General features: G+C 38.7%; 1 protein-coding gene and 2 long non-coding RNA genes across 4 annotated transcripts; 1 reads left to right on the forward strand and 2 right to left on the reverse strand.

Annotated features, from left to right (window-relative positions):
- Positions 1-3,433: 3,433 nt before the first annotated feature.
- On the reverse strand, positions 3,434-5,925 carry LOC102079347 (uncharacterized). The gene is made up of 3 exons (XR_269691.4): positions 5,342-5,925; positions 4,833-4,902; positions 3,434-4,736 (listed from the first exon to the last, which is right to left on the reverse strand). It is a non-coding gene; the product is annotated as an uncharacterized LOC102079347 (long non-coding RNA).
- A 171-nt stretch (positions 5,926-6,096) lies between these two features.
- Positions 6,097-97,122, reverse strand: LOC100710194 (uncharacterized). 2 transcript variants are annotated; one of them, XR_001223906.3, is made up of 7 exons: positions 97,050-97,122; positions 96,282-96,466; positions 90,316-90,545; positions 63,986-64,046; positions 61,384-61,459; positions 20,476-20,628; positions 6,097-8,827 (listed from the first exon to the last, which is right to left on the reverse strand). It is a non-coding gene; the product is annotated as an uncharacterized LOC100710194 (long non-coding RNA). The 2 variants fall into 2 exon arrangements; XR_002064332.2 differs by lacking the exon at positions 63,986-64,046.
- Positions 97,119-103,069, forward strand: LOC102079257 (ETAA1 activator of ATR kinase). The gene is made up of 6 exons (XM_005473651.3): positions 97,119-97,433; positions 98,219-98,347; positions 98,547-98,605; positions 99,020-99,129; positions 99,250-100,688; positions 101,896-103,069. Exons 1-6 carry the CDS (start codon positions 97,310-97,312, stop codon positions 102,006-102,008), a joined length of 1,974 nt encoding a protein of 657 aa, XP_005473708.1. The 5' UTR covers positions 97,119-97,309; the 3' UTR covers positions 102,009-103,069.
- Positions 103,070-126,033: the final 22,964 nt, after the last annotated feature.

Here is a 126,033-nt window from a genome sequence, read left to right on the forward strand (position 1 = left end):
GGTAGAGTGGTGATAAATCCCTATTTTATTGCTCGAGAATTCCTCTCTCCCTGCAGGGCTGACAGCTCCCCACGTTCTAAGACACTGCTAGGACCAAACCCAATCCTCCCTCCCTGCATCACTCCATCTCTGCCTCCATCTGGCCCTGATTACCGAAAGAGTGGAATGGTGGCGAGACGGTGTGGGGGAGAGACTGGAAGAAGGCATCACAACATTGCACCCTAGGATAAGGAAAGAAAGAGAGGAAGGAGGTATGTTGTGAGTGGATGATGCACAACACGTTGGTATGAAGGAGGAAAACGAGAACGACACGAGAGGTCTTTGTAGTGTGTAGATGAAGAGGAAAATGGAAAAGAGCAACAGAGAATTTCCGAAGGAATGATTACATTTTATTGTTGCTTTAAATTTAAAAAAAATATATATATATTTTTAAAATATATACTTTTTCAGGTTCAAGAAAAATCAAGTGTAAAAGATGAGATATTGTAGCATTGTTGCAAGCAGCTAAATTTAAAGAGGGAGGGGGAAAATACCCACTCTCCAAATAAGAAAATGTGACACTTTAGGGTAGGGAAGCTGTTAAGGGAGTAACAATGTATGCAAAATAACGTCATGCTCTTAGTGTTACTATAAAGCTAGAAAGAAATCAGCATAGTCAAAAGACACATTTAGATGAATGTGAGAGGAGATGCACAAAGTGCAAGTAATGGAAATAAAGATTAAGAGAAAACTGCAGAGAACAAAGAACAACAGGTAAGAGTCACAGTCAACAAGTGTCAGGAAAAATGGAGTTAAATGTCCATGCAGAACAAACACCCTAAGTGTTCATTGTGTTTATTGGAAATATTGAATACACAACATACAGCCCCGAGGAGATACAACAAAGAATATTATACTGTGTTGAAATTTGGTGCTTTACCTGCATGAATGCTTTAAACCTAAAGTTGTAAACTCTCACATCAAAGACTGTTAAAAACACACAAAGAGTGCTGTTATATAGTAAAATGCATTTAGATTGAACTTGTGATCCTTTGACTTTAAATACTGTGTTCACGGTGACAGGCTGAATATTTTCAAGTTTCCTAAAATAGCAGAGAACAACCACTGATAGAGCAATTGAGTCCTGCAAATGTAATTGAAAAGTGATAATGACCATCATTTGGTTGGAAAGAGGCTAAATGGAGAGGAGATTTTGGAAGACTGTGCGTGTGTGTGTGTGTGTGTGTGTGTGTGTGTGTGTCCTGGCAGGCTGACTCAATGCAGCAGGTGCCAGAGGAGTGTGTAATAAACACAACTGCTTTGGACAAGCTGGCCTCTCACATCAAATAATGTGTTTTGGCGATGTCCACCTCAGCTGTTCACACAATCAACACTCAGCAGGCTCTTAAGACAACACAAGTAATTAATATTACAGTTTTTCACCCAAGCATGAAGGACTAGTATTGGTTTAGTTATGGCTCATTTATGACTCTGGGGTTCTGGAAAGTAAAGCGCCTGCTAACTAGTGTGTGAATTCTGTAATTCAATATTGTTTAGACTTAAGAAAATGACACAAATACAGGATATATTGTATGTTTATACATTTTTATGAAGTATCCACTAATATCCACACGTCTGTAAAGACAGTAGGTTCCAGGTTGCGGGTACATGAAGTTTTCTCATTAATTATATTATGAATGTTTATACCAAACATCTTAATAATTTCTTTGTTTTAGGGTATTGTCAGTCTTTATTTACACTTAATTACACAATGTCAATATGACAGATATCATGCTTTTTAGCTTTTTTACACAGCACCTTGTTTTCCTCTACAAGTAACTCAGCAAACATTAAAGGAAATCCACTAGACACTCTTGACTAAGCTTTAAGCTTCATGTTAGATTATGACTCACCCCCCCACACACCCCCACCCCACTTGCTCTCAAACCACCTCCACCAAAATAATCAGGATAATTTCTATTCATTATTACACCTCCATTTATCTGCGAGACGAGACGTGGGGAGGACGGGGTATAACTCTGAGGAATAACAATACCATTAAAAAGCCTGTGCGGCAAATATCAATCATTGTTGCCGTTAATGTCCCTCCAGCCTATTCAGATGGCCTCTCTCTTTTCCTAATGTCCACCCATCTGTGTGTGTGTGTGTGCCTAAGTGTGTAAGTGAACAAGTGTGTGTGTGTTATATTCAAAGCCCTTTAATCAACAATCGCTGCATCTGGGCCAGATAATGAATGGCATTGTTTATAACCTCACTCCTGTATCTGGTGATAAATGCATACACGCCTAATGCTATCATTTGAATAAGAAATGAGATTGTGCTTTATTTCAATATCGAGAAGAGATTGCGTTAATATAAATTTCTTGGTAAAGTTGTGATGATGGTGTTGATCATGATGTTCCATTGTCAACCAGCCAAAGGATTAAGCTATGGCAATAAAACTGCAAAGATCCAAAATGAAGATATGAAGCCCATTGCTTTTGATTTATGGCCTGTGACAACAGGATAGATAAACAGGAAGGGTTAGAAGCAGAGAAAAAAAAATCCACTGAAGTGAAAAATAGCCAGACATTTACAAAAAAATAAACATGTAAAATGCTCTATGAGCATTACTCAAAGTGGAAAAACAGGATTCTGTAAATCCACTAAAAAAATCTTCCATCACATGGGCACTAATGTTTGTGCAAAAGTTTTTGTTGTGTTTATTTTTCCACTCTGACACGTAGCAAAATTTCTGCGTAACTTTGGATACACTGTGGATTTCACACTTGTAAAGTGGTCGAAGGAAAGCAAACCTACCTCAAACGTCGTCAAAATTACGTACGAGGTGTTATGACAATAACGGTTTGGATGAAATATCATATGTGCTGATGGGTAAATGGACGGCAAAAGTTCAGCATCACTCAATGCGAACTCATTTAAATCACCACAAAAGTCATATTGCAAAGAGTTTGACAAAATCATATAATATACCGTATCATTTATTAAAATTACATCCATGAATAGAGATTAAATTAGGTGCAGACAGTAGTTATATACTGTAACTGAATCAGAAACAGTACAATGTTCACACACACAAAAAAATAAATTTGACTCAAATTCACAAAATGTGTTCATTTTCATAAATGTTTGCATGATAAAATCAAAAATAAAAGAATACTGTATTACAGCAAAAGTACTGTGCAGACGTTTTTCTGGCACTATTTCCTCAGTGACATTATCCCACTGGAATAGCAGTGGCGTAGTGTTACAACCCCGCGTGTTGCCACAGTGGAATACAGATAGAGAACAGCTCAGCGTTTGCTACCGGGGGATTTTAGCTGTCCAAATCTTTGACAGTTTCTTAGCAGCTCTCGGCCCTAAACTGTGAAAGATTCCAAAGACAGATAGAACCCCCCCCCCCCCCCCCCACGCCCTCCACCAACCTCCACACCCCCACCATATCAGCCAGTATCATTGATAAAGACAGCCTTTCAGGGATGACACTGATAGCTGCTCCAAAACCATTCGAAAAGTGATTTGCCTGCCATTTTAGCTGCTGCTGCCCTCTTTATGATGCACACGTGTCCAGGAAGACAACGAGTCTGCTTTTACAGAAGGAATTAGGAAGGACCTTAAAAGGTTGCAAATAGGTAGTCACATTTTCAACAATTTCTATACATGACATATTGCATGCAATTAACCTTTATATTATTAAGCTTTGAATTTGTTGTAGTGGCTCAATTTAAAAGTAATTTCATTTTCAACAAAATACACTTATTACAGCGTCATGTTGATTTAAGATGCAAGTGAACATCTCAAGAATTACTGCAATCGCCTGCTCAGTCCTGGTTGCAGAAATTCTTCACAAAGCATTTAGATCATATGGCATAAAGGATCTGCTCTATGTTGTTAGGTGCAGTGTTGTGAGGACTTGCTATGTGCCTTTGCAAAAAAACTGAAACTGTTTTTTATACAAAGAAAATAAGACCTTATGTGAAATACAATTTAAAACACATTTAATACTTCGGTTTTTCACCAAAGCGAGGTTTAAACATTCAATCAGCTGTTAATTTGAAAAAGGCACTTTTAGGCGCAAAATTTAAAAGACATTTTTTTCAAAAACTATAAAAAATGTTTGATGATAACTTTAAATTACTGCATTTAAAGGCCAACTCCAGCAATCAAATATGTAGACGTTGTCCTTATTCCTCTGCTCTTGCATCCCTTCACCCCTCCTCAGGCCTTCATCCCCATCTTCAGTCCAAATGAATGACGCCAGCTGGGGTCGGCCGGCTGATGCTGGGCCCTGTTAGGTGGCACTGACAGCTGAATTATCCCACAGGCCACGGTAGCTGATTATCAGCGGAGAAGTCATCAGGGCATCCCAGCCTCGCCTCCAACCCCCAATCCCCCCACATCCTCTTCCCCACACCCCTGTCACCCCTTGTCAAGAGAGCAACGCTTTCTCCAAGCTCACTGTCCAGGTCCTCTTGACAGGTAATCTCAACAATAACAATTACCACCATTACTGGTGTCATAAACAAGTGGCCAACCCCAAGCCAGGCAATAACAAAGGCTTTATAATTCACCATGCAAGGCCTTATAAATACATGTCAACAGGTAAGAAGTGTGAAGTAAAGAAGGTGAGTACTGGTGCTCTCAGGCACTGAAGTAAAACTGTGTATTTGAGTATGTTGGTTGAGAGGAGCGTTGTTGGTAAAAGCTGAGGATACAGCAGGAAACTGAAATCAAAGCTGCAGACAGATGTAAATATAATCACATGAGGAAAAGGGATTTTAGATTTTGAATATATTTTATTAGGTGCAAGTCTGATTTATTTATTTACTTACATGTTTAAATGTAGCCAGAAGTGCAGTGAAGCAGTTTTGTCTGATTTTTCTATCGATGAAGCCATTTTATCTGAGAATAGCATTGACTTTATTATTGATTTAGCAATAGAGGCAATATTTCACTGTAAATCTTGGATTATCAGAGAAAAAATGAAGGAAATCTAATTCATCAAATAAAATATCTTCCCATCTTACATATTGACAACCAAGCAAACAAATCCCAAACAGAGGCATTATAATTTATTTTTAATGATCTCAATTTGATTTAAGAAATAAGTGATGTGAAATTAAGTGAAACATCACTGTGTTTCAATCATTTAAAATGTATACTTCTATCAATAAACTATATTTCCAGCTTTATTTAATACAGTTCCAAATTCTCTTTAAATGTTTTATTACTTTAATGTTTTTTTAAGATATCCTTTTTTCCCTCCGTGCATGCTCTCTTATTTTCCACATATATGTATATTTTGCATCAGAGTATTCCACCCAAGCGATTCGAGCCTTACCATTTGAAGTTTGGGCCAGCTTGCTTCCTTTCCTCAGCAAAGCAAACAAGGCGCTGTGGCCCGGAGCGCTAAAATAATTTGAGACTCCCTGATGAGGAGAGCTGAGCAGCAATTAACACGTGTCAAAGTCGACATCATCAGGTGCCACTCTCATTTTCTTCCCAAGACTCAATGGATTTTTCCCCCCCTTCTCATCCCGTTTCCTGTTGTTTATTCACCCCCGAAGGCGACGGTGGAAAAAGAGGTTTCCATTTCGGATGCGGCTGGACTCTGGCGCTTTTTACGATCACTAGTTAACGCCGCCGAGATCGTCGCGCTGATGTCTCGCTTCGTCCTTTATTCGTTTTTCTTTTCTTCCTTCCTTTTTTTTCAGCGGCAATCAGATCAGACAGGCCAGTAATTCCTGCAGGAGCGATACTCCGAGCAAAGAAACAGAGAAGAGGAGAGGAGAGCAGGGACTGCACCGTAACGTTAATGCTGATGTGAATTCTGCATAGTTTTTTTTTTCTTTTTTTTAAATCAACATTTAAATGTTCATTTAGTTTGGCAACAAGTAAATTAGATAATTTTATATAGCACTAAAAGACGCGTTAAACGGAGTAATTTTTTTAAATTTTCCCGTTAACATAATAATAATATTAATAAATTAATGCACAATTGTAAATAAAATATATGATGAAAAGGAAATAATTTTAATGAAAAGCCTCCCCAGAAAACAGATTTGCAAATTAGATAAACAGAAATAACAGAAATTATTTACTTGCATTCCAAAATATTAATTTATTTAATAAAGGCTTCTACAAAATACATGGCTTATTTATTAATTAAAGCATAATTTCAGGATAAATTAAAAGTTTGGCACTAAAATGTATAATAAAAACAACATTTATGTGAATCAGTAACTGAAACATACTTGATAACACTGAAATAAATAGAAATTGCATTTAGCAACATTATTTCCAGTAACAAGCATCTTTCCTTAATTAATAACAAATACACTTCATTCCTGAATGAAAACAGGTCATTTCATTTAAATACTGCCCAATTACATACACCATTATTAACTAGGGGTGTGGTGAGTTTAAATTTCCAAATGAAGTGTCAAAACAAATTAATATCCATTTTTCTATTATTAAAGACAACTTTGAGCACAATTAGAGGACACACATTGCATCTCTCTGGAGCACAATTTTATTTTTAACTGTCATTATTTATGACAGTTAAAATTCTGGAAAGTCTGGATGTAAAACACAGATGTGTTTAATCTCCAGCTAATTCAACCCACAATGTCAATGTGCTTGCAAAGATGAAGAAAAGGAAAAAATGAGAAATCCAGAAACTAAAAGACATCAACAGCAGCATCATGTGGCAACACAACCTAATTTCTAAGGGTTTAAGTTAACCAGTTTTTCTGTGCCCTTGTGGATGCAGATTGAAGAAAAGGAAAGAAGAAAAGGAGGAGGCGTTTTTGTTGCTATTCTTCTGACCTGAGCTGCTCATCTTCCTCAGAGCTCAGCGGGAGCTCGGCCAGCACTTGCCTTGCCTACCCAGGGTCCTTTTGGTGTGTGCATATCATTAGCATACATTTCTTCCTGGCTGACGAGGCCTCGCTCTCATTAAAGCTTCATCTCACAAATTCCCTCCCAGAATCCTGCTGGTCCTTGCCGCCATGAATCCGTACCTGTGGTGGTGGTGGCTGCTGATGATGGCATGCTGTTGTCCAAAATCAACCAGATGAGGGTGAGAAGATTGGGAGGGAAGGGAGGGGGGGCGGACAGAGGGAAAAAAGACGGGATGTATTGGGAGAAAGGGCAACAGTGTCTGTGGAGTGAAAACAAAAGAGAAAGCAAAGGAGAGGAAGAAAAAACTGAAGTCAAGTGAGAGAGAGGATAAATGAGTCCTCTGTGTGCACTAATGCTCTCTCACCCCCTCTCTCTCTCTCTCTCTCTCTGTTCCCCACTCTCTCTCTGTTTCTCTCTCTCTCTTTCTGACTCTTGAACCAGGCTCCATTTTGTGTTAAGCAGCTCCCTCTCTCATGACAGATCTCTGGTAGGGTCATGGGTCAAAGTTGAGGATAGGGTCAGTTGTAACACAGCTTGTAAGGGAACTCTGCAAACTCTTCATATCTCCCCCCTCACAAATATCTCTTCTATCACTCTGTCCCCCTCAGCCAAAAAGTGCTTTGCAAGCTCCAGTTTGATGAACTACTGCATCTTTAAAGTAAAAATGATAAGCATATGGTGAAGAAAGCCCATGAAAAGATGAGCATTTAGATTTTTTCCTTTTTTTTAAAGACTAAACAACAGGAAGGAGCTGGAGGAGTGGGGTATATCGCTGCAGGTAAGATCCAAGATGTCCAGTTCGACTAATAGAGAAGTTGCTTATTAGATGCCAAAACACTGCACTTTGGTTTATAACTCCACGAGGACAGATTTTACAACTGTAGGAAATTATAGCAGTGACAGTTTTTTAAATGAGCGTGAGGTAAGCAGAAATCCAGTGCACACATTAAATAGGAATCTTTGCAGGAATGTGTGCTACTCAAGATTAATTTCCTCACCAGACAACTGTATTCCCCCCCCCCCCCCCCGCAGGAAACCTGGGCTTTGACACCAAAATGCATCAATAGAGTGGTAACACAAGTTTAAACAATGTGTACTTCTGAGTATATCTACATATTGTATCAGTACTTTCTTCCTTTCCAATCCATGTAAGCTCCAACCACATTTATGAGGATGCAACTTCAGAATGTATACAGACTTTTAGCAAACTTTTTTCAAGTATTATATATGTTAAAAAATGGAAAGCATGGATTAATTTACCTTTGCTTTAAAATGGTTATTGGTAGCCATGCTCACGATCAAGTAATGAAGACATTGGACATCACTAGTGCAACAGTGTGGTTTCCTTTCCTTTCCTTTCCTCTTTTTTAAAAACTAAACATTCACACACGCCGTAAAATCTTGCATCCACTCATGAAACAGGCGAGTGGAGGGAAGATGTTATAAAGAGGAAAACATGGCACACCAAAGGAATTTATAGACAGTCTGCATGTATGCAGAGCCCATACATGCAAGGACTCGCACTCACACGCAAAATGAACCACACATATAACACAAATACACGGACAAACCGCATCAGTCAAACCTCCATACCGCTAAACACTAGTGGAGAGCGGAAAACAGAGAAAGAGCGCGAGAGAGGGAAAAAATGATGAAGTCGGACTTGAACATCAAACAATAAACAGTCCATTAAGTCTGTGGGTGAAAGGGTTGGGGGAGCAGGGGGTGGGAAGGCAGATATTGGGGAGGTGGGGGGAGAGGAATGATGGGAGTTTATTTAAAGCATGGTGACCCCATGGCCGAAGGCTGCCTCGGTGCAGGGATGAATAAAACTTTAATGGCTCATAAAACACAGCGACCCCTTCTCTGAGCCCAGCTTCACATCGTTTATTCCTCCTGGAACAACCAATGAGAATCTGTGAATCTCCAAACACAAAAAAAGGGCGAGAGAGGAAAACAAGAGTAGAGTTAAATAAATAGTTCTGAAACTTCAGTTTAAATTCTTAGAGCGAGAGTCATGACTAATTAAGACAAATCTCACTTGTCCTGTACATTTACCGAAGAGAACAAAACACATTTTGAGACTGCAAATCAGGATACAGGGTGGGTTGCCAAAAATAGTCAAAGAGTGGAATGTTAGACTTGGTGCTTGGACAGTAAATTAAAGACTGTGTTGTGGCTAAACAAATAAGGTACAAGGTTTAAATTAGTGAACTTCAGAGGTGTTGGACTGCCATGCTTTTGAACAACTAGAACAGAGCAAGTATAGTTGATTCAGTCTACTTTAAGGATTCATTACTTTGTGATCGTTACGTAGCTGGAGCTGCATAACTAAACCATATGCAGGAGATTGACAGCATTCTTCTAATATTACTCTGAGGGAGAATGCTAAAAGACAGAACTTTTCCAAAAAAACATGGACTCAGATGAGAGGCACAGGAAAGGTAGTTGAGAAAGAAGCAGAAAGAGCAAATTTATAGGTAAAAGAAAGATATTTATCAAGAGAATTTAAGATCTGACAATGCAGGTATGAAATGTAAAAAAGAAAGAAACTGAAGGCATTTACTTTGTCAAGTAGAGCTTGACAAAGACATGCAAATCACACAAACGCATGGCCACAACCTTTTTAGCACCACACTGCAAAGGTACAAACTATCAGCAGTGGTTTAATCCAACCCATGTGAACTTCACTTATTGCCAAGGACCATTTGCCTCTTTGGAAATGGGCCCGTGACAATCTGAAGCTGAAGTGTCAATCCACGCCACCAACACCCCTGGGCTTGGGTTCTGTAAACATGCAGCTGTCACCTTATTTAACGCTCTGCAATTTCTTACCCTCCACTTCACTCAATCTGCACTAGTCTAACTCCAGGAGTCATTCTGTTGATGTGTTGAAGTGCGGTAATTTGCATTTCTTAGTTGCCACTTTTCCCAGGATCACTCCTGCTAGTTACTTTAATTAGCAACAGCCATTTCACTGAATTTTTTGTCTAACTTGACCACTAAATACATTGACTTTACTTGCATGTCAAAGCATATAGAATTATTAACATTTAATTTTAGCCAGAATACAAAAAAAAGTTAAATACACTTTAAAATAAATAATCTGTGCTGCAGACAAGGGATCCAAAAAGGGCACGCATGCCCCTGTGTGACCATATTGGATGAAAACACAAAATGTGTGTCTGTATATATTTGTGTGCACTACGGTCCGTGACCCTCCAAAGCCCTTTCCTCCCCTACTTGTTCAGCCCAGCGGGTGTCATTTTCAGGTCATGAGACTGTAAATATACATAGTTAGACCCCACAGCCATAAATCAGAGTGAACAGCCTGAACTCCTACACGGACAGATAACATGAGCCAGACGTGATCTGCCTGCTTTAATAAATAATAATAGCACATATTCATATCTTACAGTAAGATAGGAGTAAAGAGTATATCAATTAAACTGACTACTATCACACCCATACACATCACATCACAGTGTAATATAATGTACAATACTACTATTTTAATTGCAACTATTCACCAGCTTTAACAACAAATATTACTACATATTACCATACAATAAATGCTACAAACTATACCATTTATATAGTGATTAAGCAAACTTTTAAATATTCAATTAACTACAATTTACTTGTTTTTATAAAAATATAATTTTTATAAATTAATTGGATACAAATAAACTGGATTTTAGAAACATTTAAGTCCACAAAACAGATAAAGACTGAAAATCCGGAACTGTTAATATCACTGTAATCCCAAGGACTGCATCAAGGACTGGTCACTATTTTCAACCAGATTTCAACACCAACAAGAATTTGGTGGAGTGATGATCTGGAATATTGTAAAGTGAGATGACAGATTTTTAAGGATACTTGCAGGTGAAAAAGTGACCTCTGAGTAGCCATTTTGTTCCTTGGTAAAGAAGTAAAGAAGTGTTTTTTTCTTTTGTCATGCAGGACAATACACCAACCCGTGGGACCATGGGCAGCACCACGGACTGCTTTGTAGACATGGGAACAAAACCATAAAATAAAAAATTCCTAAACTCAAAATAGGAAAATCTATGAAGGTGGAGGTTTTACTGGTGCCAATGCTTGTACATCACCTGTACAACCTGCACTATTGTGCTACAGAGTCTATTAATTAAAATGATATCGTGTCCTCTATTTATAACACTATTACTGGCGTTGTTGCTTGTGTTTTGAACTTGTCAAGGCTCCAACAATGAATTAAAATAATTTCCAGACTAAGCTGCTTGATCTACAGTGCATCACTATAGATCATGCAGCATAGTAGGTAGTCACACATGCCAAAACTCATTAGCACAGTGGAATGATGGAGGAAATAAGTTGAATCTTTTTATAAAGTTACTTTTCATGCAGAAAGACAGCTCTGTGACTGAACTTGCTCATCTTAATTACTGCTTTGTTTATAATTATCATTACCCATAGGCTAATGCATATTGACTTATGCTATGGCAATGTATGTTGAGAGTATTTTGAAGTTGTTCGAATAAAGTAAAACTGCCTTTACTGGTGCCAAGATAGACTGCCTGTATATTGGACCTGGAGTCTATATATTTTCTTGGTTATTAAAAGGGGTCAAATAAATTGAGAGGATATTCGCCCCAAAAGATACGAAACACACTCGGTGTCTACAGTGACGATAATACACACGGTAGCCACAGTAACTGAATACTGATGATCGTGTGTATGCAAAGTCGTAAAGCAAAAGTTACTTGCCAAAGCTTGTCATTAATGCCAGGTGTCAAGTGAGATAACTGTTAAGTTTTAAACAGAGCTTTAAAATTGCACTTCTTTCAGTCTACCAAATTTCAGAGAGGTTTTATGACCAAGACGGTATTCAAGCTTCGCTTCGAGGCAACTGGCCTCTTAAAACATACTTCTTGTAAAAAACTGAGCCAACACCTTTTCCTCTCTCAAAGGCTAGGAACATTAAGACGGTAGGCATTCTTTGTCATAATTATCGACAATAAAAGTTTACTGAATAGACTCTGAAACCTGTTTGGTGGTTTTCATTGTAATTAAGAGCAGAGCATTCATATTGTGCAAAACTGTAGCTACTGAAGTTCCTTCTCTGCACAGGAAGCATGAAAAAAAAGTGAATGCTTTATAAAAAAAGAAAAATACTTTAAAGATATATTTCCCCATAAATATTAGTATTGGTAATACTATTTGATATTTCACCATCTCTCAACCAGCACATCTAACATTGCCATAAGATAATGTGGTCACAATGCAACAAGTGCAGACTGAAAAACAGGGGACATTATCCGAAAAGGCTACATGAAATAAAGTAAGGTACACTCTTCACAGGGCCGTGAACATCAGTGATTAAATATTAGTAAAAATTCCAGTTTTAGTGTGAGTTTTTTAACCTTTCCAATGTGTCAGTTAACCAAAGAGCCCACCGTTGTTCACTATGATCAACTATTACTGACTAAATTTGGAAAAGACTTGGGTTTTGAATTCCTACTCAATCTGAAGGTACAAACTCGAATGTAGCTGGTTTTAACAGAGCAGAACTTCGCATCCCTCGATGAAACCAGCCAGCAGCCTAGTGAGATTATATGCAACTGCAGAAAAATAGCATGTGTTCTCCCACTTCTTTTTAAACCAATAAATAAAAGATCAGTAAATCTAAGGATCTAGCATAGCCGGTATTATCTGCTATTACAGTTAAATTAGTGTCAACTCCTGTCCAGAAAATCATCGACTCAGTCATCCAGACTTTAATGATAACGAGTGAGTTCTACTTGACCTCATCAGGATCAATCACTACATGGAGTTCCCATTACTATATTAAACAAAATAAAATCATTCATTATGAATCATCTATAATGGTGATGCTGTAGGTCAAAGGTGTAAAAGTAGAGTATGAAATGAATGCATTTTCTGTTCAACACCCTGGCAACAGTTAGGACAAAATATGTCAAAAATCTAAACTTTACATCATCGCATGATATCAGGGGGCAGTTAACTTGAACTGTGCTACATTTACATCATTCCGTCTGTGATCTCTGAGGCGGTAAATGTTTTTCCAGGCATTAACGCATCATCAAAGTGTCTGAAACCCTAGGGGGTTTGATCCTCCGGATCTCTGGAGGGTCCGTGGACACAAAGTCTACAATTATCTCTCTGTTATGTCAAGTATGCTTGAGCCAAAAATTGCTTGCCTTGGATTGTTCAGAGCTATCGGGTTCCCATGTGAAAACACAAGTACATGACATCACTGAGTCACTTAGCTAGCTATAGCTACCTCACACACACACAACTCACACGCACACACTAATCCCTAGTCTTAAGCATTTGACCTACAAAGACCATTTGGCTGACTGTTTCTCCACTGACTTCCATTATTGAACAAACCAAGGGAGGTATGGTAAAGGGAATACCCTTGTCACCATATTGGTGTTATGGCAATCTGAACATGTCTTTAAACTATTTTGGAAGTTTTTAGGAGGAAAAAGTTTGATATTCATTAAAGAAACCAGAGGTAAGCTTTTGTCTCTGAGCGAATTTCGTTTAAAAAATTAAAATAAAACACATGTTGCAATATAATACACAATATGCCAAACTCTATTAGATCAAAAAGACATTTCATGTATGGAAAGTCTGTATATACTCTATAAAATCTCCCTCGATTAACTTGTGGTAAGACAACTGCTGATTTTAGCTGGAATGTGACATTTGCATACTCATACTCAAAATTTAAAAAAAAAAACACTTGCCAGCTGAGACAAAGAGAAAGTGACGAGAAGAAAAAACAGTTTTAAGAAAAGATTCACGTAGGGCAAAATACTCACAGTAACAGCTTAGATTAAGAAAGTTAAAGTTTTATGCTTGTGTACGTAAATACATGTTTATTATGTTGAAAAGTTATTTTTGTATTGTCCCAACAAAGACAAACTTCATACAACTATAAAATTTTTGTTAGCATCACTAAAACTGGGCTCATTAAACCAGCTTCATTTTTGTCAACTATTAACTGATTTGAAGTAGAACGCATTCAGATACTCATATAATGCTCCATATAACAATTTCAAGCTTTATCCTGCCTTAATTATCCAAAATCTAAAAAGAATTTAAATCTCAAGCAAAACCAAAGCTACACAGAGCAGCTACACATTAAATACCAAAAAGCCACACAGCAAGTGAACTGAATGTAACAGCATATAACCCCCTCTGCCCCAGACAAAGGACATTATTGTTTCTAACATTTCTTTCACTCTGCCGACCCCACAAATAAATAAATACATAGAATTTAAAAGATATATAGATTATTTAATAAAATAACAACTGCTTTGTGATAATCACAAAGCAGGAGTTCAGTATTCTTTCACCTATTGGTTAAAAGTGCCAGCTACATTCATGAGTTTCCACAATACTGATGCAATTAGCAAAACTTCTTTTCATAAAACGAGGACAGGTGAGAACAGGAGAGGAGGAGAGAATGAGGCAGGAAGTTCAAGTTAAGTCATTCTATCAGGAACAAACCTGACAGTAAGTGTAAAAGATTAATGACTGCTGTCTTGATTGAAATGAGCGGACAATACTTAATTAAATGAATAATTAGTGTCCATTTGTTGAAACAGTTAAGTGCTGTTTTGCTCGTGTAATCTTTTTCTTTGCCACTGACTTGTACCATGGTAATAACTGAAAAAGTTCGATTGCTAATAATAATAAGTATAAAAATAATAAAATTTGATGCACAATGTGTGATGCAGCAGCAAGATAATATGGACCCTGGACACTTGTTAACATGATCGTAATAAATGCAGCATGTATATATATTTTTTTAATCTCCATCAGGACCACAGTGTTAAATTTCTAGGACTGCAATATATTTAAAATAATACTGACATGACCTTGTGTAAAAATAAAGAGGAAGCTAAACCAATGTTGTATCAAACCATAATTCAAATTTTTACAGAGGTCATTATTCATCCCCTCTCCATCTTAACACTGACACTTTCCCTACTCTTTAACTGCCACCATCAACCGCAGTGTAATAACATGCACATTCATAAAAAGCACACAGTGTAATAAATTACTAAGCACATGCAAATATCCCATCAAACTATGCAGCAGGGAACTTTACACCACTATCACTGAAAATGTGTCTTGTCACTGCTGGAGAAGCAGAGATACTACAGAGAATATACAAACCATCATTTGCTTCCTACTTTAAACTTGCTCTAAATCTCACGGTCTGCCCGGTGGATAGAAATCAGCACGAACTGCCTTAAAAAACAAAAACAAAATAATAGCCCAGAATTGTTTTGGGGGTTTTTTGACAACTTTAACTTTATGACAGACCTATATGACCTATATGACCTCACTTTTTACAACGTTATTTGAACTTATAAAGACTGAAAAGCTTTATAACTTCTGTTTATTTCAGTCATGATCTAAAGCTAAAAGAGCTAAAAGATTAAACTCAGAAATCAGTACTATCTTTACTAAAGATACTAAAAAGATTTCTCGACCCAATGCAACAGACTCAAATGGGCAAAAAGTAGATTTCTGAAATAAAATTCTTTTTGCCATACAAGTTCATTTCTATCATTTCTATGTTATTACTTTAAGAAGTGCATTGAGACAAACTTTAAACGATTAGGACTAATTGAATGTTGGCTGTTTTCCATCACAGTGCAGATTCTGCTGTAGGCTGAAAGTTAGCTCTTTCTCACTTTATGGTTCAGCAACTTGAAACTCTGAATGTGATCTTTGACAAACCCACTCTCTCTCTCTCTCTCTCTCTCTCACACACACACACACACACACACACACACACACTCCTTGTTTTTGTATTGGCTTTGATAAAAGGCCCGGGAGGTGGAGAAGGGAATAGCGGAGTGTGTCGGCTGCTGGTGTAGGCTTACTGTGCTAGGAGATGCACTGGGCCATTACACGTGACCCCTGACCCCAACAGGCACCTTGAGGTGAAATGACACGGGCCTGCTCTTACTCAGCTGGAACAAGAGAGAGGAGTAAGACACAGGGTGAAGATATATGCAAGGTTAGTGTGTATATATGCACATGTTACGGTGCATTCATACTGATGTGTGAGTACCATTCATGATCCCTCCCTTTACGAATGCAGGACACCACCAGCTCGTTCCCAGACGCACAGAGAGCGGCTGGCCTGTTATGGGGCTATGTGATGGGTTGGGGGTGGGGGGTTGTTAAATGTAGATTTTAATTACAAACACCTCTTTCCAGTTACCAGTCAGTGAACCTGAAGAGAATTTTCCTGAATTACAACACACACATATATGTATTTTTTCCAACAATGCAATAGAAACATAGTTTCTGTATTTGAGGACAGTGATTTGCAGTGAAGTGCAGATTTTTTGATGATATTCTCAGTCGTAGGAATTTTAATTCAGACAAAATTATAATATTTATTGAATTTTAGTGGAGGGTATTTTCTGTACCCCTTTGGATAGCTCACTAAAGTTACAAATTTAATATACTGTTGTTTTCTGAAGCTACAAAAGAGTAGATTTTCAGATGTTTCAAGCATTGACTTTTGCTGTTAGCCTCTTACGATTTACAAAAGTATTACACTTCCAGCATCAAAGATATAGCAGGATAAATGCATCCAGTCAAAAATAAATAAATAAATAAAGGAATAAAAACAGACTTCCACTGACACAAATTTTTTCATTGACTGAATAAAAAAGAAACTCTTTTGTTAATATTGTCAGGAACATAACCAGACTCTGATGTTCCTGCGTGTTGTCAGATATGCCTGATATTTTTATATTTTCATAATCTTGTGCCATTATTAAGAATTAAAAACAAAACAAAAACAAATAACAGATGATTCCAGAGTGCACCAATGACAGATATATTTCACAGACGCAGACATAAGTATAAACTCAGATATAGCACTTGATATTAGGGATTCTTAATTGGTAAGAAGTCCCTTCATCCTTTGCGTCCACATTGCAGTCACCCATAGTTGTGACAAGTCTGTCTGCATTAACATGGCCCTCCTCCTAACTGTCCACTCAACTGCTCAACAAACGATCGCTCAAGCATGGACATCTTACTAATGATGGATTAATGTGCATGTGTGTTTGTGTGTGCGTGCACGCCAATCAAGGTAAATGACCTAATAGCTAACACTAACAGTCTGCCAAGTACAGAAAAAAAATACGGCCATGTGCAAATATTCTCAGATATTCTCAGTTCATTATCCTTTTCTGAACAAAGAACAACAGGATCACAAAGACTCTACTGTCTATTATGTTATATATTCATTTAAGTGAATATGCTTTTTTGTTTTTTTACATTTTATCAAACAGTTGCCTCTATTTAGGTATGCATCCATTATTGCATGTACAACTCAATTATCATGTGGTGATTGAACTGAAATGTATTATACATGGAATTGTGTTTGGGCCTAATGTTTGTATTAGTTGATTCAATTACTTGTATATGTCAAACTTAAAAACATGCAGTCAGAGAAATTTTAGTGAATTTCTTTGAATCTCGGGGCTGCGCTCCAAATGAAGAATCAAAATGAAAACAATATTTGATTAGTAAATACTACTGATTGCTGCAATAACCTGGAGAAATCTATCAGATCTCTACACCAAAGATATCATAAACTTATCATCTTGATTACCTCAATAGCCACATCTATTCTCTTTTAAAGGCATCAGAGTGTCCAGATGACAGAAAGAAAACACAGTAAATGAGGAAAAATGAGCTACTTAATCACCAATAATTTGCATTTACTGAATCCAAAATTTTTACAATAACATATTAATCAGCGCTATTGGCTGAAAAAGAAAAAAATTAATAACTTCCCTGCATATTTATGATAACAGAAAGCTCACAAATGTTCATTATACACTTACGAGCATGCAACACACACACACACAACAACTGCACAGACATTTATAAATCTACACACTCATCATATCAGTGATGAAAGTTCCATATAGGAGACAAGTTACAAAATAGGTGCTGACATTTATATGTAAATACAAACCAGGGCAAGCCTGTGCCTGCAAGCACCCACATGATCCTTTGTTCATCTGCAGTCAGATACACCCTTTCAAAAACAAAGAGGCTGAGGGGAAAGAGAAAAGGGGGGCAATGCCAAAGTACCCTTTTGCCAAGAGAAGGTGGAGGGGGTCGCAGTAGGCGGTGGTCAGAAGACAGTAAAGAAGGTGAAAGGTCAGCAGCACAAGAGTGTGTTTGTGTGTATGCCATTCTAACTATTGTTCATTGTGTGTGTGTGTATATGTGTGTGCATTTTATTTCCTAGGGCTTACATACTTAGTAAGCGATCCCATTTGTGCTTAGTTAACCAATAAAATCACCAATAATCAAAAGCAAATTAAATAGTTATTCCCCAACTTAAAGTTATACTGAGGCACACACTTAAGGAAATCTGAGGGGAAATGGAAAGAGGATTGCAGATTTAAGACTAAATGCAGCATACAATAGCCTTTCTGTCTAAGTCAATCAATGTAAAGGTAGGTTTAAGTGAGTAGGAATTTTCTCACATGGTGTAAATGGCCACGTTACCACATGATTATGAAAGTCATTTGGAGCGGCTCTAAACAACTTGGAATAATTTAGAAAATACTCAAGGACACATGAGGTAATCATTGGAGGGTGCCAACTGGCTTCAACATGACAGTTGCGATTAAAAAGATTTCCACACAACACACTTATGCACTCAGAAAATATACACTTCCTGCACATGTACATATATGAATTCATGCAAATAAACACACATGTGCATATGACACATATGTATATACACACATCTTCGAACTTCTCACACATCACACATCTGATCTGGCTGCCCTGTGGCCGCACACGCACACACACACACACACACACACACACACACACACACACACACTGATTTCTATCACACACCAACAGAGCCATTATAACCAGCATAAACAAGAATGACAAGTTGAGATTAATGAAGGGCCTGGCAGTGACAGGCCAATTTAACTGTCAACCGTGATGGCTGTTGAACTTCACCAGTGTATTTATACAAGGGTACCTTAGTGCCTTAAAATGTTACTAATTGATCATGACCAATAAGTAATTAGAAAAGCTGATATTGTGTCCTTCCTCCACACGTGTCAAAGGCACACAGTGAGGAGGCGCGACTAAGAATAATGAATAGAAATGGATAGATTTTAAAATGAAGTGTAGAGGTAGCCATCTTATTCCTTTTAAAATTTAGCTTCTGTTCAGTGTTTTTTCTGTTTCAGTGGAAGTACACTGTCTTATAGCCTCTGGCAGTAGACTCATCTCTGTGCTTGTCCTGTTAGACCTCTGTGCGATTGAATTTTAACAGGACGTATCGTTATCAGTACCACTGACCACAATATTTACTACAGTAATTAGAATACCGTGTTGGTATTCAGGGAAATGTGCTGCAGTGGTCTGAATCACATCTATCTCATAGATTCCAATCTGTGCATGTAAATAGGGAGTCTTCCTCACACACTTATGTTAGTCATGGAGTTCCACAGGGTTCTGTGGTGGGACCAATAGTTTTTACATTATCTATACTTCCCTTGGGCAATACTATTTGAAAAACTGTATATATTTTCATTAGTATCCAAAAAACATCCAGCTGCATTTGTCCATTAAGCCAGATGATACAAATGATCTAGTTAAACTACAGGCATGTCTAAAGACCTAAAGGCCTGGATGACCTCGAACTTCCTATTTCTAAATTCAGACAAAAGGTTGTAATTGGTCCTAGAAATCTTACCAATATGGTGTCTTTAGATGGCAATACCTTGGATCCAGCAAACACAGCGAGGCATATTCGAGCCAATTATGACTGGTGCTGCAGAACCAACCGATATGTATGACTACACACAATATAATTAAAAAAAGACTGGTGCTGTGAATTGGTGCTACATGAATAAAATTGATTTGAACTGAATTAAAAGTGAGATGATATTACACACATTTCAACTTTTAGGCAAAGAGAGATAAATCTTTGTGTTTCCTAATTTGGAACAAAACTAAATGAAAAAGTTTTAATTATTATCTGTAAAATGTGCCTGTAAAATTTAGAAGGGATGAATGAGCCACTTCCAGTTTAAGTGTGTGTGTGTTTGTATATATATAAACACACACAAGGGCTTAGAATCATGGAAATAATGTTTTCATCAGCAACAGTGGTGGCCTTGTGGATGCAATATAATTTGAAATGCCGCAGGTTCTATATTCAGAAGTTGCCTAAACCCTGAGAGCCTAAAAATAAAGCATGAACCTTAAGGACACTGTCAAAAGAGGAAAAGCGCTGAGTTAAATGCTGATTGACTATTTCTTGCATATTACAGACTCCTAATAAAGTTAAAAAGTTAATTCTTAGGTAACAGTTTTTTACACAGGAAATAGAGTAGGTAATCTACAAACCAATGACCTTTTTTAACTACATATCAAAATATTAAAACATCTCTGATTTCATTTTATCTGCTTTTCTTGATATATTTAACTTCAGTTGAAAAAACCTCCCTCCCTTATCTATCATCTTACCTCTCACTTGTACTCTTTGCCAGCACTGGTCCAGTCCCAGCCCAGTTCCCTGCAGAATTTATTGGGTTATTCTAACCACTGAGAGAGCTGACAGTGGCCTTGGCTCCCTGGCTTGACTTCACATCCTCCATTGGCAGCCCAAGGCCTGGCTCACTGAAAAGGAATGTGTGAGAGAAATATAGTGTAAATATATGGGGTCTAACAGTGACACCACTCTCAGAGGAGACCCTGGTGTTATAAAGAGAATAAAAAGAATATATCTTGGCAGCTGGAGAGAAAGCTGATGATTTTAGACACCTGTTACATTTGTATGATGGATTTTACACATAATTTGTGCCAGATATAAATATTTGAAACAAATTCAGTCTACTCCTGCCATTCATTAACACATACTGTCAAGTCATATCAGGTCAAGACATCAATTGATCACACAATTTTACATGCAGTTAAATGTTAAATATGCTAGAAATGTGCACATATATGCATGATGTTTTTATAAAATAGTTTTTAAGACAGTCTCAGCATGCAAAAAAGAACACACATTTCCAAATTAGCAACTTTTTTCCAGGTTCCTACTTCAGTGCATTTCCAGAAATAACTGGAATATATAGCAAACAACAAGCTCTTCAGCCTGAATTATTATTTTTGCATGTTTTCTTTGAACACTTAATGATATTCAAGAAAACTGTTTACAGCTTAATCCGCTAAAAGTAATAAAAGAAACCCCGTATAAGTTTACACAAGTAAATACCACAAAGCATGGGTCTGTATTTCCATTGACATGACATTAGTATTAAAGTGTGAAAATGCTCAGTTGTGGAGTTTGCTGATATTTTTGACATGCACTAAATTGTAGGAGACACTGGTGAATGCCCAGCACTCAAGAGAGGCAAGGGAAGGAAAGGTGTAGGCATCTCTGTCGTAGACCAGCCCCCACAACCCAAGCAAGGATAAGTGGTAGAAAAAGTAAGAATGAGTGGATGTACAAGAAAATACAATCAAGCAAATGTAAATTAAAGGGAAAGAATAACAAATGACACATAAACATACTGTTTGCTTGATCTGAGAGAAATAAATCTTTGGTTCCTACTCAAGTTTTTTTGTTCTCTAGGCAGTACGGTGATATATTATTGACAAGAAAATACTTTAGATTTTTGGGCTAGATCTTAAATATATTAAGATCTGACCCATGAATGAAATGTGCTTGGGAAGTTTCCTTTTTTGGCCATTCTCTTGCATGTTTGTGGAGGCTGAAAAAACTCAGGAATTGTTTGATAAAAAAAAGACAAAGGATGTAAGATACTGATTCCCTAAAAAGGCACAAAGTAAAATACAAGCCTTTTGTAATCTGGAACAGTACAAGTTAACTTCTCTGCAAAACAGTTTAAAAAGTACAGTGATGATTTTTTGTTTATCTGTTAATAAATGCATTCAGACTTGTGCTAGGATATGTTCAAATGTCATCAGATGAATGGAAAGGAGTGCATGTCTAAAACAGGCAAGAGTGAAAAAACAAAAGTTTTCTACTACACTACACAAACACTCAAGTAGACCCCAAAAAACACACTGAAGTTGTGATGTCACCTCTGGATGCTATCAGAGCAGATTAATTAAAGTGTCAACAAATTTCTTTCTAAACAGCTGATACGCATCACCTAAATATATCACTCCGTAAAAAAGTCTTTGCCAATAGGTGCTGTCTCAGCTGGCATCTACAGCTATCCCAGCAGCAAATGCACAACACTTACTTTGGCATTCACTGCTAAAAATATGTGCCCGCCTATTTTCCCAAGTTGTCTTGGGGCCCGCTGTTAGTGTAAAGGCTAATGACATCTAGCAGGTTGGGTGTGTTTGCCTCTACATATCAGTGTGTGTGGAGGGGTAAAAGGTGTTCACCCTTTATTTGCTGAGTGGATATGAACCTCTGCAGACACCTAGGCTGAGAAGGGAGGGTGCGACCTCACCCCTGACATAGGAGTTGGCACCTGTCACACACTTTGACACTCACACATGCAGTACAAACACACAAAGACATGCATGTGTAAATGTACAAAGGCAACATTCAAAACACACACATAAACAGACACACGCGTAACACATCCTCTCAAAGACTGTCTGCCACCTCCAGCTCTCCTGTTGGCAGCAGGCTGGTGAGCACAGTGGGCACTGCCTGATAAGAGGATATAGACAGGCTATGTTTCACGGTAAGGTGTGTAACAACAGAGGAAATCAGGGAGCTGATTAAAGTCTCATAAGGTAAATAAAACATTAGGACATCCATTATGAGATACCACTGTAATTAGTGCATGTCTGTACAGGAATGCACAGTAAAAATAGCTGCAAAGGATTACTGTAAAGAGAAGTGCACAATGGAGGAAGGTCTGAGTTCAGTCACAGAGAGGGATCCAAAATAGCAAAAATGTGAAAAAAAAGGAAAATTAACTATCATCTGTCAAACCTCTGCAAGTTGCAGTCATCCAAAGTAAACACTGTGGAGAATCTAGAATTTTACAAATCATTCATCAAGATCACAGAAGTTAGTACGGGTCCAAGGTTTGCACAATTGAATTTGACTTTAGCGGTAAAAAGAGCAAATCTAGACAGCGAACACTTGCCCAGAATTACACATTTAATGATTTCTTGTGCTATGGACACATCTTAATGCATTTAATAATATGTTTCACAATTTTGCTTATTGCTGTTAGTGCTTCCTTTTCCTTTCAGTTGTATCATCAGTCTCATTTAGCTGAGGAAAAGTAAGACTGAGAAGTGAAAAGTGAAAAAGATAGATGAGCCAAAACCCAATTCAGTCTCTGTAGGTCTCTCTTGATGGTCCAAAATAAGCACTTGACCAAAGCTAACATCATAGACTAGGGCGATATTTATGGTGCAGATAAAATATTTATATAGTGACTCATAAAGTCTAGTTCTGGAAAACAGCTGCAGGGGTATTAGACACTGTAAAATTTTGGCAATTAAAATACTGCTGTTGCAGGATATGCTATTATAGATGGTATGCTGTAACTATATTTAAAAAAGGGCTTAATTCAACATCTAAACTATACTGTCTCAAAGTCTCTTAATGTTGCAGGTTATATTTTTGTACATTTGTACCTGCATATTTTTAGCATGAACAGTGTAAATAATAATTACCAACAATTTTTCCCAACACATCATTTGTGTTTGTTTAAGTCATTTTTATTTAAGTAAGTGATTTGATGTCACTTGAGCAGACAAGAGAGAATAAGCAATATTGTGCACTGGAGGCAGTGGGTAAAGCACATTACAAAGAGGATGTGAGGACACGTTACACCTAAGATTATTGGCATAATGTTGGGGGGAAATTAGCAAACAAATAAAAAAAAAAGTTTATTCACAGATGTAAATGCCAAACTCCCTAAAATCCTTTCTCAGCCTAGACTGAAACTAAAAGAGCATTAAAAAGCACAAAAAGACAAAAACAATGTGAGAACTAAGAAAGAAATCTTTTCTTCCCAGGTTCTCTAATACTAAACAGCATCCCTGCTTTAAAATGTGATCTTTAGTGAATAATGGATCGTGGTACTATCAAATACAGAGAGGTAGATCAACCTTGGTATCCCAGACTAAACATTGGCCTAGATGCAGGAGTCAGTTATGTCTATTCCGGTCTATTGTTTCATGATTTTGAATGAGCAGCTAATTAGAGATAAATAAAACATGGCAAGCTATCTGTGGCTGTAGAGCTCGTGTTTGGTGTCGAATGGTAGATCAAAGACACAGTAAGGTCCAGATTGAAGTAAATAATGGATTAAACTTTAAAAGCATTGCTTCTAGTGGTCATAGATATCCTGCTACATGTCTAGCCTTTGTTAATGCTTGTTAGCATGTCAAAGTTACATGTACCCTGTTCAGACTGTTTAAAAAAAAAGTTTGCTGACATTGACTTGATCATGATTATAGTAAGGCCCATTACTTCCAGTTAGGTGAAACTGAATGCAATGCAATTATGTGACACTTTGTTTGTGCACTACTCTCTGTGGTTTCAAAATCCAAAAACCAAAGTAAACAAAGATACAAAAAGAAATAACTTGATTATGGTGTGCAAAAAACTTGATGGCGTGATACCAGTGCCATATGACAACTCTGGGAGAGACTGATATGCCATGTGAGCCAGGCCTCATCGTCCAACAGCAATGACCTCAGTAATGCTATAATGGCTAAATGGAAGAAATCACTGCAGGCAGATTCTAACAGTAGGTGCCATTAACGTTTGGCCATGTAGCCTATTTAAAGTTAGACACTATAAAAGCTGGCATAGATAACATGAATATTGCCACTGTTATTAACATTATTTTAAATAGCTCAGGATAGGAAAAAAAAGATCATTTAGACTGGGTTAATACAGCAAATTGCTTTTGGATGGAAGCTTTAGATTTTGAAAAGATCTAAAATGTATTTACATTATTTATGCCATTTAAATTGGCGTGCATTGAGTGCCTGCATTAAAGTCTTCTTTAAAGGATGTCAGTGTATAATATCACCAGTTTTCTGTAGCACTGATTCATAGACAGGCCTCATTTTGCCCTCTACTTTCAGATGCAGCACAAAATGAGACAAAATACCACCAAGATCCAGAGGGGCGTTATGGAAATAGAGCAAGAATCAGGTCGTGTTTGATATTATGCACAATATGTACAGAGGGACGGTGACAAAAAAAGAGCATTAATGCAACCATTAAGACACTTTTCCCCAGTCTTATTCATTAAACATACAACGTTCGCACACTCTCAGTGCATCCTCCCCTTGAGATGAAATTCTAATGTGATATTAAGAGAACTGGGGCGATAGCAGCTTATTACCATGAAGCTGAAGGAGGCAGGCTGCCATGTCCTCTGTATGTAAACATGAACAGAGGAGAAAACATTAAGTTGGACTTTGTCACAGCAAGCGCTGAGAGTACAGCTCTCAGGAGTGCAGCAGTGTTTTGGATCAGTATTGACACAGCTTGCAAGTGTGTACAAACGGGGGTTGTAATTGCAGCTTTAGTCTTGAGTGAGGATCAACTCTCAAGAAGGCCTCATGCTACATTAAGCAGAGACAGTGAGGCAAGGGCATCCATCTGGTTAACATGTATAATGTCAGCTCCAGAAATAAAAACTGCACACAGACCATTTTTGTTTTTATACACCTGAAACTACTCATCTATCATTTAGTCTAGCAGGATAAAAGATTTTTCAAAAATTTCTCATTTAGGGCTAATTTAAAATTTTGCATCTAATTACGCATAAAAATTCACAAAGAAGTTTGCATAACTACCTTTACCTCAAAACATATCTACAAGTAACATGTCTATCACCTAGCCTGCGTCTCAACTCTTAAAAAAGTCGAATAGGATAAAAAGAAATACAGTTTTGCATTTAAGGGTCACACTTTCAATATATCCACTTTCTCAAGCTCTTATAGTGCAAGCACTTAATTCACCAAACATCTATTATCATCGTGATATTTATTGAAGCACAGCTAATCATTATCTTAATTTAAGCGATGGTCAAATGTTTAGAAGAACTGAGTGGTATTTTACTTAGTGAACAATTGCTCTGTCAGGTGTGGTGACACTACCGAACACCAGATGTATTTGTCAGTGTTAGAACGGTTTCGTCTGAGATGAAGAGAAAAAAGATTCGTTGAAATGGAAGAGAAACGCTTCTGTGATTTCATCTCTGTGCTGTCATATCATAGTGTTACACGGACTGTGGATGAAATAAATTCTAACCTCAACAAACTCTCTGGTTGCATAAAATGTTACCAACTAACTGGCCTTTTAACTCATTGGTTTCATTTTATAAACACTTTGTTCTGATGAACTTACTGCATCTGCAGATCATCGGTGTAAATCTAATAGACCTGAGAATATAAAGAATATGAAAAACAGCTCTAGAGGACAGAAAATATCAGTATCTGAGCCCAGCTAATTACTTTTTTCTGTCCCTGAAGAAGGACTCCATATGTGATTTTGTGTCATCCAAGCTGACGCTGCTCCTGACTTGTGATGGATGCTTTCCTGAAATCCAGACTTTCTCTTCCAACGACTGTGTCTGTGTCCTCCCCTCTTTCCTGTTTTACCAATCTCCTGTTGTGCTCCCTGGTAAAGACTGTAGTTTCAAAGCCATGAAGGCTTACAACGATATGTTTAACAGCAGTTAAACACGTCATATATATGGTTGATATTACATTATCAAACATTAAAGCCTGTGGTGTGCAGCACTAGTTTGTCTCAGCATTGTAGCCCAATCTCACCCTTCCACGCTTCGACAAAACACTGACCCAGATACAGAGATAAGAACCAGACATCACCTTCTCTCCTTGTCTTTCTGCCCACCATCTGCATTTTGAAGGGTTAAGGTAAGGACGTGGAATCAGTGGCCATCTCCAAGTGTGATAGTGACAGCCAAATGTCAGCCTGCTCTGCTGCAAACTCTTCTTCTACTTCTTAATTTATTACGTTTAGATTAAATCCACTGAAATTCAATATTTTAATTGAATGTTTAGAGCCTGGGTGTTCAGTGATAAATTTCCATTGGCGCCCTGTGCTTCACTCTCATGTTTCTCGCACTAATTACATTTGCATAAATGATGTTCGTCATTATTACCGCAGGTTGGTTAGGCACTAGAGGGGTGAAAAAAGGAGCTGTGCAGTGTGAAGGGGCAAGGACGCACTGAAAGGACACTGGCATCGATGACAGTTTTTTCTTGTGATGACCCACAAAAGTGCTGAGGATACAAGTCTCTTCTGTGCCATGAGAATTAGAGTGGTAGGTTTCCAAGAAGTGAGCGCTGGCATTATCAAGTGTCAGTCCTTGAACAACCAAACAATATGGTGAAACTGTGTTCCTCGGACAAAGCTGAGCCTGCTGAGGCAAACTGTCTCTCTGTGACCTATTGTTTAAGATCAATGAAAAATAAATTTATCTAAATTTGATGTCACGAAAATCTAATGTAAAGGCAGTTCAGTTTATTATGTGTTGACCTTTACTAGCTGTTCATTAATCATAGCAAAAGAGAGGGTGGCTTGAGAGACGCTACACACTGTTTCTCAAAGAGTTAACGCTGCAAAATCTGAAGCAGCATTAACCTGTACCTTTTTAACTCCGATATGAAAAGCTTGATTGCATGCCAAATTAGCAGGAAATACCACACATCTCTGCAACTCTACAAAGACTTTTAGACTCTTTTAGCTTATTAATTTAGTGTTACAGTCTGCAATTTTACTGTGTGTTTTAACCTCATCTATTAATCCTGCAGGAGGCAGTTCCAGTGGGGAATGAGTGTGGGGGGAATACACAGACAGACAAAGCTGCACTGTTGGAAAAAAGCTTGGCATCACTAAAGCATTGGAAAAGAGTGGCTCAGTATTGTTTGGCAAAGTCCAATACAGTACTAAAGTGAGAGTTGTGAACTTACATTCATCAAGTGGGGAGAAACATGCGTTACTTTACTCACGCTACATTTTTCAGTATTTAGTAATGCAACCAATTACTAAATTCAATCATTACATTGCAGTCACAATTATGTCTTTACATACGTTACATAGTTCCGTCAGTTATCTGCATGTGAAGAAACATAACGAGTAATGTGTAATACATTACTTTTCTTGAGTAATGATCCCAACACTGTATCTTATACACTCTTCTGGTAAATGAGTTTAGATTGAACCACTTGTGGGGGACCCCTACATGCATTTTAAGTACATGCGTATCTTAAAAAGATACGAACATCGCATAGAGAGCAGCAGGAAGTCGCTCAAGCCACAGTAAGCTATACTGATGCTAGGTTTCAGTGTCTGTGCTACTTAATGCCATCTAAGTCGGATTGCCCGGACAGAGAAAAAGTCTTGGTGAAACAGAGGAAAGGTTTTATCCCCATTTCCTTTTGTTCGTTTTGACAGCCGCCCTTCCAGTGAGACCATTTGTGATATTAAACAGTACTGTAGATAGATCAACTGTGGCCAAATACATCTCTCGGGTTTTGTGTGATTTACTGGATATGTGGGATCTTGAGGATGTAACGTTCACATGCTGTTCATATGTTCTAGACAGTTATGAGGGCTTTCACTTTTTCTTTCATCTTCTATTTGTCCAGTTTCCTCAGTTTTTTTAAAGACACTTGTTAGCCACATTGTTGGCTAACAGGGGAATCACTTTGCTTGGTGCAAAAACACTATTCTAAAAGTGTGTCATCTTTGGCACGCCACATTCATACATTCAACTAAAGAACGGATGGAAACAAATTATGTGTTTTTGCAACAGGCTGCTAGCAACAATACTTTGTTGCTAGCAGCCTGTCCATGGTAAATGGACTGGTTCTTTATATAGCGCATTTCTACTTTATGCTTTACACAACTTGCCTCATTCAGTCATTAACACAAGCACTTTTTTCTATGCTCTTCCTAAGTAAGTGCTTTCTATCAAACATTCACACACATTCATACTCCGATGGATCCATTGGAGAGCATCTTGGGGTTAATATCTTGCCCAAGGATATTTGGCATGCAGACGGATATCGAACCACCAACCTTCCGATTGGTAGGTGATCTACCACCTGCTCTATGCGTTCTAACAAATACATTTAAAATGTTTTCCTTGCTTGCTGTTATGTAATAACATGACGCTGGTCTATGGATTCATAGATCAGTGTTTAGTGGCTTAACCAAAAAAACAAATCAAAACATTCCTCTGAAAATGGTCATGGACTGGACTAATGATTGAAAAAGCAGCCAATGTTGAAAGAAAATCTTTGGAAGGCCTTTAGAAAGCCTGAAGAATTGTTGCTCACGGCCACTTTAAAAAGACAAGAAAGTCTTATTTGGGAAACAAAATAGAAAGAAATCAGGGGTTCACGCCTTTAACACAGTAGTGTATATCAACATCGGCAGACAGTTATAAGGATGATGTACCACAGCATCCACACATTATTACAAACTGGGCTTCTGTCAGATTTGCAACTCATGACAGAGGGTAAGACAGTCCCTGGTAACAGTAACAACACTTGTGGTAATGTGTACACAGTGCTTCAGAGCTCTTAAGTGGGTGTCAACCACTGATGCAGGCAGGGTGGGGAACGATATACTCCTGAGGAGAAAAGTGGGATGAGAAGAGATGAGCAGAGACAGGAATCAGGGCCTGCTCCCAGAAATTTGCAACAAGCAAGATGTGACTAGAAACATGAGATCATCTCTTGTGCAACGTTGGCAATTTCAATGCATTTTACAAGATTGACAATACAAGTTGTTTTTTTAGTTGTTATGTGGAAGTTTTGAACAATACAAAGTGACACAACAGTTTTGTAAGCTACAATCTGTATGAGATACAATTTTTCCAAAACACACTTTAAAAAGAAAAAAAAAGAATGTAAATAATGGACTAGAGGTCTGAGTTTTAAAAGGGGAGATTTTTCAGAATGACATCAGCAGAGACTGTTGTTTGTATAACGTCCACTGCCTCTTGATTAAAAGCCTGCTCATATTTTCACCCAGAGGATTTCTTAAGAGGAGTAGCTTGGCTTTAGCCTTGGCGACCAGCTCCTATTAAGAAGTGCCTTGTAAGAGGTTTTCTTCTCTTTGCTGCGGAAATAACTGCTGTAATGTCTCTCCTTCTTCACCACTTTGGAATGCCTCCCCCCAGCCCCTCTCAGTTTCTTTTTCTGTCTTCCTTTTTGCTCTCATGCTGAGAAAAGTAAGTGAGAGAAATGATTAAATCATATTTTGTGGAGGTGGGGTCTGGTCAAGACAGACGGGGTTCTTAAAACAACACAAGATACATTGTCAAAAAGCCATTTTGGTGCTTAGGTTACAGCCACTGACGGGCCGTTACACAGCACCCCGTGGTGTGGGGCTGGTGGTTAAAATATGAGTGAAGCTGAGAAGACCCTCTCATAGTGATTGAGGAGGATTCCCCACTGTTTGAGGCAAGCTGGAGGTTAGGGCCCAGAAAGATTCACTACCCAGTGCTCTGCTGGACAGGATAAACCTGTCACCTAGATTGCCCCATTAACACTGGCAGTGCTGCGTTATGCACCGGGATTAAACTCACCATCTTCCATTAAACAATGCTAATTTAACTCTTGACAGAACAAATGTGCGCACAAATTTAGGTCAGCTTTGTTTTAACTGACTTCAAACAGATTTCCAGATGGAGAACTTCACTTCCTTTTTTTAACAGAAGCAAGGTGCTTTTATCCACCAACAACAGCAGGGAAACCGATAGCATAATTTGTCCGCTTAGGGAAGCTCCTGTCGCAACTTTAACTTTTGTTGGAATTAAAGCCCATAGAGGTTGGGGGATCCCCAGGGGACCCTGGCGTTGTCTGAAAAGTTAGGAGTAGGGTTACTAGAAAACCCCATCCCTTGAGTCAAACCCCCACTGTGACTATTTTCCACCCCAGGGATGGTCCAATGTAGGCCCTACAGGTAAGGATTGAAGAGAGTGCTTCATGACAGAGAGACAGTAAGTGGTGCCATTATCAAAAGGGCAATCCAGCAGGGTATCAGGGGGTTAAGTGTCCTGGAGAAAGGTCCTATTATTCCACTTCTATCTAAACTGCCTTCCCAACGCTAAAGAGATCCTCAGCTCCTTTCTGTCTATATATAGATCATTACAATATACTGTCTCCAAATACCACTGTATACACCACACACAGCATCTACACTGCTTCTCCAAATCTCTAAAATGCTGCTTTGACATGACTCCATAATCTTAATGGATTGTTTTTTTTGCCTGGTTTTTGTTCTTTTTCATCACTGCCAACTTCAAAGCAGTGACTTGTGACAGACGGTTACATTGAGAGGCTGTCACTGGTAGACTTCAAAAGCTGCCATATAATGCCACATTGTCATAACTGCCTACCTGGGCCTCCTGTTATGATGTGAAGATGATATGCCCCCACTGACCTCAAAGTGCCCTATTAAAACAGGCATTCCTTTTGTGTTTTCCAGTCTTTTGATACAGATTGAGTTTTTTAATTAGCTGGAAATATCTGCAGTGTAGCACTTTAGCAATCGTTATATGTGTTTAAAGCCAGTAAAGAGTTTTTCCATCCTTTCTATCAGATTTATGTACATAAGTCAATTTAAATGTGTTAAAAATTTTGAATGCTACATATATCTTATACCGTGTGTGTGCAAGCGTATGGTTCTCCTTTCTTTATAATAAGACTTATTTTACACTGCCTGCCTATAATTGGATTTTGCAGGTCACTGAGATTCACCAGGAAGTCACTTAGACCGCGATGAAGATGCACATGTGGACTTTTCTCACAATTATTCCTTCCATATTTGTCATCATTTCTGCTTTTCCCTCACCCTCTTTCTCTCTGTCCTTCCGCCTCAACACAACTTTGCCCTGTCACGGCATATTAAAAGTGGTTTACATGTGCATGTCCAATGCGATGAATATGGATGTGACCTCTTTCTTTGGCGCCTGGCCGCCCGCCTGCCCTCTCACTGGCAGCCCCCCTAGGCACAAGACACCACTTCTCAATGAGCACAGCATGCACAGGAGACAGAGTTTTACCCCCTCTGAAAACACACATGCACACACAAACACACACCAAGGAATTACTCTCATAATCATAGGCACACATGCACAAATATATATACATACATGCATGCACACATGCACGCACACTCAACTCTCTCATGCTCTCGTTTCTTCTCTGCTGCTTCTCTTCACTGACCTTTCACAATGTGTTTTACATAAAAATAAAAGAAGAAGGGGGCGGTAAAGGCCTGAAGACTGAAGTGGAGAAGGATGCTGATTTCAATTCAGATGTGTGACACCTCTGATGAAACAATGGCCTTGTCTTTATATGTCTTTATATGTGAGAGTTCAGCACTTTTATGCATGTAGATAGGTGTATTTCTCCCTTTACCTTGAGCTGGCATCTGTGTATAACTTGCTCTCTTATAAATTAAATAAAAAGATGTGTTCGACAATAGTGTTGCAATTTTAAGATGAACTGTTTAAACACAAAGTGAAAATAAAGGCAAATGTACATTTTAGAAGATAAAACTTAGTGATAACATTACATTATGTATTGTGTACCATATAAAAGCTTATGCTAAACAGTATATTTTTAGTGACTGTTTAACATTTTCTATTCTTTACACTAGTTTACACCCACTTTATGATTTAAAGTATTATCGACATTAAGCTAACATACTTTTTTGCTTTTTTTTTTTTTTAACAACAAAGCAATTATCATAATTCTGCTTTTATGTTACTTTGCAACAGTTGAAAATAGAGATCTGTACACAGGTGATAACATTGGTGGTAACATTAAAAAGTTACCTCATTTGCCTACTAGAGAAAAGTCTTAGAAAAAGTCTTGAACAAGATTTATTTTTAATTTTTTTTGCTTTAATTATTAAATCTTTGATGGGGTCACTTTAACGTTGTTTAATGGTGTTCAGTTATCTTGTTAAGACTAATTAAGACTAATTAAACAATAGCGAAGTTGATGCTGGATTTGCCAATTAGCACAAAAGAGACAAGCTCAGGCTAATAGTCTCAAGCTCCTCTGTGGCACGTAAGATGGGATGCTGGCACACAGTGGCGTACCCTTTGTGTTGAAGGAAAAGGAGGGTTAAACAGCTGTGAGGTGATCAGAGACCAGAGACGATGGAGTGTTTATATTTATAGCAGTATGTATGTTAGTGTAGGCTTGCTTCTTTGTGGGCAAGAACTTATTCTCTTAATTCTTTAAGAGTTTACTTCACATGAAATGTATATGCCTCTGCAAAATCAAGCAAACTAGTTCTTCTTTTTGGCAAACAAAACAGGAAATTTGACTTTCCCAGTGTCTATGAAATTTGGAAGGGAACATTTCAGCAAATAAAAGAAAGATAAACATCTGATTCCAGGCTAGCTTTGTGCCAATCTGGCTTATTTACAGGTTTAATCTGTTACTCTAAACTTAAACATGCACTATTTTAAGGTGCCCACCTCAGACACATCATAAGTGTTCTCTTTAAGTCTTTTGACCCAATTCATTTCACATTTTAGTTATGGGTTTTAAACTGGTGATGTTAAAAAGAAACAAACCAACGGCATTCTAATAATTCACTAGTTAACAATTGCTTTCCAGTAGTACAGTCAAGTTTTGTCAATGGTACTTTCCCAGATGAATTATCCTTGTTTCTTAAACCCAAATTTCCCAAAAAGCTGAATGAGTAGGATGTGAAGGGGAGGGAAATTACACATCGTAGCTATTAATGTCCTTGAACTCTGGTCTTTCCCAAGCATGATTAACAATATGCCTTCTGTGTGGATTCGTGACACGGCAGGGACAGAGCGAGGACTTTCTGAGTGCTGTGGCACCACTAGACCAACACAGTGGCATTGGCAGGCGTCTGGGGTTGAGTCATGAGTCAAGCATGTCTTGCCAAACTATGAATGTGTGTATACATAAGAGAAGGGATGTGCTACTGTATGATTACTCATGTGATGGAAGTGTGTGGTAGGGGGTTATTTTGAGGCAGGATGTTGAAATAGACAAGGGCAAACGAGGCCTTCTTTACAATTTCTTTCTCTATCTAATATAAACACTCTCTATATGTATGAATAGAAATCTGCATTTTTACATATAGTATTTCGACTGATGGATGCATAGATAGGAGCACAGCCATCTCTGTCATCTATCATTTGTCAGATGGTTTTCCTCCCTGGCATGGTTTCTAAGTTATGAACAGAGTTCAAAACCCAAATTCCTTTGGCTAGGACTTGTTTTCCTTCCCATTGATCACCAAGCAGCTGCTGACTGATTCTCAGCATAGCCTACATAGCCACAATGTTTTCTTAGCATTTTAGACATGCAGACAGACAGGGTGAGAAAAGAGAGGAAGCGAGAAATGGGAAGAAGAATGCAAAATGGAAAAGAAACAGCGGAGAAATAGTGTGTAGGAGGAATATTATTTGTTTCTGTAGTTAGTTAAATTCAAAATTAAGCTAAATAGAGTTTTACGATTAGATACTTGATCCAAAGTTCACAACTTCAGAAATAGAATAGGAAATTATGGAAAGTGGCATCACACTCAGCACTCATTAGAATCTCTAAATGTAAATTTCCACATTACTCAGTGTTGAGATTTGATTGTGTCTCTCTTCGGCTCAGTGTTACATTCAGTTTGTTGCTAGTCCATGTTGTAAGCGTTCACATTCGGTCTCAGTACAAAACAGCCCATAGAAGCACAGTACTTAATAACAATACTCTTTAAGAACATGGAAGTCTTAGAACAAACTAAAAATTCTCTTGAAAACTGTTATTTTCAAACTCCAGTGAAGAACCGCTGACATTATGTCTCACTTACGTTTCACTTCCTGGTTAACTAGCTGGGAGCTTAATTTAAATAAATTTGTTGATAATGAGACTCCTAAAATCTTAAAATTAGTTTGGGGAGCACTGTTAGCTTCTGTGCAAATCAGCTGTCAGTGAGGACAGCGGTGGATAGGGATGAGAATCGAGAACTGGTCCTTGTAGAAAACATGGCACGGATAGGGACACAAAACGACAAGATAAATGGTAAAGTGGAAAACTGCATCCAGGACAGAAACAACTGCATTATGCTGCTAACACAACTTAGGTTCTTTGCAGGCATCTGCCAAGACAGCACACTAACACTAACACTAAGCTAGCCAAGAACCCAAAATGAAAGCTGAGTGAATGCTGACCCCAGTAGGCAGACCCTGAACTTCAACAGGTAACAAGCAAACGGGCAGTCAGGCTGCAGTCTCCATTTTTACGTGTTCACATTTCTAAAACAGAATCAGTGTGGCGACTTTAGAGGGATGTGTCCTCATTAGGGATTTGTGTTGTTTTTTTTTAGGGTTGTAGCCTCAGGTTTATATTGATAAATTGTGATTACGAGACAATGTGTTTAAGCTGTTTCACAGAGTAACATAAAATTAATGTAACGAGTAGTTACATTACTAGTAGTAATGTAAGTAAGTAGTTATTTAATTATTTCCCAGGAATAACTAAATAACATACTGCATTATTTTTAAGAAAAGTGGTTTGTGTGATCTGTGTAATAATGACCTTTTTGAGTAACAACTCCAACACTGATCACAACAAAGAGGGGAAATACCTCAACAAACATGCACAAACATTTGAACCACAGTATGCACTTAATTAGCATGAATGTCAATTCTTTATTGCTGCTTAGCAATGGTGGTCACTCTCAAAACGGAGCCAACGAGAACCCAATGACAATAGACAAGAAACTCGATAAGGAGTTGAATCAATAAATGATATCGATAATGGAATTGGAATTTCTAAATTCGTATCAATTCCCAACCCTAGTGATGGATAGTTTTTCTTTAGCAAGATGAAATAATATGAACTTAAAATCAATAACATGTAAGGTGTTGGTAGTTAAGATAAACTGTTCTTTAACAAGGGCAATATAGAAAGGTAATCTTTAGTTATGCATAACCACTAAAACCCCAAACAGAGGACCTAAATAAAGCATTAAATATCTGTACTGAAAGGGCTTACATGTATATTTGATGGACATTAAAATGAATTATATCTAAAATAATTTTAAAATTTCCTGGTTTTTTTTATCTATTCATCCCACATTCCCTCAGCACCAGAGCACCATCCTCCTTTCTTCATCCCTCCAACCCCTTTTTAATAAACGAGCACTGGTGGTAATTGCCCAGTCTGAGACGACGCCATTACTCATTCAGATGTCCAATAAGGCTGCAGAACCTGCAACATACACACATGCAGACACAAGCACAAACACACACAGGATGGAGGCTTGGGTTTAGTCTGTACATGCAGATCCATATCATTGATCTCTCTTCCCACCCTCTCCTCTCCTTCCCATGCTCAATTTTTCATATTCAGTGAGTGACTTGTAGATTTGTCTGCTCAATACAGATATGTCTCAATTAAGAAAAGGCCAGGGTATGTATTGACATACATATGTACTGGTCAAGTAGCCTTGAGGAAAGTAGTTCAAGTACTAAGTAGTTCAAGAATGAAGTTTTAATGCAGAAGGCAGATTTCTATATATGCTGAATTCCTTACACTCGAACACTTTGCAAGTTCATGTAATAGTCATACTAGAGAAAACTGTCTGTGTGCAATGAACTTGGAATGTTGTTGCTCTTGAAATGGTTGCTTCAAAGACGGGACCAGGTCTGCGACCACTTGCTGTGATTTGCCATCTTCAAAGCAACTTTGCTTTGCTGTGCAAATCTGTTATATCTAAACACAGTGATTTACGTTAACTACTTATATTCAGTCCCAACAGAAACTCATAGATTTAAAAGAGAAATTCAGAAATTCATCCACAAATAGTGACATAGTTGTTGCAGGATGGTGATTTAGAAAAGCAACCTCATCATAGGTGCTGAGCAACCTTGCTTTTATATAGTAATATAACCAGAATACAACCAGTTGGCAACCAGCTGAGTCAAATCACCTATTGCAAAAAGACACACTGCAGACTGACTCAGGCTGTCAACACATCACAATTAATCAGTCAGCATTAATAAATTAGATGACAATTGTTTTCAAACCTTCACCAATCTCTCTGAGAGTGACTGTTTGCAGACAGGTCGACTCACACCAAGATGACCTGCGTAATCGCCTTGCTATTAGTGGTTGACCAGATTTAAGGGTTTTACCGAATGCAAAAATCAAAACAAAAAAGAAAACTCAATGCAATCACTGGGAAGCCACCAATGTTTTTGATGGCTACCAAGGAACAAGGAGGGTGATAACCTATCTTTTACTCTAGTGTGACTAAGCCAATGAATTACAGTTGTGCTCCAACGCCAAATGACTTCTAATCAAAGTGACTGATGCATTGCTTTATCAGCATCAACAAATATGATAAAAACAAATGTGCTCAAAACTTATGGATCCAAGCTAATCTGAAGCTGAGGGTTTGTGGCTATAACCACACATAAAATTTTGATATTATTTCTACTTTACTTTCTATTTGCGCTTGAGAGAACAGTCTAAGATTGGCAATCTGACAAGCACCCAGTGGTAAAGAGTTCAAGGGTTAAGGCCACAACTTCCAGACAAAAATACACTAATGCCAAATCTGAAATTTGAGGGGGTTCACAACTAAAAGCTCACAGGTTCTAAGGAGCTGATGAGATGTGGTTTCTTGAGTCTAAAATCAAACTCCCTACAGGACCTGAGGGAAAATAAAGCAGCCTGGGAAAATAGAAAGTGGACTAGGGATTGTGTATTTAATGGAAGTATACACTTCCCAGTGAGAATGAATGCTGTTCTGTCTGTGTGTGTGTGTGAGAGAGAGAGAAAGAAAGAAAGCATATACAGATATGTTTTAAAGATTTTTTTGTCTTTGTTTCTAAATGCATTGCCATATTTGTTCTCTGTAACACAAGAATCATTTCCTTTATGTAGTTCAAACATTTGGTCAAAACATTGCAAATCCCTGCATCTTAAATGGCTGTGATTTTTTTGTGCCTTACTTAGAGACAGAAGTAAGTATTTGCTTAAAAGGAACAAAGACAAGAAATGCCGTCTCAAACCCTCAAGGAAAACATAAAGGAACCAACGGTTGAGTAAAATCTTGGAATGTGTCGTCTTTTATGAGGGGGAATGAAAGACTAAAAGCATGCATATACATATACTGGGCAATTGTACATCTCACTGCTGTACATCATAAATCTCCAAGACTGTAAAAGCAAAGGATGAAAGACTCAATTGGCTTATTTTGACTAATCTTCAGACTGAGTTTTTTTTTTTTTTGCCTGTGGAGAGACACTCCTGGGTGAAGCCGGGGAATTCACTGTCATTCCTGTGTTAATATTAATTGTCCATAAAAAAGTGTGCTAGTCTCAGGAGAATGGTGGTGTAGCTAAACACTTCATAGACACCAGTATGATATCACTGGTGAAGCAGTGTATGGAGTCTATGGTTATAGCTTTCACAGTAAAATATGTGTTATGTCTTTCACTTAGACTATGTAGGTTATGTGCATAACTTTTTAGTTCATTTATACTTACATGGATTGAATGGATTTTTGGCACAGATGCAGCTGTGCAAAATCAAACTTCATAATACTGTGCACTTCAACATTTTTCTGTTTTACTACTATGATTAAAGGCACTTCATGGAGCACTGTGAACGAGGACCATCAAGCCCCCTCAGTGATCAGTGGGCCATAATGCTTTAGATAAATACCTGACTGCAACCACTGAGAAACTAAGTGATTTTTAGTTCTCTATATTACATATTATGTTGCTCAAAAAGCATAGTGAATAGGTAAGAGTAACTGCAAATGGCATGTATTTACCAAGACGTTAATGAAACAGTGGAATAATGGTTTCACAGCAAAGCCCCACTGGTCAATTTACTCTCTTGGCTTTACCTAACTGGAACATCTGGGCAGATGAAGAGAATGTAAAATCATACAAAGACACCCATTTGAGATTACAATTTACCTTAAAGACATACAGCAAATGTATGGAAAATATCATTTTTAAAAACATTTTTAATTATCCTCTTACATCTTAAGAGTATCCAACATAGTTTTACTGTAAAAACCTACTTTTAACATACCTGAGTAAGAAACTGATCTCCCTTCCAGATGTCTAAACAACATTGAAGATAGACTGAAAGGTTTAAAGTAGAATTCTCAGGTTGTTACAAAAAAAAGAAACATCCAGAAAAAGAAATCCTTTAAAAAAAAAAAAAATCCCTAAATTTGGTTGGAAAGTGAAAACATTTTCCTCTTCAACAAACTCCTCAGGTAGACAGCAGATTCTTACGAACTGGATTAAAATCCATAAAATAAAAATCAAACACATTAAAATAAGAATTCCATGTGATGTGTAAAGAAACAACAAGTTTTTAGAAAATATTTCTCATCATTTCTGAAAATATAAACAATAAAATATAATGTTGATTTGTACCACTCTTCACACATTTTCATTTTACCCCGCTTATTTTTTCAAACCTTTCTTTCCAATGTACATCTTATTCTTTCTTTCACTCACTTTTACAGGCTTCAGGAATGCGGGGTCTCCTTAGTGATTTATAAACATACACATAATAAATAAATGGGCGGCTGTAGTTTAAGCAGTGATGAAGGATTCTCTCTCTGAGACACAGTGCTGGCCCGTATGTGATTTAAAGGGCTGACATTTATGGCTTGCAGGCCTATTATTCAGAGTGACTGTCTGTGTACAGACCAACGCTTTACAGCGGCCACGCAGCGGTGAACTCAAAACGAAGCTAGTATCTGACACAGGAAATACATCCAGTGAGAATACTTAGAGGAACATGTGATGTTAAGGTGGTGAATGGCAAGAATATCTGGTCAAAGCTTTACTTAATCTTATGAATATCTAATCTAAAGCCATTAGACATAGGTTAATCTATCAGATTTCACATCATTTTATGTTTTCGACTTGCTTGAATATTACCAAATATACCCAGCACGTCTGCCATAGAGAGAGATTAGAATAGTTGAGAATATGGAGAACTGTATAGCAGTACACATTCAACAGTTCAACACCAGATGGTTATTTAATCATGAACTGGAAGCCTTGTTGTGCCGCTTTGGAGTACTGTTTCACGATGTGCATCAGTTGTAAATGCTCTGTATTTGACGGGATTAAAATAGCCCAAATTATCCCTAGAGTTAACTGTGCTATTTTGTTTTCACATAACCCATAACCTGTCAGCCTGCCACCAACGTGCAGTGGATTGCAAATCGACGACTCAAAGGCCGATATCGCTATCTGTCCAGGATAATAGATGACAATAATGGAAAACTGTCCCTAAGCACTCGTTTGGAGTCTTCCTGCTCATTTACTGATACCCTTCATATTTAATTCCCCTCCTATAGCCAGGAAAACAGACACTTTAAGCCCATCTAGAGGGAGCGCATTTACAATAAAAGGCCAGCTGAATCCTCAGCTCACATTTCCTTCTAACTGTGGCAGGACATAAACCTTCAAGCCAGACCTCATTTTCTCGGCGCCATCTCCCGGACACTGCTAAAAAAAAAAAAAAGGAAAAAAAATCAATACAGCTGCACACAGTACTCTTAAGTTTAGAAGCCACTGTGAAAATGTCTTTGTCGAAAGAATATGGGAAATATTTTTCTTCTCCTGAGCTTGGTTTTTTGTGCCACTGTGATTTCCCTCTAATGGTTCCAATAGTAAGTGTAGCATGTGACTTGTTGCTAAATTAGCATCTTGCTGTGTGCCTTGCTAATCTAACACATGTCTATGACAAAAGCAGTATGTTGTTGTGCATTATGGTCACTGTAACTCGATTCCTCCAGCTAAGCAAGAAGAAATAATTCAATCCCGTTGCAAAGATAAAGATCCCTGGAGCAGGGTGGAGAGATCTGCTCTGCCTGTATCAAGTTATACTCTGGAGATTAGCACGTAGCATGTAGCATTTAGCTGGTAGCGACAGTGAATCCAGGCTTACTGTGATTCACGCAGTCAATAAAATGGGGAGGCTCATTGCATCACCTTCTTCACATACATTAAGCTATTACAGCATAACACAAGTGAAGACTGCCTTCCAGGCTGTAACAGCTAAGTGCAAGTGTGATGAAATCTGACAGATTTATATTATTTGAATATTTCAAAGAACAACAACAAAGAAGCCCCCCCCCCAAACATAAAAACAAAAAAACAATTGGCTACTAGAAAAAGTAGTAAAGCTGAAGGTCCCTAGCATCATTTATTTTTTAAATAACTACCAATAATTTTACATTTTGGGTAGCACTTTATAATAATGTAACTCTATTAGGCATCAGAAAGGTATTATTAAGGTATTAGCGAGTGCTTAATTAATCATTTAGATATCATTACCGCTCCTTGATATGTCATTTATATACACACAGATATATTTATCCATCCGTTACTTATCCATCCGTTATTTGTATTTATAAATGGCATACGAAGGAGGAATAATCCTATATTAATGATGAATTACTTATACATTGATAATTGTTAATAGTGTGACATTATTATAAAGTGCTGTCAAATTTTGCAACAGTCTATTACTAACTTTTAAATACCAGTTACATTATCATGAGCGGATAAATAAAAAATGCTTTTTAAGGAAAATTGCTTGAATCAACTTTTCTAGTGCTTTATCACATATGAATAATATAGTTTTGCAGCTACTGACATACATTTTGCAAATAACCTTGCACTCAATGTCTGGTATGTGTGTCTGTGTGCAAGTGAGAGACTGAGTATGTGTGTTTTTGTGTGTGTGCACATTTTCTCCCAACAGACTGCCTTCAATCTCTTGCACTCTCAGCATCTATTGCCTTCTGCTGTACATCACTCTGACAGGAGGGACTTGAGCAGAGGCTCCGGGTGGAAGAGGTCTTCTGGATTGCCTTATATGATGGACAGGAATAGTCTGGAATCCCCAAACGGAAGTAACCTCATGCTGACCTCATCTAGCCATGACTTCCTTGACCCCTCAACTTATAACCTGTGACCTTTGTTGACTGATTCCGCAATACATAAACAGAAGTGGGTCAAATATTCTTGCTGTATTTATCTTCAGGTTGGCCGGATCTAATTTTTCATGTTAAGCTGCTAAGTTGCCAACCTTAGGTATCACATACAACCAAATTACTTGATTCTACACTAGATGTTTTACTTTATACCAGATCTTCAGCCAACCAACTTCAGCCAACAGGAAATCTTTATTTTTATTTATTTACTTTTTAAAACTTTTTCTGAGAAGGCACCTTGCTTTAGGCAATAACTTTTGACATTTATCAAAATAAGTGTGAACTCTTTCATAAGCATATCTACAGAATAATGTGGCTTTGCTTTTGAGAAAATACAGGAAATCTCTTTGAGCCCATAAAGGGTTAAAAAGCAATATGTATGCTGCAAAACCAAAGCCACTTCTCCCCAGAGCTGTGCAACAGTGATATTCCTCTCCCCCAAAATAAACGACGATGCAGCCAGAAGTGCCACATAAATTAAAGTGGCAGGTTGATTGATGACTAAGAGAACAGCAGAAGAGGTTTTTGCATTACTTTTTTGCAGAACAAGGGGATATGCATATACACAAACATACATACATAACTTGCACATGTATATACATGGAGATGACACAAAAACAATTATTTATAAACACACACAAATACATGCAAAGACACCAATTGCCATGTGTAACCAGATAAATCCAAAACCCTTTGCAGCATCCTAAAATGTACCCCCGAGAGCTGCCGAGAAAGAAAATTACAATGCAATAGATGTGTTTGCATGCCAGCATACATGTCTGCGTGTGTATTGTACCCCATCCCCACATCCTCTAAATGAGCTCCATGCAATATTAAAGGATGCAAAATTAGTCTGTGAGTGTGAATGTGCTTGGAGCACCATTGCTGACTGACCTTCCAAGGGCACCATGGGAAATAAGTGGATGGGGCATGCAATTGAAACACATATCACTGGATATCCATCACTTGCTCCACAACATAGTTCTCATAGTAGACCGTAAGCCATCCACATGGTGCTGCCATACAACCAGAGGGGATGTTGGCTATATTGAATATGTTTAATGCCAATCATTTACATTCACCAATCTCATCAAACTTTGGGTTTGGGTTTGTATTTTACAATAAATGGTCATTCTTTCAGTGTGGTGAACTAATAATCTACACAGGGATTTGGAATTAGGCACTAATTAGCAATTCAATAAGCACTGATGACCACACTGTGACACACTTCTGAAGTATAACGTCAGCAAATATCTGCTGGGCATACACAAGCATCTTGAGTCAGCATTTGTTCTGATCAGCCATGCTTCCATAATTGTTTCCCTCTCTAAATTAGCAGCTACGGTAATACTTTCTTGTATAAAATTCCAGATATTCTTGGAATGGCAGTTATGAATTCCAAAGAAAATTCTCGCAGGATGAATGTGAAACAATACTGTAAGAGATATTCAAGTTCTTGAGGGTGAGTCCAGGTCAGCTCAGAAGTGTTTATCACCAAAATACAGTTTTGTTCATAAAACGGGACAGAACAGAAAAGAAAGCTGTTCATATAGTTTATATCATTTTTTTTTAGAGGACATTCCAGATAATTTAACATTTAAGGTGTGTGGTCTATCGTTTATTAATGTAACAACACAGAATTTGAAATTTGCAGTAAATATTTTCCTTTTAAGTCTCAAGGTATGTAAAGCTATTTATAGGGAATTATCTTCATGAGCTGTCTAATTTAAGTCAGGTATTGAGTCCTGTTTAACTGGAGCTTTTAGAGCTATTGAAGTGGTGAGGCTGGCTCACTGGCTGGATCTGTGTGAATATCATAGTTGAAGAATGCAGAGGGAATCAGCAGTGAAAGAGTAGGGAAGGAGCGGAGGGTAGATTTCTTTTAAAGCCCCATTCCCACAGATGAGCAGCATCAATCTTTACTTTGCCACTGAGATAAGGCCTGGCTGTTGCTATCAGCAGACTTTGGTATTGGAGGGGTTGATATAAAGCAAACACAAATTCAGTCACCTTCTTCAGCAGATAAATAACATCCACACCCCTAAAAGCCAGCTGGGGGAGTGTTCTGTTCGTTCAACCACAAAGCACCGGACTCTAACAGCTCCTGGAAACCCAACTGGCCCAGGTGGCCCAGCCACCAGGAGATCATCGAAAGGTTTAAGGTGGGCTCCAAGTATTGTGCAGGTGAGGTTGCTGGGTGCCTGTATGTTGTATTCACAGGAGTGTTTTAATTGCACTTTGACATCTCCCTCAACCAGGATTATTTTGCACTGCATTATTTTGCCCTTGATAAAATAGCTCCTGGAACCACTGAAGCACACAAACATCTCTACCACAAAAGGGTAGCAATTGATGGAAAAACATGCAGTGAATGTATGAAACAAGAAAAACACAGATGCTCATCCATGCGGATCATTCACACATACTCACCTACACAGGAACATTAGAGCAACAGTCAAATGAACATCAAACACAGGGGGAGGGAAGTGCTGTCATGTTTTTAGAACATTTGATCGTGTTTTAGTGCCATCTTCCCGCACCAGGTGTCTTTAGTCAGAAACATACAATGACTCACGTGCCACACATGATTTAAAATACCTGTGTGTGCATTCAGCAAATTAAAAAATAAAGAAAAGAAAAAAAAAAGGAAGAGCACGTTTGGTGTGTAGTGATGATGGAAAGGTGTTAGGTGTGGTGAGAGGGAGGGAACCAACACATGCAGCAAAATAGAAAATGTTTTGAATTATACATTCCTGCCACCCGTGATAAATTGAGAGAAGGTTTCATCATAAATCACAAGAATACTGTGCTGCCTATCAAGAGAATTGCTTGGTGGGCAGCAGCCTGAGATTTAGGAGTCTTGTTTCTCCCGTCTGCAGTCACACCTTTACCACCTACTCACATGTTATTTTCAACATATACTAGCCTGCAACTTAAACTCTTTATTCTTACCTTTGTTTTCCGTGGTGCTCTTTTCTAAACACAGCGGTTTACATAGATATTCATAAAAATATTATTTTAATAACTTGTCATCTCTGAAAAAAATTTGTGTACAGCCGATGTATCAGACAGAATGGTAGATGAATTTTAAACATGAGCATGGACCGTTTTTTATTTCTGTGTGAGTATGTGTGTGTCTGATTCACCAAATGCCAACTTAAACACTATTTCATGTTGTTATAACTGTCCACACAACAAGCTCTATATTAGCTCTAAGTTCGGTATAAATGTAATAATAGCATTTATATAAAACATTATTTTCTAAAGTCTAAGAAAACACATTTGTGCATACGCCACAGAATCGTGTTCAAATTCAAATACAGTCATATCTTTTTCACATCTGTGTTAAATACTTGTGTTTTTTCCCCATACTGGAGCAATTCTGGACAGTTTCTCATGTCTAGAACCTGTTTTGTAGACCAGACACACCTTTCCAAATAAAGCAAGTAAAGCTAACAGACAAGTGACCAAAAACATCAGGAGAGGAAGACTCCATCAGTCATGACAGCTAAACAAACAGCAGCAGGGTAAATTAACAGCACATGGCCAAAAACAGGGATTACTAATGTGATGTAATATGTGTGTGTTGCCCACATGTAAAAGCAGGTGAATACTGGGCTAAAATGAGCATTTCAGGCTGTATATGTCTCTCTGTGGGAAAGATTGGAATATAACATCAAAGGATAACACCTTGTGGATAAAGGTGTGGTGTTAAATATTTAAATAATTAACATCTTACGTAGTTTATTGCATATGTACATGTTGACCAGGTTTAACAAAATGTTTTGAGACAAAAAACGTTAACAATATAAATACAGAAATACAATGTTATGACCATTATGACCACACAAAACTTACATACTGAAGTTTTGTACACTGTTGAACTCTTCTGCAATTAATAAGCAACACAAAATATTTTGTGATCTGTGTCTCAACAGCCATTTAAAGTAAAACACAGTGACACACATTGTGCATGAGTCCTGTAGAGGTCTAGAATCTCTGGTTCCCAGAACTCAGTGGTCTACCCTCCACGTCTGTAGTCAATAAATAAATCACCAGTGAAGTCAGACTTCTGTATTTACACAGTGATTAAAACTCACGAGCCGGAGCGCATAAAACGAACCTAAACAAAACAAATGAGTATAAAGTCATCCCCACACACACCCACACACATATATGTTCTTATATGCTACACATGACAAACGCTGATATAATTTTAGAAAACACACATGCACAGGCATTTAGAGCAAGCTACAGAGTATAAACACTCACAGAAAGAAACTAATCAAATAGAACACTTTAAAAACTGCAAATTTCCTTTTTTGTCACATTTATAGTGAAGAAAACATCGGGTTTGTTACAACTTTAACATCTAATTATAAAATATCTGAGTTCTAAGATAAAACAGCTATTAGACTACAAGATTACAGATCACTGGTAAATATGAAATTACATAGAGTATAAACGTAAAGATAACCAAAGATAATTTCTTACAGTATCTTTGATACATCTAAGTTATATCCAATAAGTTATATCTTAGACTTGTACTGTATAAGCTAATTAGATCTATCAATAAAAACATAATGGGCTGGTAAAATGGTCCACAACTTTCAAGCAGAGTGAAGAGTGCCACCTGCTCAGACTAACCTGGTGACAAATTTTGGCTAGAAGATGGGAATATGGTATAGACACTCAAGTAAACATCCTATCTAGGTAAAGAACTGACTGCAAGACACGGTACACCTCCAAAACCATGCAAACCCACATCCCCTTGACCCAATCTCTGCTCAAAGCTTCTTCAAAGAGCCCCATCTCACTAACTATCAGACAGAAAATCAAATATTTTGTTTTGAGCTTCACTAATATCAGCGTTTTTACTCCACCCCTAATGGCATTTTTATTGATCGGCTTCTTAATGGCGGGCCCATATATTTGACGGCACTCATTTAAAGTAGAAGTGAGTAATAGCTGTCTGAGGGAAGGCCGTAAAGCTGTGTGAGAGCGTATGTGTGTGTGTGTGTGTGTGTGTCTGTGTTTTATCGTATTCTGTCATTGGGGTATGGAAGAAAGGGAAAAGAAGAAGGAGAAAGTGACGAAGGAGGAGAGGGAGGAGAAAGAGTTTTCAATTTACTGAGCACAAGAGAGCATGAGGAAAATGGAGAGGAAGTGCAACCAAGGTAGAGCAAGAAAAAGGAACAATTTAGAGAAGAGGGTGAAGGATAAGCAGTAAAAACTCATTTTCCATACCAAACAGAATTCATTCTAAAGCATTTCTGCAAACGCAACCCGTTTCACCTACACACACTCATACATCACCTCCCTGCTTTCGCAAACAAACCTCAAACCCCCTTTTCTCTCCCCTCCTTCATCTCTCGCTCTCTCTCCTCTCCATCCCTCTATCCCTCTCAGGTCATCAGCGAGCGAAGCCACAACAAAGGGGGGCCGTTGCCGCGGTGACCTTGGCTGTGACATCATGTGGCGGCAGAAAGAAATGAAGCCATTAGGCCGAGGCAGCACTTGCCCATAAATCAGACTGTTTCCAATAAGCTGCCTTAATGGTCATCCATCACCCCGCCAGCCAGCGCCCTCCACACCCAACAGCCTGGGGAACGGCCACAGGGACGTGGAGAGGAGGAGGGGTTTGAAATCTGGGAGAGTTGGAAGGAAAGAGTAAAAAGACGAGTAGAAGGGATGTGGGAAATACAGTAAGATGAAGAACCAAGAGGAGATAAGGGAGTACAGTTTGTGGGAGTATGTTTTGCTGCTCTCTTGTTCAGGTCACTGCAAAAGAAGAAAATTCTGATCTCAATCAGGCCTACCTGGTTAAGTAATCATTATAATTAAAAAAAAAACAATAAAAGGGGAACGATAAGGGGCTTAATAAAAGACTCATATCAGTCTAAATAAGGTCATGGCAATTTTAAAGGGGGACAGAACATGGAGGAAGAGGAAAGAAAATCAGTAGAGAGTGTTAAAAAATAAAATTATAGGTGAAGGGAAATAAGGAGGCGAGATAAGGAGCGGAGGGTGATTTGGCGAAGGGCTAAAAATGGGACAGATAGGGAGACAAACAACTCACATCAATTGAAGACAATAGGAAGAGAGGCTTAAAGAAAGGCAGCGGTGGAGAGTTCAGATTTAAAAAAAAAAAAAAAAAAACAGAACAAGGCTCGAGAGAACTGCCAAGACCAGGAAAAGACAAAGTAGATACTCAATGAGATGCAAGGGGAAAGAAAAAGATTAAATTTCATGAGAGAGCAAGAATCTGTAGATGAGGGCAGAAGTAAGAAACTGATAAAAAAGATTATCGATAGAAGAAATAAAAGAAAAAATAATAATTATAATATTTCACCGTTAGGCTAGCACATTAACTCTTGCTATTAACTCCTGATAACCACATTATCAGCTAATTGTGTTGTCAATAACAATAGATATTCTGTAGTTTCAACACCACCACCCGAGTGGGACTCTATTAACAAGATCTGCATAATCTGTGGGAGGTTGTGGTAAGTTGTGGTTAGGCAAAAACTGCTTTGGCAATGAACGCTGAACCTGGACGATCCACATGCTGTGGTATCTTATTACTGAAGTGCTGCATTATCCTTTCAGCATCACAGTGGCCTGAAATGTAGGATTTTTGCAGTGATCGATACAAAACTGTTCAATCAAGAAAATTCCTTTAATTCTCAGAATCACAGATCTTATTTGATCCAGAGGGGTCATTTGTTAGTAGTGTAATTAAATCAATCATACAATTATGTCATGCATATTGTGACCTACTCTTATGGCCTTTAGCTGCTTAATTGCAGTTTTCCAACCACTTTTCCTTTGCCTCAGTGCAAACGTGTCCACTACCTAAATGACCAGTAATATTCTTATCATTAATAAGCAATATTTAGACAATCTTTTTCCACTTTTCTTGTTGATGTGTTTCTGTCTAATTTGATTTAATTTTCTTTTATATAATCATTTCTTTCCTCCGGGTGCAGTCTAATTTAATTAAATTTATTTATTTCAACTCAGCTGACAGAATTTTATTAACTGCACGATTTGAAAAGTTAGAAAATATTAATTTGACAATTAGATGGAAAATTCTAGATCTTGGACAAACTCACATAGCAGAAGTATATCACATGAAAACATGCTTGTGCTGTGGAAACGTCAATGTGTGCCAAACCTCAAACCCCTGGTAGCTAACCATAGCTGCAGGAATTACTTCACACACTCCCAGGACTCATGTCATCAGGAACCTGGTGTAACTAGCCCATTTTTTACCCTATACCACACCAGCCTCTTGCTGAAAGGTTCAATCTAAGCTACGGTGCCTGGAGCCTGCAATTGTGGTACATCAACCTTACTTTCTCTCATTGGTCTGTTGTTTGGTTTTCCTTTCTTACTTTCTGTATCCTTACTCAACGTTTCATGATCTTGCCTTTTTTTCACCCCTAAATGTTCTCTTGTATTCTCTCTTCATATTTTATTTATTTCCCTTCTCTCTCCACTTTTTTCTTTTCACTCTCTGCTAGTGTATGTGTGTATGTGTTGACCATAGTGCCCATTTTGGCCAAAATCAACTCACTGAGAAGTCACTTTACAACCCGTGCTCTTACGAGCCCTGTAAATGTAAGCTGAAAAATGATGTGTGTGGCGCGACTCGCCTCTTAGGTTTCCCCAAGTACAGCGGCCAAATTGTTTTCGCTAGGCACTACGAGAAGCATTATCCATCATTTTGAATGAGCTCTGTAATTGGGATTATAAGAGCAAAAGTGCAAAAATTGACTTTGAGAGTGATAGCATTACAAGTGGGCCTTTCAGATGAAATCACAGGCCAAGTGTGTACAGTATACTAGTGTTTTGGCTCATGTTTGGTTAACCCTACTTAACTCTGGGTGAATGTATGCCCACTTTAAGCACTACTACTTTCTGCAGTTGTAGTGTCTAAAATATATTAATTAAAGCAATATTTTATAAATGTGCATTAATGACATGATGACAGAATGAAAGAAATCCTTTCACCTTTCACTTAGTGACACATCCACCTGCAATGATATCACGTTTTATAGAAAACATAAAGAGAATCTCACAAATCATGCAATCATAATTAAAGCACAACATTACAGAACTAAATACTCAATGTCCACCTGAACTTACTCGGGGTATCTGAATACGTGTTTCCATTCTCTGTGTATTTCTTTGTGTACATGTACGCTGCTTCAGTGTGCCTGATTTCGCCATAGACATGTATTTATTGTGAGTGCTATGTGGTAGAGTGTGTATACAGAGCAGGGAGGCAGATAAACACCAGCCCAGCAGGTGCTATTTTATTCATGGTGGGTAATCCCTGCTCTGCACCTCCTTAATCTGCTGCCTTAAAGTGTTTGCCCTCTGCAGTTCACAAATTCTCTGACTTTCACTTTATTGCTCAGGCTATGTACTTCAAGTCCAGTTTTGATTTCTACTCTGCAATGTAACAAATATCTGATGGCTTGTAGCTGAAATGTATTTCTGCTTGTAGGCAGAATGTCATGGAACAAAATCTTCATAACTGATGAAAGTCACTTCCTTCATATGAGACTTATATTAAAACACTCAGAATATGCCCATTGCTCTCATTTGGTCATTTTGTGGCGGTATATGCCATTGTTAACTGTATTGCATGTTTAAAATGATATATACATAGACTAATACACATTTTTTTTCTAAAGAACATGGAACTATACTGAATCAATTCAGAAAAGCCTTCAAAATAAGAGCACTTAGCACTTTTCTTAACAAAGTTCTTCAAGGGAGAAATAAAATAAAAAAAAAAAAATCACAGAAATAGTTTCATTAAAAATATGCATTATGGTCTAAATAATGAATCGAGATCTGCAGCCCTGCAAACCCAAACACAAGCATGGAAAGACCGGCTCTCCGAAAACGGCATGCGCCTGAACATCAAAAACACTGAATACCTTGAATGCGGCCCCCAGACCAACAGTACCATCACTATCGACGGCGAGCCACTGACTAAAGTTGCCCAATTCAAGTACCTCGGGTCCCTTGTCACCTCGGACTGCGAAACTCTACCAGACGCCAGACTCCGTGTCAACACAGCGTGGATGAAGTGGCATCAGGTGAGTGGAGTCTTATGTGACAAGAGAATGCCAATCTATCTTAAGGCGAAAGTCTATAAGTCGATTGTGCGCCCAGTGGCACTCTACGGGTCAGAGTGCTGGCCAGCGACGACCAAACATGAACAAGCTCTGCACACCATGGAGATGAAGATGCTGAGGTGGCCTCTGGGTCTCACACGACTTGACCGAGCGAGGAACGAAGATGTCAGGAAACAATGGGGAGTGACACCGATCGCAGACAAGATGCGAGAGGCGAGACTCCGATGGTACGGCCATGTTGTCCGTAGCGATAAAAATTCCATCGCAAAGACAGCCCAGCAATTAGATCTGGATGGAAACAGGCCACAAGGAAGACCAAAAAAACGCTGGATGGACCGAATCAAGGATGATATGAAGGCTGTGAATGTTACACCAGAAGACGCCCTTGATAGGAAGAAGTGGAGGAAGGCATGCAAGATAGCGGACCCTGTGTCGCGGGATATAAACCGCTAGGAAGAAGAATGAATCGAGATCTGCACTTTCATTGCAAATATCACCAAGCTACTATTTGAGATGAAGAACCTATTTTTAGAGGTTGATTTCTTGATCAGGTATTCTGATTAACTATTAAATTATATGATCCATCATTTTGAAAAACTAAAGCCTCAATTTGAAGATGTACATGATAAAAATTCATTAGATCTTCAAACTAGCTCATGAGACACTGATGCCAGTGAATGTCAGTTCCATAAAGCATGTTCTGTCCGGCATGCAACCAGAGCCTTGCAGAACTCGGAGTGAAACTCATCCAATCCTAGGACACAGCCATCAAAGACTGTATTGAGTAACCTTCATTCTGCTGATGAGCAAGTTGTCCTCCTGTTACCCATGCAAACTCCTGCAAACACAAACTGTTGCTTCAGCTACTACCAAAGCAGTTACTGGGACTGTTTCCAAAGTCTCAGAACTAAACCACATTAGACTTCTTCAGCTTCATGGCTCTTTTTACTTCTGGTGTCCACCATCTGGTTCAGGGGTTCCCAGATAGGCGCAATAAGCTTAGGCCTGGAGCTGTGTGCACTCGGTATTGGAACCATGGCCCAAGGTGTATCTGGCCTCAATTTACCCAAAATCTTTCAGAGTGGTGTTGAGTCCCCCATCTGATGTAGTCCTCAGATGGGGGACCTTCCAAACCTGTGGAAGGCTGGGAACTGAGGTATGGTAATAACAGAGGCTGTTCCCCTACCTAAAGACACAACCTTCTCCTCTCCTCCTCTATACACCTCCTCTTCCGGAATAGATCCACCCACAGGTTACACCCTCTGATGTGAACAACTTCAGCGTGGATTAAAGTCCAGCCCCTACACAGGAGATTTGTTTGAGACCCATCCTGTACATTGAGGGAAGCTTGCCTATACTTCCTTTAAATCTCTAAGATTTAAAGTAGGTATCCTCATAACTGAGGATTCATGTTCTCCTAGGGCCAGTTCAGGCAGCCTGGGACTGGACCGCCAAAGCCTCTGACACCTAATCCACAAAGCTCTGAATCTGCAGTTGATGGGTTGACCCATGTGGCTTGTTTGCTGCCCATGAAGTAGCGCCTGGCCACAGGCATTTTCCAGCAAGGCTCTCCTGCAAGCCTTGCTTCAGGGTGGGGCCCTGGGAGCAGTGTTCCAGGTGAGGCTGGTGGCTGTCTAGATGTTTTCTTCAGAGTGCTTTGAATTGCACTCACTCTGACCCCTTAAGCCAGTATTTTTTAGGACTCCACCAGGGGCTCATTACCCCAAATTACATAGCTCCTGGGATCACTCAGGAGCTATGTAAGCCATGTAACCCTCCACCATGATAATGTGCCAATTGACATCTTTGATCAAGTCAGTTTATAAAATGCTACTTGTCAGTCCACCAATTGATTATTTAACCAACCTTTTCACATAAAATGACTTGTGTGAAAATGTTAGCAAATGATTCACATTTCCTATTCTTACCTGCTTTTATACTGACACAAATACAAACATTTATATTACTTATGTTGCTTCCTCGGCGAGCACCTTCAAAAAAAAACAAGTAGTCTTGTCTTATTTGCCCCCACTCTCCCAAATATACTTTATACTACTTTCTAGGCACTTGTATTCAGTTATTATCACTAATTCACTCTTTGTTCCTCTCTTTCTCACACACACCCACATACACACACACACCCACACACACACAGGGGACCTCTGTGGCCTTTCTCAGCTGGTACCAAGCCCCATATGCTCTAACTCCTGTTGTTATTGTTGTTGTTCAGCTCCCTGGCTCATTTGACGTGTGGACCCATGACAGTGTCCAGGACCCCTTCCAAGTCTTGCCTGGTACCACTTTGTGTGTGTTTGTGCGTGTGAATGTCTAAGAGAGAGAGAGAGAGTAGTGAGTAGTATAGTGTGTGGCTGGTCTCATGCTGTCTATTTCAAGTTGTGTTCACTCTTGTGTCTACGTATTATCAAGATGTGTGTGGCTATGTGTATTTGAAAGCAAAGTACAGAATATGCCACATGGGGCAAGTATCAGTGGCCTAGTTAATTTTTTTTTCATATATGTGAAGGTTTGAGGTTTTGGCACACATTGACATTTCCACAGCACATTTAATCAAATATTTAAAACAATCCTTATTTTCAGGTCTGTTTTCAGGTTATATTCAGGTCTGATACTTCACATTTGACACTAATGAATTTCAATGATTGTGAACATGATACAATACACTTACTGGGGTGTTTTCCATGACCTTTTTTAGTTTTTGTATGTTTCCTTCATACATAGAGAGAGACATAAACAAACTGTAGAGTGTCAACACAATATGATCTTATAAATGACACTTTAGAGCAGAAAATATGTCATTTTCTTTACTTGATATATTATTATTTGTTATACTTGTTGTAATATCTATTGGCCTCTTGGCCAGGTATCCGTTTGTACATATACATATATATATATATTTTATTATCTACATCTCTATTTACATAAGGTAATATATTCATAAAAACACAAGGAGGTGGATCTGTACTTTGTGACGTGACTTTTAGTCATCTTAGCCATCTGTCCACTAAGATTGCTGCCCACATTGCTTTTCTACAGTCTGATGAGCTATAAGGACATTATCTCCACTTAGCTCTCGCCACTTGGCAACTGCAAGAACCATAACAACAAGTCCTTATGAAACCCACTTAAAGCCATAGCTTTTTTTCTGCCTTTGGAACATGAGGCAACATTCCTATGGGTTTCTAGACCTTACTTCTATTTTGGTTGTACCAAGACATCCTCCTCTAAAAGCCTTCGGTTTTCATTGCTGTAGAAATGTATTCAGGGAGACATTTATCAGTAAGCTGCCTGCCACTGGAGACTGCATTGGCGGCCATTTTACAGGCCTGGTCAGGGAACACAGGAAAGGGGAACTTCACTGCAAGAGAATGACATTTACATGTATATTTACATTTATTCACAGCTGTTGCAGAATGGAAGCAGCCCCAAGCGAGGGAGCGGGAAGACTAGAAAGGTCACAGCCTGGTGTATGCATTAAGCCTTTATTAGTTCTGCGCATTACCATCGCCTACAATTCAGAAATGTTTTATCTTTTAGTTTCAACAAATGTGTCGTTGGCTTTTATATTGGGCATCTTCTAATGTAATCTTTCACATAATTGAATTATATTTATTTGCGTATATTATAAAGATATTGCCGGTAGCAAAGACAAATAAGTTATTTGAGTGCAATTGCTTGGCGAGTCTCATTTTCTGAATTCTAAACTTAGTCATAGGCTGAAGAATTTGGTCATCTCCACAGTGTTTTTCAAAGCAAACAATAAAGTGGTGCTTTGCCACAATAAGAGGAAAAGAGACATAACCAGTTCTGAAATCTAACTGTCTGGACAACTAAACCAAAAGTATAATTTTTATGACCCAAGTAATTATTTCACTTAACTTTAATGTGTCATTTCATATAGGACATAAATAAAGAAATGATGGGATGAAGCAGCCTCAGATAGACAGAGATGCTGGTTTTATTTTGTGGGGTTTTTTTATCACTCTGAAGCTTCTGCTCTAAAGTGTCATTTCACTGAATTTTCTTAACATACAACAGTAACCAAAAAAAAAAGAAAAGAAAAAAGAAACAGATCACTAAGTAGAGTCAATGCAAAATGCCTGCTGTGTTTAAGTCTTAGATGTGATGCTCATTTCCCTCATTTAATGTGTTAGATTACATAATTACTTCTTTCCTACAAAGAACTGCAGCTGTGATAATTCCTTGTTAATTACATTAGCTAACACTTTTTTTTAATTTAAATAATTCTCTCAAATAACATCTTATCTCCAGAGATGCACATGGCAATGATTCAATTACACAGAAAGATGAAAAAAAAAAAAGGATTTAGTGTCTGCGAAAAACCTTTTATACCATCAACGGTCAATAAAAGGTATATTTATTTGATCTTATGCTGAACTTTTAATGTCAGTGTGCCTCCATTCTGCGTCTAACAATAGGCACTGTCAATACCTGAGCAGAAAACCTCCTGACAAAATGATAAATGACACCTTCCTACAGATTCATGCACATGAATACAATGCACAAACACACATCGTGTTTTTTTATCCACACATATGCATATGAAATACACCTCCAGGAGGTTCCCTTCAAAATTATCTTTGGCCAAGACGCTGGCCTTGGAAACCACATCCACCTTCCTATACCCCCCAACCTCTAAACTCCCCTTCATGTCCCTCTCAGGAGCCAAAATGGCGTCCATAAATCAAGGAGCTAGATGTAATCTGCAGTGTCCAGAATGCAAGAGGCGAGGCTGCAAAGCATAATGCGACTGGTTCTCCGCTGTCATTCAGATGCAGGCAGCAGCACAGCGAGCCTTGCCTGCACCTGATAAGGGTGTGCTCAGAGTGAGCTATAAATCACAGATCGTGCCAAGGGTTCCTCCACTGATTTCACAGAAGCAGAGACAGAATGTGTGAGAGGCAAAGAAAGGAGAAGAATCAAGTACAAAGAGTATGGAGAAGGTGATTCCAAATAATCTTTGGTGATAGATGGCCAAGGATGAAGATGAAAATATGAGGAAAAGTAGAGACGGAACACATTAGAAAACAAAATGAGAAGAGAATGCCAAGAATGAGAAACTGGGTGGAAGGTAGAGAATACAAGGAAGAGGAGGGAGAGAAGGAGGGAGGGAGTGAATGATAGATCTGCAATTTACTCCCTATCTCATCTGGCAAGAAGTTTCTCCACACAAAAGGCCTGACCTTCAGGAAATAAACACCTTGCTCTCCCAGAGAGCTCTGCTGATGTCTGTGCTGCATGTCAATTTCATCACTAGGTCTCAGGACAGCACTAAGATGAATACAATTTGGGGAAAACAAACTCTTCTATCTAAACTACTCTGTTAGAACTACAACTATTCCGATGCTTTAGTGAGTGTGTGTTAAACCCGTGGACTGTTTTGAAAAGGTCTAGTATAATATTTTCACCACCAAGTCCTCCAATTTAAATCCCACAACAATATTCTTGTTGACATGATTTACAAGCACCTTCTATTACAAACCACTACAAATCATTTTTAGAGGTGTAGGAGCACTTCTGACCTGAACTGATGAGAAGCAAATTGGAAACAAAAACGGTCTCCCAGTCAAAAATTCACTATATTCCTTTTATATCTTCTATAAAACATTTATCTACTCTTGTTTTTTAAATTTTTTTAATTCAGACCAGAAGTCAAAGAGAACATCCTGACAATGAACATGCACCAAAATTCCAAATGGTCTAGTTTAAAATTCACCTTTTAACGAACAATTTAAAAATCCACTTTCCCCACTTCAAATCCTGTAATGACGGCAGAGAAAAATCCTTCAGTGGAGTGTGATCTTTCCTCTTCCATCTCTAAAAGTGATTTAGGTCTTTGCGTCTCATCCTAGTCAGTCTACCCCATCGCTCCACCTCGAGTGGCAGCTCTCACTCACCCTAGCCGCTATTCAATCAACCCCTTATTCCTTATTCATATGCTAACCCCTATAGCAGAACCCCTTTGGCCAAGTGTACTGTGAGATAGATGTTAACATGTGTAATCCCCTATTAACGCACACAAGACAACGTATCCTCCGCGGACACCCTCTCTCCCCGTGGGATTTGCCCTGTGAGAGAGGAGGGGCTGATGGGTAATGGTTCAGAGAAGCTCCCCTCTGTTTCAAGGCATTCTCCCTCCTGCCTCCTTCCTCTACATCTATGGTGTATGAGCTGAGGTCACTGGGAGTAAGTGTGCTTGCTTGGACGATTTAACTGATACGGAAGAGCGTTGGCATTTATATGGCATTTATTCATATTGATCCAAGCCCTAAAGGAAGTGCGTTGATTTGTAGAAAATATAGTCAATTAAATGCTTCTAATTAAATTAAGCAGGTAATGTAAACATTACCTTAGTAGGACCCAAATGTGATTCCTATTTGGTAAACCTATATATGGAAAAGTCTGTGAAATGTCTTTATTACACATGAGTAAATGCTAGCATTGAAAAACCCTGCAGCACAATGTAGTTTTTATGGGACTGACAAGGTTGTTGATTTATAGCCCTGATCAAAATAACTGTATCATTTTGCCAGTTTATTAGATGTTGATTTAACAATAAAATAATTTCAAGACTGTTTTCTTTGAGCCACTGGTGTCACAAAATACACACAAGATTCAATTCTCAGGACTACGGTTGGTGTTCTGTTTGGGAGCTTTGCATTTTGTTTTAGGCCACAGACCAGTTTCTGCTTTATTGACTCTATTTGATTAGGTTATAGTGCCAAAACTGACTGGTTCAGAAGCAAAACAGGCAAAACTGACTGAAAGTCAGCAGCAGTAGGTCAAATTCAAATCTGAGCAAGTTAGTTTGAATGGTCATCAATACATGCAGAGCAGGAAAAGAGAAAGGTACAACAGTGAGTGTCTACAGCCACCTGTAACACACAGTGGGGGCTCTGTCACAGTTTGGTGCTGCATGTTAGCCAGCAGTGTTGGAGATCTTTTGAAATTTAACAGACTTATGAACACAGAAAAGGGCCATCATATTTTGATCCACCGTGCAATACCAGCTTGTTAGAATAGTACAAATTCTGTTTTTGACTTATACCCTGCATTTCTATTTATGCGTGCACATTTTGATAAATTGCTGCACCTATTTGCCATTTTCCTAGCAAAATATAAAGACATGAGATAGCTCAAGAATTTTGCACAGTACTGTAACTCAAAGAAGTCAAAGGTTTCTGTTTATAAGCATCTCAAGGGCAACACCCACCAGTAGTTTGTGACGTTTATAAAAAACACCCACTGTTAGAACTGTCAGGACCAAGATGAGGGTCACTGTTTCAAGATAACCCACTGTTATATTATTCAGCACCAGCCCTCTTGAAACAGCCCAATGTCCTACAAATTACAAACACATTTGACAATTACCCAACCTCACAATTTTCTCCTGAAAAATGAGTTACCATTCTGTCACAAACAGGCAGTTAACATTTGGGTTTCCATAAACTATCATTAAAACTCTCCCCAAACCTTAACAATGTGTTTCAGCATTATAACCATGCCTTAAAAATACGGATTTCCATTTATTAAAAATAATAATACTTTATTACTACCTGGATAAGAACATCCTATCTACACCTTGATCCTGACTGTTTCTTGTGTTTGTGCTGTGAGCATATATGTTTTCTGGGAAGCAGCAAAATAATACATATAAATATTTTATAATGACTATACTGTATTTGTGAAAAGTTATCAGAAGCCTAATAAATAAAAGTAAAAAAACAAATAGCAATGATTTTTACACATGAAAGACTACATGTCATCTACACTCAGGAAGAGTTAAGCATAAACAGCGGTGACATCATCTTTGTGGACTAAGTGGCTGTTTTAGGTTGGCCTGTATGTGCATGGGATGTGTACGCATGCCTCATTGAATTTCACATTATGTATTCTAATCTGTCCAGAGAATTACAAAGGAAACCTTAGACGGAAGACCTTGAAAAGTTTTGTGACTTTTTTGTGAGCTGGTTCTCTTGAAATGGTTTCAAAGTGCAGGCAGACACGTTTCTGAGAGAAGGTGCTGATAACTTTGCTGCTTGGTGGTTGTTGTTGGGGGTTTTTTTCTTTTCAGAGGAGCTGTATGGGCTAGCAATAAGATGCATTTCATATCTGAGAAAATTTCCTTAAAAATGTTGAGTGCTTTACATTTCTGGATGTAGATATGGGAGTAATTTCCACAATAACAGAAAGAAATGCTAGAAAGTGTTCAAAGCTCCAGAGGTTTTGTGGTGCAATGGACTCTAAACACTCCCAAATCCATTTCAAGTGACATCAACAAAAAAATCTAAGGGTGTTACTCCTTCAAGCTGCCAAATTTCTTTCCTCTTTCCCATTATCCCTCCCTTATTCTCTCTGGAAATGTGAAATTAGCTGAAACATGAGGACAATTACAAGAAGGCCTAGCATAAAGGCTGGGGGACTGGGAAAATAAACTGATCACAGACCCCTGAACAAATCTGGTTTACTTTACAAAGCCTCCTCTGAACTCCTGCCAACGTTTCCCCCGTCTAGAAATGTTCTCCCAGAGCAGCTTCGTGTTTACACCTTGAAAATCGCTGCATGATCAAGAGGGAAGAGACTCCGATGCATTCCCTTCCTTTGTTCTGACAGAGGACGCTTGGCTGCGAATTGTACCTCAAAAGTAACATTAGAAATATCTAATTGGCTAAAAATATGCAAGTAATTCTTTTGAAGTTTTTTTTACCCCGTTTTTTTTGCTTTTAGAGCTCTCGGCTATTAACATCAAATGTGTGGGAAAACACACCCAGTAAGCTATCGTCTTTGGTGTCTCTTACTTAAGAATAGATCATTTTTTTTCAGCACCAAAGATCACCGAGGCATTATATAGCTTTTCTCATTACTGCGTTTTCCAAACAGAGTGCAAGGGGCAGTAGTGCATGGCTGAATTATTCAGGGATAGTATTCAGGGATAATGGTTGTAGGCCTGATGTGTTATGCTGCACAGCTGTAAGGGGGTCCTGTGAGAGACATCAGAGGACTGTCGTTCATGTAAACTGAGTTTATAACTGTGACTGCTTTTTGTCAGTACAAAACTAAAGGACTTTATCGTCACTGAAAGAAAACAAACCAAATACTTTTAATTGCAGGATTAAGCTCTTTTGGGACACTTAGCATCTAGTGACTGATCTTTAATGAATATGACTTTAGTGGTGACTAATATAGTCCAAAGAAAACTGTTATTTCCGTGGGAACTCCCTGTTCTTCTACAGGCATACACAGAATGAATAAAGTGGGAACAACAGCAGCAACACATCAGTTCAGCGACTGATAAAGTTAGACACCAGAAAAGATGGATAAAAGTGAGTTTCAAAGTGGCTCGCAGGAGCTGTAAGCAACTTAAAGCAACTTAAATAATTATTACTCTATGAAATGCATAGTAGGGCATCAGCTGGCAAATGCAGCTGAGGTCTTCTTAACTTCTAAGAGTCTCTATTTACCCAAAAGCTGGAACTGGACTTCTTTATTCCCAACTGAACCAGGTTAAGTTTTTGAAATATATAAGAGGTTAAATGAATGTTCAAAAGGTAACACAGTTGCTGATACTTTTTCACAATTTGCTGAATCCTTAGACAGCAGGGTTAAATATTTATTGGCATGATTGCAAATGAAGCTTCAAGGTTCTCAAATGACATACATTTCCACACGTACACACAGAACTATTTAAATAGCCAAAGAGTCATAAAGTTTAGTGTGCGCATTTATACTCTCATGAGGACAAACCCAATACATTTCAAACACTTGCCTCTCTCTTTATCTTCAGGCCAAAGTGTAACTTTTCTACACAAGTTTTCTCATAACATAATAGTCATGCATGCTATTAATCACATAAATTCTCTTGGGAAAGTTAAAATCCAAAAACAAATACTTGCCCTGATGAATCTGCTTGCTAAGTGACAAAAATATCACCTGAAAACTAGTTTCTTGGCATATTTTATGACTACATATAATTAGTTTCTCTTGTTATTATCGTGTTGTTGTTTAAGCTAACCTTTGTTAGCTCTTTGTTATGACTAGGAGACAAAAGGTACTTTGAGGTAGGTTAGCTGGGGTGGCAGCATATGGCTTTGGTCATGGTACAAAACCTACAGTGTCTGCCATATGTGAGCGCATTTTGTATGCTCAGCCTATACAGCCTTAGAGCTTAATGGCTATAACAATTATACATACCTCCTCTGATCTTGTATCACAGAAGACTTGGTTTCACTCCAGCATGATTCAATCAGCTGCAACATGTCTGCCGTCTCTGAAAAGATAAATTATGCCATTACTGTTCTGAACTGCAGCACTGTGCTCTTGAAAAACTGTAGAGCTACACTGAGCTTTAAAGGAAATGTCACTAATTACCCCGCTTTTGTTTAGGATAATATTGTTAAGTCATTCATCATTGCAAGGCGTTCTGCTCCAGCTGAAGAATTATGAATAGGCATGTCTTTCGCCTCCTGGCAATATACTTTATATACATGATATTTTGGCTCCTGTCATATTCCTAACACTGAGGCTTTATTCAACAATCAGTAGTATAAAACACAACTATCCTGAAAAAAAAGAGCATATCAATATATCAGAAAATGTACTGTCGGCTGTTTAAACCTGCAGCCAACTATTTCAACCTACTTTCAGCATAACATTTTCTTGGCAGACCTAAGATAACTATTCTTTTAAAATGGAGTTGCAAAATATAAATTCCAGACAACATCTGACAACAAAGGAAAGTCAGTTTGACAGGGGAGACACGCTTAAATAATACATCAAGTACTTTTTTTTCGTATTGGTTTTTAAAATTGCTTTAAATTATTGCAGAACCTTGCAGCATTTACTCTTCCTGAAATCTCCACTGTTTCTCGGAGATTTTTCACACCCCTCTCATTTCATTTTGATGCTAGCGTGTGATGGTGGCACAGCAAGGCATCCCTCACATTTCCAATAAGGTTGGCACAATGTGGCTCTGGACTATTAATATCACACAATGCCACGACCACAGTGGTGGCATCTGCCGACTTAGGCCTCCCCCTTTCCTCTACCTCTCCCTCTCGTCTCATCCCCCACTCCTGTCCTTTCTTTTCCTCCCTCTCCATCTTGCTCAGATGGACTGTGCAGCCTCGTAGTATGACGCACAGCTTGGTGAAAAGCAGTTGAACCGTTGCCAGAAGCCCCATGCTGTTCTGGCTATTTCTATCTTTGAAAAGTAAATGAACTGAAATTGCAAAATATGTGCTAACTTCCTTCAAAGTCAGGGCAAATGAGAATCTTAAAACTCATCGGCATTTTTTTTTTGCACTTTTTAAAGACAAGACAGTATTTTTTTTCTCTCCAGTATCATTACTGTTCATCCTACACAGTTCTGTCTCAAGTAACTGCTTGAGCTCTAAAGCCATTTATGAAAGTAATGTTGGATTATATCAGCTTTGGAGAACTAAAATGGACATTACTTACGGGCAAATGTTTGAGATTATGACTATAATATGAACACAATGGCATTTACATCAAACAGGATTCCTCTACAAAGGCAATCATCACCAGTGTTTTATGTTTGAGGCAGCACTTCACACTAATCCTTTCTTAGGACTCAGTTGGCATTTATTATGAGAAACATTTTGGACAACTGTCCGCCCGCTCATGGCGCTGCGTTTCATTAGTTTCACTTGTGCTTTAATTGATCTTTATTTCCCTTGATTACGATCATAATTAAACACCAGAAAGCTGTTCAAGCTACCAGCCATCTGCCAGGTTGGATGATGGGCAGCATCAGTGTGGGTATATGGGTACAAGGCCACCATGGTGCCCCATCAAATGTGCTATAATAAGGTCAGCTGGATTTAGCTGCAGTGTCCTGCATTTTTCCAAATAATTTGTTAAAAACAACAAAAAAAAATTTTAGTTTTAGTTTTTTGCTTTGGAAAAGAAAAGAAGTGAGGAAGAAAGTAAAGTGGATAATTGTAAAGAGACTAAAATAGTAGATTTATTGAGTAAATGTGATCTGAATGTACTGTTGCTTATCAAACAAAGTGAATCTTTGAACACAGAATATAGTAAGTGGCTGCCGGGCTCTTTGGGACTTCATAATGATTAAAAAAGAGAGATGAAAAGTAAAAAGGTTCAAATTAAGTACGAATACTTTGTTATTGTACTTAAGTAGAATATTTATGCATCTGTCTTTTACTTGAGTATTTATTTTTCTGACAATTTTTCACTTTTAGTCCCTACATTTTACCTCAAATATCTCTACCTTTTGCTTTTTACATTTTCATAACAGGCTTGTTTAACGCAATTGAGGGAAATCATTTATTATTTTATATTTACTGTGTGTGCCTTGCCAATATCAATCCCTACTGAACCTAAATGGAGATGACGATAACATATAAAAGCCAACCCACTGGTGTATTCATCATTGGTGATGACTTCTGTAGTTAAAAAAGAGGCAAAACAATAAGGGAGCAAATTTGAGAAAACACACAAAATGTGTCTGCAAGATGAAGATACAGTTCTTAGTGAGAGAAAAGAAAGTTAAAGTGCACCAAGTTTATCCTCAGAGATGGAGAAAGAAGTAAGAAAGAGAGAACGGGACCCTTATTATTATATCATATTAATATAACATGAAGTCCAGTTAGCTTTGCACAAAAATGGTTAGTAGAAATGTCCTCCAAAGAGCTACTTTATTTTTATATGTTGAGGGCATTTCAGAGCTTGTACTTTTCACTTTGACTTTAGTGAAGTTGAAACACTAATGTTAACCAGTGTATTTTTTCACAAGTAACTGTAAGCAGCTTACTTCAGAAGCTGGATGTCGGAGCAGGGAGTGATGTCACCTCCAAGTTGAGCGCATTCCAGTGCTAAAGTCGGAAAAGCAAGAAAAACAGGATTTGTTTTGCTTCTTAGCAAGGTAGCGCTATTCATGTGTCACCAGCAATACAGCGCAATCCTTGCTTTCATATGCTTAAAAACAACACTGCTGCTTGTTCTCTGTGTATGGTTATTTAGACTGCACAAATACACAACAGTGGCTGCGCAGATTACAAGTGTTACAGTTTTGCTACTCTTTGCATGCACTGCCGCCATCTTGGATTGAAAAGTCAGGGTTTGTGGTGGTGCTCTAACTTTCTGACTTGGATGTCTGACCTGTAGGGGCTTTCCAGTTGAAAATTACTACTGATAACTTGGAAATTCTGAATTTAAAGGGAACACAACACTAGTTTTAACAATGGGGATCCACTGCCAAGGTATGGCTTCAATTTGGTGGACTCTATCTGAACATCAGCTAGCTGATAACTTTGTTTAATTTAACTGTAGTGGAGAGCAATACCGAAAGGATCTGATAAGAACTGGGGAGAAGATGAGGTAATGTCATGTGCCCTTACAGGATGCTGAACACCAGTTTCAACTTGTGCTTTCTACCATACAACTCATGAAAATGCAAGGCTGTGGATCAAAGACATCAATAGTCATCCAGTCAAAAGACCACATTCTCATGATGAAAACAGATGCTATTAAAAATGTCTACTTTACATTTTGATTTTCTTTGGATTATGTCCTTGCTTTAGATTTGTGTTCATTCCAATTTTTATCGTCGAGACTCTATGCAGCTCAAATCGAGTTATAAACTTAATCAATCCTTACTCTCCTGCATTGACTCCTTTATGATTAGCCGAGGTCACCATGTTTTATTGACCTGATAACCTAAGATTAAAATGGCAGAGTGTATTTGACTTGAAATGGAAGAAATGGGCAGGGCAGAAATATAGAGCTGCACAAATCAGACTCCTCTCAGTAGCTCTTACTAGTTAAACACATCATAAACGAGAGATGACGTGAACTAATTTCTTCTGGCGCGTTCTCTGATCCCTTCACTATTGTGAAAAGCAGTCCATAAAGAAAGCAATATATGAGAGGTGGTGTGTAAATCTGGGCTGAGGTGAAGAGGCAGACCCTGCATGAAGAGTGATGGATGAGGTGGGAATCCTGCCCTTTCTTTCTCTGTTACCCTCGATCTCTGAGGTCTATTCCATCTCTTTCCACTGGGATGAGGAGAGACATGTATGCATTCTTGACCTCTATAAGGAAACAAGGTGCTGTTGCCACAGCTGCATGCTGAGCAGGCCCTCGCCTTTCAGAAGCAGCCATTGCTCTGTAGCAGGTTTAGGGAGTTTGTGTCTTGGCCAACATATCCAATGAGGAACAGCTTCCTTTCATGGATTGTATACATGAAGAACTGAAGGACAGGGCATATTTCAGCACATGCAATACTCAAATTAGAAAATGAAAAGAAAAAAAGAGTTTGAAGTTCACTCAAAAAGGATGACATGATACAGACCAAAACACTTTCAGATTTTTAAATACTGAAACAGCCTTTTTTCAGTTACACAATCATAGTTAAGAAAATGTAAACAGAGAATTTTTTTAAACTAACTTGAAAGTCAAAACAATCTTGAAAAAAAGAAATCAAGTGTAGTGTGAAGTTTGCCTACATGCAACATCATCACATGTACCACTCTGTGGTAAGTTGTATAATGTTGTATGGTATTGTCACTGTTTTTAACTGAAAGGTTTCATTTAATATGGGTTAGCAGTCTAATTAAAGATGCAGTAAGTTAGAAAGAAAATGTAGGTACGGTGTTTCTGATATTAAGCTCATGTGTTTTAACAGTGACTCGCCAAAATGATTTAGACTTTTTGCAGACACCCCTGAACAGGTAAGATGAAATATTAATGCCCCTCATTAAGATAATTATGTCCGATTTAAACAAAACAGCAGTAAGTCTTAGGTTCCGAAGATCTTACAAGATATGAACTTAATGGAAAACCATTTCTTGACCTTATGCAACATTACCTGTGTAGGTAAAAATGTAAATTATTACAATTTTTGTCCAATTCTTCTTTTCTGCCTGTGAAATCAACCTGCCTTATAGTGCAACTGAGACACTGGTATAAACTTTATTATCCTTCACTGTTAATGTTGCAGTCCAACAACCTGTTTGAACGGGAATTATGTTGAAGAATTTCATGGGATCTATAAGCTGTTTAAGCAAATTACAGTAAGGTAAAATATTTAGATTTCACAGCCATGCTCTGTAAAGACAATGAACCCATCATCCACTGTTCTACTGAACTCTGCCACCACTGTGGCCCCCTCAGCATTAACACATATGGCTTTCCTTAGATCATTACTTCCATTAAGTCATTAAGCCTTGGCCTAAGCAAAGGCTGTTAGTTAGTCACATTAAAGAGTTAACACTTTCCGTCTCCACAACCTGATGGGCTGACATGTCTGCCGTCACAACTGACACATGGATCCTTCCCTATAATTAGGAAAATTGCTCTTAACAGGTCCGCTGTTTAGTAATGGTCTCATTTCTTCCATCTTCCAAACTGCAAGAAGATGTCCCCATTAACTCTTTGCACCAAGGCTAAACCCCTTCTGTGTCCACTCAACACTGTTTGATCCATCACCACCCACCCCTACACCCCCATCTCACACACACACACATACACTCTTCTTCTAATGGTTTTAATGAGCCAACTCATGGCCCTTTCCCCTTACAGATCTTTAACATATTTTTGGAGACCTTTGATCGAACAGCTATCATTTTAAACTTTTTGGGAGGGAGTTAATACTATATGTGAGGAGGGGAGAGGGCAATTTGGGAAGAATGAAGGATGGTGAGACGATTCGGCGGAGAATAACACGCCAAGCTTTCATCTCCCCCCCTTCCAACCAGTACCCAGCACTCCATCCCTTCATCTCACCCCTCCATCCCTTCGCTACCACCACACACCCCCACTTCTCTGACCAAATTAAATTGAAACCAGATGGAGTAGGGCCTGGACTGTGCGTTGTGTCAGATTGTCATGGAGCATTAACCATGATTTCACATTGAAATGGTCTGCAGGCCAGAAAGAAAGCAATGAGAGACGTAGAGAGAAAGATAGAGGGATAGAGGCAGAGAGGAAGGGCTTAAATGATACAGGGATAAGAGAAGAGCAAGACTGTCAGAGAGAAAGAGTGAAGGAAAGAGAGAAGACTGATGAATATGGTCCTGCTGCCAGCAGATCAATCCCACTGATCGCACAGCTGGCACAGGCTGATGATATGAACGCCATATGACATGGAGACAGGCCTGCATCAGGGAGGCCCAGGATGGTGTCATACCTTTACAGATAGGATTAAACATCCTACATAAATCTGAATCCAAATCCAATTATCTTGTGATTAAAATTTGCATATCACTCAGAAAGTTAAACTTCAATGGACTAAAGTTTTTCTTTACTTGCTTGCTTTGCCCTTAGGATGTCTAGTTTACCTGTAGCTGAATCGTGTATCTTTTTTGTTCTACTGATGCCTTGCTGTTGCTTAATCTAGAATGAGTCCAATAAATTCCCACTGAGAGAAGATTGATGTTGTTGCCAAAAAGCTAGCCACAGCACTGTCCCGGAAAAATACTAGGTACAAAATTGGACACCAAATATGTGGTCTCCAAAATATGATTTCAAAGATGCATATTCCAGATTCTGTTTGGAATAATTTCCTTGCTATAACTAAACTTCCATTACATAACATTCAGTTCTTTAACCTGCCAAAATGTTAAGTGGCTCTCAAAAGGCACCTAGGCAGAACTGGCTTTGTACCTGCACAAACACAGAAAAAGTGTAAGGTTTTCTGGTTTGTCAAACTAAGAAAACAGTGGTTAAAGACTGCAGTGTGACTAAAATTATTGCAAACATGTGCAGGGAATTTGATGCATTTAAAATGGTTGTCTCAAAGATCGGGATCAGGACTTCGACCACTCACAGTCAGCTGGCATCTTCAACGTAGCTGGTGCATCAGGATGGTGATAAAACTACAATAAGATGAAATCTCTCTGAATCACTTGGAGGCTGAAACTGGTCCAGCTGGCAACTGCATCAATCTCTTTATGATAGTATGGCGATTAACTGTGATATATTGGTGAAAATTGCAAATTTGTTACCAACAATAAATACAGAAATTCAATATAATATAACAGAATTTGGTTGAATTTAACAAAAATACACCAGTTGCCAACAAGATAAATCGAATCAAAGGGACTTGTTACAGGAAAGTTGCATTCATGAGACTGGACTGACTCAGATTGACTGAAACAGGTTGGCCGTCTGTCTGCCTTTATAAATTAGATGTCAAACTTTCACCAAACTGACTGAAAAAAACTGAGATCAGTCCAAGTTGGCCCTCAATTGTTTGGAGACAGGTTTGCAACTGAAAGTGGTCGCCCAGAGGTTCAGGGTGTTAGACGCTCATCACAATGCAATCACCGAGCAACCAGCACTTTTGCCTACTGACAAGGAGATCGCCATCCTATTTTTATTCTACTGTAACTGAGTCAATTAGGTAGCTGTTTTACACAGGGCATGCATATGCAACTATAAAAAGTAGAAAATGTATGCAGTCTCTAAAAGAACTGCACCCTAAGACCACACCTCCCTTAATGCAACTCAAGAAAGTCTTTCACCCTTTTTTAAAGGCTAAATGCCCACAACTTTTAAACCAGCATCTCTGGTTCGTGATTTGTCAAAGCTCCCCTCGACACAGGAACCATTATAAAACTAATTTAACAAATTCAGTAGTGCCTCTTTTGTATCTTTTAACAATGAAATCAGGACATATTCCTAATTTCCATAAACCTCCAATCTGCTCTCTTTCTTGAAACTCTTCCAACAACTACATGAAACTTCACTCTCATTTTCTTCTAACTTTGCCCAACTATTAGATGAGTGTAATACTCTTAACCATAGTGAAACATTCATCTTCCATTTGCCACAGAGGGATCAACGCTCCACTTAACCTCTCGAGGGATAGAATTACAAGTTTGACTTCAACCACTGATATCTTCTCATTGCAGGTGTCATTACCCCAGCTTATAATTGACAGAAGCATTAACATGTCATTAACACATAAGCTTAGACTTATATTTGAACCTTTTAATGAGGCTATCATTCAACATTAATAGATTAGTTATCATGGATAATGACTGAGGTGTCTTTGCCCGTCCCCACAGGTCGGTGTAAAAAAAACACCTCAGTGTAATGTTTTTGGTTTGGGGGTGGTTCGGTCCGTCAGGAAATGAGACGGGAGGTCGTTAAGGGCAAACGTACGAAGACAAGACTAGGTACTGTCATCCATACAGAGGTCTTTAGATGTGGGTAATAACGAATGAAGAAGACTGCACAGTAGGCTAAAGAAAGTTTAATAAAAAGAAAAAAAAAGTCAGTCAATAGTTTTGTCCAAGTGTACAAATAGCCCAGCCTCATACCTGCTATGATAAAATAGTTGCTAACATGATATTCAAATCAGTTGGCAGTTATTCTACTATGTCTTTAGCCCTTTGATTACCAAAGTGTGGCAATACTGAATTTAAGCTGAATTAGAGATAGATGCTTCTGCCCAAATCCTGGCCTTTAGCCTGGACACACTGTTCACCAAAATGGAAAATCATTTGCAATGTGAATACATATCCAGAGACAAGTTAATATATTAACTTTTTATCTAATAAATTGCAAATGAATAAAGAAGGGTGAAATGTTAAAGCGATATCACCTAGATGTTAATTCCAAACACGCCGTGGTTTAAAAATCACTCACTGATGTAGCCCTTGAATAAGCAATTGTATTTTATCAGAAGTTTCCAGGCCATTAGCTTATCTGCTCTCTAACCCTTAAACTACTACCCCCCATGTGGCACATACTAATCACACTTGCTAGAGCCATTCCTTGGTTACATCAGGCTTTGAATTAAAGACTACAATTAATCTCCTAGAATGCCTCCTGTCACCTCTGCCACAGCTGATGATTGATTAAAGCTGGCTCTGTTGTGGCAGTGCCTGAACCAGGCTAGAGTTTCACCAACAGGAGAAGCTGTGTGAATGGTGAGGTCCTTTCAATGCCGGACTCATGGCTTGTGAGCCTTTGAGGCCTCGCAATCCCCCTTCCCCTAAACTCCTCTGATGTGAAAACCAGGTAGCCCTTTACCCCTCCACAGCACTCTTCAGCCTCCTGTCTTTCCTCCTTCACTCCCTTTTCGCAGTCCTAACGGACTTGGTGATGGATAGTATTTTACTCCTCAGAAACACATTGTTTTCTTTAGCACAGCAGGGTATTCTATTTGCAAAGGTCTGGTTGGTGAAGTATTGTGGATATCTATCACTGCAGAGGTGCCTCTGGTAAGCATGTTGCTTCCTTTGAAAGGAGGAGTTGTGTGCAATGGATAGTTGAAGCTGTCAGATCCATATTCTGACACAAGGGTAAAAAAAAAACAAAAAAACAACCTATGACTAATGCTAGATGTCTATACTAAGGCCAATGTGGGTCAAACAGTAAAGTTTTTAGACTATGATTAAATTGACAAGATTTTTATCACACCAAGTTACCAATCACATGTGACAGCGGCTTGTAATGATGATTTTCTTATAAATACATTCACTTAAAGGCTGTGGGTTGAGAACCTGAGCACTTTATCAACGGTTCTCAGGCAGACCATGAGGCCAGAAACCACAAATATTAGCTTGCTTCAACTAACAGATGAACAAATGAACCAGACCATTGATAAAAAACAAAACCAACTAATTTCTCATAAGAGACACATTGAGCTACCCTGTCCAGCAGTGAATTTCACACGCTTGCCATTATTCTAAGATGCAGACAATCATTATCAGTTGATCAACATGGATTAACTTATAACCTCTTTCATTGGTCCAATGTCACTGTATCTCATGTAATGCAACTCCCCTTTGAGTTTCTCTCAAGTTACAATATCACAATTACCCAAATGGATGCTTCCAAAAGAGGGATTACCCACTCTAAATCTCCTTTTAGCACCTCATGTGTAAGTCAAAATGGCGGCATTTCGTAGATGGTGACAGATGACAACCTTGAACCCATAAGCGCACATCGGGGAGTCAAATCCAACAGTTTGAAAAGAGTCTGTCTCACAGTATTTCCACCACTCCTTTCACCTCAGGAGAGACTGAACACATATACAGAGGTCCTGAAATGTTTTACATGCTGTCCTCTGAGGGAAACTAGGGGGCATTTGTAACACAGGCATTTCACCAGAGCGATGATGTACACACCCTGGTCATGTTGAAATAGATTGGAGATGATGTGAAACACAAACAAGACGAGTGACTTGGAGACTGGAGGCCAGAAATGTATTTAATAAATAATTAAAGTAGTGTATATCACAGGTCTTTGCCTTTTATCATGTGTTAAAAAATGTTGTGGAATTCAAATATACCGTACACAGGTATTGCATATGTCAGAGTAATTTTGGCTTTATTGCTACCTAGTCACACACACACTCACAACACATACACACATGAATGGGAGGCTAGGGTTCCTGTGTTCCTAGCAGACGGGGGAGTTGAACTTGTGACCCCTCCCTTGGGCGTGAGGCCCGGGGGGTTGCAGTATCACAAAGCTGATCCACTCCAGCCTGCCTGGCTTGGCTCGAGCACCGCCTGCCCACCCACTCCCACAGCTGGCACATAACACACAGCACTCACTGTACAGCTCAGTGCCTCACAGCAGCACTACATGAGCTCATGCTATGATGCAGCGTTAAAGCACCGCTGTGAAAATCTCTGTCTGAAAATTTAATATGATCCACAAAATTAGAAAGTACATGAAAGATTTTTTTTAAAAGTATATTTTTGAACAGAACAGGATGAACGGCATGAGAGGATCTCACTGAAAATATTTGTTAATTTTCAGATTAAATAAAGTAAAACATAATATAGTAGTATACACAAAAACTCTGCAATGTATTTTTAGATAATATTGTAGAGAAAGTGCTTTCAACAACAGAGGTGTTTATCACAGCCAATTTGATTTATAGTTTTATATATTCGATCACAAAACGTAGAGAACAAAACTCAAAAATGAAATCAAGTGCATCACTTGCAAGCAGTATTGGTACAATAAATATAAGATAACTCTCTTTTTATTCATCTGCTATAGATGATTATTAATGTTGATGCTAGTAAGCTTAATTTTATTGCACATGTGGTTTTTTAATGCTAAATATGAACAACTTGTGTTTCAATACAGCTCTTAATGCAGAAGCTGCCATGGTTCACAGGCCTCAGTTGAGTTTCCAATCAGTAGTGTCATTCACATACATACATACATACAGCTTAACATTTGACTAAGAATATTGAATTTAGCATAATAAATACAAATCATCTACAGTTTAAATGAGCCCGGACTCAGAGGTTTACTTACATATGGAATATTGCCACATTGCACCATTTATTTATTTTTTACAAATTCAAAAGAGTTTACACAAAGCTCAATATTACAAAGTGAGATTGAAAATGTAATTTTCACATGTTTATTTATACTATCTTGGAAGTCTGATTTTGAATAATGACACAACATGAATTAGCTTTATTATTTGTCATCGCAAACTTCCAAGAGTTTTAATATTCATTATTGTGCAACTCAATCAACATATTTAATGCAGAAAGTTTAGGGCAAAACGACAAGAAAGATTCAAACTTATCAGTATTTCTGTCATTTTAATTTGATGGAAAAATGTAGCAGTACAAGTTATTTCTGTAATAAATTTGACGAGCTGAATTATATATATCATTAAAATATACATTATTAAAATTTATAAAAACTCTCCGATTCAAATACTTCAGACTGCAGACATGTTTTCTTATCCGAACCCTCAACTGTATAATAATTCCAACATTAATTAAAAAGATTATTGGTTGAACGGCAACACTGTTTTAATAATTAGGGCATTTCAGATTCATAATTATCATTTTATAATTAAACATTTCAAAAGTGGATATGCGATGTGGTTGTTCAACCTATTAACATAATTATTTTGTACAGAATATCTTGATTTCTATTTTAATCTCATAAATCAACTATTGAGAGATGTGTGTATCACATAACATTTAGCAGATACAGATAAATGCATCTTTTCTGCTGCACAGTAAGACAAAATGAAAAAGAAAATCAATAAGAATCAAAATCACAGTGAGCTAATAAAATGAGAATCTGCCAGATCAAATTCAGCACCTCCTAATATATTTCCATTTGAGTTATGACACGTAGAAACCAAATCATTAGAGGTAAAAAAGTAAAGTGTTGTTTTAATATTTTCCCCATCTTGATGTTTTGAGTTATTTTCCCCCCACTACTTATTAATGAGCCCCATGTCCTTTCTAAACACAGTGCAGCCAGTTTATGCTCACCAAGTTCACCAAGCTTCAAAATCCACACATTCTGGATAAAAACTGTGCACAACCACCACATTCAGAGGAGAAGAGAAAGAGAGGAGTTAGCACATGGTTATCAGGGTGTCAGCACCCCCTGCTGGTTTTGGCTGCATGACTGGGACTTCTGCCCTCTGGTCGACCCCCAGCCCATTCACCCAAATCTCTCAAGACCTGTTCTACCATATGATACAACATTGCAACTTAGAGTTTCCTGGGAAAATTAATTGTTGAAAACACTCAGTGTGGTCCAAAAAAAGCCTATTCTTTTTACTAGACTCCATTTATGTACAAACAGAATGGCAGAGTCATGTTTCTCTCTTAATTTCACCTTTTTGCCATTTTATTTTACATTTCCAGGGTCTCCTGTTCGATGACGAAATCTTATTTCTCAATAACAGGGCACAGTAGTTTACGAAATATTTATGCTTCTGTATATTTAACAAGTGTTTGTGTGTCTGCTTCCATAACAAAAGTGCTAATGCTGGACCTTGCAGTAGAAAACAAGTTAATGAGTTGGCTAAGGTCATGCTTAAGATAAGTTATGTATTAATGCAGCTTCAGATTAAATTAATAGAGGTGCCTATTGGTGTATTGGTGGACAGAATATAGTGAATGTAATCAAGAGTATAAAAATGAGCGGCAGTTGAGATATGGAGTTTTTATACACCATTATCAAACTAAAACTGTAACATCCTAGCTTTCATTTTAGAGTTTCTCATAAATGAGATATTAGTTTAGGAATGAATTTATGAAAAATATAATGCCTAGAGTAATGAATGAAACTGGAATACTAAACAACTGTTATTGTATTATTTCAGATCTATTTGTGACTCGGTTTTTAATTTGATGAAAATCAGCCACCCCGGGCTGGGTTTATATAAAAATATGTTAGGATTGATGTGCAGTATTAAGCCAATTATTGTTTTGCTCTGATATTTCAATAATGCATTTCAGACACAAATGCAAAACGAAAACTCCTTAAAAAAAGAAAAAGTCTATCAACCTTCCCCTAAGTGAACTATACACTAAAGTCTCCACTGAGACATCTGCTGACATTTGTCAAAAAAAAAAAAAAAAAACCATAAACATACTTTATGGCTTTTGAGAAATGTTGCATTTAGGATATAGTTATTTAGTGTCAGCAGTAACCACTTCAAACCATGTTTTCTGTTTCTTTTCCATTTTATTACTAAAGGTCAAAAACTCTGCTACTTTGTTTTAAATCACTCAAATTAGTCTTGCTTAAAATAAACTACATATAATTTTTTGAACAAACAATTATCATCTAAATTATTATGATTCTAAAACAAGAGTTTAACCCCGATTTGTACAGATGGTGGAGTGCAACAGGCACAATACTGAAAAACAAGCTTCACACACTTTAAATACAGATAATCATTTATCACAGTGAAAGCTTTTTACACCACGTTTTCAGTTACACTTGTTTACTAAACCTCTTCTCAGGAGTCCCACTGTATACACCGTAACACCGTGTTTGACATCTGACTGACTTATTTTTTGATCACATAGCGACTTAAAGTGTAGCATACATATACACCGCAGAGCCTTTTTGATTTAGAAGCAAGTTTGAGCCCTTTTTGTGCAGATGACAGACAAATATCTGAGCATATGTTCTATGTCTGTGATATTTTGTTTCCTGTCAATGAATTAAATCCTATATGTAATTATTCAATCCATCTAAATACCTTGATGGCCTTTTAAAACTTTACTTTCACAAGTTTATATTTTTAATCTGGATTATTTTGACTAGCCAGGGCAACAAGCTGACCTCACCATTTGGTAAAACTGCATCTATACTTAGACACAGGTAAATGTTACAGTTCAAAGTGATGTCAGTTTTCTTCTTTAATTTGCATATAAACTCCTAGTTCCTAACTGCCCCCTGACTTATCTTCCTCATTGGGAAGATTTACCAACCAAGGAATATCAAGGTCTCAAATCAAAGGGAAGGAATGTGAAAATAGAGACAGTAACAGCACATTACCATGACACCACCATCTCCCATGTGGGCGCACAGGAGAAGGGTGACACCACAGGGAGTTCTGGGTCTTGTCGTTAGCCAGCAACGGGCTGCTCTCTCTGGGTTATCAGCCTTCTCCCGTGACCCCTTGGGTGGAGCAGCAGGGCTGTTCTGTTGTTTCATTATCACAGAAGTTCACGTAGCATGGAGAGGCGCCATCATTATCCATCAGGCTTAATGAGACTATCTCACTGCCGTAAAGGTCAGGCAATTACTGCTGGTGCAGTTTTCAGCCTGGAGACGCGAAGAGGTTGGAGCGAGATGGAAGCAAAATAGATAGTACATGCAGACACACACACCCCCACACAAACAGCTCCCATAAAGGCTACATGTTCAGAATTTGTGCATTTCACTAAAACTTTGTATCTCCTAAGTTTATTAAAACAATTTCTTAAACCACATGGTAGACAGTTTTTTTAAAATTTGAATGGTAAATGGCCTGTATTTATATAGCGCTTTCTAGTCCCTAAGGACCCCAAAGCGCTTTACATATCCAGTCATTCACCCATTCACACACATTCACACACTGGTGATGGCAAGCTACGTTGTAGCCACAGCCACCCTGGGGCGCACTGACAACAAAAATAACAAAATAGAGCATAAAAATAACCTTAAACACAACAGTGCCCCGTATGCTAATAGATAAATGCATGTGAACATTAATATCCCTGTCTAAAATGAGTGCTGCAATCGCTTATCTTGCTGTTTTTTAAAGCATCGTTTTTTTCTTGTAGTTCACTTGCAGTGTATGAGCGAGAACAACTGTCTGGATCATGTGCAGTATATGACAAGCCTATAATTGGATCAGGCATTGGACCTTTAACCCGTGGCATATGACATTACCTAGAGGCAGAGTGTATGTCTCTTTCACAGTTCTAACCATCAGCAACCATGACTTCTATCAGCAATGATCTCAATATACACAAGACTCTTGGGGTCAGAAGGTAGAGTGGGTTGTCCACGAATCAATGATCGATGGTTCAATGCCTAGATGCTGAATGTCAAATTTCTCAGTAAGAGCCCCAAAATTGCCAGCATATATGATCAGTATGAAAATGGAAAAAAAAAATTGACGTACTATATGTAAAGAATATAAAATAAATAAAATAATATAAATCCAGTCAATGTAATCTAACTTAATCTACTTCTACCATCACAAGAGTAAAATCTTAACTCATGGTCCATTTACTAGTCTTTTTAGGAGCTTCTCATTGTTGCCTCATATGCACCATGCCTTTAGCTATTACTTTCACCATGACAAGACAGGTGGCTATCTAAAGAGACAGTACACTTTATTTCTTTCAACGGATGACTGCTGGTGTTTTATGGGAATAACTTCCTTTATATACAGTTAAATGTTTGATAAAGCAAGTAAATAAACTACTGTCCCGAAAATACAGAGTTATGATTCAAGAGATAATTTGTTTTGTCTGGTAAAATGCTTTGTTGTTTGAGCCACTCAAAAGTAAGACAAATAATCTGTTTGTGACATACTTGCTTTAGAGCAAATCACTTTCTCAGAGAGAAAATGTGCTTACATAACCTTGTCTCACAACTCATAGAGACATATTCTCATTGCTTAATTAGGAATGATGAATAATGATAACTTATCCAGTGCAATGACAACACTGAAATGTAGAAATTATTCTTCCCTATATTGCCTCTACTTCAACATACAATCATTTAATGCCGACCAATTTCTCCAGCTATGACAAGATACCTACAGAAAAATGTTTAAGAAAAATCGTACCCCTCCCTCCCGTCAGATCACTATCTTGCCTCCAGCGCCACAGGCAATCCTGGGACAGGTTTATGTTCCTCTCACAGAGTTTGAACCACTGGTTACAGTGTTTTAACGGCTGGATTAATGGGGTGGCAAGAGGGGCCATAAATTGATAATATAACCACTGAACATACTTGCCAGGACAATTAAGATAATACAACTGGAAATAGCGGCCCCATGAATTGCCATGGTAAAGAGCAATGGCTGCCTTACAATGATGCACGCCCTTGAGGCCTTTGGCTGGAAACTGTCATCGTTGTTCCTCCAGATATGAGCGGCAATAAACTCCTGACAATCACACGACAGTTTGAAAGTAAAAAAGGACATTTTGAAAATATGGAAGACTGTCTGGGCAAGTTATAGCACAAGCTTACCTTGTACAGACCTACTATATTGATGGAATATTTGTGACAAAGATTAGAACAGTTATCATGCATCAGTTTAAATACATATATAAAAGCCTTCAAACTTCCAATATTCAGTCTAGTAATTTTTCTTGTCAAAACACCATCTACAGGCATAACTACTGTGTTACAAGGGGGCATGACATTTGGAATAATATTACAGTAAGCAGAGTGTCCAAAGGTCAATGATCTTGGTCTGTCGTTAACGACTGTCATTTAGATGGACAGCTTATGTGCTGGAGGATCAGAACACAATTTGCTTAACGCCTAGCTCATCTCTGAGAATGGAAAAGGCAATAGGTTTCATCAGTCCTTATGAAACACTAATAATCTGAGAAGCCACCAACTGCCTTCCCTGAATCAAACAAGCTGAAAAGGAGGAGCCCTTTAGAAACTGTGCTTTCAGAGATTAAAATAAATCCAGTGTGTTATTCTAGGACTGCCAGTCAAGATCTGTAGAAGGTGGCCATGCTTGTTTGTCTGCCCCAAAACTGTGGATCACCATCACACTGCATAGCAAGCAAGTGAATAACAAACACAAAGGCATAATAAGAGAATGAAAAACGATGCAAAGAGGTTGTAATGAAGATGAAAGGACTTGTTCTGATGGCTAATGAAAATAAATGCCCATATATCTTTGACACAGTACTAATTACAAGCTGGATTTCCATTAATAGCTAATGAAATATTAAGTTCCATTAGCTAATAAAAGCAGGCTACAAAAACGAGTGCAGTCTCACTGAATGATTCAGAAATAGGTAAAGAGATACAGTATAAGGGAGAAAAATGATGAAAAGTCCTCTTCTTTATTACAGTTTAACATTTGTCAAGACTAAGAACGAATGGATGTAGTCCTTGGTTTTTATAAAAAGATAAATATGTTGAGGAATATAATTACATACTGCTGCCGCATTATACTTTCTTTTTAGTTCTTTACTTTAACAGCAGTTTATGTTTACAAGGAAAATTAAAAGAACCAACTATAATGTCATATCCTCTGTCCTCCATAGACAGTTCAAAACATGGGAACTTTGTACATTTTGGAAGAGATAAAATGTACAGAAAGGGTAATAAGTTCATGAGTGGGAGTTTAAAGAGAAGAAAGGGGAAAAGTAAAAAGAAAGAAATAAAATCCCACTGTCATTCACTTCGCATCTCCACAAAACCTTTCCATAGTATTGATACTATTTACTACGTCTATTCACTCATAAATTGTGGTGGTGTTCAGGAAGCAACATGTCCCATGAGTGGGATATTACAAGCAGATATCAGGACACTAAACATGTATTCATCAAGGTATATTGCCTTAAACATTTCCTTAGAATAAAACGGAAAATTGGAAGAGTAGATCAGTATTAAGTTGCTGTTCATAGATTCCTAAATTGGTTACCACAAAAGCCTCAGTGTTCAATGGAAGGATTTCAAACAGAGAAAATGGTACAATTTTCAACAGAACATCATGGTGTAAAAGATTCATTTTCAATGTTCGGATTTATTCCCATGGCTGGTTTCAAATGTGCCTGGGGAATCTTGCCAGTCAGCAGTTTCCACACACCATTATAAAGCTTCACGGTACCCTTCTGGAGAGATACCCAAGACGATGTGTGCAACTCAGTAATCAAACAAAACTTATCTGCATTTGGGAGTCAACTGTAACCCATCAGTCTCCTGTGGTGGAAGATTGCCTTTTGAATCTCTGAAGCTTATTGTGAGCAGTAACAATTCTTAGACTTTGGAATCACCCGCTGCATCAGATTCTTGATCTGCCACTTGCACTTTCTCCCTGTCACCTGCCAAATGGGCAGGAGCTGGATCTCCTCACATTTTGAGGCAGTGAGAGTCCTCACCACATCAACTTAAGACCCTTAAGAAGCCATGCCCCTTGTCGCCTCTGCAGTATTTTGGTTCTTGTATAGCCGGCTGCCTATAGAAGACGTGCACCTCTAGAAGACCCAAGTCTTTGCAGGATACGAGCTGTGGAACTTTTGTTGTTTTTCTCTCAGTCCTCACTGCATTTCCTCAGAATGGGTTTATGGCCAACATGGAACCAAACGTCATTACAAAGCACTTTTTTCTACCATCTCTCCAGAACACTTCCTCTTTCACCTGGTAGCTCCTGAACTTGACCGCAATCAAGTGGTCAGGTTTACATCAAGTTCACATAATGTGCCTTGCTTGTGTTATGTTAAGCTTGGCTAACACTGCTCAATGTGAAGGGTGAAGTGCGTTTTTCAACAAGTTCTGCTCCCCCACAAAAAAGTAATGTCTTTATCTGGGTATTCCATAGACCCTCAAGTTATCGCTTCATGCTCAACCTTCTTAATCAGTCAGCATGACCTCCAAATTAGCTTGATCCTGCATTAGCCGCTTGATTATCTTTGATGTTACCTGGAATACAGCTTCCGTTTCATCAATTTTTCCCTTCGCTTCATCCAGTCTATTGTTTCCTCTCTGAACTCCTGGATTTTGTGAGGAATACTTTTCAAGCTTACATCCTCACTATGTGAACATGGTCCCAGGGAGATGCATTGGTTACTATGTCTCTCTTCAGGCTCATTTTCTATTGTTTTTGTCCTATTTCTAGTAATAACTCCTTCCTATCCATTTTTAATAGAAATGGTACTTACAAAAGGAGCTGGTCACCAATATACTTTTAATGTGGAGTGAATAGATTGTCTTTTCTCTCTGCTGTATGATAGATTTTTTTTTTTAAACGATCAACAAAACTGAAAACATTACAAACTAACACAAACCCTGCCAGAGTTCTGAGATATAGACACGTCTGTACAATTTAAATCTATTTACTGTGAAATTCCGTCTTGAGGCTTATCCTTATTCACTGAGTTGGATTTAATAGGTGAAATGTAACAGAAACCATAGTATTTAGATATAAGCTTTTAACCCCACTGAAAAACCATTGCAACGTTTTCCATTTGCTGCTTAAACAATATCTGTATTAAGTCGGCTCATTTAACCACAGATAATACAGATACGTCCTCCCCTCCAAAGAATTTCTTCTTGGCTCTAAATACAAGAAATTCTGGGAGAATTAGGGTATTAATCATTAATGGTTGGTCAGTAATGATTCTGGTCCTTGGTGTTATTGGTAATTTATAATGAATGATCATAAAGCCCGGCCTTGCTCAAGTCCCTTAAGCTTGGAGGCCTCTGCAAATGAATACGGAAAAGACCTGTAGTCTTTGAGCATGGCAGGCCTGCCAAGCGCCCGATTGATTTTCTTATTTTCATGCTGGCAGCCTGGCTCTGAGGAATGAGTTTTAATTCTGGCAATGCATGATTAAGTCTGCTTGTGCTTAACACAGGCTTGTTCGAGTGGAAAAGTGGATGCGGTAGGGAAAGGAGGTAAGAGAGTTAAGTTTGTAATGGCAAGGAATGTGTGTAGATTTGCTTCTGTGAAGCTTTATGTTTGTGTGGGCTTTTAGGTGTGTGTGTGCATGTGTGTTACGGGAGCTGCGGTTGTTCAGAGGGTCTGAATGGCACCTGACAGGCTTTTGATTAACGAGGCCCTCTGCCCTTCAATTCCCCAGCCTGTCACTCAGAGAGGACGCATTAATCTTCATCGCCTGCTTGTCAGGTCAGGGCCAGTCCAAGACACCCACCAGTGTGTATGCATGTTTGTGCTTTTTAATGCATGTCTATGCGTATTTGGACATTGGTCACATGTGCGTAAATCTACGTATGTGTCCTTGCTGGTGTGTGACATCAGATACATGTCTGTGTTTGAGTGCATGTGACATTGCCTGGGTGGAAGAGGTGAAGCATTAGGGGATGCTGTTTGAATTGGGGGTTGTGCTGAGTAACATCAACCTAAACAAAAGTACAAAGACAAGATCACAAGGGCATAGTGGAGACAGTAAAATACAGAAAAATGCTCATAATTAATATTTGGCCCTTGAACAGTACGCATTTGCATAATTTATTAAGATTCAAAGGAGCATGTGCAGTCTGTCACACCCACATCATTCCCTTGTGTGAGAGGTGAGAATGCAGGATGAAGTGAGGGTGTGTGTAGGTTGCTCATCACTATTATTAGTGTGTGTTTGTGTAAGTGTGTGTGAGGAGACAGATGGAGAGTAACACTGCCCCTCCCACCAGCCACCACTCACTGGCAGTAGTGGCAGCCCTACCAACATCATGCCCCCGAACCCTCGCAATGATGTGCTTGTCCAATCAGACAAGCCCAGCTGCATGAGTACTAGCCAATCCAAAATAATAAAAAAAAAACACAGCAGTTCAATTAGAGCATAATAAAAGGACATTCATCATTCAATTAGGCATCTGTCACCAAGACACAAAGGGGGTAAAAACTTGGGAGATGCAGAAAGAGGAAAAGGGTGAAACAGAAACGAGAAGGAAAAAAAGAACAAAATCAAAAGGAAGTAGAGAAAAAAAGTTGCAGACAATAACTGAACAGACCTCCAGAAAAAAGGGATGGAAAAGAACAACAGTCAAGACTGACTTAGAGGAGGCAAGCTGGATAATATGCAGAGACGCAGATGGCAAAAAACATGGCATTAGAGAGGAAGTGAAAAATGTAAAATGGTGGAGAAAGAAAACAAGGCGGGGATGCACAACATTCATAAACTTAATTACAGTGGGAATTCAGTGGCATTTATATGACTAACAACCAGCTCTGACATCAGGGCATCAAAGAAAAATTGGGACAATTTCTCAACTGTTGTATGAAGGCTTGATCATTCTCAGTGGCACTAAAGTATGAAACTACAGGCATTCATGCTACTCCAATAGCAGATTACACTAAATTGTAGTATATGACAGTGATGCCCATCACAATCTACAGCTATTACACACTGCAGAAATTACACACAGCTCAAATTCACTTGGTTACCTAATCAATAACAGGCGTGACCACTTGTATAAAAGCATAAGTTTTAGCAGTTTGCTGGTCTGGAGCATTACGTTGTGTGTTAACAAAATGCCACAATCTTCCCAGTAGTGGACATCTCCCAGCAACTTCACCCCAAGGACCAAACCATGCAATGATCAGGAATAACTGCCAAAAACTGCAGAGATAGCTCTCAGACTCCGTACGCCTCAGTTAGCAGGGTTTTTTTTACTTTGAAGTAGATTTGCAAAGTTGATCTGGATAAACCACAAAACTTCTGGAAACATGGAGATATTTGGCCATAACAGCACAGACACCTCATACCAAGCACGATGGTGGCGCAACAATGATTTGGGCTTGTTTTTCTTCCACGGGTCCTGGACAACTTGCAGTCACTGAGTATACAAATATTCAACGGGCAAATGTGACGATGTTCATCCAACAGCTAAAGTGTGGCTGAAATTGGGTCATGCCAGACATCAATGGTCGCAAGCACACCAGCAACTAAGCAACAAAATATAAACCATAAACCTCAGAGGACTGAAGTAATGTCAGAAACTGACAGTCATACATGTAATCCAGTTAATCTGCTAAAAGTGGTTATAAAAACTATTGAATCACAGGGTGTAGTTAGGTTTTCACAGTCCTGTGAAACGCAACTTAAACTTTAAAAGACAGCCACTTTCTCATCTGCACTGGTAATTTTCAGAGGCCATTAACTGATGTACTTGTTACCATTTACTGCGACTGTTTATTGTACGCTATTACTAAAATCTGGGCGAATAAGTAAATGGCAACAGCATGAAGCAGTTTATAGTACTGCAAAATGTATAAGATGGCACATGAGTGCAGACCATTTATCATTTGTGGGGGATCTTTTACATTATCTTTGGCTTTAAAATATCTTCACTGAAATTAAGAGAAACCAAAAAAAGTGAAAGAAGAATTGACAAGACTGTTACGTGTTTAACAGAAAGCATTGCTTCGAATGAGTGCTGACATAGAAAAAAATATACGTTTTTATCTCAGTTCACAATTTTTACTTGTTTGTGGCGTGCATCTTTACAAATGAAAATATCTACATCTACGGAAACATGTTGGGACAGATTAAGCCTTTGTGCCACACAGTTGTTATTACCTATGATATCCAAAATGTGGTTCGAACTGTTTGTCGGATTATACTTAAATGAGACACCAAAACCTTTAGCTCTGTTTAGTAGAAAGGCCTAGTTGTAAAGCAAGTCAGCTGATGTGCTTCCACATCAAACTCCTATTAGGCTGCCAATATTGGCTGTACCTAGTAATTAAAACTGTGTCAAAATGAATGCAGTAATAAATAATTCAGATTAAACTATTAAACATAGTACCAATCATATCAGCCTAATTCATATTCCTAGCAGGACATTTTGTGGCATTGTTTGATCGCTGCTGTATGAGCTGCATTGGACAATGCACCTAAAACAAGTGAATGATGATCATATGCAACACAAGCCCATATTTAGGCATCAGACTGTATGATAACAAAGCATTTTATTTGCACGTATGTACTCACTGGTAAGTGAGTGAGCCACACATCAAATTTAGGTTAAGATTTTTATACAAAAACCTTGAATAACATTTAATCACATCAAACACCCTCATCACACTGTCTTTCTTGTCTTCCATATTTATCTCTGCCTGTCTCACGCCAGCTGTCTCCAAACCCCTGTGGTCCTCCCTCCCTCGCCCCCTTCCTCTCATTCCTCCTCCCCTCCATCTCTCTCACCCCAGTCCCCAACCAAGCAGGAAAATGATCCCTAGTAAATAATATATCAAGATAAATGATAATTGCGCCGATTTTTTTTTGTGTGTGTTCCGCGTCACTTAATGAGCGCCATAAATTAGCAATGAATTCGGCTGACAGCGTTTGTCAGAACACGGTCGATGTAAATGTCCCATGGCATCCCGATGGTTAAAATTTAGCATCTTCTGCATCTCTCTGTTTCTTCAGCTTTGAAACACATCCTCTAATTCAGATTAGAAAACAAACGGGACTTCTCAAACTGTGAAGTAAAAATGAAACCATTCCACTTTACTGGGTCCACTGAAGATACAGGCAAGAGTCGATAAGGTCAAAAAAGACACCTCAAGTTGCATGATAGCAGTTTGAACGTGAATTATAAAAAAATACTTATAAAGACGTATTTCATTGCAGCCCCTTGATGTTTGTAGCAGTTTCCTTTAATCACAAAACTGCTTCAAGAAAGACGTATTTATGATTTAGTCCCACACTTTATTTATTTGATAAAAGACCAGAAATATGCTATAATATTTTATAATGGTATGCTGTTTAAGTGTGTGGACACCATGTACAGTTATTGTCGATGCGGGTGAGCACACGCACTTATGCCTCATCTCTCCGTCCCTGTCAGACATCAAACGGGGGCCTTGGCCACAGATCGCATACGCAGGGATCCCTAGAGACAACCTGATTGAAACCTGGCAACAGGACCAAACAGCTGCTTCAAACAAAAGACATCTGCATATTTCAGATTTGTTTTTCATAAATTAACACTGCAACCTGCCAAAAAGCTGGGTGAGGGAGTCTATCGACTTGTGTATAATTAGATAAAGTTTACAAGCTTTGAAAGTTGTAAATTAGCATGAGGTAAAGGGGTGCTCGCTTGGGAAGGGTGGGGGGAATGCAGCTTACAGGCATGTTTCTGCCTTCTTTTGTAATGACAGGGAGATTGGGGGATGGGATGGTCTGATGTCTGTTGAAACCACAAGAGTAGCTCATGTCTATTCTTCTCTTTGGAGAGGTATAAGGTGTAGTTTTAGCATGTCAGTGGCATCCAAACAGTATGATGCTGCTTGCTACAGCCAGTCAAAAACTGTTCTTTTTTGTGGCTCTGGCTGTGGCCTCGTGACATTAAATGTGTATTTGTGTGGATGTGCATGTGAGCATTTCTGTTAAGCTCTGATAAGGCCCTGTGCGGTGCCTTTATGGGGTCAGACAGTGAGCTGTTACACTTGTAAAAACCCCTTCAATTATTCATTGAAGTCAAGTCTCCCCTTTATCTCCCGCTTGTCTCCTGGTATGCTTGGGGACAGCAGGGAGAGAGTAAGAGTGAGGGCAAAATAGAGGAATGGAGAGGAGGGTGGGTGGAAGGAAAGGAGGGAGGGAAGGAGGGATGGATGAGAAGGCATGGATGTCTCCTCAAAAGCATTGCTACCTAATTACTATCTCATTTAGATCAGCAACCACAGTTATAAATAACCCAACAGCTGGCGCGATGGAAACAGACAACACCAAACACGGAAACGCAGCACAATATCACAGTCAGCTGAAATAAGCGCCGGAATGATAATGATGTCTGTGGTGCACAGAAAAAGTCTGATGTGTCTCAACATGGGTGTGCTGTTTACAATCTCCAACCCTCAAATGGGCCTGGGGTAGGAGTGAGGTTAAGTTATAAGTATAGATGTTAGAGAGACGCTAGAGCTTCAGTCCAAAACTGTGTTTGAAAAACATTTGCTGCTGAACATCACATCTTGCATGTGAAAGTATAGCAGCCTTCCAGTGATGCAAATGAAAAAAAGATAACCAAGAAAAGTTGTTGAGGTAATGCAACAGAATTTCAGATCAAATTAAAAGTCATTCTTTTAAACTAGGAACCATCTAATTATAAAACATGTCCCGACCCACAAGACTTTTTTTTATTTGGTCACATTGTGAAGTATCTGCCTCCCAAAATTCCACTTCCACCTCAATGAAACAGCGGTGTCAGTGGGTATAAACTGTTCAAAGGAACAGACATAATTCATGTAGGTGAACTAAACCTTCTTTAAACTCCCAAGCTGCTATTTAGTTGATTAAACAATTTATCTTCCAATTCTAGTGTCATTACATTTGACAGCTCATTTGCCCCAAACATTTTGTTATAAGGCAAAATTTTCTATTTAGAATTTGTAACTAAACATAAGTTCTAAATTGAAACGTGTGTTGAAAGTAAATAAACCTATCCTCCCAGCTAATCTTGGTTGCTCATATTATTGCCCGTGTCTGTAAATCTCCTCAATACAATCCTTTTGTTCTGGTCAAGGACTTTTTTTTTCTCCACGTTGTTAATGTCCTCAGGACAAAGAGGACAGGAATCAGTGCAATAATGCCCAGACGAATTTCAAATATTCAAATATTCTTTGCACCCCCTACGGCTTAAGGAACATTTTTTAAACATTTCCATGTTTGTGTCAAAGCTCTCACAAATACAGGGCTGCTTCTTCTGTTAAGTGATTATACAGACAACTTGGGAGTGATATAATTACCTCAAACATGGCAACCCTAGTGGTGGAGCTTGTGGAGGTGATAATATATGGTAATTACCAGTTTCTAGGGCTGAACAATCTGGAAAGAATGTATTTAAGATAAAAGCAGGAAAACAACCCCGGCAGCGGTTTTACATGTACAGCATGGTGTTTGCACTGTAAAGGAAGACAATGGCTGTAAACATTTAAGAAATGGTAATGAGATAAATGCAGTATCCCTTCCGGAGAACACATGTATTTTTGTTCACAGACTTTGAGTGTAACAGCTCTCACAAGGACCGGATTCAACAATTGAAAGATGAAAATCATTGTCCCCAGAAAGTATATAAAATGACTGTCTAGGCAGTGCTAATTACATTTTAATTGCAATTACAAATGTAATTGCTATTTTATTGTTTAATCTGTTAATATTTGTGAATTTCAGTCCAAAAACACCATAAAGTGCCTGCAACATTGATAAAAATCTCACCAAGAAACCCTTAAAGAGCTATAAAGTAATCATTTAATTTCTCTGACTATTTCCGTAGGAATGCGCTGCTCTCTTTCTTTCTCCCAATTAAACCCCAAATTTTCATTAGTGCTTTGTGGTGACAATAAAATCTTTGTCCTACCACACATGCCCTCACCGGAGAAACAAATCTCTGACTGATCTCTCCGTGTGCATCAAGGGAACATCGTTTTTCAAAAGCTATTCATTCAGCCTGAGCTCTTTTGACGACAAGCCTGTGATACAGCAGATCTGCTTTGGTCGTTGTCTCTTGACGGACATTTTGGCAGCAGATGACGGCTACTCGGTTCGAGACGAGTAGACCAAAAGACTGTAGCTCTGTGTCAGCAAACAATGGGCAGGTTTCTGTTTCAGCAAAGTGAAAGAACAGAGTGAGAAAGGTGATCTTCATGTCCCAGAACACATTTACAGAAATGAAAAATGTGATAGGCAAATCTAGTTTTCCAATCTTATATTGAAGATATTTAATATTGTAACTTATGCATCATCTGTTGGTTCACTTGGATGGCCGCCTACACAGAACCTCATTCAGAGGAAAGAGGAGCAGGTGGGTGAGATCAAGATATCAATTTACCACATTTATCTTTATGTTGCTCATTTTTCAGGTTCACTGACATTTGGGTTTTTAAAAGCCTCTTGTGTCTGTTAACTTTGCCTCGTAAGCATCGTCTGCTAAAGCTCTACTAGTGTAACTAATTCCCAACATCTCTAAACCCAGGGTGATGGAAGGACCCGGGGAATAGGAGATGCTAAGAGTGGGCGGCCCCTCCTGTTGTAAGAAACTCCGGTGAGGGGTGTTCGCCATATGCTCACAGGGTTCCAAGGGAAAAAGGCTCGGAGGATAAAAGTGAACGCAGCGGCAACGGGCCCTCCATCAGTGTGTTCAAAGCCTCCATATGAAAATGACTGTGTACTGTGTACATCTTCTGCTGAGGCCAAATTTAGATCAAAGGCAACCCCAAGCAGGAGGGGAACGCAGGGAGGGGGGCGGGGTTGGTTTGGGGCAGACTGGGAGTTGTGCATGAAATGGAAGTTTGTGCAATGTGATGAGCAAATCTGTGAGTGCATGGGAATGTTAATAATAATAAGTGGAGAAATTTGTCAATTTATTTTTCCTTTTACACTCCGGATATCAATACCAAATTGGAGCTGTTAACTTGTGATGTGACTTCCAGCTGGGTGAAATTAAGTTGTGTCTTTTTCAGGTCACCAAACTGGCAGTTTTTGCCGTGCAGACTCTGGAAAGGATTGAATTTAGAAAACTGCACAGCAGATGCAAATTAGCTTTTGATGTTTGAGTTATAGTATATTTGTTTCCTAAATTTTTCCCCTGTGCTAACAGCACCGAGGATTTTTACATTTCTGTGTAAGTTGATGTAGCAAAAACAGCATTATTTCCCTTTTCTTAAAAAAAGCAATAATAAAAGTTTGAGTATTGTTTCTGTTATCTGTATGTGCAGTCATATAAATAATTTGCAATCAAATTCATAGATTTTGAGCTCACAGATTCTAAATTCCTGTGCAACACTTAAAAAAACATCACAACAATAGTTGCCTTTAAGGCGATACACAGTGTTTTCAAATGAAAAGTTTAGATTTAGAGTATTATTTCAGCTTACATACATAGAGATTCACGTGTTTTAAATACTTTCTGCAAACATCTATAGTTTTAATGGAATCTCAGTCATTAATTTGTGCATTTTGGGACCATTTTATTGTGTATATTAATAAATATTTAGTGCTATAATGACTGTTTATGGTACCAAGATAATGAGAAAATGAACAACTGACTAAAATAATTACAGTGCCCATTTTCATGGGACTTATTAACACATATAGAATCTACTGCAACACCATGGCTGATGCAAATGTTTTAAAATAGTTCTGGGACCTTTATAGAGTTCTATAAGTCAAACTGTGCTATTAAATATTAAACTGAATATCTTTAATTTTGGGTATGAAGATAAGAATTACAGTTTCAAATGACAATGACCACTAGTGATTTCAAAATACCACAAATTTTGTAGTAACAATAGCAAATGGTTACAAATGGTCTCTATTCGGTGTAATATTAGTTACAATTAATTAGCTTAAGCATTTATGTAACTTGCACACAATTTAGCCCGTGAAACACTGAACATTTTCAAAGGTTTGAGCATTTCTGTTGATGTTGGCATGTTTTTTGTTTTTTTTACTCCAGAATGAGTGATCAGTTTGGAAATCATCCAGACTTCATATGAAGTTCTCAAGTGTTTCTAGAGACAAAGTATGTGCACTATGCTGTAAACAACTACCACAACTCTATAATGGATGAAGTTCTCACTTCCCACAAATTCCTAGATGATAAGGCTTTGTCTATCTCATGGCATTTTCTAACTATCTCATTAACAGCTATCTTATCCGGAGCAGCAACCGCCACCGTTTGCAATGGGAAGCATTGCAGGAGCAACCTCAAGCACAAGAATTTTGGTTACTCATGAATGAAGATTGAGATATCTGCAGCTATAATTGTGACTGGTCAAAACTGGATTACATATAATTGTTAACTGTAATTTTGACTTGTCAAAACGTCCTAAAACAATAATAAAAGTCAAAATGAAAAATGACTTTGTAATGTTAATTCTGGAGCATCAAACTTAACTCATACATTTTGCCGTAGTGTACAGAAGAATAGTTGATGTAAATGCTTTGTAGCCAAAGCCTTACAACTAGTATTAACTAGTAACTAGTATTAACCAACTTAATTTTATGCTTAAGAGAACTGGCTTTGTGCTGAATAAAACTGCAGCATCATTCAGTAATAAAAACACAGCCTAAATCTATTAAAATATTATTGATTTTGCAACTCACAAGCTCCTGATGCTACTATGCTCAAATGCTAACACTGTATATAAGGATGATTTGGCTCAGCATCTTTGTTACATCTCCTCACCTCCTTTCCTTAATCTTATGCTGCCTCCTCCAGCTCCTCTTCACTCCGCCCTATTCTCCTCCTCGTTTCCTGCCTCTCCAGAGAGGAGGTCACATGCTGCAGACCTGCTCCGTGCCATCTGGCTGACTTCCTGTCATCCTTACCCCAGGAGAGAGTGGCTCTGCAGGGTACAAGCATAGAGAACCACCCCTTCCCTCCTCCCCCTCATCCTCCTCCAGGCCCACACACACCTGAGCAGAAAGGGTGAGAAAAAAAAAAACAACACACACACACACACACACAGGGAGAAAAACAGAGGGAGAAGAAAAGAGAGCAGACAAGACAAAGAACAAGGCAAAAAAAAAATATCAGAAGATATAGCAGGAGAAACAGAAAATTCAAAAAACTATGCAGGCTGCATGGTCAGAAAAATTCTGTGCAGCTCTGGAGAAAAGTGACTAATCAAGTAGCATTTCAAAGCCATGTGGTTTAATGTCTGATGCCATAATAATGACAAATTAAGTTTTACCAGTGGGGCAGCTTTTCTGCTGTTATATATGTTTGAAAATCAAAATGAAGAGAAAAGAGCAGTCTCCCACTTTTCCTTTAATCAGTGACGATTGTTCAAGATTTAACCCTGAAATTTCAGAAACATCATTAGGGATGTGGTTGAATTTCCATCACAGCAGTTCATGAAAGCATAGCCCACTTTGTTTCCCACCTTCCTCTCACACATCTCCATCTCACACAAGGCATTATATTAGAATTGGTTAAAAAGCACATACATATCAGATCAATCTTAATGTCCTACCCGTGGTCTTGCATATTCATATAAATATAATATGACTGCCGCTCACATTTGAATTTATTGGTTTTCCTCCTCCACAAATTAGGGGGGCTCCAATTGATGAATATTTTAGCACATGTGCACTCTGCGGGACATTTATCATCGCCTTTGCTATTATAAACAGAATAAATGAGCAGTCAAAGTAGGCTACAGTGTGCTGTACGCAGACACACCGCCCCTCTGTGCTCTCTTGCTTTAGCCTTCCTCCACAACTGCTGCTCTGTCTTAATGGCTCCTGCTTTGATGTTGCCTTGATATGTTACATGACCCAGCACATATGGATAAGTTTACCGCAATGCAATATATTTCCTATAAATGGTGAATACAGAGATCAGGATAGAAAGGTCTTGCACCTAAACTGTAACACCTAGAGCAAAGCTGCAGTCAAGAGAACCTTAGCTGAATCTATGTTAAGTGAAGCCCTAAGGGGGTCGAGACAGAGGTTAATTGGATATACTAAAATTATGTTATTTCATTACAGACATTAAGTTTTGGAGGTTAGCCTAATAAAAAGGAAGAAAAAAATAATAAATTTTAAAATAAATGTATTGCTGAGATAATCCCTGCCTTCTCCATGCCACTCTAAAGATTGCCTGTCAATCAGATAGTTGGGTGATACTGTTGATGTCTTTGTCATTGGACTGACTGTTGAAATGTTTTTCAAAGAGCAAGCCATCCTGAAGATCTCGCTTTATAGTTTTAGCAATAGGCCATTTTTTTAAAAAACCTTGTTGCTTTTCCTGCTCCTGACAGGAACTGGAAGCCTGCTAAGTAAATGTTTAACTTATTCAGAGTCCTGAAATAATACCAGTCACTGAAATAAACAGAGCAAGAAAGCCAAATCAAAATGCAACCATGCCTGCCTCGCTTTGATGATCATTTCGACTCTTCCTCCTCTTCATCTCAACAATCTACTGCTGGAGTAGAGTGCAGTTGGATGCCCTTTAGCACTTCCTTTTCGCCTCATGTGACCAAAAGGGCTGCTGGGATTCTTTCAGATAGAAGCCAAGCCACCTTAGGCTGCATCTAACCATTGCTGAAGCCCACTGATCTGACGCTGCAGAACCAGGCATTGTTTCAAATGCTTTCATTCACAGTCCCTGCCATTGGCAGACACTGTGAAATGGGTGAAATCCCAGCTTGGCGAAGCTGGCACAGAAAGCCAGCATCCTGGATCCCTTCCACTTCAGAGAGCCCTGCCACATGTTAACTGTCATCCATGAGGCACTGCTAGCCCACGGGGGGGTCTGGCAGAAAAGTTGGGGGGTGTGGGTGGATGAAGGGGGTGGCACAAACATTGGGATATACCCTTCACATACAAACACAGAAGACACAATGGACTCCTTGGAGATGCAGAACTAGAGGCCATAAGAGGTGATTATTATTTATGCAGACACTTTTCTGAGTTGAGCTTTTTATTCTCCTTCGTGTCTCGCTCAACTGGCAGCTGCCCAGTGTGAACCATCCCTGGGATCCACAGCAATGATGATCACCCCCTCCCCAAACACACACACACACACACACACACACACACACACACACACACACACAAGCCCTTCCTTGTCCTCATTGCTGTCTACGCCTGGTAGATCCCCTGGCATGTTTGCTCCTCCTTCATAAACACTAGCAGCTGCTTGGGCAATTAGCCATTAGCTCTTTACTTTTTACTATAATACCCAGTGCTCAGAAATCTCAACAATTAGCTCCTTAATTGCTTCTAAACAACCCAGGCGTAACCAATAAATAGAAGGCGGTAGGTAGTTAGCTGAGGAGACAGACTTCTGGGAAAGAATGAGACAAGGCTTATAGAATCCACGCTAAAATGTTCTTCCTCTCGTCTCCTTTAGCAGGCTTTGGCAATTATTTTTTTCTTGCTGTTACACGGCTTGAAAAAGCTTGCAGGGGGAGGAGAGATGACAGAATGGGTAAAGAACACAAGGCAAGCTGATGCCTCATATTCAAATTCAAGCTGACACGTCCATGCCCTTTATTCCCCAGTCTAACTATCACTTCTGAGAAATGCTAGTATTCAGTGTGACAGAGGGTGTTACAGTGACTTTTAGATGGGCAGGAGACGGCGCCCCCCGGGTGTGGATTTTCGTGGCAGCGTGATATGACACAGCTCGCTTCACAGAGCAATGGGGATACCCCCAAGATTAGCTGAATGCATTAAAGAGAGGCATGAAACGTAGCTAACTGTTGATTAAATCACTGTTACATCCATACTGGCGGTTCCAGTTAACCTCTTTAACATTGACAGCAGCTACGCCACTAACATGACAATGGCCTACAGGCAGAAATGTGCTGTTTGCTGTGTGCAGTGTGCGGCATCGCAACAGACAATTTTTTTCTTTTTAGATAAGGGTGCTCAAACGGATTAGGTAACAGACGAAAATGTTATTTCAGACATTCATTGAGGAAATGCAAATATTATTTACATTCTGCTCTCTAGAATTGAGAAAGTGCTATTTTTCACAATTTACACAACAGAAATTTATAATCAAAGGTTTTCTCAAATTTCTTTTAGGTGTTTTTTGACCAAACACACACACACACACACACACACACACACACAAAATGAGACTTGTTACACAGCTTTAACAGTATGTAAAATTTTAAATACAGCTGCATTGAAGAAATCCACTTGCAATCCATGTTTTGCCTGCCTGTGCAGCATACTGTAGGCTTTGCCTTTTTAATAATGAGTAAACAACCATTTTTAGTTTACAAAGCTGACCAATCTGGGCCACAAGAATGTTTTAAACTTTCACATTTATTGACAACAAACACTTGACACTTTAAAATTGCTAAATGGAAATGAGCGTGCCCCAAAGATGACATATGCTGCAGCTGCTCTCATCTAACATGCATCTTATCGTTAGTGGTGGCTGAATATCTGCTGATGTTTTGATGGAACAAGAATTACGTTTTAACAGGGAAAGTCGAAGACAGGACTACAGGTCGTCTGTTCATAACAGTTTCTGGCTTTAAATCAAAGAAACACAGTTGATTGGCTTCCCAAATTCTCTATGCTGATGAACTGCTTCCAAATGAAAACAATCAAAGCAGAATCAAGCATAATCAAGCATTGTGATTCACTGCAGCGTGTGTGTGTTTTAACAAAATAATATTCCAGCACCACAGCAACTCAGTGTATATTTTCTACAAAATCTGCATTCAGTTTATATTGACTTTAGTTACTGTATCCCCTCCCAACCCTCCACTCCTCACAGACACACACACACACACACACACACACACACACACACGAAATACCAAGGAGGTATACAAGCACCATCTAGTGCTTTATTTTGGAAATTGCTATGCAGAATTTTACAAAATGTGTAAAAAAAAAAAATCCACATTTATTTTCTATGTAAAATATTTGTTCAGTTACATTAACATTTTAAAATTAGGAGCAGAAAGACAGCTTTTGGATTACAGAATAGGAATAAGATCAAATCAAGATTGAACTAATCACATTCTGCAAACCTGCAAGTATATAGAAAAGAGTTAAACACACGAAAACCGATTGATGACAGTTCATATCCTCACTAGCAGAACCTCTGACAACTTTGGTGAAATAGATGTTTTTCACAAGAAGAAGCATCAACTGTGATTGACTGAAAAATAAAATTTCCACCAGTCTATAGTCAAAAGCTTAATTTCCTTTCAGAAATAAGAACAGGGGAGTTTCCAGTTTTTGTGTGTGTGTTTGTTTTAAACCACACATTTAATTTTTCATCAATGGAGTCATGCAGCATTTTCAGTGGAAACTCTGTCACGCATGACATGGTTAAATAAACACAGCACCATTCATCATGTAGTTCCTTTTCTCAGCTTTCAGAGATAAGAAGATGTTGATGGTGGAAACATGGAGCAGTTTCAGAAACATAATGAATAATCAGGAGTCATCAACTTGTACGTCAGTAACCTGCTACCACTGAAGTAATTATTCATTCGACCATGACTTATGCATGCAAAAAGCCAACATTTCTGATGTTCACTCAGTAAAAAGCCAAATATAGTTAGAAAGGATATGACTAAGGCCTAGCTGAGTCCCAAACAAATTCCAAGACCTGACTCATTTCATTCGGACTGAATACCGTAATAGGTAACAATAACAGTAAAAACTATGTAGAACAGCCCTGAATGAAAGTCTTGAATATCTAACAAGTCAAAGTAATCATCATTAAAAACATGAGAAAGCCCTCACAAAAAACAAAAATATGATAATGAAGGCAAAATGTGTGTTTGGAATTTTTAAGATATCCCTTAAAAGCAGCCAAAAGAAGAAATCCAAGTTGAATTAAAAACAGCCCGAGACAACACTAAAAGGTCAGGAAAGCTGTGTGAAGGCAGTGTCCGTGTTTGGATAGCTCAAGTATTTATGTCACATTTGACTGATGTGTTTTAATTAGAAGTTCAAATTCATCTGAGAATAAATCTTGGACGCAGAATTTGACTCCCTAACAAACTAAAACAAAAGATAAGCCCCTGACCCACGAGCCACCTTGGCTCAAAAGAAGCATGGCCGCTGTGCCCAGAATAAAAACTGTATATAATAGTTTCCCTGACTCTCGATCTTAAGGTCTAGAAATATAACTATGTGTATTATTTTTAATTCAAACTCCATGTAATATGGTCTTATTTGACTAAAGACAGGTGTAAAGTGTAAAAGTGTTCCAAAAATGCCCAAAAAAGCTTCATTACATTTCTGGAAAAAACATTTGGATACAACTAATTAGCTGTCTGATTTATTTACTGTACTGCTTTAAACCAGCCTTTCCAAATTTAGATTTAAGGATCCCTTTCTGGGCTATCACTACCTTTGAAATAAAACAAGTTGTTTGTAATATCTGTTTCTGACCAATGGTAACATTGAGCAACATTGTTCAAGATTCTTTAAAAGTGAACACAATGTCTTGAGTAATGTTGCCAGGAAGTAAAAACATGACTTTTTTTCCCTTTTGTTTGTTCGTTTTGGCATACCATTTTATAGTATACTAGACAGAGTATAAATTAAATTTTTGTAAAAGTAAATCCCAAGGAGGCAAAAGTATTGAATTATTATTTCTGGTGCATTACCATAAAGAATACACCAATTAACAACAATAACTACATTAATCCACCCACCTACCCAGTATCGTGTGTGCCACCAAAACAGCTTTGACCTGTCAGGGCATGGACCTCTGATGGTGCCCTGTGGTTTCTGGCACCAGAAAAATGGGAAGCAAATCCTTTCGATCCTGCAGGTTGCAGAGTGAAGCCTCTGTGGATTTGGCTTCTTCCCATGCATCCTGAGGGGGTTCAGTAGAACATGATCTGGGGAGTTTGGACAGAGACATTATGACATAAATGGCATGAATTCTTTTACAGTAGAGATGGTAGAAGTAGAACTTACAGGGCAAAAGCTTTTTTTAAACTTGATTTTGTGGAAAAGACAGCAAAGTTTACAATGTAATCATTAATGTGATTAGTACCACTCATGTTTGCCTTGAATTTCATATAAAAATGGCTTCTGTGAATTGTTTACTGTGTTTTCCGGGGTAGTTTTTGCTGTCAACAGTGGTTTTAATGTTGTAGCATCTCGGTGTATTTCAATAATCTTTTTCGCTGTGAGAAGAGGAACTAATTTTGCCCATCTGCGTGCTTTGCGACACACAATTATACTCTCTTAATGTAGTCTTAATTGTGTTTTAGGCTACAATAGTAAACAGACTATGACACGGAATTAAGAGAAGGCCTTCGCCTAGATTTTGAATTTAAAATTGGAGAATGAAGTGGTGAACTTTAGCCAGTTAACCTACTCATATTTATACAGTAGATTTTTTAAAATATATATATCTACAGAGCTGAAATATAACTTATTAGGAATATTTCAGGACAAAGAGAAATCATTTCATACCTCTCACGGGCTCTAGTTTTGCCAGAAAAACGAGCTGCGATAAAACTACCCGGCAGCCGTAGGCTTGGTGACGTCACAAGCAAACATGGCGGCTAGCTTTGAATGAGTGAGCGAACACAACAAGACTCTGCAAAGAAACATTGAATCTCTCGAAGGCAAATTGTTAGCCGCGATGTTTAAAGCCGCAAAGGAAAGTGCTGATAAAACGATGTAAAGCAGAGTTCGCTTTGCTGCTGCTGCCGCCGCTGTTTTGTGCAGCCATGTCAGAGGCGAGGACGCATGCTGAGTTCACTGAACTGTGGAGGACTGTCTCCAAACTCAGCTATAAAAAAACACAAGACACGAAAGCAGCAAAGCAGATGCCTGACACGACAACACGACAAGGTGAGGCTGTGTGTCTGTTAATGTAGGCGACGATCTGCGGCTCAACGCGAGCTGAACAACAGATCATAACAAGTGTTTGTATACACTGAAGAGCAAAGGCGGCCATGAGGTGATCAAAACGAGCGACTGACAGTGACAACATGCCAGCTGGCTCTGTTATCTCACCATGGACACACTACTAATTCCATTCTAACCAGTTGTAAAATACTGAGACTGTCTAGGGAGAAAAACTGCATTCGGAATATACAGAAAGTGTTGCCCCATGTTCGAGTATCTTTTAAGATGTGATGCATTATCTCATCTAAATAATTGTTTTCTCATAGCTGGATTGTTGCGTGCATACTGGTATATATCCTTTTAATGCAGCCTGCCCTCTTGTAATGCTATATTGCAGTGACTCAAATCAGACAAGGCTTTAAATGGCCATTATGCATCCTCCTCAAGCTGCTAAAATAGAAAAGTTCAAGACACAAGTTTTTGACCAGATATTTTCCCAGCTTTTATATTGTGTTCAGCAAGTATTTTTTTTTCAGGAAATTATCATATAAATATTATTATGACTTTAACCGTGACTACACTAAGAGAATCTGTTAATGTGTGAACTGTCATCACGATACATCTTTTATTGTTCTCATGTTTGTCTTTACTGATATGTCTAACATAAAGTTTAAATTAACTAAAGACTCAGTGCTAAATAAATACATGTAAGTAAATTTAATGTTACCAAGATGAATACGATTTATTTTTAGCTCATTTGATGTGGCACTTGATATCTCTGTGCACAGATTTTCAAAGTCCCCGGCATCGAGGTTGCAGCAGATACCCCGGCTTGGCTAATGGAGATTCTCCAGGAGATGTGGAACCTTCACAAGATATCGTCTGGGATTCCACATCACCCACTCAGACTCATACTGGTAAACAACACCGACACTCAGCTCACACTTCCTGGCACATCTCATCAGCAGGTTCTAAATGAATGGCAACATAAACAATTTCTGAACAGGCTTTTTATAGTAAATCAATTGCAATTGTAAGCTTTCATTTCAGTCATCATCACTCTACCACTTTGCTCATTTCTGTCATGTGTGTTATTTTCATCTTTTTTGGTTTCAGGACTTAGGAACACTAGAGCTGTGGAAATATCTGATATTGTGAACCGCATTGCTCCAAAGGTCTGTTGTTTTTTCAGCTTTTTATTATAGTCATATTAGTGTTTGACAAAAATGGTTATTTCTAAATGCCATGGTAAATATAATTAATGACAAACTAAATAAGAAAAAATTATAATTTTCATTTAGAATAGAATAGAATAATCCTTTAATTGTCCCACAAGGAGAAATTTGGTTGTAACAGCAGCAGAAGAAAAGCACATATACAAACAGAACAGAAACACACACAATTTTTACGGAAAAAAATATTTACATCATGGACAATAGTTACAAAAACAGAGTACTGTATAGTTATTAAGATTAAAGTATAGTTTTCTTTTTATTATTTTTTATTTGTATTTGTTACAGGTAGACTTTCAGTCTTTTCTAGCACATATCTGTAAACACACTTCAACCTTGTGCTTGTTTCTTTTATAGGATGTAAAACCAGAAAGGACTGACTCCTCTTTGCTGCAGTGGATCGGTGACAGTGCCATGCCCGCCACACCAGAGATTCAAAAGCCAAGACTCAGGAAGAAATCCTCTAGGTGAATAATCAATATATTGACCAAAATACTCTCCCTATAGATTGTTATTATCTACCACCATATGCAGCCTGTATGGGTCCTCATAAGTGTCTGTCTTCCTTTTTCCTTTTGTCTACATAGGCAAAGCGGTGTGGAGGACCTCATGAAACTCGCCAGGCAGTTTGATGAGAGCATGCAGCAAGATAAGGAAACTTCAGAAAGCCTTATGAACAACAATCTTAATGAATGTCTGAACACTTCCGAAACAAAACTGAAACCATCGTCACTCCATGATAGCTTGAAGGACCTAAAGTGCCCATCGGCACCAGACCAGATAGAGGCAGAGCTGCATGCTCTGTTTGACTGCTCCACTCAGAGTGCATGGCTAAGCCGTGGCTCTGCAGTATCCACCTGTTCACAGGAAGTAAGAGGCCAACCTGTGAATGCAGCTTTATCCAAAGACCAACAATCAGAGCTCAAATCAGCTGAAAAGTCTGGCACAGCTGCACATCCTGCTGAAGAAAAGGGAACTAATAGCTGGAGTGCAAATAACTGTGATGACTTTGATGATGACTGGGAGAATGATGAATTACTTAATGACCCTTTTTTGCTGGCGATGACCCATAAGCCCTATGAGCAACATGACACCAATCCTAACACCACCTTTCAGTCTGAGACTAAGACAAACACTACTCACTCTACCCCTGTTCGCAACCCCATTGCAAATGCAATCCCTGCACACAAGCCTTCAAACCTAAACTGCAAGCCTAGCTGCAGTGTGAAAAGTTCTGAAACAAAACTGACACTCCAGGAACTCTGTCCCAAACTGAAGACTACCAACCGAAACACTTTCAAATTAGAGCCAAACCCCAACTTGCGGTCACAGATGGCCAAAGAGGTTTCTACTAAGTCCAACTTCACTGTTATACAACCCAAGCCACAGATGTTTGACCAGAAATCTGCAACTGCAAAGACATCCACTACACCTCAACCTGACAAGGTCACTAATGATCACAGAGGGGCTTCTTTAGGAAAACACTCTGTTAAAGACATTTCAGACAGCTTGTGGGATGATAGGGATGATGACGCACTGCTCTACCAGGTATGTGACAGCGTGGAGAAGATCGCCAACACTCAGTCGCTCCAAGTGAGCCCCGGTAACTGCCAAGAAAAACAAGATATTGATGTAGACAGACAACGGAAAACCACAGGGCCGCAGCCCATCAACATGACTCGGCCTGGGAACGTCGGTGCCAGCACTAACAGACAATCACCTTGTGCTTTTGTTCGTTCTAACTCATTACCAAGGGCTAGTTATGAAACTGTGAACTTTCAAGGATGGAACGTTCCCATGAAGGATGCCAACAAAAAATCACAGATGTCTCAAAGCTTCCCAGGAAGCCACACAGATTTGGGTACATTAAGTCAGTGCAGGGATTCATCTGGAACTTTCCAGGCTGGAAATGCTAATGTGGATATGAAGCAACATACAGTGATGGCCAGAGCAGTACACAACGCCAAGAGCCATCACACAGCTTTCAAAAGAAATCTATCTGACTCAGCAGCCATAAGCACCAAAGGTATGATGTCTAAGTTTTGATATTTTCCACCAAATTGTATCAAAGTATATTATGTATGCGACTTTATGAAAGGCTAGGGTATTTATAGTGGGCATGCTTACCAAAATAATCCATAAATAATAATGATTTTTTTAAACTGAACCAGAACAGCACCAGTTCTCACACTTGCATGCAGTTTTTCCAAGGTAGTTGGCAGATCGGCTGTTCCAAAGATCTTGGAGAGCTTGCCACAATTCCTCTATGGATTTAAGTTGTCTCAGTGTCTCATGTCTCTTCATGCAATCCTACATTGACTTCTTTATTGCTGAGATCAGTGCTCTGTGGGGGCCATAACATCTGCTGCTGGAGTCCTTGTCCTGGCCAGGTCTCCCTTGAAAAATATATTAAATAAATGTGTTTTCTTTCTGCCAAAAAGACAGTTCTTTATGACTCTGGCTGTATGGCTGGACTTGTTGTTATGCTTAAGAATTAATTTTTCACCAGTCAGGCATCTCTCTGATAGTACTGTGTCATGAGAATAATCTAAACATCTAAAATGTGTAAAATCTTTGTGCTAAACTGTATATTCAAAGATAATATGAATAAAAATTTTGAATAGGGTGAACATTTAATAATATTATAAGACAGGATTTTATGTTTGTCAATGAAAAAGCCACCAAGAGTGTTATGTACAGATATTTGTCCTTAAAAACAACACAAATAAATCTAAAACTAAACAGAATGTCTTTGCTTTGATAGTCAAATGTCCAGTAACTGAATACACCTCCATTAGGATAAAGTTGTTTTGTTTCATTCTATGCATTTGTCTGCCATGGCTATTCCATCAACTTTGCTTTAAGAATGGATATTTAACTGACAATTCACAAGTAAAACAGATGTCACATGTTGTTCTTATAATCACTGACAGTTCGGTGCATGTGCACATTAACCATTTCCCCCCCAAGCAAGTAAACACTGCGCACTGTGGCTTTAATTTGTGATCTTGTCAAGGGTCCAAACCTCAGCAAGCTTCATTGCCAATGAATTTGTGGACAGATTTTATTTATTTATTTATTTGTCTTTGGACTTGGATGTTTTGGGGTTCTTTTGTTCTTCCGAATGAGTAGTTTAATGTTTAGAAATGAAAACTTGCTCGAGGTCATGCAACAACCAAGCTGAAATTGTGTCTTTTTCATTCAGTTTTCTCACTTTTCTTCCCTCTTTCCAGTTTTTGTCACAAGCCAGATGACAGGAAAGTGCTCTGCTGCAGAGATTGAGAGGAAAAAACAGGAAGCCTTGGCCAGGAGGCGACTGCGAATGCAGACTGCCACAAAGCCGTAGAGCGACTTCGTCCTGCCAGCATTTTTTGCAACTTAATGCACTCGTCATTTCATACAAGTGGTTCAACCCTTTTTCAAAATTTCTTGTTTTTTGATGATTGTATCCAAGATGAAGGACTGTTGATAGTTCAGTATCGCATGACCTGATCCCGGGATATGTACTTAGCTTTCCGCACATATAGAACCTACTACTGGCTGTTTTTGCTGCTAATGTAATGTGTTTCATGGTAAGCATTTTTTAGGAACAGTTTGCTACACAGTCTCATATCTGTGACAATGTAAAGAAAAACTTCTTCACTACTTTGAAATATAGTTTACATCCACTGAGCTTGGAAAAAAAAATTCCAAATGCTCTGTTTGTTGTTTTTTTGATATTTAAGCCAATTTTGGATAGAACATTTTTATCTGGTGCTTTTTGCTTTTGTTAAAAAGTAAATAGCTTAATCTCTGTGTCACTTTTCAAATTGTAGCATCAAGGTTGACATATAAAACAGTATATTTTTGAAGCTATCCATAAGAAATGGATGCCTTCGCTTTAAAGCGAACATTAGCTTAACTGCTGTGTTCTCTGCTTTATGGGTCTGCTAAGACTGCTTAAGTGCCTGACAATTCTTTTAAAGCATACTTAAAATATTCATCCGTCTTCATAACTTTGTAATGAAAAAAGCCTTACTTTATTAGAAATAGAAATGAAAGGATATCAACACAACCTAGCACAAAATCTTTGCTTTGAGGCCAAGCTGAACATTTAATAGCTGATTCTTATTTGTGTTTCCTCTGAGCTTTCTTTGCTCACGTCAGTGTTTCTCCTTTTAGTTTTGCACAGGTCAGCATCAACAGTTGTACTGTAAAGACAGCGTTGTGGCCTCCGCTGGCAAAGTGTACTGTAATAGCTATGCTATGCTAACAAGGCTTGAAATTGTTTTTATATCCAGACAGGATGAAAATGATGAAAGATGAGAAACTCACACTACATTTTCCTATCATATTTTCATCATTTGTGCTGTAAAGGGCAGACCTGTGACATACAGGTGACAAATTCAAATAAAACTTTCAAATAGACTTCTTTGTTTCTACTTTATTGCTTCAGTATATCCTAATACTTTTGACTCCAGTACCTGTTGCTTAAAAACAGCATGGTAAATGTAGCTGTATTCATTCCCCCAGTAATTTCATTATGTTCATGTCTTGTGATAAATCAGAATACAGTTTGCTGCTAATGGTCTGTAGCAATTTCATTTAATTTCGTTCACATTTTCAGGCTTTTTTCTTTTTTTTTTTGCTACATCAACGACACCCCTGTAGTATTAAACAGCTGCTCAGGATTTTGAGTTTACACAGACGGCCTCCTCACTGGAGTTATTGGCGTCCATTACTGTAACCTCTATGTATTTCAGGGCTGTTGACAGGTCAAGCAGATATGATGGGCCCATTTCACAAATACTCAAATTTGTTTTCAACAAGTTGCTGCCCAGAAAGAAGAACCATTGTGAGCATGCAGTAGCCTCGCTATGAAGAATATTGTTGTTATTAGACATGAGGGATTATTTTAATATGAAAGCTAATTCGTCTTCTGACTCCTTATCATTCTACACAGCTGCTATATTGTGCGTGAGGGTAGTACAATGTTCGCCTTTGTAATCCCGAGAGAATTCCTCAGCGTTTCTCCTTCAAGACCATTCCCACCCATTACATGCCTGTGAGAGTTCCCAGGTGTGTGTGTGTATATGTGTGTAAGAGAGACGGGTGGTCTGCAGGTGTGTGTATTTGAGTATTTATTCCATTCAGAGGCGCCATCCTCCTCCCTGCCCTATCTCTTTCCCCTCCCCGCCCAGTTTGACTGTAAATCAGATGGCAGGGCAATTTGGCAACAGCATAAAGGCCTCTGGTTTTTATGACTATGATTATGGTTATGATGATGACTAGTATTTATTTCAACTATCTGATGAAACCCTTGGCTAAAGCTAACAGGTGTAGAGCAGGTACAATATCAAGCTCGCTGAAGGATCCCTGTAATGTCACCATAGAGAGCAAAATATTGTCCGCCAAACAGAAGAATGGGCTGTTTCAGCACCCGCTCGTCATGCCATACATGGAGCAATTTCTGATTATTGGATGGGAGTGGAGAGCCACAACGTTCTCTTTGTAGAGGGAGAATGATTTATGGCTGTTAGTCAGGCATAAGGCAGTAATTGCCCCAGTGACGATTATGTTACCATAGCACCTGTTTAAACTGTCTATTCTTATGTGAATGTTTTCATTTTTGGAAGAGGAGAGTTTGCAGCTTGAAAGTGATGTGTGAAGACGCTAATTGAAGATGGAGAAGGGTGCAGGATGGTGTGGTAGCAATTTAGGAGAAAGGGAGAGTGCATGACGGACAGATTTGTGTTGTGTCATCTGATCTATTAGGAAAACAGTCATTTCTTAAACAAGCAAGAAGAAAGAAGTCTATTCAGCAAGTAGAATAAATATACTGTACTTTAAAAACGACTGAAAAGACAAGTTGAGATCGTTTGGATATTCACAGCTGCATGTTTAAGCACTCTAAAAAACAGTGGTAGAAAAAATGTAAAGGACTACTTTAAGCTTTGATACTTTTACTTTACTCTTAAGATAACAAATCGACAAGAAATGCAATGCTCATGGCATGACAGCTGAAAGGCTGCTATTCTTGGCTTAATCCAACCGTACACCACTGATGTGTGAGCATTTATATGAAGTAGATCAAAACTGTCATTCATCACAGTACTCCTGAGCTCTGCGCTGATGAAAGATATGAAAAAAGGAATCACCTCGGATTTCCTCTGTGCTGGTAAAGTCAACGATTGTGCCCTCAAAAACTGCCGTGAAGGAGCTTTTGTGTGTGTTTGTGTGCCGGCTTTGTGATCTGTGAAACAGAGATTCCTCATCTTTGCAGGCATTTTATTTGAAAATAAATGATGACGGCAAGAGAAAGTTTTTCGGTTTGATGTCACTTCCTTATACAGATGTCTTCTGTTGACCCCACAGTTTAAATTATTTAGACTACAGCAATCGCTGATTGCACACCCTAATTATCAAAAGTGTCTCTCCTTAGGGTTTTCTTTTGTGTGTGTGTGTCTCTGCTTCTCTCTGATTATGTGAATTTTCTATATTCTATATTTGTACTATTGTTTTCCAGCACTTTGAATGTAGATCTACACCCACATGAAGCAAAATCACACTTTGTTTCTACTCCCAACAGATGGGGGTTTTACTCCATTTGATCTGAATGACCAATCCACTCTTTTTACACATCTAAGGGATGTTTGCAAGTTTAGACACTAGTCGACAGGCTGATGTTTCAGACCACAGATGTTGCTGTTGATCTGTTTGTTTCCCCATTGTTGTCAGCATGACTTTTAACTTTTATGGTAACTTTCACATTTTAACATTTCTAGTAAGGCATTTTTTTATTGGTTTTTTTATTATTATTATTTTATTTAGTTAACCTTGTTAAAGCCCTGCTCACGTTAGCTCACATGACTCATACCGCATTGATGTGGGCTGACCCCAATGCAAAACAGAAACATTCTATTGTTATTAGATTAATTTTAATGACTATCTAATTAGAACCAAACAAAAATGACCCAGAAAACCCACACACAGCTGGGATAACTGGTGATTTTCCACTACCGACTGAAGCAACACACTCATGTCACTTATGGCTTGTACAGAAGACTCTGTCTAAATAGTTGGTTTGCTATTACTGCTTAAGGAAACTCAAGCTCGAACACTAGTTTCATCCCTTCCTTTCTTTTCTTCTTATTGCTGTTTTTCTGCACTTCTCCCAGCATGGGGTTCATATTGCGGAAGTGAGTAATGAGACCTGGGGGCATACTAGTGTGCTGGATTACCAATACACTTGCAGCAGATTAATATGAAGCCAGGTTTTCTAAGTGCATTCACTGTGCCGCAAAACAGACTCCAAGAACAGCAAACATAAATTAAACATCTTTAGAAATATGACCTGAGGTAGCTATTGCCTCCTTCAACCAAGTGCTGAGCAGCCAATGGAGATAGCATCTCTAATCGTTTTCCCATGCTGTGAGGCCATGCTGCAGAAAGGCTAAACAGTGTTTTCATAGCTCCCAGATTACCTCCCAGAGTATGACTAATACATATCACACATACATCAGTTTTTTCACGTATTCTTACACTCTAACTCTGGCTGTTTCTCTCTTATCAGTTTGTATATCTGTGTCATGTCTGTTTCTATCACACACACACACACACAGATGGAGGAGGAGGTGTAGTGCAGTACTCTGGCAGCAGCCTGTCAGCAGCGTAAATGACCTGTGAAGAGTTTCACGGTGCGTGTCATTAGGCAGCTTAAGATTTGTTTCAACAGTGCTTTACCTGAAGGCTCCATTCATGGGCCCCCAGGTATGACTGCCCTCCCCACAGGGGGATTCAAAGGGTAGTTGCCAAATTCCAGTACTCCATCCACACCGAACAGTGATGGAAAGCCTGTGAGCATCATGGGGCAGTATTTCAGTGTCGAACATGCTTTGAGAAAGAGGTGTCATGTTTTTCAAAACTTGTTTAGACTTATTTGTGCCGTTTTGCTGGGACACTTATTTTAATCATTGCTCGGTATTTTACCGTGTAACTGGATTTCTTTGGAAATTCACTGGAAGAAGATGGATTGTACAGCATTAAAGCTGAAGTCACATTTGCGTAAAAGCATTTTAACAGTGTATTTGTGTCTTGTTAAGATATTGGAAGCTTTGGTGTGAAAACAAACATACATCCATTGCAGTGATATTACTGTTCACCACTTTTTGACATCCTCAGGCAGAACTTATACAGTATGTTGTTTATTTAACTCTGCTGTCTGACTAATTTGCAAGTAGTTAATCACTATGATATATTTTGTTGGCTAAAAAGTCATGTAAAGGTCAATGGCACTCAGACTTAAGAGCGATAAGGAGGATGAAGCTGTCTACCGAACCGTCTTGTTATTATAATCTAAATCATTGCTTTGGAATGGAAGAGAGGAATAGAAAAAACACTATTTGTGAAGGATTTATTATCTCACTGAAAGCTCTGCAGTCAACTCAACTTTCTTAGATTCCTAAACTTGTACACTTTTCAAGCTGGATTATCGCTGTTTTTTTTTTGTTTGTTTGTTTCGTTTTTGTTTTTTTTAATCTTCATCCAAATAGATCTCACATTGATATTCCAGCACTGCCATGCTTTATTAAGCATGCTGATAAGGGTCTGCAGACTTGTGTTTTGAGAAGCGAGACTTTCTTGCACACAGCCAACAAATATCCCCGCTGCCACATTCCTCAAGCCTATATCTGCCAACACCTTTGCGCTACAATGGCTTTGGCCCTTTTCTCCCCAGCCCATAATAGTCAACGTGGGCTGTAATGGTCTGTTGACAGGTTTAGGCTGAGGTAATTTTGTTGCTGGGCTTTACAGTGAGGTGCCAAATCTTCCCCTGAGGAAAAAAAGAGCAGCAGAAGCATTGAAGCTAGCTATAGGCAGATTGATATTAAAAAGTCTGGAGAGAATGAGGCAGCAGATCCTTTCTACATTGGGGCCTTAAGGATCTGGAGGTAATTGGAGGCTTAGTTTTTGCTTTGTTGTTCAGTAAGTGACCCAATATATAAGCTGGGTGCTAAAATGTTAAGTGGCGCTAGCTTCTGTGAGTTGTGTGCTCCTGAGTAAAAATGGCCCCCACTGTGCAGAGACACAGTTCATTATTTGAAGCAGGACTGCATAAAGAGAGGCCAGCTGAGTGGAACTCCAGCTGCCAAACTAATACACATGCACACAAATGCAATGCAGAAACACACCATGGAAAATGCAACGGAAAGCAAGACTGCTGGGGCCAAGGGGTTCCCTTTGCAATGTGCAAAGCAGATCAACCAAACACACACACACACACACACACACACACACACACACACACACACACACACACACAGGAGTGCACAAGCACCTGCCAGCTGACCTCTCCTGTGGGATAGAGGTCCCAGGCTTCCCCACTGCTCCAGAGCCTCCCACCCACTGCACACACGCACGCACACGAGCTGTTGTTGTGACCTTTTCAGGGTCATGCTGGGCCCTGCCTGTGCCTGCAAGCTGATGGTGACTAGCTAATGATATTCGTCTCTGTACTGCTATATCATCTGGCTCTCATTTAGGACTTGTTTCAGAGGAGGGAAGGAAGTTCATTATAGTGTACTCAGAGTATGGATGTGTTTCTTGTATTGTAAAAAAGCCAAAACAAATGTAAATGATTCAAAAACATTCTGTTCTTCCTACATGCAGTCTTCACTGTATTTTTCTCATATTTTTCCTTTATAAAAACCCCAAACTACTTTAAAACTGAAGTACTGCTGCTGTCTGTACTGTAACAGTAGCCTTTACTCATCTCCAGTCCTGAGACTAACTCTAACCTCAACCCTTAAAGTGGCAACTGACCTTCCAGCATAACAAAATCACTCGCATTGATCATTTGTATTTTAAGTGGGCAGATTATTTACCCTTGTTTCTCATTTGAATTAAACAAATTAAAAATATCATAATAGACAACCTCGTTTTGTATGTAGAAAAGGAAACAGTTCACACATACAGAAACATGGAATGATAAATTCCTTGAACAAATGCCAAACACTAAGTCTCAGGCTTACTCGCCCTGGACATTTAACTCCAACCTCCCTTCTGGGGTAGAGCATATTAGCTGCAGGGGTGTACTCTTCATCTTGGCTCAGATGTCTCCCCTGTTTCCCAACCCTCTTTACATACTGCAAACTTGGCAGCTAACTAGCCCTACAAAAACAAGGTAGTTTCAGTTACTACCCGATTGGTGTACTCCCACGCTGCTAAGCAAGGCCCCGACTCCTTGTGAAGACATGCAAAACTGAATCCTAAAACAAAAACATACAAATCTGCGTCTTGCTCTCAACGGAGAAAACACAGGGCGAAGTCTTGATGGAAATGTTTCATTTCTTTTGCCTCCCAACAGATGCTAAACGAGCAGCACAGCACTCTCTCGATTTGCATCTTTAGTTGCTTTGTTGATTTGGTAACACATATTTGCATTTGGAAACAGCTCGAGTAATTTGACTGGGGACCCCCAATTTGCCTTTGAGGAGAAGTCTGTTCTACAAACATTGCTGCGTGTTGGCATTCCTTTCTTTTCCTTGCTGTTTGGTTTTTAGTGTGTTTGGGAGTGTGAGCTAGAAAAAGTGAGTACATTACTGAACATAACCAAGTCTTATAACTGAGCGAGAGCCTCGATCTGCCATACATATGAGCCTCTTCTACGTGTTATACTTTGTCAGATAGAGAAAGCAGAAAGCAGTAGGCTCTGGATTTGGACAACTTTCTGCTCTATATTGGGATTTGTATTTGTGTGTGTTCTTGTCTTGTACACTTACAAAGACAGACACATAAAAGATAGATTAGGCACAGATCTCTAGTTTTGGTCTGTTCTCACATTTTTGATGGGCTACGTAAAGGTTCAGTTTCACTCCACTTGCTGAAATACAAAACGTAATCTATTAAATCTTGGTCATGGACACAAATTCCACATTTTTAGTCAATATGGACACAGAAAGCAGCTGCACTACAGCCTGATGACAGTCTGTGAAATAGTCATGACATTTTTGATTTGTGCTCATGGACACAAACTGGAAAATACCCATTGGGAAGCAAGAGATAATGCAGGTGCAATCACAGGAGGTTCACATAAGAGAGTAGAGTTTGAATCCCACACTAGACTAGTCTTATATTTCTTTGTTAGGTTTAGACACTAAAATTAGTATGTTAGGTTTGGAAAAACAAAAGTCATGGTTTGGTCATGTTTATGGAAAAAGTGTGCAGAAAAAAAATTATGAGGCCCTAAAAGACTACAAACACACAAGAAATGCCACTTATGTGTGTGTTTTCAAAATGATCCATCAGGTTTTTGTGTATTTTTATTTTGGCTGCATCCCTGCTGGTAATCATCAGACCTATGATGTTTCTGCCCAGGACATTTGGCTGGCGTATTAAATGCTGATTCAACACTGAGAACTGCTGCGAATACCAACCTTCCACCTTTGTTTACCCCAAACAAACTGCTATTCCTGCTACAGAGGCCACGTTCCATGTGTGCCCGAGACATTTTTCCACATTCAAACTGAATGTTTAGTGAAACACACGCAAAGGCTTTCGTGACCTGGATCTTCTGTGTGTGCTGTAGCTGTGCATAGATAACAAAACCAGCTCTTTGATTCACATTTTCAGCTTCTGTTTGCAGAAAACAAATGCAGTCAAAGCAAACAAGGACTTGCTTTGGTGGATGTGGGAAATCTCAGAACAGCTTGCATCATCTGAAATATAAGAATCACTCGTACAGCCATAACTGATTTGTAGTTTTTCATTCTTTGAGTTAAATTAAGTGTATTTTTATTTGGTTATATGTGCCAGTTTATTTGCATGTACACCGAGCAGAGTACCCCCAACGAGTCACCTCAACCGTGGTTTTCTCCATCAATACTATCAAAACAAGCCTGTCCTGTGTCACACATGACACCTTGACATATAAGGCCTGTTTACATGCTGCAAACTCCCCCACCACACTGCCACTCAACCGCCCACACGCAACCCACGCTAAAGGTTACCATGCTGGGATTTTAATCTACATGTGAAATGTGCTCTCCTACGCCTCTTCTTCTGTCTAGTCAGCAATCTGGCTATTGCCCTGCGACTCAGAGAGCCTTGCTTTATTGATTGAATGGGTTTTAGTTTGGAACACACACACTGGAAAACATCCATCCATCCACGTACACACATACTGGTGACTTTGTTGCAAGATGGAGGGAGGGAGAGGGATGAGTGTCAGGCCTCGCGTGATGGGCGAACATCAATCATTGCTTGTCAGCCTCGCCTTTTTTCTTCACCCCACTCTGCCCCCACCTCCTCTCACTTTTTTTCTGCTTCACTGATCAGCCTTTGTTTTGAATGGTGGTGCTGGTGTGTATGTGGGGAATGCAGTCTGGCCACACGGACAAGACGTGGGCAGCTTCCAGGTGTTATTATTCTCAGATGCCAATTAAATCTTGTGTCGTCTACTTTTGTACCTCCAGGTCATGACAAACACCATGCATTTTAATACGTTTGACATGTGATAGACATTAGCATTGTGAGCCCATTAAAGTTTACGTGTATGCGTAGGAGTCGCGCATCCATGCATTTCTGTTCCTCTGTGTTGAGTTCATTTGCACTGTGTTTGTGAACGCAAGAATTTCAAGCAAATATGAAGATCATTAGAGGTGTGTTATGAAAACCGGTCTTCAGAAGCAATTTTATTTTAATTTTAACAAATTGCAAAAAGGTAGCATACTACAAACTTAATCACATTTGACTTTTTTTATTGGTTCCCATCAGTGTCTCTGACCACAATTGATGCACCATTAAGATTGCATTCAGTTGTCTAAAAAGGGACATATTAAAACCTGGTTCCTCTTTACTGCACGATGATCACAGACATGATCTCCAGACACATTCATCCACTGAAGAATTCCAAAAGAATTTCCCACTGAAATCATCACTGTCTCCATGTGGTGTGAAGTGTGCGCATCCACAGCTCTTTGCTGTAACTTAACAAACACCACCAGCTTTCAATCCCACAGAAATATAATGAAGAGGGCATGTCTTTGCAGATTTTATTTTATACTCAGATATCTGCTGTTTAAGAGGTTGCTTGCTTTGCCCAATGTAGAGTAGGCCACAGGGACATGATAACTTGTAAATCACATGAGTTGACTTACAGTCTTTAAATTCCCTAAGAGGAATTTTATTCCCAGAGTGGGGGTGATTTAATAATTCTGTGTTTATTACATCTTTCCAGGAGGTACATTTCCACATACACATGCCATTTGTTGTAAGCCATGTATTCTTGATTTGATATTATTTTATATGGAAGAATACCGTAATTTAGTTTTTCCTTTTCTTCTCTGACTGTGCTACAAACGGTCGAGATGCAGGTTTTGACAAGAAAGAGCAGTGTGCAGCACAATAAGGACAGCTGATGTAAGCAGTAGAATCAGATATGTCTGTTCTACTGCACTGATTTTAATCTAAAACTGTCAATCATGGGTCTCTGACTTATCATCTATTTTCACAAGCTGCGTTAGGAAAAAAAGCCCTGATTGATCTTGATTAAAAAGATATTGAAAGGTAGATGACAGAAAACTATGCTTTTTTTCTGTGCTTGGAATGGCCTTGTATTGAAGCATATATAAGAACTGTACAATATGTTTTTTTTTTTAGTTTATTTGTAGAGGAACAAATATGTTGCATGAAGACACCACAGCATTCATGGGCTTATAAAAACATAAACCTGAATAAAAAATTACCAAAAGACAGTACAAAATATAAATCGCTAATTTAAAACTCTTTTGTTTTTTTAATATAAAATGATCCTAGGTATTACTCAATGTGAGATCAGGAATTCTGCATGTTGAAACCTAAAACTAAACAAACAAAAAAGCTGTTGGTCCAAATGAAGAATAATGTAAGGACACCCTAAATTTCCTACTGGATGCTCCATGTGTTAAAACCCCCCAATTCTGACTATAACAACAAGGTCACTGGGCATACGAGGAGCCTGATTATGAAGGCATTTATAGATCAGTTATTTGCTTTATGGCTGTTTCTTTTCATTTGTCCATCTCTGTGTTGGTTGACTTTTCTGTGTGCTTCATGTTCAAATTTCAGAGAAACCGGAGGATAAGAAGACATCCGGAACTAATAGACTTTCCAAAGACTTGAGCTCAGAATATAACGATTTATGAATCGGCCAGGGACAAGTGCTTCATCTGTTTGTCAGGGAAACATATATTTCTTCTTTTCCCTTTTTGGAAAAATGGATTTGGCCCTCCACCAATCACTGGGAGTGTGTTCTCTTCATGTTGTGCCAAAAACTACAGCATGCTTCTCTTTCTCTGTTAGTCGCTCTCCCTCTATTTGTTATTATGCTTTGTGTTGTGTGGAGAAAGCCCCAGTGTGTCTTATTTGTTATGGGTGCCAGGGGCTGGGGGAGATGTGTTTTCAATTACCACTTGGTAGAATGACTGATGGTAAGACAATCAAGCACAGAACTTGAGCTCAGTGTGTATGTGCGCGCGTACATGTGTGTGTGTGTGTTCATCCACACGCAACAGCTACATTTGAATGTGTGCAAGCTTGCCCGTGCATGCTTCTTTGTGCACTTTTATGTGTGCATGAAGGCATGTGTGTTTCTATGAGATCTGCACTCTGATTTTTCTCATATTCTTTCATTCAACATTGTTGGGTCAGCAAGGAAATTGTCACCATTGTTAAAGAAATAATTGAATATAGCAGCCAAAAGCAATAGATTTTTTTTCTGTTTTTGCTAAAACATAATGACAGATTTCCATTGCTTAAAATTATTACTCTTATCTATTAAGTTTCAAAATGATCCTTGGGGATACCACCACATCATTTTTTACTTCTTTAGCTGTTTGCCAACATTTCCTCTTAAACCAAAATCAGACCACAACAATAAGAGGCATATGATACTAAAAGCAAAACCAATCCTGACCATGGTTGTCATGAAAAATATCTAGGAAGCATTGGTGGTCCAATACTGAGGATACTGTCCTCAGGAAACCAAAGCTGAAAAGACACAAGATACAACAGCCTGCCTTAAATGTACGTGTACTGAACAGTATAAAAAACAGAAAAGAGCAATTTTGTAGCATTAACATAAATCGTCTTAACCATTACATCCAATCAAGTGCAATAAAGTAAAGTATTTGATCCCACTGAGGTTTCTTTTTTCACAATAACTGAACTGTCATTTATCTAGAAGCAGCAGCTCATTTGGCACAAAGGCCCGCCTACTGGAAGGAGAAAGCCGCTTTGCTGTAGTTGTACTGCATATTTTTTATGCCTGTAGTTGTGGATAAATGCATGACAAAATCCTCACCTTTTCCTTCTATTTAATATTATTCCACAATTTTCAGTCATTTTTTAAAAAGTGTTTCAGGGGATAGATTTACACTCATAAGGTGTGTACCCTGAGTGTGGTCAGCAATGTGCCGAGATTCTTGCAATGAAGGTAGATGGAACATATTTTACCCTAAGTGAGGCTAACTACATGTTACCACATTACCATTTTACCACACATAAATATAACAGATCATAGCTCAAACTACACCTAGTACTAGCTAGAGGTAGCAGACAGTTCTGTTGAGACGTAACAGTAACATAACCTGACACTGTTTACTTGGAGATGCCCCCTGTGTGAACTTTGCCAGTCAAACACACTTAAGTAATGGCAGCAGGTACTGATGACAATGAAATAACACTGAAGAAAGAAAGTGTCTAATATTTAGTTTTTACAAAGTCCAACCTCACACATATGTTCCACAGCTAAACAATATACTTGGGAATAGAACAGTTTCTCTCATCCTGTTGTGTTTCTCAAAAACTGGGCTGATAGCATTTGCTAATGTAATGTTAACCCACAATGTATCACTCTGTGCTACATTAGTATGCTCTACATTCAAAAATATTTTAAAGTTTTTGTAGTGCATTCAGTATGAAGGGATGCTGCTCAACTGTAGAGCAAGTTGAGAAAATCAGGTGCACTTAGTGAGATAATCAACTGAATCACAATTGTGCAATTTTCTGTTTTTTTGTATTTTCTACTAAAATGTACTAATTTCATCCTGTAAGATCCTTATGTAAACTGTGCATGCTTAAGCCCCTCAGCCTGCCTTGGTTCAGATGCTTGGCTAAGTATGCTTTCATGCAGTACACTCCTACACTACATACTTACTTGTGTAGTATATAAATTTTGACAGTGTAGTGGTGTCTCAGTCTGCACAACCTGCACATGATGAATTGTGCACTTACTGAGAATGATGTTTCTCAGTGTTTGGCTGTGTTGTCATGCTAGCTTCTGTCTTTTCTGGACATTTTCAACTTGCCATGTTTCTGTTCACACAGAAAATTTAGCATATATATTAACAAAAATTTAATGTGTGGATTTACCTAAAATGCTTAAAAAAATAAGGTTTAGCTAGTTAGATATCGTTGGTATGACTATTGCTCCCTTTTGGAGACTACTGGAGGCATTAAGTATATACTGTCCAACAGTCATTAACATAATAGAGGGTACAGGGGCATCCACACTTGGTGAAAAGACACCCCAAAATATCAGTGACACTCCGTGACTTCACGTGACGACAGACAAAAGAACCAGCAGTGATACAAAGTGGGAAAGATCGCTGGTTCAGTTCCAGCTGGAGACACAAATCCCATTTGCGGTTGTGCCAGGAAGCAAAAAATAGCGCAATAGCCAAACCAATTATGCAGTGCTACCCTGTGGGGAAACTCTGTGGCAAGGGAGTAGTTACTACTACTTAAATGTTGTTGAAATGGGAGCTTTACTGACTTCACGAAATTCCTCCTGGGTGTCAGTCTTTGAGATTCTTCGTCAAGTTTGTTGCAGTGCTGCGTGTTCAGCTGCTAGTGAGGGGTGGGGACGTGTCCTCGCCTGTTTGGAGTGCTGCTGTGTGAACTGGATGAGGCCAGGATGGCACTGTTGGCATCAATACTATTGCAAATAAGTTTCCAGTCTGATAGTAATTTTTAGTATCAATTAGTAATCGAGTATACATTTTTTGACAATCATACTTGGTATATACACTGCCTACAATACTTACAGTACTGAGGAAAAATTAGTAATGTAGTGCTTTCAGAATTTTATAATCCAAACGTACCATATGTATTATTCTGGTGACATTCCTATTGGCGAACTATTAACAACTGGAGTCTGGAACGTCTGCTGTCTACAAAGTGATGCGCAATGTGAAGTGATGATCCCCTTTAAGTCTAGAAATATGGGATTTAAGACAAAGTGCTTGCTTTACATTTTATTATAGAGTTCAAAGTTCAAAGACAACCAGTTGCAATTCCAAGATGTGTAATACTTCTTGTCAGTGGTTTCTTAAAGTGTAAAGAATTTTGGAAGCAAAATTAGGGCATCACTAAAGAAAAAAAATCCAGATACAATATAAAATCTTCTTGTCCTTTTTTCCCAGCATGGCTATCCAAACAAAGTGGAACAGTACTGTTGAATAAAAGCACAAAACATGCATAGACACAGACATATGGGCACACTCTCATATCAGCACACAGTGTGAAGAGAAAGGGTGTATTAGAAGTGCATTGTATATTTATGAGGCCATGTGGCATCACATTTAGTCCACATTCATTAAAATATTGAAGAGCTTTCTCTCCCCTCTCTGACTGACTTAAACTAACTCATCTACTCAAAACAAGAGCACAAGTTTTTTAGAGCGAAGATGGATAAAATGCCTCGATATAGCACCTATTTTAAATGAATTTAATAATAATTTATTTAGGGTTTTTTCAAAAGCAGATTACAAAAAATGAACACACAAAACAAGTTCTGCTAACAGGTTTACTCAACAGTAAAATTCTCTTTGTGGGAGTAATAGTTATAAAATCAAAAGAAAAATAGCAGTCACATATAGCGTGACTCATATAGTCTCATACAGTGTGTTCAGTAACATTCAAATAATTTAAGTAAGCAACTCAAGAATTAAAACCTCATCAGGAATAATGTCATTTTTATTCCATTTCTTTTTGTTCTCTTTTGATTTTGTTGCTATTGATCCTTTTTTCCTTTGGAATTACAACAGTGACCTCTAGTGTGGTTGTTTCCCTGAAGACCTGAGAGTAAGTCTGCAGCAGCAGAGATGATTACGCAAGTAACGTGTACGTCCATGTATGAAACTTCACTCTTGATTTTAGCCCACATTGCATCGTTAGAGCCACGGCTGAACAGCATGTTTAAACTCGTTGCCTTTTTCAGTAGCTCCAGGTGATTCTGTTGCAGCCCAACAGTCTGAGTAGAATTTCCAAATAATGTTTGTTTTACTCAGCTTGCAAAACCAGATGGATGGAGTTCAACACTTGCAACAAATACCAGGAAGTTTAGATAATTTTTGGAACATAATAAAAAAAAAATACAGCTGAGTTTTGTGTGGCTGAAACTTTATCCGCCATCATCTGAAGAGCTTTTGCGCAGTAAATTGAATTTGTTACTGCATGAGGGCTAATTATTCCCGCAAACTACAACGTAGCAATTACTTAGCGACTGAATGCTACATAGATTGCAATCTTATGTTCTCTTTCAACTCAAAACAGATGACATGGAAGTGTTCCCCAAAAATCTGGAAAATTAAAATGTCAAGCAGTGTACACACACACACACACACACAGCCTAACCCTGTAGTGTGTAACATAAAAAATGATGTGTGATCCCCTAAAAATCACTTTATGTTTGATGGGCAGAATTCAGAGTAAATCTTGCAAACCGAATGTTCATTAAGGCAACAAATGACACTGCAATAAATTATAAACCTTGTGTTCAGGTGTAAACACAATCACAGTACTCAGACGTACTGACAGCACCCACATGACAACAAACTCCCACCAGTACAAATGCCACCCAGGACCAAATCACCACATCTCAGAAACCCCTCTCTCTTTCTCACACACACTTGTTCTCCACCAGTGAGGCCCTTTAGCCTCAGACTCTCCACAATGAAATTTTCATGCAGCCATATGGAGGAGTATTGGTGAGAGAGATTTACTGTCAGGGCTAGACGTCCCGGTGGAGAAAACAAGGAAACTTGAACACATTGGCTTCTGTAAATCAGAAGGAAAGGAGAAGAGCTCCTGGATTTTGCCACTGCTCCTCCTGACTATATGAAGTTTTAGTATAGGGAAAAAGTCTCTGTGTTTATGTACCAGTGTGGGAATCTGCATCTGCATTGTGTGGCATTTGTGTCAAAGTTCAGCTAAGCAGGTATTGCAGAAAAACAGTGGAGGTGTTGACCCCTATTCTTTGCCATGATATTATGAAGGAAATGGAGGAAATGGGGCCTTTAAATTGACCACAAACTTTAGAAAAACAACCCACTGTAAGGGGAAAGGTCACTGTTATTGTAAGACAACACTGCAGTGATGTTAATACTGCCCCTGTGAATGTGTATGTTTTACATTGTACTGTAAATAGCAGGTATAGCTGGATCTGTGTTGTATTTGTAATCAGCTCTGAGTGACAGAGCAGGAAGAAAAAATGATCCAACCGCGGGTTGTTGACACTGTCAGATTCCTTGTCATTGTTACCCAATTTTCAGTTAAAGTAACATTTCAACATTTTAAGAAATGTGTGCTCAGTGGTGTTTGTTTTTCTTGCAGTTATATAAGAAGTTAAATTTGATTTTGAAGTCTGTATGTTAATTTTGGAGTTAGATCAAGGGGATGATTAGCTTAGTTTAGGATTAAGTCTGAGCCAACCAGCGCTGACCAAACTTCCAAAATCCACCCTTAAGCTCATCTAAAGCTCACTAATGAAAGCATTTTTGTTTAATCCTCAAACAGAAATGGGAAGACTCAGCTGCAAGAGTTTCCTGGTAAACTTTAAACTAAATTACAAACAGACAAAATAGTGTATAATCAATAAAAAGACAATAAATATCAGGTAGTACCGGAGGTAAGTAGATAAAAAGCAATATCCAAGTTACAGGCAGGTGAAAGATATAATAGATAAATGTATTGATCAGCATGGCAGATAATGTAATGTAATGTACTTGCATTTACATAGCACTTTTCTAGTCTTACTGACTACCCAAAGTGCTTTAGACTACAAGTCACATTTTAACCATACACTCATAAAGCACTTTATCTACCTCACATTAATGACTAATTTAGAATCACCAATTAACCAAACATAAATGTCTTTGGACTGTGGGAAGAAGCAGGGGTACCAAGAGGAAACCCGAGGAGGCATAGGGAGAACATCCAAACTCCACACACAGTCGGGATTCAAACCAGGAATCTTCTTGTTGTGAGGCATCAGTTCATCGTTACCACCATGTGACGTGTAGTGAATGGACAAAAGGACATAATAAAAGTAGAAAATCTTTGCTGTTGTCACTGTTAAACCAGGAAAACTGTTCCTCTGATCACAGACGTGTCAGAACCCAAATGTGCCAAGATGGATCAATGAGCAGCAGAAATGTCAACCAGATTCCCAGTGTTACAGAGCAAGAATGCTGAGGGGGATTATGGCACATGGTCGTTCTTCCTGATAGCCTTTTTATCATTCATACATGCTAATGACTGGGTTTAGGATGGATGGATGATTAGGCAAAGACGAGCAGCCTGAGTGTTGACACTGTAATGAGACTGAGGGAGGAGATTTAGAGATTGGAAGTTGTCTGAAGTAAAGATGAAGCTTATGGGCTTATAGTTTTATCTTAGGCAAACGATCACACCTGCCAATACAGCACATTCTCACCTTAGAATGTACTGAGGTTTGGTTAAGTCACATTTAAACACAGTGGGTACACCTTTGGGGTCACTTCACCTGCTGTGAAGCATCTTTCTGTGGTGGCATGAATGAAAAGATTTCCATTCAAAACACAAACATTTGCATTGCATTTACAGCAGCTATCAGTCTGCGATAAAGAAGATTAGATGTTTTACAGATTAAATCTTTATTAACAGATATCTGCAGCTGAACGTGCAGAATGTGTGTTACCTGAGTCCTATGGATCAGTCATTTTTGAACTGTTGAATAGACTTTGGTTTCCTGCTGGTAAACAGACCTTAAAGAAAACAAAGAAAGAAAGAAATGTTGCAGAAAAGTCTACATACACAGTTGCTTTAGGGTGTTATGTTACCTGCATGTCATAATGTTGAAGCATGTTATCGTACTGCATTCCAGTTCCTATGGATTCGCATGTGTTTAAGTACACACACACATAGAGTAGACTTTCTTGTATATCCAGATTCATGATGACATTTACTTTAAATGAAGTCCCCGGGACATTGTTCTAAAGTTAGACATTAGAGGTAAACTTTGGCCACCCACTCTGAATCCAAACTTAATTTTTACCCAAACCCTAAAACCAAGTCTTTAGCTTCAAAGAGCCGTTCATAGATGTGGCAGAACATGAAGACAGGCCAGAATGTTGCACTGGAAGCCAGAGGTTTTTGCAGACCAAAGGAACTTTGTTCTAACAATGTTAAACATAAAACACACACAGTTTCCTTGAAGGTATATCACTACTTAATGCCCAGCGTTATTAACATCGGTCATTTCATGTCAAAAGCTTGGGGTCTTTCTGGTCTACAGTCGCTCTCTTTCTCAAGTGAACCTGAATCGATGCCAAGATCAGGGGAGCAGTGTAAACATCCAGGTCTCAGCTCAGAGCCTGCCGGTCCAGACTGCACAAAGCCTCCAGCCTCACCTCAGCCAGCACATTCCCCCCGCGTCACTCAAAGACCACAACAATCCTGTCTTTGTTGGCCAGTGATTGATGACACACAGGAATTTCATTCATGACCGCCCTGTGTTTTTGGGTTACCGTGACGACCAGGTGAAAACAGAGTGCACTGGGGGTATTGAGTTTCCCAACCTTGATCACAGGGAAAGAGTTTAAGGGGGAAAAAAGGAGAAGCAACATTGGAGAGGTCACTGTAGAAGTTAAACAAACAGCCATCACTGTTATCACAGAAGATAAGCGGTGGGAATTATCTTATTGATCGTTCGCAGGTCCAGTCGATGCTCACTGTGTGTCGTTTCACACAGGTGACTTGAAATGTAACATTTCCTTCTCAGGTTCTCTGGTGTTTTTTTTGGTGCATTTGTAGTTTTGCTGAATTCAATAGAAGCCATAAAGTTTTAAGATAATTTGTTTAAGGTTTAAAAATTTGCTATAACATCATTTTTGGACAGATTGCATCGGTTTCACACAAGCCAAGTACACAAATGTGTTCATAAAACTGAAGCAGTGCGAAAGCAAATGCCACATTACTTATAAGTAAAGGGTCCCAACACACATGCACATACACACACATTTTCCCCGAGCACACACATACGCACACACTCACATTAAGCACACTCATTTAATGGATATAGCTAGTTGGTAAAGTGCACCATTAAGAGAGTCGAGAGGCTGAGCATAACAAAGCTCTGATGCAATATTCATGCCTTCTCATTCTGGGCTAATGCTGTTTTTCCTCCATTCCAAAGCAATGGATTTGCACATTACATGTCCCTATAAAGATTCTTAAAGTGTACGTGAAGATTTTCTTAGAGCACTTGATCACCTTATTCCACAGTGGGTAATTAGGAATTTGTTTGTCCACATACCCATCAGATAGACATAAACACATTAAATTGGAGGGGTCAGAGCTGCAAAGAGCAAGTTAAGTGTTTAGATGTCTTACCCAAGGACAAAACACAGAGATGGACAATCTGAAAATCAACTTTAAAAACATCATTCTAAGTGCTTGCTGGTCAGTTTAAGTTAAGCAATAAAAACTACTAGAGTACGATAATGGCAGAATCAGAAAGGCATTGAAAGTCCACTAACTGTGGACAGCAAGGGTATTCTGCGTTTCTCATTGTAATGTCATTATGTCCACCTCAGCAGTTTGTCTATAATGAAAAATTGTTTCTGCCACTGAAAAACAAAACAGAATTTAAGGTCATTATCGCAAAATTTATATTTGCTAATAAGCTTCCGTACCATTCAAATCAATACGAATAACAGTAAAATTTGTAGATTTGAAATTGTAGAATTTCAAATAACAAACAGGAACCTTTTTAATCCAATAAGTTTTGTATAAATTTGTACATTTGTGTGACTATTCAGTTGTATTTATCACAACATCACCTGAAGCCAATTTATATTTTGGGGTAAAGACCCTACGTTAACAGAAAATCCCAACAATCAGATTACAGCCTGGAAACAAGCACTTGGCGACAGGGAGAAGAAAAAGCACGCTTTTAACAGGACGGTAGAACCATGATCAGGGAGGGGCAGTCATCTACGGAGACTGGTTCAGGATGAGGCGAGGGAAACGGGACAAAAGGCAAGCTGTTGAAGAGAGCCAGAGATTAATAATAACTAATGATTAAATGCAAAGTGTTGTATGAACACATGGATTTTGGAAACCTATCTGTAAAACTGCAAACATAACATGCTGACCAAAGCTACCATTCAGCAACAGTCCGAGCTCATATTTCTGGAATGGCAAAAGTAATTATTTTAAGTTTAAAAAATGTCTAGATCATATTCTAATTTAGAAGCATCATATGTTATATGGTCAAGTGGCCGTGCATAGCTGTATAAGATTAAAAAAAGATGAAAAGAAGTATTCAGTATCCTACCAAACTCTCCTTTAATCTCACAGAAACAAAGGCCTTTTAGTGACATAGATTTGCAGCTAATAAAGCACTCTAGCATATTTTAGCCTTCATCTACCATGCAATATGTGAATATATAAAAATGTTTGATATCCTCATCTGAGCTCCCATCCAGGTATGAATTATTCACCTCAGCATGGCCACTCCATTATGTACCATTCCTGCCACTTAGGCTGATGCTCCTCCTCAGCTCCATGAATACAGAGGCATTAGGCTTCTCACTCTAACACTTATACACACAAACATGCACAGTTATATACAGTTCATGCACACAGACACAGGCATGCACTACAGCATGCACATTATAAACTTTATTCACATTTATATAGCACATAAATACAAATATGGAATATAACTACAACACAGGCATGCACACTCACAAGACATGCACGCTTGCCAAGTGATTTAGAGGCTGAATAGCCTTACACAGCCAGACCTGTCTCCACAGTGCTGTGTAGTCACTGAATAAAAGCCTTACCTTGAACATGAAGACATTTCTCTCTCTGTTCTCACACACACAAACACACACTAATCAAACAGGGTCCTCATTCTCTACTGGTAATCAGTGCCATGTTGAGATCATCTCCCACTCCCCACAGTGTACACACACTGTAACCTATCATTCCATAAACCTAGAAAGAGTCATTATCGACTTCCCTCTCAGTTTAAAATACCACTCCTTTATCAAAGGTTAGTTGTTATCGGCTGTTTGTTTTGCACACAAACCACAGGCTGTACAGAGGGAGAAGTGAGGAAGCGACCTCTGGCAGCCCAGACTGATGATGACAGCTTTACGGCCCGTGATTGGAATACAACCATCAATTACGGCATACTGCACGTAGAAAGTAGACAGTATCAAACAACAATACAGACTAGCTTGTGAGTGATCTTATACCACACAAACTCTAATGTTATAAAGTATGCAAACAATCTAACTTTTGTTTATGCGCTTAGTCGAGTGATAGACCTGTCAAGGGTATGCTCCAGTATAAGCTCCAGCCTGCCAATGACCCTGAACTGGGAAAATGAATTGATGGACAGACCTAGTTTTGTTTTTCTCTTGAAAGTAAAGTTGTAAGTTGACTACAACTGGACTTATATGGAGTGTAAGTGAAATACTATACTGATATAATGTTAAAATGCACATTAAGTGACAAAAAAAAATACATACGAATTTTTTTTTTACATCGAGCTAAAGGATGAACCGAAGTATCAGTGTATCAGTGCACAAACTAGTTGAGTTTTCAGGATTCATCTGCTCATTTAAATTTTGATTCTGATAATAATTTAACAGAAAACCTTTCAAGCCACAGTGGAAAAAATGTTTTGCCCCCGTTAAGTTTCCCTCCATTTTTAAATTGGACAAAAAACTTTTGAGAATAGCCCTTAAGTCAGTGATTAACTTTCTTCCCGTCTGCCGCAAGCCCAGCACGCCTCCAGTTCCAATAGCACCAGCAGTGTGATACATTACACTGCGTTCTCATTATGGCCACCTAGGGTTTTCCAACAGCTTGTACGGTCCACGGTGAGTCGGCTTTCCTGCAGTGCTTGAAGGGTTGGGCACTGCTGCTAGCTAGCACCAGGTGTGAGGAGAAACTAGAACTCCCTTTCTCCCTTCTGTACCACCACATGGATCTCAGAGCCAGAATCAGTTTATTTTAATCATGTACAAATGCAGAAGGAGCTAAAGTGGGCTTATTTACTTGCACCTGTTTAGGATATCAAAGAACAACAAACCATTCTAGCCTCTACCCTCATAGCCTCCTTATTGTGCTATTTAAGCCTATTTAAAAAGTCAGTCAAACATGGCCATTAATGAAATAAAGGAAATGTGATCCTCCTAAGGGATCTGTGGTTTTGATAATTGCATTCCTTGGTGACTTGTAATGCAGTCTTGATATCAGAGAAAGGAAAACAGGTTTTTCTTTTCCGTTAGTTTGTACAAAAACATGCTAATTATCCAAGTCTAATCTATAAGTGGAAAACCTTACATATACTCACATATCAAACAATAGAACCTCATCTTGTTTAGTCCTTCTTAATCAAGCAAACAATTAACAAAACAAAATTATCATAATTAAGGTATTATGTTAGTATGTGCCGTGAAGGTGAGTAGGAATTCCAGCAGATTTATTACACTTGGCCATTAAGGCATTTGTGATAGTATCAAGGAATCAGAGGAAGCCCAGTGTAGACTCTGTAGGTTTGGGTGAGAGGGGAGCTGTAGCCACAATCCACAGCATCACCCCATGAAACATGCATGCAATCAACAGGGTCATAGCTCCACCGAGTTTCCAGCCAAAGCCATCCATCACAGGGAAACTGGATCTGTGGGGGCCTCCATTCTGGCTGCAGCACTGACCAACCCACCCGCACAGGACAGTCCATCAGCAGCATGCTAACACTAACAGGAATATGGAGCAGCAATATGATACATGATAAGCTTTGTTCTAACAGCTCCTGTAAAGCTTCCAGTCTTTTTTCATTGTTTTCGCTCTTTTTCTGCAACCCCCTGGTTTCATACTAAAAGGCATTACCTCAGCCGCGATGAGGTGATGACTGAAAAGTCGGTGGCTGTAACATTAACGTGACATGGTGTAAAAATTTCTAAATGAAAACCAACGAATGGCGCTCCGCAGGCTGTAATGTTTCAACATGAAACCCGGCTCCCATTAATGTGGTCTGTGTTTTGAAATAAAGAGAGCGGTTCATTTGATGTCCACTTCTTTCCCTCATTCGCCTTAAATGGGTGGAAGTCAATTTTCAGCAGTAAGCTAGACAAGTCGGTTTTGCCTTTGGATGTTTTTGAGGACACCGTACATCTCCCTTCAAAACTGCGGTCAAGCGGTGTGGTTGCTAATACTACATTTCCAAAGAGTGAGTATGTTTTATCATCTTTTCCCACACTTGGATGAGCATGGCTTCTATCTATGTATGTGCTGCTCAGAACGAAAATCCGACACTTCCAGTTTAATTGCATTCTCTGCTCTGATGCAGCATGCATATCAATCTCCCCTTTTTCTCTCTGTCGCCTCCCCTTCGACAGCTTTATTCGCCCTGTCGACGACCGCACATAATAAATTTGTGCCATCTATGCTTAATGTTTATTCTTTGTAAGAGAACTCCCTGTGACAAACCAATAAAAACTAGATTTACTGCCTGCTGAAAGCCATACCGAGGATTATCGCAAAATTCCAGCACCGCTTCCCTTTCTTTCGCTTGCCTATCCATACGCCATAGAAGCGCGCATTTATGGTGCTCATGCTTACGCGGCAAAGGTAATACATTTCAATATGCCTGTTAATCCTCTTTTTCCTTGGCATGGGAAATGGCCAACCCCTTAAATCAGCCACAACACCGGACTCAGCGTGGCAGGAAGAAGAGCTGCTGTATCCAGTGCCCCTGGCTGACCCTCTTTAAATAGGATGTCTGGATGTGTTATGGGGGCTATTGTTTCCTATAAACATCTAGCACCGGGGCAATAACAATCGCATCAGGCCAAATGAAGTTATCTGAGAATGGAATTAAACTCAGTGTGACCCCGCTGTCTGCTCGGCTCACAGGCCCTCCATTAATAATGCCTAATCTAATCAAGGGGCTAAGATGGATGGATGAGAGGCCTGTATGTGTGTAAGTGTGTATGTGTGTGTGCATGCGAGTTTCGAAAGAGGTTTTAAGTCTGCACATACGTGTCTGTACTTACATGCATGTTTGTGTT

Source organism: Oreochromis niloticus, linkage group LG13 (assembly GCF_001858045.2).
Source record: "Oreochromis niloticus isolate F11D_XX linkage group LG13, O_niloticus_UMD_NMBU, whole genome shotgun sequence".
Lineage (NCBI taxonomy): Eukaryota > Metazoa > Chordata > Actinopteri > Cichliformes > Cichlidae > Oreochromis > Oreochromis niloticus.

Excerpts from the sequence above, each read along its gene's own strand:
- LOC102079257 (XM_005473651.3), top strand. The coding sequence starts at position 97,310 with ATGTCAGAGGCGAGGACGCATGCTGAGTTCACTGAACTGTGGAGGACT. Across the intron at positions 98,606-99,019 it reads TGAACCGCATTGCTCCAAAG|GATGTAAAACCAGAAAGGAC; the intron begins GTCTGTTGTTTT and ends TTTCTTTTATAG. Across the intron at positions 100,689-101,895 it reads AGCAGCCATAAGCACCAAAG|TTTTTGTCACAAGCCAGATG; the intron begins GTATGATGTCTA and ends CCCTCTTTCCAG.